The 107,530-nt window shown below is 38.9% G+C and overlaps 16 protein-coding genes and 1 long non-coding RNA gene across 26 annotated transcripts; 7 read left to right on the top strand and 10 right to left on the bottom strand.

Moving 5' to 3' along the window:
- The first annotated feature begins 3,022 nt into the window (after window positions 1–3,022).
- On the top strand, window positions 3,023–6,615 carry LOC103994291 (receptor protein kinase TMK1-like). The gene is made up of 3 exons (XM_065081267.1): window positions 3,023–4,437; window positions 4,627–5,502; window positions 6,104–6,615. The coding sequence occupies exons 1-3, from the start codon at window positions 3,030–3,032 to the stop codon at window positions 6,613–6,615; spliced, it is 2,796 nt and encodes a 931-aa protein (XP_064937339.1). The 5' UTR covers window positions 3,023–3,029.
- Window positions 6,616–7,039: 424 nt separating this feature from the next.
- LOC103994292 (uncharacterized) lies at window positions 7,040–8,817 on the bottom strand. Its single transcript, XM_009414620.3, has 4 exons — window positions 8,447–8,817; window positions 8,107–8,363; window positions 7,559–8,013; window positions 7,040–7,456 (listed from the first exon to the last, which is right to left on the bottom strand). Exons 1-4 carry the CDS (start codon window positions 8,668–8,670, stop codon window positions 7,181–7,183), a joined length of 1,212 nt encoding a protein of 403 aa, XP_009412895.2. The 5' UTR covers window positions 8,671–8,817; the 3' UTR covers window positions 7,040–7,180.
- A 5,482-nt stretch (window positions 8,818–14,299) lies between these two features.
- Window positions 14,300–15,942, bottom strand: LOC135588932 (transcription repressor OFP15-like). The gene has a single exon (XM_065081266.1). The coding sequence runs from the start codon at window positions 15,214–15,216 to the stop codon at window positions 14,590–14,592; it is 627 nt and encodes a 208-aa protein (XP_064937338.1). The 5' UTR covers window positions 15,217–15,942; the 3' UTR covers window positions 14,300–14,589.
- Window positions 15,943–22,906: 6,964 nt separating this feature from the next.
- On the bottom strand, window positions 22,907–24,292 carry LOC135587223 (momilactone A synthase-like). Its single transcript, XM_065078366.1, has 3 exons — window positions 24,082–24,292; window positions 23,721–23,977; window positions 22,907–23,646 (listed from the first exon to the last, which is right to left on the bottom strand). The coding sequence occupies exons 1-3, from the start codon at window positions 24,117–24,119 to the stop codon at window positions 23,114–23,116; spliced, it is 828 nt and encodes a 275-aa protein (XP_064934438.1). The 5' UTR covers window positions 24,120–24,292; the 3' UTR covers window positions 22,907–23,113.
- Window positions 24,293–28,271: 3,979 nt separating this feature from the next.
- LOC103993565 (casparian strip membrane protein 2) lies at window positions 28,272–29,376 on the bottom strand. The gene is made up of 3 exons (XM_009413671.3): window positions 28,938–29,376; window positions 28,733–28,856; window positions 28,272–28,649 (listed from the first exon to the last, which is right to left on the bottom strand). Exons 1-3 carry the CDS (start codon window positions 29,216–29,218, stop codon window positions 28,434–28,436), a joined length of 621 nt encoding a protein of 206 aa, XP_009411946.2. The 5' UTR covers window positions 29,219–29,376; the 3' UTR covers window positions 28,272–28,433.
- A 360-nt stretch (window positions 29,377–29,736) lies between these two features.
- On the top strand, window positions 29,737–32,097 carry LOC135587222 (ubiquitin-ribosomal protein eL40 fusion protein). The gene is made up of 5 exons (XM_065078365.1): window positions 29,737–29,894; window positions 29,988–30,074; window positions 30,155–30,257; window positions 31,453–31,519; window positions 31,918–32,097. The coding sequence occupies exons 1-5, from the start codon at window positions 29,792–29,794 to the stop codon at window positions 31,942–31,944; spliced, it is 387 nt and encodes a 128-aa protein (XP_064934437.1). The 5' UTR covers window positions 29,737–29,791; the 3' UTR covers window positions 31,945–32,097.
- A 1,662-nt stretch (window positions 32,098–33,759) lies between these two features.
- Window positions 33,760–43,277, bottom strand: LOC135587221 (protein transport protein SEC23 D-like). Its single transcript, XM_065078364.1, has 14 exons — window positions 42,807–43,277; window positions 42,660–42,725; window positions 41,126–41,179; window positions 40,852–41,024; window positions 40,521–40,707; window positions 40,223–40,368; window positions 39,994–40,148; window positions 39,738–39,819; window positions 39,530–39,645; window positions 37,046–37,141; window positions 35,390–35,513; window positions 34,763–35,037; window positions 34,218–34,432; window positions 33,760–34,090 (listed from the first exon to the last, which is right to left on the bottom strand). Exons 1-14 carry the CDS (start codon window positions 43,132–43,134, stop codon window positions 33,879–33,881), a joined length of 2,229 nt encoding a protein of 742 aa, XP_064934436.1. The 5' UTR covers window positions 43,135–43,277; the 3' UTR covers window positions 33,760–33,878.
- An 863-nt stretch (window positions 43,278–44,140) lies between these two features.
- Window positions 44,141–47,493, bottom strand: LOC103993568 (DNA polymerase II subunit B4). 3 transcript variants are annotated; one of them, XM_065078362.1, is made up of 4 exons: window positions 47,179–47,493; window positions 46,696–46,814; window positions 44,617–44,761; window positions 44,141–44,232 (listed from the first exon to the last, which is right to left on the bottom strand). In XM_065078362.1, exons 1-3 carry the CDS (start codon window positions 47,421–47,423, stop codon window positions 44,640–44,642), a joined length of 486 nt encoding a protein of 161 aa, XP_064934434.1. In that variant the 5' UTR covers window positions 47,424–47,493; the 3' UTR covers window positions 44,141–44,232; window positions 44,617–44,639. The 3 variants fall into 3 exon arrangements, with proteins under 3 accessions (XP_064934434.1, XP_064934435.1, XP_009411949.2); XM_065078363.1 differs by having other exon boundaries at window positions 44,141–44,227; window positions 47,179–47,477; XM_009413674.3 differs by lacking the exon at window positions 44,141–44,232 and having other exon boundaries at window positions 44,432–44,761; window positions 47,179–47,477.
- A 7,783-nt stretch (window positions 47,494–55,276) lies between these two features.
- LOC135587219 (protein ABSCISIC ACID-INSENSITIVE 5-like) lies at window positions 55,277–58,706 on the bottom strand. 7 transcript variants are annotated; one of them, XM_065078355.1, is made up of 6 exons: window positions 58,550–58,706; window positions 58,311–58,443; window positions 55,879–56,981; window positions 55,723–55,794; window positions 55,613–55,642; window positions 55,277–55,541 (listed from the first exon to the last, which is right to left on the bottom strand). In XM_065078355.1, the coding sequence occupies exons 3-6, from the start codon at window positions 56,914–56,916 to the stop codon at window positions 55,455–55,457; spliced, it is 1,227 nt and encodes a 408-aa protein (XP_064934427.1). In that variant the 5' UTR covers window positions 56,917–56,981; window positions 58,311–58,443; window positions 58,550–58,706; the 3' UTR covers window positions 55,277–55,454. The 7 variants fall into 7 exon arrangements, with proteins under 7 accessions (XP_064934427.1, XP_064934430.1, XP_064934431.1 ...); XM_065078358.1 differs by having other exon boundaries at window positions 55,879–56,963; XM_065078359.1 differs by having other exon boundaries at window positions 55,879–56,948.
- A 909-nt stretch (window positions 58,707–59,615) lies between these two features.
- LOC108953539 (uncharacterized) lies at window positions 59,616–60,923 on the bottom strand. The gene is made up of 3 exons (XR_010476535.1): window positions 60,801–60,923; window positions 60,406–60,638; window positions 59,616–59,908 (listed from the first exon to the last, which is right to left on the bottom strand). It is a non-coding gene; the product is annotated as an uncharacterized LOC108953539 (long non-coding RNA).
- A 107-nt stretch (window positions 60,924–61,030) lies between these two features.
- On the top strand, window positions 61,031–62,629 carry LOC103993571 (CEN-like protein 2). The gene is made up of 4 exons (XM_009413682.3): window positions 61,031–61,234; window positions 61,312–61,373; window positions 61,626–61,666; window positions 61,744–62,629. The coding sequence occupies exons 1-4, from the start codon at window positions 61,031–61,033 to the stop codon at window positions 61,962–61,964; spliced, it is 528 nt and encodes a 175-aa protein (XP_009411957.2). The 3' UTR covers window positions 61,965–62,629.
- Window positions 62,630–76,744: 14,115 nt separating this feature from the next.
- On the bottom strand, window positions 76,745–78,392 carry LOC135587218 (sialyltransferase-like protein 1). Its single transcript, XM_065078353.1, has one exon. It carries the CDS (start codon window positions 78,000–78,002, stop codon window positions 76,821–76,823), a length of 1,182 nt encoding a protein of 393 aa, XP_064934425.1. The 5' UTR covers window positions 78,003–78,392; the 3' UTR covers window positions 76,745–76,820.
- A 3,256-nt stretch (window positions 78,393–81,648) lies between these two features.
- On the bottom strand, window positions 81,649–82,701 carry LOC103993573 (zinc finger A20 and AN1 domain-containing stress-associated protein 5-like). 2 transcript variants are annotated; one of them, XM_009413686.3, is made up of 2 exons: window positions 82,595–82,701; window positions 81,649–82,367 (listed from the first exon to the last, which is right to left on the bottom strand). In XM_009413686.3, the coding sequence occupies exon 2, from the start codon at window positions 82,307–82,309 to the stop codon at window positions 81,854–81,856; it is 456 nt and encodes a 151-aa protein (XP_009411961.2). In that variant the 5' UTR covers window positions 82,310–82,367; window positions 82,595–82,701; the 3' UTR covers window positions 81,649–81,853. The 2 variants fall into 2 exon arrangements, with proteins under 2 accessions (XP_009411961.2, XP_009411960.2); XM_009413685.3 differs by having other exon boundaries at window positions 82,542–82,684.
- A 2,690-nt stretch (window positions 82,702–85,391) lies between these two features.
- On the top strand, window positions 85,392–90,778 carry LOC135587217 (probable uridine nucleosidase 1). The gene is made up of 9 exons (XM_065078352.1): window positions 85,392–85,688; window positions 87,094–87,209; window positions 87,354–87,413; window positions 88,060–88,242; window positions 88,389–88,493; window positions 89,876–89,972; window positions 90,051–90,158; window positions 90,250–90,385; window positions 90,465–90,778. Exons 1-9 carry the CDS (start codon window positions 85,589–85,591, stop codon window positions 90,571–90,573), a joined length of 1,014 nt encoding a protein of 337 aa, XP_064934424.1. The 5' UTR covers window positions 85,392–85,588; the 3' UTR covers window positions 90,574–90,778.
- A 2,606-nt stretch (window positions 90,779–93,384) lies between these two features.
- On the top strand, window positions 93,385–95,578 carry LOC103993575 (cytochrome P450 94C1-like). Its single transcript, XM_009413688.3, has one exon. It carries the CDS (start codon window positions 93,612–93,614, stop codon window positions 95,136–95,138), a length of 1,527 nt encoding a protein of 508 aa, XP_009411963.3. The 5' UTR covers window positions 93,385–93,611; the 3' UTR covers window positions 95,139–95,578.
- Window positions 95,579–97,995: 2,417 nt separating this feature from the next.
- LOC135587214 (histidine-containing phosphotransfer protein 2-like) lies at window positions 97,996–102,096 on the top strand. The gene is made up of 6 exons (XM_065078350.1): window positions 97,996–98,318; window positions 98,646–98,776; window positions 98,858–98,926; window positions 100,089–100,160; window positions 100,423–100,495; window positions 101,788–102,096. Exons 1-6 carry the CDS (start codon window positions 98,259–98,261, stop codon window positions 101,830–101,832), a joined length of 450 nt encoding a protein of 149 aa, XP_064934422.1. The 5' UTR covers window positions 97,996–98,258; the 3' UTR covers window positions 101,833–102,096.
- A 678-nt stretch (window positions 102,097–102,774) lies between these two features.
- LOC135587215 (protein BUD31 homolog 2) lies at window positions 102,775–107,021 on the top strand. The gene is made up of 4 exons (XM_065078351.1): window positions 102,775–102,927; window positions 105,035–105,181; window positions 105,286–105,473; window positions 106,657–107,021. Exons 2-4 carry the CDS (start codon window positions 105,088–105,090, stop codon window positions 106,810–106,812), a joined length of 438 nt encoding a protein of 145 aa, XP_064934423.1. The 5' UTR covers window positions 102,775–102,927; window positions 105,035–105,087; the 3' UTR covers window positions 106,813–107,021.
- The last annotated feature ends 509 nt before the right edge of the window (window positions 107,022–107,530 follow it).

Raw genomic sequence — 107,530 nt, 5'->3', positions numbered from 1 at the left:
AATAAAAAAAATTTAAATATGAGATTCCTAAAATAATCCCATATAAATTTATAAACTATGGGGCATAAATGAGGGGAGAATGGTTTAAAATGTTGTAGAGATATTATTGGTAAGATGGGAGATCACTGAAATATCTAAAAAGTATAAATAAAAAAATTAAATACTCCTAATTTAACTAAGAATATAATTTTATATATAACATAAAATTATGGAGATAATATGACTTGTTGTTGCTATTTATATGGTTTAAATAGACAATTCTTAATAGTAGCCAACGGTTAAAAGTAGACGTATAACCTAAGAGAGAGTTGGTAATGTTGTAAGGAAGTTTTAAAAATATTTTTTACTAAAAAATATATTTTAAAATTAATAAAATTATAAAAGTAGAAGAATTAAAAGATATAAAGAATCTAAAAAAGTCTAAAAAAATTATTAGTAGGGTAAGATATAAAACTTTGAAAGATTTTTATAATAAATTAGGTACTAAACATGATGAAAATGTTATATATCAAATTGCTAAAACTAGTAAAAGAAAGTGAAAGGATTTAGGTAAAATTAGATATATTAAAGATGAAAACTAAATAATACTTGTTAATAATAATAATAAGATTAAGGAAATATTAAAAAAATTATTTTTATAATTTATTTAATAAATATTTAACTCGAGAATTATATTTAACAATAAATAATAGTGATAGATTTAATAATCATAGATTTATTTATAAAATTAGAGCTAATAAAATAATATATATATATATCTTTATTTAAAAAATAGCTAAGAATGTAGGGCCTAATAGGTACTCTATTAAGGTTTGGAAAAATATACCGGACAAAAGAGTAACTTGATTAGCTAGTTTATTTAATAAAATTATGAGATTAAAAAAATACTTAATTAAGGGAGAAGGGTTTTTTAGCATCAATTTATAAAAGTATGAGTGATATACAAAATTATTTAAATTATAAAAAAAAATTAAAATCATAAGCTATACTATGAAATTATAGGAAAGATTCATCGAAAGTAGGATAAGACTTGAAACAAATATCTCTGAAAATTAATTTAATTTTATATCAAAAAGATTATAGAAGTTATTTATTTATTAAGAGGACTAATGAAAAGTACAGGAAAAAAATGATTAGTATATGGTTTTAGTGACTTAAAAAAAGTCTATCATAGAATTCCTAGAAATTTATTATGGTGGATTTTAAGAAGAAAAAAAAAGGTATATCCACTAATTATATTTGATATTATTAGAAACATATATGATATTGTAGTTATTAGTATTAAAACTATAAAGAGTACATATAGTGAGTTTTCTATTAGCTAGAATGATCTACATTAAGTTTTTATTTTTTTCTCACTGATAATGAATAAACTTACTAGACACATTATAGACCTCCTAATGTATATTATTTGCTAATGATATTATCTTAGTTGATGAGAGCCTAAATGAAATTAATTATAAACTTAAGGTACGAAGGCAAGCATTAGAAACTAAAAGTTTTAGATTAAATAGAATTAAGACTGAATATATAAAATATAATTTTAATAATTATAAAAATAGACAAGAGAATATAATTAAATTAGATGAACAAGAAATCCATTTAAATAAAAGCTTTAGATACTTGGATCAATTATTCAATAAGATAAAAAGATCGATAAAAAAATTATTCATAAAATAAAAACATAATGACTTAAATGATGAGGAATGTCAAGGGTCTTATGTGATCATTGGATATCTTTGAGATTGAAAAAAAAAAATTATAACACGGTTATAAATCTGATTATTTGATAGTTAAAAAATAACATATACGAAATATTCGTATTGTCAAGATAAGAATATCAAGATAGATGTACGAAGTTACTAAGAAAAATAGAAAAAAAAATTCATAAACAACTATGTATCGCTTTAATAGAGTATAAGATGAGAAAAAATTGTTTAAGATAATATAAGTACTTGCTTACGATAGTCAAAAGTTAACCAAATGTTTATATCTTTAATTAAATTTAAATGATAATAAAAACAATTCATATATTCAATTCAAAATTTAAAATAATTGAACTTGTGACGGTAACAAACAAAATTACCAAAGATTAAAAAAATAAAATTATTATAGCAGCTAATGAACAACATGTAAAACAAATAATTCTAAATCATGAGTACTCTGTCCCACAACTTTGTGACAGTGACAAACAAAATTACTGAAGATTAAAAAAAATTATTATAGCAACTAATGACCAACATGTAAAACAAATAATTCTGAAATAGATAAAAAATAATTATAAATCATGAGTACTCTGTCCCACAACTTTGTGACGAGGAACAGACGTCTCATCCAATCATCAGCTCTCTTGTGTTGTCATTGTATTCCTGAAGTTGTGTCTCCCCCTGTTTGATTGCAGCATTGATACCTATTTGGAAATGCTTATTTGCTGCCAAATTTCACATGGGAATCACTTATCTCCAAGCATTAGCAAGAAGAAAATGGAAGACCAACCGCGCTAATACACCGTTGGGAATAGGAGAAATGAAGGCTCGTAGGATGAAAATGGCAGCTTTTGTTTCTCTGCCAGCGCTACTGTTTCCTGTTTGGACGAAATCTAGAAATGGTATGCACCATGAATACCTTCTTGCATTCTCCAATCTTGCGGGGCATAAGTTTCGGCCCTCTGAGGAGGGATTTGGTGAATGTATCACCAGGAAAAATCAGATTTTTCTGTGGTTTTAATCGTAAGAACCGAGTAAAAACCTCTCCTTTTACGGCCAAGATCGAGTGTTCCTTTGGCTTTGGAGACCGAGGTGGTACCTTCCGTTCCTCTTTTTGGTGCTTCCGTAGCTATAGATATTGGGGAACGCCAGATTGGCCTTCGTCAGTTTGGTGGAGAGCACCCGCATGTGAGTTTTCTTTCGCTTTGAGAGTGCGGATTATACTATGTGAGTTACCTTTCCTCATTGTTTTTTATGCTTTCTGTCTTCTCCTATCAGCTGAGATTGAGGTTTTTGCTTCGGTGTTGGCTCAGAACGCAAAGAATGGCGTGGAAAAATTGGATAAAGATGGGATTTTTATGGTTTATCTGCCTCGAATCGGTGGTCTTGAGCGCCACGGACCCGGGCGATTACGCCGTTCTTGATGAATTCCGGAGAGGGTTGTCCAACTCGGAGCTGCTCGAGTGGCCTACGGACAACAACGATCCCTGCGGCAATCCGAGATGGCCTCACGTCGGCTGCTCCGGTTCTCGGGTGACACAGATTCAGTTGCAGAGCATGGGATTGAGCGGGCCTCTGCCTCAGAACTTCAACAAGCTCTCCATGCTGACCAACATTGGTTTTCAGAGGAACAAGTTCACCGGAAAGTTGCCATCGTTCAATGGTTTGTCTAGTCTGCAGCGTGCCTATCTCGATCTCAATCAGTTCGACACCATTCCCTCGGATTTCTTCGTCGGCCTCGATAATCTGCAGGTTCTAACTTTGGATCATAACCCTCTGAATCAGAGTACCGGGTGGACCTTGCCGTCGGACTTGGCCAATTCGGCGCAGCTGATGAATCTGTCCCTGGTCGAGTGTAATCTTGTCGGTCCGCTGCCGGAATTCCTGGGAAGCATGAAGTCTTTGACGGCTCTGAGGATAGCTCAGAACAAATTCACTGGTGGGATTCCGACAAGCTACTCAGGTATGCCATTGCAGGTCCTATGGCTGAACGATCAGGAAGGTGCAGGATTAACCGGCTCGATCGACATCATTGCTAGCATGACAATGCTGAGTGACGCTGTGGTTTATGGAAATCAGTTCTCAGGGCCTATTCCCAGTTCGATCGGCTCATTAACTTCACTGAAACGGCTGCTCCTCAACAGCAACCAGTTTGTCGGCCTTGTTCCTGAGACTTTGATGAGTTTGCCGATGCTTCAGTCACTGCGTTTGGACAAGAACATGCTCATGGGGCCAATTCCAAAGGCGAGCTTCAGTGACTTCAATTATGCTCATAATTCGTTTTGCCAATCAACACCAGGAGTGCCTTGCTCACCACAAGTCGATGCACTTTTGGAATTCCTTGAAGAAGTGAATTATCCATCAAAGCTCACTCGTTCTTGGTCTGGCAATGATCCTTGCGCCGGGCCATGGTTCGGTATTTCCTGCTCCGATGGCAAGGTTTCCATTATAAATCTTCAGAACTCTCAATTAAGTGGCACGATTAGTGAATCTTTGGGTAAGCTGGATTCTCTCATGAATTTGATTCTGAAGGGTAACAATCTTACTGGCCCAATTCCTCCTAGCATGACAAGCTTGAAATCGTTGAAGACACTGGACCTTTCTTACAACAATCTCTCACCTCCTGTTCCTCAATTCCCTAGTACTGTGACAGTCCTCCTTGAGGGAAACAAGTTGTTGAAGAATTCTCCTCCTCCACCAAAATCTCCTCCTCCAGCATCTCCTCCTCCTCCAGCAACTCCTCCTCCTCCTCCAGCAACTCCTCCTCCTCCTCCAGCATCTCCTCCTCCTCCAGCAACTCCTCCTCCTCCAGCATCTCCTCCTCCTCCAGCATCTCCTCCTCCTCCAGCAACTCCTCCTCCTCCAGCATCTCCTCCTCCTTCAGCATCTCCTCCTCCAGCAACTCCTCCTCCTCCTCCAGCATCTCCTCCCAGTTCCGGCAGCAATAACCCACCTGCCTCGCCTAGCCACACATCTTCATCTTCTACTTCTAGCGCGAAGATCATCATTGCAACTGTAGTTGGAGCCTCAGTTATACTGTTTGCCATTCTATTTTGGTACTGCCGTCGGAAGGGTAAAACCAATGTGACTGCAGTGCCAAATTCCTCCATCTTGCGTCTTACGAATCCTGATGATCCAGAAAGCTCAGCTGATTTGACACCTAAAATTACTATCAGTATCGGTGATCATAGTGGCACACCCGCCATCAACTCAGGCAACCTGACGATAACAATCCAAGTGCTTCGAGTTGCTACGAAAAACTTTGCTCCCGAGAATGTTCTTGGTCGGGGTGGATTCGGTGTGGTCTACAAGGGGGAGTTGCATGATGGAACATTGATAGCAGTGAAGAGGATGGAGTCTGGTGTTCCAAATAACAAAGCTTTCGATGAATTCCATTCTGAGATTGCTGTTCTTTCAAAGGTCCGACACCGTAATTTGGTCTCTATTCTTGGTTACTCTGCAGAGGACAATGAGAGACTTCTAGTATACGAGTACATGCATCACGGAGCTTTGAGCAAGCATCTCTTCCAATGGAAGGAGCAGGGGTTGGAACCTTTGTGTTGGAAGAAGAGACTAACCATCGCATTGGATGTTGCCCGAGGGATGGAGTACCTTCATTGTTTGGCTAACCAGTCCTTCATTCACCGGGATCTCAAGTCTTCCAACATACTACTAAGAGATGATTACAGAGCAAAAATTTCAGATTTTGGACTGGTCAAATTTGCCACAAACAATAAAGCATCTATTGCAACTAGACTTGCTGGGACATTCGGATACTTGGCTCCAGAGTATGCTGGTAAATCCCTGAGCATTTGAATGCTTTTCCTGTATGCATGCGAATTCGGATGAACAGAAATCTAGTTTCCTATAAATCATGTCATCATTCTTTAGTAAAATGTTTTCGGCTTTTCGTTACTAAATTTCTGGTTGTCGCAATCGACACTCGATAGAACTGACTTAGCAGAGCCAAACATTGTCTACTGCAGATCACTTAGCATAACATTCTTCTGACAGTTTCTTTGATGTTTGTTTGCTTTAATGTTGTTTCCTGTGTTCTTTTCGAGTTGATTCTTCATTAGATCTTTTATTCTATCCAATTTCAGTATTTTCATTCTATGTATCTGTCTGTCATAAGAGTGAGAGAAAATTCAGAATCTTCTCAAAGTTTCAATGGTTGTCATATTTTGATTTGCCAGTCTTTTTCTGCTCATTCTTACAAATACCCGTTCCATATTTTAATTGCTATGATTGCAACAAATTATTTCTCAGAAAGTTTTGCCGAATGCAATACTACAGTTAAACATCATACGTTTAATCCTTTGTTCAAGTAATTTTCTTCATACTTTTGTGCAACCGAGACATGGATTAATCCAAATCTTCTACTGTGGCTTGACCAGTGACCGGCAAAGTTACGACCAAAGTTGATGTCTTCAGTTTTGGTATTGTGCTCATGGAGCTACTGACTGGTATGATGGCACTGGATGAGAAACGACCCGATGAAAGCTGCTACCTGGCCTCCTGGTTCTGCAGGATGAAGGCCAGATCGGAGGATCTAAGGAGCATCATTGACCCGTCTATAGACATCACCGATGAGACGTTCGAAGGTGTTTCCATCATTGCTGAACTAGCAGGCCATTGTGCCGCACGCGAGCCTCACCAGCGGCCTGATATGGGGCATGCAGTCGGTGTACTTGCTCCGCTTGTCGAGAAATGGATACCAACAACAACCGGTGATCAGGAACAGGATTACTACGCTTTAGATTTTCATCAACCCCTTCTTCAGATGGTGGAGAGATGGCAGCATGCTGGTGATACTACTAGTTCGATCAACCTTCAAGACAGTAAAGGAAGCATCCCAGCCAGGCCTGCTGGATTCGCGGAGTCCTTCAATTCTGCGGATGGCCGGTGAATGAACTCAGCATGTTGTTTCTTCTTGTTTCCAAGTTCTTGTTGATGAAACCCTTTTGAGGGTTCTTAAAGAAAAGTCATGATAGAAAGAGTTGTGACATTAATTGCTCTGTTTGATTTGGTGGTAAATTGGGTTTTGTTCTACCAGTTTAATGGACTCGAATGCAGATGTTTTGTCATCTTGATGAACACTAAGTTCATTCTCTTTAAGTGAATATAAGGATCTTTTACATGATAGTTCATAGATATCATTCTATCTAGCGCTCAATCCAGATTTCTGTCTTCTCAAATTCCTTCAAAGTAGCTGCTGTATCAAATCACAGAGACATCACAGTATCCTCTTTAGCAAACAGGAGCGAGCTGCGCATGAAGCTACTATTACATACAGTGTTTAACAGTAATCAGATACATGTTAAAGATGGGAAGAGTATTGAGATCAGTGTACAACAACAACAACAACAACAAATCAGGAATAAGAAGGAATTGGAGATGACTACACCAAGAACATGTTGAGCTACAGCTACAGTTTGATGAGCATAAAAGAGAACTATGTACCAGAGAATGCTTTACAAGAATCCAGAGTGATGATCCACACCCAGAAGTTTCCTTGTCCTGCGAAGGAACAGCTCTCTCGTCTTGATCAGCCCCGGCAGGAACCCCGACATGGTCGTGAATGGCAGCTCCGCCACCGCGTCCTTCTTCCCCAGCGAGACCATCGTTATCGAGATCGACGGCCTGTACTTGCTTAGCTTGGTTTCCTTGTTACTCACTTTCATCAGCTGCTTCAGGTTCTTGGCCGCCACCATGGCGTGCTTCTGCGCAAGCATCCCTTGTTTCCTTTCCTGCCCGTCAACAAACACCAACATTATACATCTATGAGATCAGGATTCCGGTAGAATGAATGACCCAAAGCTGCAAGCAAGCAAGCAGAGGAGAAGGCTTACAGGAACATCAATGATATCTCCAATGGCAAAGATATTGTTTCGGCCTTTGACTCTCAGGTGCTCATCGACCTTCAGCTGACCGTATATGTCCAGGGAATCCTTCAGCACCATTGACTTCCTGAGCCACGAGGAACCCAAACGTTTGTTCACACAGACGTAGTAGCAATCGGCTGCTATGGCCTCTCCGGCGGAAGTCATGTAAATGCCATCTGCCTCGGATATGGTGTCCAGATCAATCGACTGCTCCAGAAGCACATCAACGTTCTTCGATCTTAGCCACTCCAAGGCCTTGTTGCCGGCTTTGCGACTTATGAATCCGAGCAACCTCGATCCACTATGAACCAAAGTCACCTTCTTGTCTGGATAGACTGATGCGATGTCTGAAGCAAGTTCAACCCCCGCTGGTCCGCCTCCAATGACCAGAACCGAGCTAGAAGTTCTCATCTTTACATTAGCTGAAATCGAAGCAAGTTGGTAAGAAGAACAGGGTGTTGGGTACAGAGACGCATATGTCTATGCCGAGTGCATCGGAGTTATCGGTGACATGCCTTCTTTGAACTTTTCGATCATGTCTCTCTTGCATCTGGGAGATGTAGTTGTGTGACCAGTAGCGATGACGAGGTAGTCGTATGTCACATGACGGCCATCGGCAGTTATCACATCCGTCTCTGTGACATCGACAGCGGATGACGTGATGACTGTGCCATTCACAAGGTAATCGGTGTGGGAGAATATGGCCTTCTCCGCGACTGGTTGTTCCACCGTCGATCTCAGTGTCGCCCAGGGAATCTCGAAATACTCCTTCCTGAGATGAAGCAAAGGGGGAGGAGGGAGGCTGAGGAAGGCGAAGGATGGAAGATGGAAGAGGGAGGGGGCGGGGAGTTGTACTGGTCGATGAGGACGACGTCGGCGTGGAACTGGATGGACTTGGCGAGGAGAGATCCGGCGATGCCGCCTCCCACGATGACAACCCTGTTCCAGGTGGCGTTCCCTCCACGACCGCTCCCGCTCCCGCCGCCGTGGCCCAGGTCTCGGTTGCTGACTCCGGGGTCGCTGGAGACGGAGGAGGACCTGATGGTGACGCCGCACTCCAGCGGACGGTCTCCTTCCATCTCTCCCTTCCCTCCTCAGATGCCGTCCGTGTGTTTCCGGCACCGACAGACGGAGGAGGAGGAGGAGGAGGGAGAAGGAAGGATAAGAGGGAGAAGCGCGCGACGCAGACGCCGCTTTCGCCGCGGGTATACCGCGAAGCGCGACCGTAGGACAAGACAAACAGCTAATGCTTTCTTTGCATGCCATGCCTTCTCTTTCGATTTATCCTTCTTTTGGCAACTGCCACGTGTCCAGAAGAAGGTTGACCAGACCACCAGTCAACCACATTACCTATCCATTCTACCAATCACAACCCACCACAAAATCCTATTGTTGTAGACAAATTAAAATAATATAGTATGATTTCCTTGAAAATTCTCATTTTTTTTAGATAATACCACTTATTTTGCATAATACATACATATGTCTATTACCTTTTTCAAATGATAAAAATATCATCCTCTTAAGAAAATAATTATTTTTTGATCGAAATCTAGTCGAATCGAATCAATATGGTATGAGACCGGATCGATTAAATAGAGTTATAATGTTTTATTTGATCGAATCTTAGTTGAGTAGCCAAAAATTATAATGATTGAGGTCTTTGAAATAAAGAGGTTGTTTTACTCACTCCTGGAATTGGATTAGATAAATAATATTATTCGTTTCATATAAAATCGATCCATCTTTTTTTAATCAAATTTAAACGAAATAGAAAGTCTAAAAAAATATTTAAAAAACTTTTTTTCTATCAAAATTGCTTTGTCAAATTGTCATATTTGACTCTTAACTATGCAGTTGCTCATAAATTTTATCTTGAAGTGATCATAGATGATTGAATTAAATTGAAACAGGTCTCGTATATAGATGGATACATAACACACCCATTTGTCAAGTATTTCTAGATCTATGTACTAGAATTCTTGTTTTGTTAATAACGAGATTTGGAGCTAATTATGGTCCTACTCATAATAACTAGTTGTAAGTTTTTGATGAGAAATCTTGTAAAATTATATTAAGACCTAATCAAGCTTATTATTTTCGATCGATCAAGATTTGACATATAGAATCTAGTCATGTAGTAGGTACACTAAGTCAACTATTAAAGATAATGAAACGCTTACAGAATATCCTACCTCAATAGATCATCTAAAAAGTATTTTTTCTTGTTAAATTGATGATTATAAAAATGAGGAGAATGAAAGGAAACTAAACAAACTTATAAGTACTAACTCAATCTTTATCAAATGTAGTCTTTTATAAGAACTAGAACATCATATACAAGTGGGATAAGGGATAATTCAAGCTACCATTTAATGTCATATCAATTGCTAAGGTAATTGTTCTACATGTTGTCTAGGTTTATTTAATAATCATAAGAGAAAACCTTTCTTTGTAGTGTGATTATTTTCATACATATTATTAAACCTCAAAATCTACAATAAGATTAATAATTAAGGTTGATAAGGATTTGAATTAGTAAACAAATCTACAAGAATCGGAACAGATGCCTAACCAAGCCATCTAAAATAGCGTTTATGTTTAACTTAGACGACGAAGAGAGATTTCACGTATCGAAATTAATCCTTTAATTACTTCCGAAAACTATTTGCTCATCGGGAAGGGATGAAGCAAGAGAAGTCCACACAACAATGGCTCCTCAACAAGCAGATGAAGATGATAACCTTCGTCTTCTCGACCAACAAAAATTATAACCTTTTTCGTAGGAAACCTGCATCTGCAACGCGTCCAGCCGACCATCTCATTCACATCTCTTCTTCGCTCTAATCATCCACGATCTCCAGCACTTCACGTGACGGTGACAGTGACGCTGCCGGTGTGAAGAACTGCGTTCCTTCTCCGTCACTGCTCAGCCTGCTCGTCCCTGCCCCTCCCTCCTCCTCTTCTTCTTCCTCCTCCTCCTCCTCCTCCTCCACCTCCTCGATGGTGTACAGCATTCTTGACGAATAACGACACACTGCCTGGTATTTCTCAAAGGCATCCTCATCATCTGCAGCAGTCGTCCGCTCCTCCGCGGTCGACATCTTCGACGGCGGTGTCGCCTTTTCCTCCTGGGGGTTGGGCTCGACACGAGTTTGGTTCCTGCGGAAAAGGCAGAGCAGGATGTGCTCCTTGGAGATCTGGGCATCACCGTCGTCAATGGAAGATCTCCGAGGAGACCTCGGACGACGCCATAACCAATATACAAGCTTGAGGATGAGACACAGGACAAGGAGGACGAGGCTGGAAAGGAGAACAAGAGAAAGCTTAGAGAAGCCACTCATTCTTGTAGAGAGAGAGAGAGAACAAGTCTTGGAACCCTTCAAAGTTACAAGAAACTCCAATGGTTTGAAGAGTGTGGATAATGATAGATGGTAAATTCTTATAAGAAAGATGATGATTCAAATACCTTACAGATCAAACCAGTAAACATCTTCTGATCCATAAGAAGATTTACTTGTTAACATAATCTTCTAAAGATATAGTCCAAGATTTTCTATTTCCCTTTATCAATACAATGAAATACATTCTCTCTCAGTTGACAGGGGTACAAGACCAATTAAATCTACTTGCCTGATGCATGCACATGATCACATTATCTATCAGAAAGCTGTCTACAGATTGATCTCCATGCCCCAACAGATGTTAAAGATCAACTGATAAAGGTTATAATTATGTTGATAGATACATTTGAAATAATAGAATGCTCTAATGGATTTGACATAAAACCTGTTAGAATTAGATGACAAAGATCATAATTTGATTGCTATGCACCCTCAAACTCATTCTTTACCACAATCTCAAGGTGGCCAGTGTTAAACACATTGACAGAAATGTGAATGAAATAGCACATACTCTAATTATGGACCAGTATTACTGTCTAACCACAGTTAATCAATAGACTTCAGTTCTACTTAAAAAGGAAAAACTCATTCTTCACAGATAGCAGGAGATCTCTATCTAAATATGACAGGAACAATCACATTAGAGAATTGGCAAGGTTATGTAAACTTGAAGAGAGAGAGAGATGTGTTGCTAAATTTAACAGATCAAAATTCTTTCAACTCCTCCCTGCAGAAAGAATCTTGTTAGCCATTATTTTCTATTGATCTCTAATGTTGTCAGAACAATGGATGAGACCAATATTCCCTACTCCCATCTCACTACCATTACCAGTAAAAACTCAATTAAACCACAGAGTAAATTTATTCTCCCAGCAACACACGCATAATGCATCACTTCTTGCCATTTTGGAAATCTAAATACGAGGGAATTGCTACTCTATTAGCCTTTCTATTTACCTCAATCAGACAATCCGATGTTTGACACTACACTAAAGGGAAAGCTCTGAAGCAATTTCAATTGAGTCTAAGCTTGCAAGTCTTAGCAACAGCAGAAATAAGTATTAAGACCAAAACATCTGCATCCAGGAGGAGACGTAACCCAAAGATGCAGATAGTTGTGTTAATTGCCCTGCCCTGTCATGAAGTTTTAGTGTCCATTCATGGCTAAAGATTAACATTTGGCACTCAAGGTTTATTTTTGACCAAAGCTTGTAAGCTTGGTTATCTCTAGAATTGCCTAGTTAATTCATCGAACATCTACCGTGCAACGGAGATCAGCAGGTTGTATGCAGAATCCAACGAAATAAGAAGATAAGCTATAGATCAGCATCCAAAATTGCAACAAAGAGACGATCTTGCAAATGGAGGGGAACATCTAGTACGTATCTTCGATTGCACATTGAACTGCTCGTTGCTCCGCCTCAACATAAGGATTAGGACGGACCCTTCTCTTTCCATGCCTGATGCCACGGACTTATCCTGTAGGGTAAGCTGCGCGAGAAGTGCAGCGGAGACTCCCTCAGACACAAAAAGATTCCGCCTTTGGCCTCGCCTCTATGCTGCAGCAGAAGAGACGCGGACACCGGACGGCCATGGCCCAAGCGTCCCCAGAGGAGAACTCGACCTCTTCCAAGGAGTCCGGCCTGGGAAGCAAGGGGTGCCGCGAGATGGCGGTGACCCCGAGCATCTGGAGGAGCCCAGGTGGGCGCCGGTCGCGGCAAGGAGGCCGACGCCGAGGGAGGCGACCTCAATCTGTGACAGCCCGCTCGATCCTTGACAACTTCAAATTATTCTTAATCCCTTGTAACATTTCTTCCTTTTTGACATAAATTTCTTCATAACAATTTATGAAATAGATTCAATGTATATATATAAGATAATTTCTAATATTCTTTTAATCTTCAACTTAAAAGGGAAAAAATCTGATAAATTATATTTATATATAATATTCATTATAAGATTTTATTTAGCTCAATTTTTAAACACTTACTTTATCACCATTTTTATCTTTTACAAAAAGAAATAAAAACACCTTTACTCCCATGAAAAAATGGCGTCTTTTTCACTAGCAAACGGAACCCCTTACTCCCATGAAAAAAAGAAAGGAAACGAAAACCCACTTGCCACAGCGACACTTGTCCGGCGACCATCAACGTCGGAGCCTGCAGTGACCTGCCCGACGATTCCGCCGTACCCACGGCGGGCAGGAGGGGACGACGTCGCCCTCGTGGTCCAACTCGGCCGGACGCAGCGTCAGCGCCACAGCTCCATGCCTGTTCATCCACAGTTCCCCGGTACACTTCCTGCGACGTCGTCCACCGGGGATGATTTAACCGACTGCGCGCAGTTGCATGCATGCCGCGGCCGCTGCGCCACCGTATGACAGCGGCTGCAGTCCACACAAGTCCATGCCCGCCACGGCGATCCAGGTACTGCGGTCTTTTACGCCCCACGCGAGGACAGCATCTCTGCGCCAAAGCTGCAGGGCTAGTAGCATCAAACTGCAGGCGGTCAGTGCTACTCGCTCTTGCAGAGGATACAACGCCGCTGTGGATGCTTTATACTGGAGATGGAGACGATGAGGCTGTGTTACTCCTATTAGGGAACAGCTTGAAGGTGAATTAGAGGTCTCCATCGGTGAACTTGCACTATTTAGGTGCAAGGTCAGGTTGCTTCTCAGTCAATCATGGCTACAGGAAAACATAATTATAGCTGAAACCTAACTATTTCTATTATCAAATGTTCTCGAATCAGAATCAGAATCAAAATCAAATCACCGGGAAATGTTTTCGAATTTCAAATACGACTGAACCAAAATGATCGATTCACATGATCAATGTCAGAAACTTAATTCAAGGAACTGAGATTATCCAAGAAAGAAGAAGGGGAAAGAAATTTACATTAACCTGTAAACTGAGGTAATATTTGGCTGGCTTGGAGTGTGTCGATAACATCATCCAAAAAGATAAGGACACGACCTGCTGCTGATGTTGACGAGAAGACCAATTACTTATTGATTCCGTAGCTGAAAACATACTATTCAAGTACTATGATGTCAGTCGTTCATAGTACTGTGGATGCATAGTCTCGTCTCAGCATGTGGTAGGCCACAGTCCTTTTGGCTTACTTACAACCTGTACAGTTCTGCTGATGCCTCTCCCTCTTCTCCTTCGTGCTCGCTCACTCCACATCTTCTCTCTTTATCTGGTCCATTTACGTGCATTTTTCTTCGTAACCATTTAAGTAACTACTGTTGAAGAATCAGTAGATCTATGAACAGCGAATGCATAGTAATATTGTATATTCAAGACTGTCTTATGCTTCTCAACATTCCCAGCATCGCAATATTTTGATTCCTGGAATCGTCAATCTTGTACTGGAAGCACATGAACTATAAAGTACAGGAATCACCATGAAGCAACAAAGGAATTGGTGCTTCGTGTGGTATTGGCAACAAAGGAATTCACATTTCCCTTTTGCCAAGACAAAAACGGCAGCACCCATGGCCTTGCTATTGGCAACTCGTGTTCATGCGTACCTTCGTTGGTTGGCTACGGGTACACAGTGACTGTAACACGAACAAGGTATGTCACCTTACACGCTCTCCTCCTCCTCGATCCCAAAGGTGCAGGACGAACAGGAAGAAGAGAAAGGAGATGGCGCGAGGCTTAAAAGCAAGTCCAAGAAGGCCCCTACTATGATCTCATGAGTCTTCTTTCCATTGACCCTCAGGTACCAGGTCAGCATCTCCTCGAGCCACGCCCAGTCGACCTTCACGCTGTGAGCCATCACCATCTCCTCCATCGACTGCTTGAAGTCCCGGTAGGGGTCTTCCGAGTCCACTGCCATGGCGATGCTCCCCTCGAAGGGGATGCTGTCGGCGTCGGCCGCTTCCTCTTCCGCCACTATCGATCTCGTCGCGCCTCCCGGCTCGAAGAATAGCCGGTCCGACCTCAGCCCACAAATGACCGCCTCCGCGGCGTCGCTGCTGGGGTCCTCCCACGCCGTGGAGATGCTCTCGCTGCATGACACGGTCAGGTCGAAGGAGCAAGCGTTCATGCCGTCGTGCTCTGCGTCTCCGTCCTCTTCCCTGAAGGAGCGGGTTCTTGGGTGCCGGCAAGAAGTCCATGGAAGGGGAGGATCGGAACGTACAGAAGAAGAGGCGTGCTTTGCGTCCCTCGTTCTAGAGAACAGATAGGTAAACCCTAGTTTCCTGCCCATGTCCCGATCTCCCTTCTCTGAGCAGGGGCAGCAGGAGAATGGATGACAGTCCGATGTGAGGGGTGAAAGGCTAAGGATCCACACATGTGGCTGGCTTGACAGGGAGGGAGGGTGGATTTAAGGCATGAAGGGAAGCTGGAATGGAGAGAGATCGATCTATAGGATCATCAGGCATGTGAGCAATAAATACTGGTTGGATGATTCAAGGGATTCATGGCACAGTGGCTGCTTTCGAATGGGAGCTTTCTCTGGTGCTGTGATGAGCGCTTCTTGTTTGTTTGCATCCTGAGAAGGTGCAATTTCAAGCCAGCAATCTGTCATCTTGCCATGTATTGGGTTCTTCCATCTAGTCATGCTTCGGGTGGGTGCATTGCGATTCTTTCATTGGGTGATGACTGGTAGCTCGGCTCGCTGCCTGTGTTGGGATTACAAGTTTTGACCGTGGTCGAGACGTGAGACCAGACTGGGAGTACCAGAATTGATAGTTCTGCCCAACAAAGAACAAAATGCTACAGCATATACACATCTATCAAATGGATGCATGTCATCCCATATAGACTATGAAAGTGTATGGATTATAAGAAGATTGACAATCATTATTTTCTTTCATTTTTTTTTATTTTTTTGTTTAAGATCGACAATCACTATTACAAAAAGAATGTTCTGTGTATAAAATATTGGATATTTTATCAAAACAAATTCACTAATTATTTTTAAAAAAAGATATTAATAATCTTGAAGTTATTTTTTAATTTTTTGAAAACTTTATGATAACCAATTATCAATTTTTAAGTGATCAAATTATTTTATTTAAAGACTGAAGATATTTTCGTCTAAATAGAAAAAAAAGGGATATGAGGACCTGCTTGAGCTCTCAGATATGGTGTCTTGTTCCTTCGATCCATCTTCTCTACCCCAACTTACTTCATTGTCGTACTTCCTCACAAACATACAGGCAATAAACCATCTGACTCGTCTGCAGGAGATGATCAAATCTGAAGTAGGCAATGAAGATGGGAGAATGAAGCTTTTGGCTGTGGAGAAGTACCTAATCTTAGGGTTCTAACCATCTGCAATTTGTCTTCTCATGAGCCTGTGCGATCTTTATATCAAGTGCAAATAAGTTCATGTCAATTCAGCGAAGTCAAACGTGTTCTTGTTTAGCCTATGCTCTCTCTCTCTCTCTCTCTAGGTGGGCAAAGTGAGTCACTTTAATCTATCTCAAGACCTTTGCCCAAGTCTGCTTAACATCTCAAAGGGTGAATCAAGAGTTATATCCTCGTCTCCTCCATCATCATATATCGGACAATTACAAGACAGATCTCATGTCCACAACATATCCAAGTTTAGGCCCCACTGTCTATTGTTTGGTTCACAAACATGGCAAGTAAATTGAGTGGAATATTCTTGAAAAAAAAATTATTTTGATTTTTTTTTTCGACGAATACCTTTTCATATTTTTCAAATGATATCCTCATTCTGTTACCAATATAATGTCTCAATTATTATATTTTTGAATATATTTACTAAATCTAATCAAAAATATTATAATTGACATAAAAATCATTATATTTAATTGTTCTTGTTACTAAACCAATAAAAAATCCTTAATTTTTATATGAACCAATGGGTTTTGACTCTATTTTCTTTAGCTATATTATTTTTGAATATATTTATATTGTCTTAACGAAGGTATCAAAAATATTATAACTATAGTGTAAATCTTACATATTAGAGATTAGATCGACTTATCCTATAAACTAAAATAGAGATCGTCTATTGAGAAATATGAAAAAGAAAATACCTTCTGAGAAAAACCCGAAAAAAAAAAAATTCCAACAATTGACCCAAATAAATTTGAGTTAATATTTGTCACCAATAAGTTAATTGTGAAAAGTCAATCAAAGACATCAACTCCTTCCTACGAGGATTGACTTTACCAAGCACAGAGAGCCAATAATTCAAATGCTCCCCCATCTCCTCTGAGACATACCACCTAATGATAGCTTAAAGGTCGTTGTCATGTGGACCAACTCTACACATGCTTTGTTTCAAACTTATGCTCTCTTGACTATTAGCCGGATTTCAAGGTGTATGATTGTCCTTCCACCAACACTAGGAAGGTCAATCTCTCAGCCTTTATTGTAGCATCATAGTCATCAGTAGCTCCTGCAAGAACCATACAGCCAAAGGCAATCAAGGGACCAAACATAGCTTTTTATACAGTTGTAGCTGTTTGTATTATCATGCTTTTATGATCATTGTCATGGAATGTGTCCTACTGTTTTTGGGTTAATTAGAAGTCAATCACCTTGCAACATATCCTTGTGGTCCAGCAAAGGATTAGATTGTTTACAAGTTTACTGAGATCTATGTTTCTACTTGTTGTTCACCTCATTTACCAATGGAAGTGGAATTTGATCTACTATCATATTTGGAGTAGTTCGATGTGTCGATCCGCGGAGTTTGTGTTCAACCAATGGAAGATAGAACCAGATTACTGAGAATTAGTCATATTAGTTAGTCAAGAATTGAGAAAATTGCTTTTTCTATGTTGATTTATTTTTTAAAAAAAATGTTTATGCAACTATGTATTCGATTCTTTTTCGACGAATAAAATGATATCCGAAAACAATGGGGTGTGAATCTTTTATTGTGCTTCCTTTGTCCGATTCGTATCAGGTTGAGCTGAGTTTGATCAATATGGCAGGCTGAACTTTTGATCAAAGAGATGCAAGAGAAATGGATTGCATCGAATGTTTGATCGGATTGTATGCATGAGGACTTCATGAACTCATAGTCACTCATGGCTGATGCTAATCCTGATTCCAGCAGTGTCTTTTTCTCCTGTGACTTTAGAAGGCAGCAGACAAAGACCAATTTCTATGGCATTATCAAGTTCATCAAGCAGAACCCCTTCATGAAAACCTAATTCATGGAGACCAACCATCTACTGACCTGCAAAAGCCGAGTTCATCGCTGACTATAGACTAGAGTAGCATCATACTCCATTACAAAATGGAAGTAAATTTGTTTGTGATAAACACATGCATAAGTTTAATATGCAATCAAGTCTTAGGTAGCAAGAAAAAGAAAATGATGCGAAACCGATTTAGGGTATGTTTTATTTAAATAAACTATATTAATTAGCTTAGGGATATTTTTCATATGTAATAAATTGCTACATGTCAATATCTACTCGACAAAGGAAAAAAAAAGTAAATAAAGAAAAGATAGAATAAATCATATTTTTTTATTGAAAATTATAAATCTTGATTGAATATTATCAAGAGAGGAAGATTATTTTTCAGATCAATCACTATCTCTAGAGGGAAGATATTACATATTTGATTTGATATGAATGTAATTTTTCTTTTTTATTTTTGTATCTATAGCTTTAAAATGGGTCAGAATATTATAATACATCAATAAGAAGATAATTAATGAATTAAGTTTTTTGTGAGACTATAGTTATTTTTTGATGAAATAATGGACGAGATCTTCATTATATCCATGCAATTATGCCTTTATTATTCAATTATATTATTCGTTGTCCATCTTTCTAGTCCATTATCATAAAACAAAATCTCATTGTTACTCGACCTACAAAATCATGTTTTAAGTTTGCCTAAATATTTTTCTATGGTGTGCTCTAATAGGTAGCATGTTGTAAGTTTGCTGAAATACTTATCTTTAGCGTGCAGTATGTTTAGATCTTACTTTGAGTGTGACTGTGAGATTTGTCACTCTGCTTCACCTACTTGATCTTCGGAAAACCAAGATATTTTGCATCCATCTTCATTAATGATAACCATCCTCTTGTCTATGTGTTACTCTAGCAGAAGAGGAAGGTTGAAGATCGAGAATACAAGAGAGAATAATGTTGCATCTACGAGTTTGTCTTATGCTTGGCGATCAGATGGAGAAGATGTATGCTTGGAGAAATGGTGTGACCTCTGCTGCCAACATGCATGCATGTCCCCAGTTAGGTAACAGTAGAGGAATCAAGAGAGAGAAACTACCATGCATATTAGCTTTGATCGAATAATGCGCATCGTCTTAAATAACATGCAGGAAGAGAGAACCATTAGGAATAATAAGAATATAAGCAGCGTCGTCTTTAGGCTTCAGCTCTTCTTGCTGGTCTTGCTGTTGGTGGTGGTGGGTTTGTTACCATGGTGGAAGTCGAGGAGCACGGTGCTGTTGCACTTGGGGCACTTGGGGTCCTCCTCCGAGAGCATGACGTACATGAGGCACCGGGGGCACCCGGCGAGCACCATCGGCGGCGCCTCGGGACTGTTGGACGGCTTCTGCTCGCCCTCGGACGAGACGCATGAACTCGGCGGCGACCTTGACGACGACGAAGAAGACGAGGACCTCTTGGGGGACTCCTCTTCGTCGTCGTGCGCCGCCGCCGGCCTCGTCGATGGCCCTCCTCTCAACCTCGTCGGCTTCAGGTTCTCTGGGCTCTTCCCATTGTTGCGGCTCATCTCTGGAGTTAACCGCTGCAGATGTTATAGCCTGCGTAGCCCCTGCACGATACAGAAGTATCCGAAGACAGATGAGGGAATGCATACCTCGAGTCCAGCTTACTTAAGCATCGATCGACGGATACGTCTTAGGGTAGATCAAAGTGTCTCCGATGTGTGGCTGCACTGCCAAGGATGACGATGAGTGCACCGGTGGCGGTGCACCCATGCCATTTATATAAGAAGAGATTCGAAAGGAGGCTGATGGGTTCTTAAATACAACAACCGATACTTTACTTTGGTTGCTGTTCCTCTCTCTCTCTCTCTCTAAATTGTATGCAGTAGATGTGGCCATTGCGGGGGAAGGCTGTGAGATTGTAGTACACAAGTAAAAGGTTATGCATCACTTCTTTAAGTAGAACATGTTAACAAGCTCACAGCATGCAACATGACCAGTAGATGGTGAACATGGATCGATATCATGCAATGTAAACACCTTGGGGTTGTGACTTGTAATCGGAAGAGAGATGTAAAGCGTCTGGACCCGTTCATTTCATGACACTTCTTTCCTGCTTGAAAAGATAATGTATTTTTCTCCATATCTGGATTGCCATATTAATTAATTCCCTTCAGTGGGATTTATTGTACCAATAACTCCAAGGATTCGTAGCTATCAAGTAAATAGGAGTAAATGAAACACTGGTTAGCTTAGTAAATGGGTCTTAAATGGAGGCTACTTTTCAGTAAATGGACTTTACGTCCAATTAATGGAAGATACGGGCAAGCCTGGCTCAGATCTCCAAGCATGACAAGAGCATCAAGTCTCAGTGTGGATCTCACCTGTGTCAACAGAAGGCGCCATGGACGACTCATGAGTTTTCTCTCCTGTGTGACTTCTACATTGGCATGTAGTGATTTGTATGTGCTCAGAAGTCAACGTTGACTCTTCTCTAGAACTTAATTGGCTGTTTGCTTAACTACAAGGAACATATAGGAAGTGCGTAAAGCCTTCATTTACTCTCAGGCTAAGTGGGAGAGTTTTGGCTTCCTAGTTATTGAATGCATGTCGAACGACAACCTGAGAGAAACCAAATCAGGTATTATCGATGGTCAACTTTGACGACGTATCATGGTTTCTTCGACATTTACATGGGGAGCGTGAGTGCGTCCATGTCGAAATATATGTGTATGGATTTCCTTGATTAGCTTCACCTGTTGGAGCCTCGAAAGCTTGAGAATATGTGCGGATAGTGTTTGCATGGAAAACATTTCTGATGACACAGTACTGAGGGAGAAGAGGTGAGATGACATGAGAGTGGTGTGTGACTAACCAATGGGTCCTTGGCTGCCACTTGCAGCTAGAGAAGTCATTTTCCTAAGATTTAAGTCAGCTCAGGAGGGAAGATAGAGAATCTTTGTGTGCTCTGTTGCCAATTCAACTTGTACTCCCACAACGCAGTCATTTATATTCATTGAAGGTTTGCTTGATGTGAGGGTCCGAGCTGATGTGCACATCCTTGTAATGCTCATGTCACCACATTCCAATCCCACACACACACACACTCTCTCTCTCTCTCTTACCTGCATCCACCATGTCCATTGGTTCGAGGACAAGAAGATTAAGCAGCTGGAAGTAGAAGCAGTGGATCCTCTTCCACCCTAATATATGACTCTCGATACTCAATCTACCATCACAGCATCCTCGAAGTAGAAGTAGATGGAAGACAGCAGCATCACTCACTGAGAAAACCTAAATGGCGCCAACTTCACTGCATGCTGATATCCTCGAGCCGAAGATACACTTTGGTAGCGACTCCAAGGAAGATGATGGGATCACATGAATGAGTTGAGACATTAATGGAGATGAGCAGCTCTTACTACAAGCGTCTGACGGACAAGGAAGAAGCTAACAGGACGGCATAAACAATGGGTGCTGTGTTGCTTCAGAAACATTGCTTCCTGCTGCCAACTCACTCTGACATGGTATTAAGAGTAACATTTAGCCAATCCATTCAGTGAGAATGAAAGCTCACAGCAGCTGGTTTAATTGCATTCAAGCCGGTGTCTGCCCACAAATAACACAGCAATTGATGATGGATGGAAAGCTGCTGGTGAAATCTCTGAAGAAGCTAAATACATCACCAGCAGGTGCCAGCAAGACATGAACTGTAATGCAATGACATAAACATCTTTTTCGCTCACCCAAAGCATGGATTAAGTGATGGCTAACATCCTATGATGCTGCTGCATTTCTACTTCTTAGCCCAACTTCTACAAAGGAACTCTGTTCATTTGTTATGTATTCTAATGCAATCAGAGCACTTGAAAGGCCTTTCAGTTTCATTAGAGTAATTAATTCGGCACATCCTTGTTGATCTGGAGACTAAATGTTCATAAACTCTCTCTCTCCCTCTCTCTCTCTATATATATATATATATATATATATTCTAACTTTTGAAAGGATAGATATGTATGACCCCACTAAAATTTATTTAAATGAATAAAATGGCAGCCCATGACAATTAAATGAGGAACCTATTTATTTAGAATCTAATTCTTAATATTCATAATCTCTTAAAAAGTAAATAAAATAATAATTTATTATTTATAATACTTTTAATTTTAATTTTATTATTTTATCTTCCCCATAGCCTTCGCTTGCACACCCTATTGCCATCCATTCTCTCCACTATCCATGCACTTTAGTAGACAATTTGAAAAGGTTTGGAATATGACTTTTTTTTTTGTTAATACAATAAATCTGATATCTTTCGAGGTATTACGAAATGTATATCATCTTAAAAATATTAAATTATTATAAAAAATATAAAAATTTATTTCTCACCTTCTCTTGATTTTTAGTTTATCTAATTTCATCATCTTTCTTTTTTCATTATTTTATGCCACCTTCGACAATTAAGAGGAGAAGAAGAAGAAGAAGAAGAAGAAGAAAATAAATTATAAATTAAGAACATATATATCTATTTATAAAGGGATATGTCATGAATATTTAAAGTTCTTGATATAGCTTATCAATAATAATAAAAAGTAATCTCCTAAAATTAACCATTTGCAAGTAGAGGTGTGAAGTTGACTAATTGTGCAGCCCATTTCTACCCTCTATATGGGCTTTGATGGATTGCGCCTAAGGCCCAAACTATCAACACACACAGGCTAAAAGCTAAAAGCTAAAAGCTAAAAGCTAAAGGGATAGCAACACATCGAGCAATGTTCTCATTATTGATGGGAGTCCTAAACAGCACACAATGGAAAGGATACCGACACATCGAGCAATGTTCCCATTATTGATGGAGTCCTAAACAGCACACAACGGAGCTCAAGACTCTTCAACAGCAGCACACAATGGAGCTCAAGACTCTCCAACAGCAGCACACAAGAGGAGGCCATCGTGTGAAGATTCCTCCCGTCTAAAGAGATTCCTCCCGTTTAAAGAGATTGAAGGAAGGATAGGCCACCGAGCATCCTCCATCGAGCACAAGGTTGTGCCCACTGACGTACTTGGAGTCGTCGCTCGCCAAGTAGAGCACCGCATCGGCCACGTCCTCCGTCCCCAGGCTCACCCCTTTGAGGTTGGCGACGGCGGTCATGGCCATGTCGAAGGCTTCGCCCTCGAGCCCCACGTATCTCATCGCCAGCGGCGTCGCCGCCGCCGCAGGCGACACGCAGTTCACCCGGACGCCGAACTGGCCCAGCTCCGCCGCCGCGTTCTTCGTCAGCCCCACCACCGCGTGCTTGGAGCAGGTGTACGCGTGCGAGGCAGCGGCGCCGATGACCCCCGCCAGGCTCGAGGTGGTGATGATGCTCCCCTTGCGCGCCGGGATCATGACGCGAGCCGCGTGCTTCGTCCCCAGGAACGGCCCCACCAGGTTGACGCCCACCACCCGCTCGAAGTCGGACTTCTCGCACTGGAGGATGTTATGGCAGGCGGCGCCGGTGATGCCTGCGCTCTCATCATCAGTATATATACCTGCGTGCCGAATGACTCGACGACAAGAGCAGCGGCGGGTGCATTACCGGCGTTGTTGAACATGATGTCAAGTCGGCCGAACTTTGCGACGGCGTGGTCGACCGCGGCGCTTACGTCGTCTTCGCTGGTGACGTCGCAGTGGATGAAGGAGGCGGCCGGGCCGAGACCGCTGCAGACTGCGGTGCCGAGCTCGTCCTGGACGTCGGCGACGACGACCTTGGCTCCGTGACGGCAGAAGAGCTTGGCGGTGCACTCGCCGATGCCGCTGGCTCCACCGGTGATGAGGGCAACCTTACCTTCCAATCTGCACCAGTAGCAAGCACCTTCAGATCCACCGTTCTAGTAGTAGAACCGGTTTAAACCCTCACCTCCCTCACGAATAACAAGAAAATAAACTATGAAGCTTACTTCTTTGCGTCGGCAGGCAGATCTGAGCAGGTTGCCATGGCGATCGATGCGACAAACTAGTTGTGTGGAATGGTTCGGTAGGCGTTATCTTATACTGCAAGATCTGAGACCAACCGAGCATCTGGTTTGATGAGATTCCCATACCATGCGTTCCGTCAAGCCAATTGAACGACAAACGATACTAACAATGGTGACTTCTGAGTAGATGATATAAACATTTTGTACCAACAAGAGAGATTTTTCCTCATTCTGACTCATATCCTCTAGAATATGAGTGCATCCTTATCTTTCTTTCTTTTGTCGTCTTCTCTCATCTTATCGGGGATTAATAATTGTGATGCCGTCTTCAACCTACACAAAAAGCAATAGTTTTGACCCGTCTCCACTTTATTTTATTGTGCGGAATCATGAGAATGCATGTGGTGGTATCATGTGATCACCATAGACATAGAAGTGGTATTTTTTGTATTTTTTTTTGCAAGGTAAGATGACCTTTTCTATGCACTGCATAGAACTATAATATAATGCCATTTTTTAACCTACACAACAACCAATGATTTTAGGAGTTCCCTCACCATATTTCATTTAATAATCTATGAGAGAATATATATATATTATGGATGATATATTATGGGTATGATTAAATTTTAATTATAATTATTAATTAATAAAAATAATAATTATGATCGAATTTCTTAGAAGATAATATTGATGGAAGAGATTTTTCTAATTACTTAATATAAACCCTTTAGTCTTGTATATAAATTCTCCAAAAAAAACTATATATATAATGTATAAATATACAGATCTAAGGGGATGAGAAACGTGAACCAGTTAACGAGAGATTACCGATATTCTCTCATCTCTCATTTATTCCTAATCCATTGTTGCGGTTTCATAAAAGATAAGAATAGAGGTTATTCCTAATCCATTGTTGCGGTTTCATAAAAGATAAGAATAGAGGAGAAGACAAGTCTAGTTTTCATTCTAAATCGATATCGCTCGAATCCCACAATGATGTGCCCACAGATCAAATATAAATTTTTGAATGGTATCAAAAGATACATATCAATCTATAATTTTTTTATTTTAGATTTTGACACTAAAGATTTTCGCATTATAGAACCATAAGGATGATCTTAATGCTTACAATTCGTATCGTAACTAAAATCAAATACTTTAGATCTATTTATTAGCACTTTTCACTTGCGAAAAACGTGTTATTCGATTTTTATTTACAATGCATGAATGATTCATCTGTATTATCGATTTACATTTTTATCCAATCCGTTATATCGCCTGCTTGCGGGCGATGTGAAGTCTCTCGTGCTTTGATTGATGGACCACTGTCGATAACTTGCTATTGATAACAAAACTATTAAAGGTGATGATCTTTGGTGGTTGCTAGCTCAGTCATGGGTAATGATTGTGTACCTAGTACAAACACTATGAGGTGCAAGCCCTACGACAACACCGTTGCCAACGATAATTACGAAAGCACCACTGTGGCAGCACTTGCTAGCCTTGTCCGACATCAATTGGATGTCGAAGGCCATGGTTCCTAATGATTGCATAGTAGGATGCATAGGCATAACCACATGTCGCAACGACTGTGGAGGTCACCAATCAATGGTAAGGGCATTCCACCCATGAGGCAACCGATGAGGTTGTCGATCAACCGTGTGAGGACAATCGCCCCACCATAGGTGATGGGCAATGGGCTACGAACGATCGTTGCATCATCGACCCGTGCACACGGTGGCGTGACGACCACTACGAAACAAAATTAGGGTTTTTAGAAAAATGATATTTTTACCTAAAAAATTATGAAAAATCTAATCTATATCCTTAAATTCAACTTTCATAGTTATGTCTTTAGAAATTAAATATTTTCATTATACGTCCAAAGATAAAATTATAGTTTTACCCTTTAAATTTTATTATTATTATTTATATCCTCAATTGTAGAATTAATTAATTTTATTTTAATTAAAAATATTTTGTTCAGACTTAATCATGATTATATTTTGAGTGCTTAGATTGGATTTAGATTCAATCTATTGAGTTTTGATCAAATTTGGAAAGAATTAATTTTTGATTAATTCTTATTTTGATTAACTTTAGTCTTAATGGGCTTAATTGGACGAATGGTTAGCTCAAATCTGTAAGCCTAATTTGGATAGTCCAATTCTAAGCGAACCAAATTAAATAGGGTGACTAGTATAAGAGTTTCATATATAATTTTTTTATAAAATATAAATTATGATATTCTTTGATAGTTTTCTCATATGACATATTGGTAAAATTTTACATATGATAAATAAAAATTTAGTTATTATTTTTGAATATTTGTTTAGTTATGCACATGCATATATTTGAAATTATGAAATAATATTTTTTTTATATAAAGTATAATTTATGTTTTATCATCATTAAAATTATTATATAAGTTTTTCTATATGTTAATTAATGTTTAATAATTAATATGATTAATAATAATAAATAAATAAATAAATTATTTAGATATAAATTAAATTAAAAAATTGATGAATATTATTTATAACTTATATCCCTAAGTTTTATCTGATCGGTAGCTATCAAAGTGGCTTAAGATGATTGACTTATAGGATGTGAATTATAATAAATAATTTATTATTTATAAAATATTTTAAATTATATTGTTGTATGGTATTGTAGTTATCAAAGTGGCTTAGACTAATAAACTATAAAATTATATTAAAAAATTAATCTTAAATAATTAAAAAATAATATTTATAATTACACGTATAATTAGGAGATTTAGATCATCTTAAAGGATAATCTACTTTGAATAATTATGTGATAGGATAAGATGATGCTGTTTTAGATATCTTTATAGTTTATGGTTATATACCCAAAGATAACAATACTATTTTAATATATTATTATTTAATTTTAAATTTTAATATTAAAATATTTTAGGTAACAAAAATGTAAGGATAATGTTTATGCTTACCGTCACATCACTGACATATTACTTGGTTATGTTGATAAGTTCAAGCTAACAATTCATGATAACTCTTTGACTTCTGAGTTCTTGATAGAATTATGCAAAGAAACAACCGTTCTTCGGCCTTAATATTCTTCGACATATGTTAACATCTGAATGAATAGGCACTATGTGACAAAGCGTTAGGTTGCCAGGCAACTTCACTTGCACTATGTTGGCATCTCAGTTATTAGTTTTTGTTTGATTCTTACAAAGTCTTTATGCATCTTAGCATATGTCATATAACAACAAGTATCATATTTAATTTAATTATCACACCTTTTCTCACTACAGCATTCATAAGGGCAAAATTTATTTGGAAGTTGACACCAAAAGAATAGTAAAGATAAAATGAACTAATTTTCAAATCATATATTTTCTAACTAAAATTGATCAGGAAGCATCGACTATCAATATTAGGTTTCTTTCTCTCTTTTATCTCTCTAAACTCTCATGAGACTCCGTCTTGGAGCTCTACGGACCTAAGCATTCGAGGTTTTTGACACCTCATGACCTTGTTCCTTGGGTTAGAGGTGACTTGCATCCACTTTAGGCTCAACCTATATTGGTCGTCCCGATTGAACGACAAAAATATGCAAGTCTTTGTTAACATATCATATCATCTTAAATGATTTTTTTTATTTTATCTTCTATCCAAATTACGTCTTATTATTCATGATGAAAGTCTTTATGGTACATCATTAGATTTCAATACATCATAGAACGAATGTTGGCTCTACTTTTTTTAATATTTAGGTTCAATTTGTAAAATTTTTTTGGGTCCATTAGATGTCTATCTGAGTAAAGTTCGTCCATAATTAGGCTAGATTTAACAACCTTGACTGATCCTAATTTTATTAATTAGAAAAAAAGTAAGATTATTTCACAATTTAGGTTGGGATTTCCAAATTCTCACAATAATTGCTAATTTCTTGAAGCAATACTCTTTGTTCTCTCGACGACTATGGTATATATACTACACTAAGAATTAGTTTAAATATATAAATTATATATATAATATATAATTGAAGATTTCTAAGATTATTATATAATTGGAAGTCAATTAATAATACAGAAATGTGGCAGATATATTTGTTCTCTTGTATACTTTAATCCCCTTCTTTATATTATAAAGAAAATGATCTATTTGAGTGGAAATAAGTCTTGAAGAGAATTTAATATCAGGGAATCGTCGAAGATTCCAATCGCAGAACACCACAACGTAACACGTTCGAACTTTGGCGTCACAGAACACGATGGAGGGGAGATAGCAGAGGATTTGGGACCTGCGCACACACCAGAAAGAGAGCGACGGCGTCGCCCGCTAATGCTTCCGCATGACAAGGGCGGACATGACCACCAAGACGAAGAAGAAGACGACCGCTATGAAGGACGCCACGACGGCTCCGCTGATGCGCTGGCAGAAGCCATCGAAGCGCAGGCAGATGGCGATCCAGTTGGCCTTGGCGTCGCCGTTGTGAGCCAAGTACACGATGGCCGCCGCCGCGGAGGCTGCTGCTGTCGTCAGAGCAACCATTACCTGCATTCGGAGACATGTCTGAGATGAACAGAAGCTGACACTGACTCTACGTAGCTCGAAGACGATCGGTAGTAATAGCCTACTGTGTCACAGATGAATAGCAGAAGCCGGGGACCGATTGCTCGTGGCCGGATCATGATGGCGAGGGAGAAGGGGAGGGAGAGGACGAGGTAACCTGCCGCGATCGCATTCGCCACCACGAAGAACCTGCGACAACAACGAACGAAAACATTGGTAATTGCAGTCACGATTTCTGTGCTTACTACGCATGTAGCCACCGTTACTGACGTGAGTGCGGGCAGATCGGCGAAGTTGGCGTGGAACTGAAAGAACTCAGTGAAGAAAGGGAGGGTCTCGTTGGTGGTTCCCATCGTTATGGCGGCGACGAGGGTAGCAGCGATGCCGCAAAGCCTCAGGATGAACTCGAACAGGGCGACGCCTCTCTGCCATCCCCCATCAGCACCGGTCTTCCTGAGAAAGAAAGGAAAGCGGGCAGGAGCAGCAAGAGGAGCTTTTCTGCTGGCATCGGACCCCTCGTTTGCGATCGCGGTGGCTTCGCTGGTGTTCATCTTGGATCAGGCTGGTGAGTGATGGATGAAGCTTGTAGGAGATGGATTCGGCTGTGACGAGCTTGTCTGCGACGGTGGTGGTTATATAGTCGAAGAAAAGCTGGCAGCCAGCGAGACATTGGTGGAGAGGGTGAGCTGTGTGAAGTAAGTGGGAGGTGGTGGTGCAGCTCCAAGCGGCAGGAAGGGCTTCTGGTAATCACCTAATCTGCATGATGAACTCCAAACCATAAAGCATTCACATTTACAGGTAGAATAAAGACATTGTTCGAGCACCGATACAATATCTTTAATCTGCTAATACTAACTCACATGGGCTGTTATATACGTGGCCCAAAAACGTTCTGGTCCGGCCCAACTAAGAGCTAACAAATCGCGGGGTTCGACCCAACCAACACCGGATCCGAACTCCGCATGCCGTAACCGGGTAAAAGGGAAAATAGACCCAACGTATGAGGGTATTTTAGTCACTTAGAAACTAGGGAAGAGAAACCCTAGTTGAATGGTCCTATAAGAGTTCGGCGTGGATGTGTTGCGAGGGTTTCCTTCACGGGGGAAGGAGGAGAGACGATAAAGATGCAGATCTTCGTGAAAACCCTTACGGGGAAGACCATCACCCTCGAGGTCGAGAGCAGCGACACCATCGACAATGTGAAGGCCAAGATCCAGGACAAGGAAGGTACTCTGCCCCTCGTTACTTGGTTCTCGTTCGATCAGATCTCGTGTTCTTGCTCTGCGTATGTTACCTTTACGATTTTGCTGAAAAATGTAGGGATTCCGCCGGACCAGCAGCGACTGATCTTTGCTGGGAAGCAGCTCGAGGACGGACGGACCCTCGCCGACTACAACATCCAGAAAGGTGGATATATCTCTTTCTCCTTACTTTGGATCCCTGATGAAGTTTTGACTAGGATTGTGGTGTTCTCTGCAACGGTGCAGAGTCGACGCTTCATCTGGTGCTGAGGTTGAGGGGCGGCATCATCGAGCCTTCTCTGATGGCTCTCGCCAGGAAATATAACCAGGAAAAGATGATCTGCAGGAAGTAAGTAGCCTTCCGACCTCTTTACCAACTCATATTCCTGTTTGGAATTTCTTGGTTCTGTTTTGCGTTTGGATAAATTGCTATTACTGTGATGTTTTAGAATCCTTATGAATCTTATCGTTTGCTGGTAACCATTTCTTTATGATGTAGCCATCACCACTCATTTTTCTCATCTATTGTAGCTGATAAACGAAGGCAAACTTTTCTTTCGATTGTCTACTGGTGATAACTTAAACATATGGTTTCTTATTGTTCTCTCTGTTGCTGATCATAAATTTCTTTGTGATGTTGTGGCCTATTCATCAGCTTGTTGGCTTAGGTTCTCTTGATGCACATCCTTTTTGCCAGATAAAAAACACGATTAAGCATCACATGTCAGGTGCCATGACTTGTTTAAACTTGCAAGGAAAGGTTGTGGGATAAAAGCTTTATATTCCAATTCTAGGCTTCAACCATATATGTCTTATGAACAATTGAAACTGGTAACCCATTTGAAGATAGTGCCGTTTGTATAAGTTTTTCTACATAGTATCAAGTATCGACTTTGGCGGTGTCAGGCGTGAAGTTTTTTAAGTTTTGGTAATGTGATATTAACAAAATTTTATGTGCTAAGCACTTATTTTTATTCATATAGCATGTAAGACCTTTTTTTCCCTGGATGCCATATATTAAACTGTTATGATAGGCATATTTCGTCTGCAATGATCTTTTATTTCCATGCCCGATCTTTCCTTTCATCGCTGCACAGAACCGTGATGCTATCTTCGCATTGCACATATTGATTCTTCTCATGTTACTATCAATACTGAGCTAATTTTACTGAATAACATTAATGCTTCAACATCTTATGCTTTGCACTTGAGCTGGTTTGATTTTTTTCTTTATCGATTTGCCAACATTGTGTACTTCATATTATTAAACCAAATATAAGTTGTTGCTTTTCTGTAGTATTGTTTTTGGTGTCGCACACATGGCCTTGTATTTAGACTGGTTCATTGAAAAGCTGAAGGTGCTCTAGCAAATGTTAATATAATGGTTGCATACGGAGGATCCTTGAACAACAAGAGACAGTCAGCTAAAGTCAAGATTCAATTTACTTATTTTAAGACCATCCAATGGTCGCTTTGATATTATGAGTCCATCGTCTACCTCGCTCGTTGTGCAATTTACTAACCATCCTTGTATTTCTATCTAGATGTTATGCGAGATTGCACCCAAGGGCCGTTAATTGCCGCAAAAAGAAGTGTGGTCACAGCAACCAGGTAACCAATTTGTGAACTCGGATACTTGATATCTTTGCAGTGTTTGGTTTGATTAGTTTTCATGACAACAGTTAAGACCCTCTTAACAAAGTTAAAATTTGCATGTATCTACTTTTTTAACACATCTACTGCATTTTTTGCAATTTTTTTCATTTTGTTTTTTTAGTTCATATATATAAATGCTTAGAAATTAGATAGAAGTAAATGTGTTCAGAAAAATTTCTATTTGTCATTCAAAAATGTTTCTCTTAATAGAGTCATCACAAAGAAGGTAAATCTATTTCTTCTGAAAAAAAAAACATCCGCAGAGATGACAATAACATGTTTATAAGCTTTTCTCTTTGATGGTAGTCGATTCCACGCAAGACTCACACGGATTTCTTTTCTTTTAATTACAGCTGAGGCCTAAGAAGAAGATCAAGTAGGCGTGTGTTTCTCGTACTGCAGGTGCAAAAACCAAGTATGCAACTTGACCTATTAGATATGGTCTGCTAAAATATATGTTAGTTTGATATCAGACTTAATTATGTTTGTGAACCGCAATCAAGCAGAGAACATGATCACCGGATGGTTTTACACATCTTTAGTTTCTACCGATTACTGGTATTTCTAAGTTTTGCCAAGCATCTTTAATTTCTGCTGACTTGTATTTCCAAAATTAGAAAATATAGAATAGTTAGGTCAATAAATTACTAGTCAACAGCTTTGCAGGAATTAGGTTCGCCAAAATAAGTTAAACACGGCAAATAGAACAGCATTCCATTTAAACAGCTTTGCATATATATTTATATAACCCTAAGGTGTGTATTGAAACATAAAACAGTGTATTCAGCCTAAACCCTACAAAAGCAGGAAAGAAAAACATAGCAATGCTCTTGCTGTTATTTTTTAGTTGTAACAATCTTACTGGTACAATCAGGCCCCAGAGGCCGATTTAAGTTCTTGGAGCATAGCCTATTCTTCCTCTTGACTGATTCTGTCTTCCTACTCTTTCCCTGAAGAAAAAGAATAATAATCATAAGAACATCCGAGTTTCCAACAAGCTACAGATAATAAGAGCTATATGACTGCAACTCTTTCTTGATCAGAGCGCTCGCTGCCAAGTAATATCCTTAGATCAATGAATGCTAGTGAAATGACTTTTAACTGAAACCTAAGAAGTTGATTATGTAATCACTTTAATACCACAATAGCCTTCTGCTCCGCCGCCGCTGCTGCGCTCGGTCGCCTGATACGTGTGTTCAGGGAGCAGGCCGGGCTTCCGCCCTTGCAAAATTCTGAGCCCAATTGAATCAACCTTTACCCTGGAATCAGGTTCACCCGCCGAGCTCGTGAATCATTGGTTTTCATGTAGGCCCCGTTATTCGTTTTCTTAAAAAAGTTTTGTACTTTTTACTTTTTCTCTATTAGTGTTTTTCTATTTATTTTCATCGAACACCAGTTAAAAAAGAAAAAAAAACATAATTGCTCTTATACTTGTCAATCGTTGCCCTCGCCCTATTACCTTTGCCCCCACCGTTGCTCCATTTGTGCATCCTCCCTGTCGAGCAGGTGATTGTGGACAAAGAGGGGAGGGGAGGGTGATGACCGATCGTGTCATCATTATCCTCGCCCATGTGGCCTCACTTTCGTCACGATCCTCATTATCATCACCATTAATCGAGACTATAACTTCTTCTATTCTTTTTTATGCCATCCCCTTTGACCTCTCGAGCTTCATCTCTCGTTTTGTTCATGCCCTCTCTGGCTACGTCGCACAGAGCAAGGATTGAATGTACATAAGTGCCAAGGCCATCTGTCTTATTCGCTTCTAGATGAATACAAGATCAAGAAGTCTATAGGGCAAAGAAAGAGGGAAGGAGAGGCCAGAGTGACAGGACCTCGTGGTGGTTTAAAGACGAAGGAGCATAAGAGTAATTTCATCTTTTGAAAAAAAAATTCTATTGAAAAAAATGAAGAAAAAAGAGATGCCTATAAAAAAAAAGGGTAAAAATAAAAGATTTTTTTGAGAAATTTACTCCATTATCATTTTGAGGTTTTCACTCGTTTCTTTCCTTGTTATTGTGACTCTGTTATACCAATAATTACTAATGATAATATTTGTTCGGAAAAAAAAATATTTTATTATCTAAATTCTGTCTAATAACAGTGAATACAACATTTTGCTATTTCAACGCACAAGGGTCCAAAATCATGATGATCTTTGGCATTCTGTTCTGATCTCAAAAAGAAAGAAAAGGAAAAGAAAGAAGCCGGAAGCAATGAAACATCGTAATAATAATGCTAACACTTGGGGTTATTATAATGGTCTACCTCTAAATAAGACACTATTTGACCCTTGCATTGATCTAAGAAGTTTCTACTTGAGGTACTCTAGTACACCCCGGGAGATCTCCTCAAGAAAAGAAACAAACCCCATGATGCTGGAAAGATCGCTTCCATCAATGTTTTGCTCTTCGATGAGATATTTCTCGAACGCAGTGGCATCGTCCTGCCCTCCACGGATGAACGTAAGCTTTGGTGTAATATTCCTCTCTTGCTTCAACTTGTTGATTGTTGCTCGTAGAAGGCCTGAAACATGTTATGTCATACGTTCTGGTTGCTAAATACTCAACATTATGGGCTTAGGCAAAGTAATGGCGAGCAAGCTCGCAAAAATGTGAAACTAAACAATAGAGATAGCGACTCGATAACTTACAATCATGAGGGGGAGGAAAGGGAATTGAAGAATCAGCTGTCGGAGAATAGTACACAATAATATTAGTGAAGGCATCCAAGAGGAATATGGGGCTTCCGCTCGTGACGAGAGCAGCGTGACTTAAAGAGTGGCGTGGATATGCTTGTTGGTCTGGTGTAGTGTAAGAAGAAAGTAATGGATATATTGCTCGTTGAAGGGGTGTGGGCTCCAGTGCACTGCAAAGAACAAGAAAGATTTATACACAATACTACAAGTCACATAGGAAGAAAATGCTTGAAGCACGAAATAGTTGCAGTCAAGCCATAACAAGCTAGATGATAATGTCAGATAAGCAATATACTTGTCAGATTGAAAATTGTTGCTCTGATAAGTGAAGATGAGAAAAATCTCCATGACACTAAATATTGGATCTATTCATAGTGAAAATTGTCAATATCCATTGTTTCTAAGTACTAAAGATCACACAAAGATGGATGGGCAAAATTATTTAATGTCTTTGATCAGAGTGGAGACTTTTAAATGATGGGTTTGAGAAATAAAATTACCTGAAGAGGCATTGCAAGTATATTCGATAATCTGGGTGAATGCCTTCTTCATGTAAGCGGAGAAGAGGGTTCCTCAGCAAGGCAAAAATAAGCCGAGGTATGGGCTGCAATTGTGGACATTGCAAGAAAGCAACATCAACATGCGAAGTTGCATTCCCGATGTTGTTGTACACATGTCTATAGGCATCATTGTATTGAGCAGTAAGAATGACCAGCCAATCATGGAGCAACATCCTGCCCTCTCTGACCCCTTCCTTAAAGGTAGCTAAAATTACCTGAAAGAAAAAGGAGTATGCAAGAATAAGATTATTTTAATACAGCAATGCTGGTTTTTTATTAATATGAACACTACTACAAGAAAATATCAAAGCTAAATGTCACGTCTTCTCGACTCTCGATAAACTTCAATTTCAATTTAAGTAGAAACCTGAAATAACTATTAGCAATAGGTCACACTCTTGCATGCAAATACTGAATCTGCAAATTTTGAACTTCAGGAATTATTTTTGCATGATCAGCCTCTCCCAACAATATTAAGAGCTTAAGAACTTGAAATTGACTTAAAGACCAAAAATGCTTTAAGAGGATATCAGATCACCATAAGAAAAATGATGTTACAAAGATTACCTTATGAACAAGAATGGATAACAAAGCTTCAGGATCAACACTGTCATAGAGTTCATTTATATTTGAAGCTGATCCATACTGCAGTGTCCTTATTCTTAGTCGTCTTTTGAGGCAAAACTTTGAACTATATACAAATACAGAATGTCAAATTATGTGAAAGATATTGAATAGATAAAGCAAGCAAAATCTGTGGAGACATCATACTAAGACAGATGAGGACATTGCCCAGTATGACATCAGCCGGCAGAGAAGGCATAAAATAGAGTTCAATTCCTCATAAACTAACAAGTCAATATAAGAAATTTTCATCTTTACTATTTATCATTAGAACTGTCAGACATATTTACTAAGTCTAAATCCAGAATCTCTTTTAAAGTAAATTCGGATATGCACTACATTTTACCACTGTGTTCAACAAAATGTTTTGTAGCTAAATATTTGCAACTAATAATTACAAACAAAAAGGATAGCCAATACCATTTATGAAATCTTATTTATGATTAAAAAAGCTTTCAGTATATCAAATGTTCCATGTAGATTTTGATCTTTTGATGCAGCAGCTGATCTTTGTTAACTTCGTGGATGCTACGGCATGAATGTACCTGCCTTTCTTTCCTCCAATTGTCCAGCCAATCCATTTCTCATTGAAATCTAATATATCGGTCATTAATTCTTTCTTTCCAAACAGATAATATTGATTTTCTTAACTTAAGCAGCTACAGAAGTCTGACACTTCTTTAATCAATCTCCAGTAGAATCATTGCAGAGAGAATGATTCCTGCCTCATAAATCAACTAATATGTAAATTTAGCACTCTACAACTTTAAGCATGATCAAGAGGATTCTAGATGGGTGCAAGCGGTGTTATCGCTGTAGTTCTACAAAATTATTATACCAGTGAAACATCATGAGAATCACTAGTTCACAACCAGACTAAGATTCGTAAATGTCCCATCACTTATTAATGGAAAATGTTACGTCGCATTGTACTTCAACTAATCGGTCTTTTTTTTAAAGATACTTTTGCATTTAATGCTGGAGGAAGAGGAGAAACAAACAGCAAAATAAATATGTATCATGTGTAAGAATGATGTCTGTGCACAGAATTCTACAGGACAGGAATGAAATATGCTCAAATAAATCTCCAACTAAATTAAGTTGAAAGTCATATTATGCACAAACATGCAAAAGTCAACTGACATTTCCATGGAATTTCTCCTTATTAATAATACAACTGAAACAACTAATTTCAAGCAAACACAAGTACCAAAAGAATTAATTATAACAAGCTATAACTCTTTAGTTATTCATCAATCTTCAACAAATGATATGTCCAATAGCACGCAACTCTTTTCCTCGTCCAAAAAGGTGAAAAAATAGGCCAATGGGCTACTCAAGTCTAATCTGGTTCTCCAAAATCTAGACCCTGATCAATGAAATTTTTTTTTTGAGATACAATTATACTTTAATGATTTCAAACTTTGAAACAAATATTATGATATTCATTCCAAATATCCAAAAGTTGGTGTATATGGACACTCAGTCACAATCATTTGGAAAATCACTTGACCTTACACTTTAAGTAACAGCATAGATGCAAAACACTGTACAAAGTACAAAAGGTACGTACATCAGAAGTTATTAGGATATACACACCTCGTGGAAGAATTTGATTCAGAAATGCCAGTATCCTCCCGAGGAACAATAATACTATACTGAAATGCAACCTGCAGAACTGGAGGTTCTGTATGCCTGAAAAACAAAGCAATTACAATATCACCTGCCCTGCATGATAAATAACCACTGATCTCTGCAGAGAAAAATGCCAAGAAGTTGGCAATTAACGCTAGAACAATGAACTAAAAAAACGTGCACGTTGAACAAAATAGTGACATATATGAAAATAATGACCAAATGAATGGTGATATATCTCTGAAGCTGCAGAAATTCAGAAAGAGAGAAATACATGTTAGAACAGGGAAAAAAAATTGAGCAAAGGAAATCACTATACAAATAAGATAAGAGAAAACTCATCTAGGTATAATAAGTTGGTATACTATGTTTTTGGTAGATTAGCAAGCTTCCTTTTGAGCATTACCATGTTATTAAGGTCCTACTACCTATTGTCAATTGCAACCTCTGATGTTAACAGGGACTCCATACCTTTCATGGTATGGTTATCACCTCAGATAGCAAAATTCTACCCAACAATCGAACATTCCAATTTTTTGAATTCCTTTTTCTCATTCCTCAACTTCAGCTCACCATATGAAAATTGTCCTCATCCAAGATGTCAAGAAATAATTTATTGCTACCTTCACTTCTCAAATTAAGTTAAGCTAAACTCTCCCAGAACAACAAGAAAATGAAGAATCTACTTTCTTAATCAACTAGACATTTCCTGATTCACTTCAAATTTGCCCCTAGCATTTCAGTTCAGTAGATATTGCATCCCCCTAAGAAATCTACACCTTAAGGTGATCAAAAGGTTGAGCAATTGCTTGCTGCAATGTAGATCTCCATGTTAGTTCTCCATAGTGCAGCTTGAGCTTTTAACTGGACACACTTTAATTAGTTCTCCTAGTGCATCAACTGCAGCTTCAAAACTCCAAAGAATTGTGAGCCTCAATCCTCAAGGTACAAGAAAAGACACTTGGTTGGATGAACTTAGCATTCAACCCAAGTTGATGACAGTTCATTGGAATTTCAACTGAGAAGAATCTGTTGAAATAATATTACATATATTAAATGACATCGAAGCAAATATCAACTTTTGAGGACTATATGTTCAAACTGTTTACAATCATGGTCTAAAATTAATACTGACTGGCGGCCCAGTCAGCATGATACTAGTACGAGTTTGCTAACACTTGGTACTGTCACGACTTGGCTCTTTTGTAACACTCCGATTGATTTCATATTGGAAGTGGACAATACTAAGATTGACTTATAAGGGTTTGATGGATGTACTACCGTAAACTTCAGCTTTAGCATTTTGGCAAACTAGAACGTGACAGATATGGATTGATACTATTTGAACCAAAGAGAAGAGAGAGAGAGAGAGAGAATGGCGGAGGAGATGCATACCAAAAGGATTAGGAGGCAATGACACAAAGGAAGAGACCTCATTGACATGGATGAGGTGGCAATAACGTGAGGCAGCAATGATCCAGATGAGGCAGTGGCAACATGGACGGTGAGGAGGCTTCGAAGGAGGAGGTGGTGGCCGAGGACAAAGAGAAGGTGGTGGCTGATGAGAAAAGGAGTAGGAGATGAAGGAAAGGAGGAAGACAAGAATAGGAAGAGTCAACGCCAGCACAGGCAATGAAAGAGGTAGAGAGAGGAAGGAAGGAAGTAAAACAGACAAATGCCAGCTTATATTATGAGCTTACCAGGCTTTAAGATTTGTTTTGGACCACCAGACCAAGTGAAATTGTCAGTCTGTACCAACTGTAAAGTCAAAATTGTAAACCTTGACTCTAATAATAATATGCTGTGGGCAAATATGCAGAAGAACCTTATTTGAATTGCACGTTTATATTGATAAATTTCCATAAACTTACATCATAGAATACTGCACTTTTTGGATATTAGCTTTTATGCTAGATATAAAACAATCTTCATTTGATTGCAAGACCATACTTTGCCACAAGATAGTGAACTATTTTCTGTATATTTTAAGTTTAACCTACAATAATGGACTAAAAGAGAAGGCTGAAACTTCATGATCTGTCACCATATCAGATCAAAGTTTGAGCATATTTGGAACGAAACCAGCCCAAATTTATTCAAGGTATGCAAAGGGAGATAAACAAATAGCTATTGACAAGTTTGCTAATCACATTAAGATGCCATTTCAGACTTTTTCTACAAGCGTCTTATACCTTCTCCGGAACTCACACAGATGGACCAGAGTAAAAATTTGAAAACCAAGGTAGTTTTTTTTCTGCCTGCTACTGATCAAGTGAAAAATCAAGAACTAATGTTGCATGTTGTTTGACAGAAATTTTCAATAAATATTTGAAGTGAGGATTAGGCATGAGTTTGTGTAAAAAGAGAAATTAGCTGGGGACTAACAAGTTACAGAAAGTACCATGCAACAGAATGCCTTTGATTTGGTATACAGAAAAAATATTATACCTGGAGAAACCGCTAGAATTGGCAAACTCAAAGTCATATGCATATGTGGCAAAAGGATCACAGCAGATGATATGTTGAACACTTTCATACTGGGGATCTGGAAAAAAATGACCATACTGCCAGAAGAAAAAAGAATAAGCAATTAACTAAACGGAATTACATAAAATGAATGATACCAATAAGTTGAAAGCTAAGTTCGTTTGCATACCGAGTAACCAATTTTGAACTCGGAAGATGTCCTCAATCTTAATATACAACCAAATGCGTACGAGCGACTCAGCATTCGGTACCTGTTTAAACATTCAAGGTAAAATCAGACCACCTTCAACTACAAAGTAATGATTATTTGTCTAATACAATAACAACAAGCTCCAATGTAATAGACTATCCCTAGTTAATTTACGAGCAACATACGTTCATAATTTGTCAACTAATTCGAATATTTTAGTCATCTCTACACTCACATGTCTTGTGGAAGAGTAGAATCATCCATGTTTGCATAAAGAAACAAAGAACCACCACTTTCGATACTAAGATATTTAAGGGAAGCCAAATCTGTGTATTCATCTGTAACAGCAAAAATGTCCACACAAACACCTGCTTGAACAGCAATAGCAGCCTGTGATATGCAGTCAGCATTTGCATTTCCAAAGGTGCAATATAAAATATGATTACTAATCTAGACAAAATTACCAGATCCTTGTAGAATGGTGTCTGTTCAGGAAGCAAAGCACGGTCTGCATCTTCCCTCTTGCTGGCATACTGTTCCCCATAGCGTCCTGTATCTAACTGTCCAGCTCCATAATCTGGAGGACCAGACAAAAACACAAATACCCTAGCTGTCCTAGTTGAAGAAAACAATTATGCATTGGTTAGATACAAACATGAACAAAATATACAAGGAAACAATTAAATCCTATTTTTCTAGAAAAAGAAATTAGTTCTAGGCAATACAGAAAATTTAGAGATAGTGGTTATGACTTTGACACACCCAATGCAAATGTACTCCCATATTCTGAACTAAGGTAATCAATGAGAGCTGTCATGGCTACTCCAAATCCCCTGCCACCTAGCAACACACCATCAAGTCCTTGCCCTGCAGCAGTTGTTCTCTCCCAGGAAGTTGTAGGCTTCAGTGTCTCAAGGGCAGCAGCAATACGATCCTTGCAAGTTTCCACCTGTTTACAAACAACCAACCCAATGAAGCAGACCATTTAAGTGCAGATGACCTATATTACAATAAGTCAAACTGACAGCCAGTCAAGTTGGAATCTGGCATTATTAACCGAGAGAGCAATAGTATGACATCGGAGTTAACTTACTGGAGCTAAAAATGAAAGCAATGGCATGACATCTTCAAGATCAACAGGTAATCTGCCTTCTGAATCAGGAGGGATGAAAACATTTTTCACAACTGCTATAGGACCTTGAACATCATATATCCCGACCTTGTGACTGAATGTAACCAGACCAAACAAAGATCCTGGCACCAAAGCTGTAAAACAGAGTGGAAGAAAATGGGAATCAAATTAAAGAATATCAGCTGCCATGAGTTGCTAAGAAGCTTCTTAAGTTCCCAGGTCATCAAACCCTCACCTTCAAGAGCTGCTAGAAGAGAACTTTTGACAAGTTCTAAGAACTCTTCAGAAGCTGCAGTAAAGTTAAACAGTACCAACTGAGATTAGTTCTTGTTGCACATTGTTAAAAGGCAAAACACAGCAAATAAGAAACTCATTGCAAGAGGCTTAGTTGAATAGACTAATGTGGTACCAGTAAGCTCTCTGTTGACACCAGTATGCCTACCATAAGATCGAAAGAAATTCATAGTAAATATTTATGTTATAGCATGATAAGAACAGTTAACAGCATAGCTCAGACTCTGCAGCATTACCAAGGCAACCGATATGAAGGATGATGTGCAGAATTTGCAACTAAGAATACGGCTGTAAAAGATGCAGGCCAGAATGTAATTAGCAAGACGTGGGCAGCTATCTTGCCATCAATTATGAAAGGCATAGGGAAACCATTCTAGCTTGTGTTCTTAATAGTTATTAGCTACGAATGTAGAGGCCACAATAGTTCACCAAGAATCAGCCAAAACAAGGACAGGTGCTATGCATGAACTCAACAAGGTCAGCGGCTCTATAAATTGCATCAGAAGATGAAGAATGTATTCTTTTGGCATGCCCAACACTTCTACCCATTAGTAGCAGCAACCTATTCCTCGGATGTAGCTTGACTAGTAATTAGAATTGGAATCACTCCATAACCCCTAGAAGAAGGATTATATATAATCTATCCATTAGGATTATATACCCATTAGGTAGTTAGTGGCATAGCTTCCACCTTGATTGCCATATAGCCACTATCTATCTTCACTCTAAGTTCTTCCGGTCCATCTTCAAATATCATCAGCCACCATTACCAACTTCTTACACAAGGAAGCAACTTCAGACATTCTGAATCTACATCAGACATCATGTCCTCCTTGCGATGTCGTCTTATATGATTTTGCTGAGACTTCTCTATGGTACCAACAATGAACCATGGAGCTGACCATTATTCCTGCAGTAGCATCAAATCAAGCCAAGAAGTATATCTTGAGTTTGTCTGTTGCAGCACACTCAAGGTTATAATTCCCTTTTTCTCCACTACCATCTATCTCTTTGTCTTACCCCTCAAGGGAAAAACGAGGTAATAATATATTCGACCACAAGCTGTACCCATAACCAAACTGAGAAAAGCCGACAGTGGAGATTCTTTGTTCTACGTCATATGGCTTAGTTAAGTATGTTGGCACAATTAAATATAACCTTCTAAAATCCATTTTTCAAGTAGCAAAAGACAATTAAAATAAAGTAGGACAGAAAATAGAATACGTTCTAACAAGATCCTATGAAGATCACTGAAATTTTCTGGAAGTAAGAGAGCATCCCACAGTAAACAAGCCTCAAATTGATCATCTCAAGAGATGATCCACCACATGAATTTCCTATTTAAGTTGCATCTAGCCATGGAACGCACAAGGAGACAACAAAACCAAGAACATACCAATTCAAACAGGACCAAGAAACCTACAGCAAAAGAATTAAATTGGGCAATGATAGAATGGGCGTTTTGCAGATCTTACAAGACAAATCCACCGCCGCTACATAGACCGGTCGAGCCTGTATCTCCGCTTCGCCAGATCCCTCCACTGCTTACGAAACCCTTTGCTCAATCAGATAGATCCGGAAGACTCCGAGAACCACATAAATTCAAGATACGGAGAGATCACCTGGGATCTCGAGGTCGATGAAGGAGGAAGACAACTCAGGGCAGTCGTGGGGGCGGGCGTATCGGTCAAGGGTGGCGGAGTCGAGGCCGTTGAAGGAGCCGCAGAGAGCGCAGGACCAGCCCCAGCGCTCCAGCTCGCAGAGGGTGCTGAGGTAGGCCCAGCAGTTGTCGCAGCGAGGGAGGAGGTGGCCGCCAGAACCGTAGATGGGAACGGCGCCGCGCTCATCGGCGGGGGCGAAGGGCGTGACGGTGGCGCCCCAGGGGAGGCCGGAGGATTCGAGGGCGTCGGCGTCCACCGCGAAGCGGGAGACCGTCGCCCGCACCGCCATGGATGATAGGCTGTTGATGTCGATCGATGGGATATCTCAGCGACGACCGGAATTGTATATAGTTGCGAAAAAGCGAATCATGAAATCTGAATGCTATACCGCCGTCACGGATTCTTGTATTCATTGGAGCCCTAATGACAGATCTTACTGTAGGTTAGGGTATGCCTTCCGTATAAAGGAATTATTCATATTATTTATATTGAACAATTTACTTAAAAAATTCACATAATAGGTATTTACGTGCTGCGTCCCACTTTTCGATATTTACTAATATTTCAAATGCTCAAAAAAACATACTCGTACACCTATTCATCTTCCATCAAATTAGATTTATAAATCTATAAAAAAATAAAATTATTTATATCATATTTTTCTTCGACCATAAAAGTTTTAGGCGAGTTAAAAATTTTTTACACTTGTAAATAAACTATGTTATATTTGATTATAAAATTAAGATAAAAATATACAAAATTGGACTATAAAAATTCATAAAATTAACATGTGGATTATAGATAACGCTAGGAAGAAGTATTCTTCCACCAAATTGGTTTTATAAATCTATAAAATAATAATAATAATAATAAAGAATAAATATTTATATCATTTTTTTTAATCGTGAAAGTTTGAGACGAGATAAGTATATAAATTGTGTTACACTCAGATTGTAAAATCAAGATGAAAATATATAAAATTAGACTTAAAAAGAACCCATAAAATCAACAAATCACGGATTATAAAAGATAGATAGGATGGCATAGGACAGTCGCATCAATACATGTTCATTTGTACTGTACATAAGAGCTGCAACCAATTGTCAATTTTAGAGTGGACTGGTTTTCCTCCTCCTAAATATGTCATAAGACGTCTCCATCTGTAGTAGAAAATTTATCTTTAGGTTTTTATCTGAACTGAGCACTCCCAAGTCTTAGATGAAAATGAGACTAAATATGGCCTTTTAGAACAAATAAACAACAACTCAGGATCTATAGTCGTTTAGTCAAACAAGTGCAAGAGTAAGACCTCGATAGCAGCTGATCATTGGATTATAACCTCTGAGCAAGTAAATAGATTGCGTTGTTTGGAAGCGGCGTGTCTAATCTGCAACAAGCATATGGAAGTAAGCTAAACATCCAGTAAATACTAGTTTGGTTAGCAGCTCATCCAATGTACTGCTCACATGCACAACATTTTATGGATTAAAAGAGGGTGACAGAGCGTTGTATAAAGATGCAGAATTAATAGTGAAGACTGCGGTCTCCATTGCCTTCGGTTCACCCCTTAGATTTATATAGTATACTAAAATCAATTCCAAATGATAAAGGCATTAAACTTCAAAGAAATTGTAATCTGGCACATCCCTGTTGAAATATCTCCTCCACCCTTTGATATTTTAGGGATAGCTAACATGATCCTTCTACATAATTCCTTAGAACATCATAGAAGAAATCACTGAAAAATTAGATAAAGACGGTCGGTCATTACCATTGGCGCTTTGTCTTCCCTGCTTACTCGTCTGAACCATCTCCTCCATCCTCCCCATTCTGGGTGGACAACTCATCTACTTTCCGCTTCTTAGTTTGTCTTCCCTTTGATCCAGACTTCTTTACTGCATTCTTTGTTCTGAAATCTGTAAGAATGAAAGGCTTGGTGATCATTATGAATCCTTGCATGATCTATTACAGTATCAACAAATAGGTAACTGCGAGGAGGCATTCAGCAAACAAGGTGAAAGTCCAGTTGCAAAAGCTATCAGATTGCTTGTAAGAGCATAATTGGTAATTGATCTTGTGAGCACAATGGATATACGGGCATGCAAACACTGCAAAGCGAGGTCTACAAAACAAAAGGTCAATGTCTTGTCTCATCTAACAAAAAGGATGGCAAATTGAAGTAGGTGCATACGTGGGGTTGTTTGAAGTTATGACATGATAGTCTTGAGAAAGGAGAAAAGTTATAGCGTATTGGAAATAAAACCACAGTGCTAACTTGCATTATTTTTGTACAAATTACATAGGCGACCACCATCCAGAAGCATCCAAGATGTATGCAGTGAGGGTTGACAGGCACACGATGATGGAAATGCACCAATAAGCTACCTTCAAGAACTTTCTGAACATAGCAGTCACAAGTGAAGGAATTGATCATGGTCACAAGGATACAAACCAGTAGACACCACTGGCTTCATGGAATGATCTAGGTCATTGATTTCTCAGAAGTGATTCCTGTTGCCTTTTCATGGTTCTCATGATCTATGTAATATAGGTTGGCAATGCAAAATGGTATCATCCCAATCAATCCTTCAATGAACCAAACAATATCCAGATAGTTTCCTTATTGCACCCCAATGTTGACTGCTCACACCAGTTTCTATGCCCAAGTATTTAGCTTGGTTTCTCCTTTCTGAAGCAATTTGTCTACTTCAGAGCTCCTTCCTTTGATGTTGCACATCATAGATAAAAATGACAAGTAGAATTTCATAGTGTGAAATTTGGAAGTCATACCTCATATTGTTTCAATTGCTAACAATTAATTTTCTAAATTCTAACTCATCAAGGCTAAAATTGCTAAAGACCTCTATAACATAGTTACAAGACTATAGTTGATATGGCCAGCAACACTTTAATCAATTACAATTTACTTAAAGTCTGAAGTATATATAAAGAACTAGGTAAAGAAGAACTAAGTTCATCAACTCCATTTCAAATCAAGGAACTCTACCACACCCATAATGTGGTTTACGCAAATGAGTCATTCACATCCAACATGTTTTTCCTCATCCTCCCTATGAACTAGTTAATTGATGAAACTATAGAAATTAAAAATTATCCCAAAATCATCAATTCTTTAGCACATACAACTCAAAAGTTCTATACCCACGAATGTACATCTGTCTTCACAAATCTAACTTAAAAGGAAACCATCCATCAAATAGGAAAGAAAGCAAACCTAGTGCATGAGGCTTCACAATTTACACTAATTCATGATCTACTCCCTAGGAATGTCCACAGGATGAAAATTCCAAAAGTTGTAAATATAACAGTAGACAATGAAACACAGAACAGCAAAGCAAATAAATAGATCGGCAACCTACAAATTTCAGTCTAATCAATAAGAGTCTAAGATATATTAGTTTTAACAAAAATGCTAAGCAAGGATTTAAAATTTGCCTGACTGACATGTTGCAGGATCTAGTTATGCATCTTGATAAATGGTGCAAATGCCAAGATGTTTTAGGGCAAAATTATATATCAGCAGTAATTTCAAAACAGAACGTCAAAGTTCCAAACTTGCAGCATAAAATCTAACATTGAAACATGAAATACTTACATGTCAACGGTCCACAATATTTGTGAACGATAGAATAACTAACAAAATAGATATTGAACTCATTAGAGCAATGATTTCTGCAAACATATTTAAAATGTCACATGTGCATGAATCTATATTTGCAAATAAGTATATGATGGCATGACTCTTATGAAAAAGAAACAAGCTTGGCGTAACAGTAAGCAAGAATGAAAGACTAGGAATAGTTTCATAGAATTGGAGCAAAATACTAACCCTCCAAAGCAACTTTTAGAGGCTCAACGAATTCAGGAAAGTCAATTTCCTCGAGTGCCTTGAGAACATCATCAGCATTAATTGTCTGTCTCTTTGATTCCTTGCAGATATCGTTTGCCCTACATGTAGTCATATCCTCAATTCCAGTCAATAAGGAGCAAAAATCATCAAATTGTCCCACAAGCAGTCACTACTTGTGACATCACTAAACAAGTAATAATCGAGTTCTATTTGTAGCACCATGAACACTTAGCACAGTACATGAGAAAACCATTAACCAAAAATACAGAACTGCAGCAACAATAAATAGTCGATCTTGCAAAATCTATTTATATACGATCGAAGCTTTTCTACGAGTAAATATCAAATACGTCGACTGCATTATCAATTCCCCCAAAGATCCCTGTCAAACTCCAGTAGCAGAAACCCTAGAAGATCCCGCAAAACGCGAAACCGAAATAGAAACCAGAGAAGGGGGCTCACGTGGCAGAGACATAGTGGATGAAGATGCGAGTGCTCTCCGAGAAGGCAAGCAGCGCATCCTTTTGTACCGACACATCCTCTTCCTCTCCTCCGGAAGCCAACTGGGAGAGTTTATCCTTCACCACGCGGCGCACAATCGCCTTCGGAAGCTCCTCCACCTCTGCCCTCGGTGCCTTCTTTATAGTCATCGTCGCCTCCACGGTCGCCGGGGCCTCCCCAATCTTCCCGGCTCCTCCTTCCGCCATCTCTCTCCTTTCGGTCTCAAAAATAACCCGGCCGGGTTTCAGGGAGACCGTCTCCGTATTGTATCATCCGTCTTCGTTTGTAAATTTACATTTTTGCTCTTATGTCTTTGTATGACGCGATTACCCGACTCTTTATTTCCCAACTATTGTCAGCCTCTTTTATTACAGATAATTTCTTTAAAATAATAATAATAATAATAATATATATATTATTATTTTACTCTTTTCAGACTGACTATATATATATATATATATATTATTTCTATTATTTCATCTACCTGTGAATCTCTTCCGTAGCTAATTACCGAGTTATATTATATATATGATTAAATTTTGATTATAATTATTGATTATTAGAAAATAATTCAGTTATGATATAATTTCTTATGAGATAATCTGGATGAAAAAGACTTTCCTAATTACTTATCCTATGGTCTCGTCTATAAAAGATAAAATCTCTCATAAATAATACAATTGTTATGAGATATTATAGATATTCTATCATCTCATGCTCCTTAATTCATCTCGCGTTTTGTGAATGATAGAAAGAGAAAAAAAATATGAGTCTAGCTTTTTTTTTTGCTTGTAACTTTCAAATTCGACGATAATGTGCCCACGGATCCCAAAATTATTTTAAGTAACATAAAAAAAGTATATATTATAAATTTAATCTATCATTATTTGATTTTAATTTCTAACATTAAAATATTTCATAAAATAATGGCATAATCATAATTTTTATACTTATAATTAGTATCACAGCTATATTTTGAAATCAAATACTTTATCATAAAAGCATTTAAGATTTATTTTATATTTATATTTATTTATTAATATCTTCGCTTACGAAAATATATTATTTAATTTTAATTTATAATGCTCAAACGATTCGCCTATTTTGTCGATCTACTTTATATCTAGTCCGTCTTATCGTCTACTTGCGGATAATGTAAGATTCTTCATGATCTATGGATCATTATCGACAGCTTGCTATCAACAATAGTATTATTGGGGGTAACAACCTCTAATGGCCGCCAACCCAATCATGAGCAATGATTGCATACAAAATGAAAAACGACATGGGGCCTATGGTGATTACAGTGTCACTATCTGTGGCGAGTGTAGTAGAGTCACTACCTATCATGACTGTGATAACTATAATAGTGTCGTGCCTACGACAACTATAGTAATGCCATTGTGGCATTTGCTAGTTGTACCTTACGTCAACTAGATATCAAAGGTCACGATTCCTAACGGTTGCGTAGCAAACACATGGGCATACATTTGTGCTATGATAGCCATGGGGGTTATTGATCAGCACAAAGGGACGATTCGTCGATGACACTCTTTTAGCAACACACCGCATAGGTGTTCCACCGGTGAGGAATGCAACGACATGGCATAATGACTGGTGAGGTCACTGGTTAACCATGCAAGAAGAGTCGCGCCACCACGAGTGGTGCGTAAGAAGACAATCGATGATTGCTGGCGAGACCCGCGAGTGTGGGCGCGCTGGAATGCGACTACAACAGTAGTGTGAGAATTAGGGTTTTTTAAAAGATATTTTTTACCCTTCAAATATAAAAAAAAATCTAACTTGTGTTGTTAAATTTTTTACTTTCCAATTATGCCATTCAAAAATTAGATATTTTTACTATATATCCCACCAAAATTATAGTTTTGCCCTTTATAAATTATTTAAATTTTTTAGCTTATATCCTTAATTATAAAATTAACTGATTTTAATTTATTTTAATCAAATATTTTAGTTATACTTGATCATGATTGTGTTTTGATTAGTTGACCGATTCAATCAATCAATTTTTGATTAAATTTGAGAAAGATTAAGTTTTGATTAATTCTTAACTTTAATTTTGACAAGTGATAGATGGTTGGCCCAAATCTATAAGTCCATTTGGAGTAGCCCAATTAATAGCTTACCTAATTAAATATGGTTGACTTATTTAATTTAGGATTCTATATATTTTTTAAAAATATAAATTATGACTTTTCTTTTATAGTTTTTTTCACATGACATATTGATAAAATTTTACATATGAGAAATAAAAATCTAATTATTATTCTTGGATATTTATTTGATTATTTACATGCATATACTTAAAATTATAAAGTAATATTTATTTTTCACACATGATTTATGGTTATAGTTATCATATGAGTTTTTCTTTATGCTAGTTAATATTAAATAATAATAATAATAATTATTTTATTATTATTCAACTATTTTGATATAAACTAGATTGAAAAAAATTAGTGAATATTATTTACAACTCATATCCCTATATTTTATCTAATTGGTAATTGTCAAAGTGGCTTAGGATACAAGGCTTAATGGATGTGAATTATAATAAATATTTTATTTATTTATATAATAATTTAAATTATATTTTAAATTATTATATTAGTCTTGTAGCTACTAAAGTGGTCTAAACTAATAACTTATAAAATTACATGAAAGACTTAGTCTTAAATTATAATAAAAAATAATATTGATAATGACACACATAATTATGAGATTTAGATAATTCCAAAAGAGAATCTAATTCAAATAATTATATGATAGGTACAATGATACTATTTTGGCTATTTTATAACTTGAGTTTGTATACTCAAAGATTACAATACTATTCTATAAAGATGGTACCAATCATCTATTAATATTTCACCAAATGTGAAATAGAGATGATCTCAATAGTTCAATAATTACCAAAAAGACTCAAAATATTAATATTATATTATTTTTATTATAATTATATTTTTATTATATTCTTATAAACATTCATATATTTTTAAATTAAATTATTATAAATAACTTGAGCATATATAATTTACTCTAGGTTTCTTAGATATTAGTTAAGAGGATTACAAACATAAATATTGAAAAGTTTTGTGGAATAATTAATTGAGATAAATAATTAAGAAAGATCTAAGAGACTCAATTTTATGATAATTACTAATAATATTTAGACTTCATGATAGCCTACAACTTAAAGATTAATTTATATGACAGTATTTGAGGAATTCAAGATTTTATCATCAATATTCCTAACAAAAATGTAACATCAAGAACTTTGGGCATAAATATAGTTGAGTTTTTTCTTATATAATTTATTATTAGTTATATTTCTTCTCTTTAAGTGAAACTTAAATAAGCTAACTAGTATATGTATATAAAAAAAATTAAGATTAAAATAGGAAAGGCTTATAATATTTTGGATACTATTTAGGGAGTAGGTAACAATAAAAAAAAGTTAAAGTTTAACTCACATGAGTTTATAAATATTATATAAACTTATGAAAGAAAAATTTTCATAATAAAATGTTATTTTTTTAAGTAAGAAAGGCTATGTAAAGAGAGACTAAGATTTTTAGCTTTAAAATGAAAGATATAAATCTAACATTTATATGTTTTGGAATCAAATATTATAGAAGTCTTTTTCTAATACTTTGTAGATTGATTATGATGTTTCAAACTTATATTATTAATAATAGAGATTCATCTAATTACAAGAACCAAGATAGTATAAAATATTTATCATTGTAGAAAATCATCTTAAGGCAAAAGCGATAGAAGTTGATACCTATCCCTTATGCCAAGAAATGATAAATTCATCATTGTAGGGAATCATCTTAATGTAAAAGTGATAGTAGTTGATACCTATCGCTTATGTTTCTATAATTCTAGAAATTTGAATTCCTTATAAAGAATTGTTATGTTATTATTTCTCTTTTGATAGTTACAAACTTAATATATTTATAATTCAATAAAAGTTAACTTTTAAATTCTATATAATAGTTTATATAGAATTAATATGAATCTTGAATTTACAATGATCTTGTAGTCAAATATTGGAGTGAAATATAGTTTTATAAATTCTTTGAGATTATATATGCTTATATCGATAAGTCACTATATGTTTTCTATTTTAGTGGAGAGAGATATTTTATTTTATTTATAGATTATCACTTGAAATATGACTAAGGTCTCAAGCTATTAATATATTTAGGTGTATATATATAAGTCAAAAGATAATTAGATAGAAAAATTAAAATTTTAACTGAGGTATTTGTGCTTAGTATGTTTTACTAGATGTGCTATAGTAAAACAAGATTATTGAAAGTCAAAATTATGCTCTTATTAATATGGCTAAAAGCATGATGAGTTATTCCTCTATATCCGAATTAATGTAAGGGGAAGCTCTAAGGATGATTATGTATATCTTGAATAGAGTTTATTGTAAGTTAATTCCATTAATTTCTTTTAAGTTATAAATTGATAGAAAATCTAACATAAAATATTTACATATTTAGGATTATATGACAAAGATAAGGGTCTTCAATTCATATGAAAAGAAATTAGATGATGATTATTTCTGGATATTTTATTATTTATTCAGAAAAATTTAAAAGGATACAAATTTTATTACCCTAGTCATAGTACAAAAATAATTAAATATAGAAATGTAGGATTCTTAGAAAATAGCTAATCAATAAGAGTAGAAATCTCAAAATTTAAACTTGATATTGAGGAGATAAATGTTGATATTCATTTATCATTTTCATTGTTGTTCCTTAAATCAACGAAAGAATTAATGAGAGTGAATAATAAAATAACATTAACAAACTCATGCATGATGTTGATGTCATCGCTAATAATCTTGTAGAACAACCATGATTGACAGCTTTATGAATATCTCAAAGGAAAAGGAGACATGCTATTTTTTATTATTATGTGGTATATCTATAAAAATAATATTATGATATAGGAATTAAAGAAATTCCTTATTATTTTTATAAGTTATGAAAGGTAATGATTCTACAAAATAGTATGACATAATAAAAGAAGAGTTAAAATTTAATGGACCATAATGGTGTCTAAACACTCGTCAAATTGCTCAATAACTATAAAAACGTCTGTTATATAAACATGACTAAAAAGTTAATATCAAACGATATAAAAGTCAAACTTGTGGTAAAAAATCTTACTCATAAAGAATGTATTGACCATAATAAAATATTTTTTAACTTTTTAAATAAACTAATTAAGAATCATAATGACGTTAGCGACTTATTATGGTTTTGAATTACCTTGTATGATTGTGAAAATAAGTTTTTTGAATGAAGATCTAGATTTACATGGATTAATCTAAACGATTCACTAAGAAAATAAAAGAAATATAAAATTATATATATATATTTAATAAATTCATTTATGTCCTTAACAAGCCTCCACACAATTGTATAAAATTTCTTGATTCTATTGTTTTCTTTAGATTGAAGAAAAATATTATTAATCAATGTTAATATCTGAAGGCGAATAAGAGCAAATTTATTATATTGGTCTATATGTGGATAATATTTTACTTACTAATAGTGATCATAGTTTATTGTACCAAATCAAAAAAAAAAAAACTAAGAATTTTAAGATAGATTGATATAAATGAGGTATCTTATATTATTGGCATTGAGATATTTAGAAATAAATTTTAATGATTATTAGGACTATCTCAAAAAAAGATGTATTGATTGAGTCTTGGAAAGATTTAGTATAAATATTTATTCAGTAAATGCTAAAAGTAAAAAATTTCAATCAAAATAAGTATTTTTTAATTAATTAAAAAATTAGATTAAAAAAATTATTTATGTACGTGTAGTGTGTAGTTGAAGTCTCTTATATGCTAAAGTTTATACCAAACTAAATATCAATTTTGTGATCGAAATACTAGGATATATTAGAGTTACCCAAGATTGAAACACTAAGATGTTATAAAGAAAATAACAAGATACATGGAAGAGACAAATGATTATATGCTCACATATATGAAAATATATCAACTTAAATTAATAATATTTTTAAAATATTGATTATGTAAATTATCTCGATAACATGAAATATATTTTATATTTTATATTTATTAGTTGAAAGGGTAATTTATAGGAAAAAAAATTAACTAATATATTATTACATTATCAATAATAAAAACTAATTTTTTGATATACTTTGAGACAATTAATCAAAATTATAATATAATAAGTACTTTAGCAATTATAGGCATTATATTATAAAATACTTGATGGCTATAGAAAAACTCTAAAAATAATTAATATTAATTATGAATTTGAGTTCCACTATATTGATTGTTTATTCGTTTGTCAATACTTTATAGTTTAGAATATTTGAAAGAACATGTTTTTTGATTGAGTTTGTGCCTAACCCATAAAAGATATTGTGATACATGTTTGAGTGATTATTATAATTGATATTCTTGTTTATGTAATTAAATTTTTTTACTATCTTATTTATATTTATGTATGTATATATTATGATTGAATGTGATAATATAATTATCTTGATAAGATAAATTAAATGGGTCATTTTGGATTACATTAGGAAGAACTAATAATGTTGTGGTATATAGAAGGAAGTATGATATTAATAACATATAATCATTATAACTCGCATTGATAAGTTAGACTTAATGTGGTATTATTATGTTTATTAGACTTATTAGCCTATTTTATAAAATTTACGTGCATATGTAAAATATTTTTTTCAAAGTTTCAGAATCCAGTTATGTAAATTATTTTTAGATAAACTTTTATTTTTATTTATTTTGATTTTAATTTTTTTATATCTTACCAATTAATTAGTCAAGTGGAAGAATATTAAATTATATGACTATATATAATTATGTAAGGGATAATATATATATATGATTAAATTCTGATTACAGTTATCAACCAACACAAACGAAGTCCAATTATAATAAAATTCAAAGAAAGTCCAATTATATTTACACACACCCCCACGACGTCATGCACAAGTGCAATCGAAGGCGATGCCTCTCCAATAACTCGATGCCTCTTTGTTCATTATCGACTCCGTCAATACTCACCCGACATCTTTCGACTCATTATCGATACCAGTAATGCCCCCCCTTTTATTGTTTGCATTCATAATTCCTTGACTTTCTCCTCTGCGAGTTTTTGTTATACTACTCATACTCTCTTCTTCTCCGTCTCCTTCACAATCTCTTTCAAATAAGTCTACAATATCATAGGGGTATTGAGGTAGTCAAGTACTGATGACCACGTAAATAGTTAAACCCATTATGCTGATAGCTCTGAAAGGAGTCGTCGCATAATGAACCATTGTTGGTTGGATCAAGGAGTCGTCGCATAATGAATCATTGTTGGTTGGATCGAGAAGCAGGAAGAAAAAAAAAAAGAACATTTACATTCATTGAGGGGTATTTTAAAAATATTTAAACAAATAAAAATAAAATTATAGATAGTAAAAAAAGTCTACGCATAAAAATATCTTCAAGTTGTAAGCTTAGTTTGCCTATAATTTTATATGATGCTATTAGAGACGCATGTGACTAACGACGAGCAAGCGGAGATGTATCGATATGTATTATCATCGTGAGATGTATCGATATGTATTATCATCGTACACCCCGGTGTACGACGAATCAACAAAAAATAATTTGGCCTGATATGTACGGCGAATCAACAAAAAAATAATTTGGCCTGATAGTTGATGAATCCTATGTATAGGTGCATTATCTACGAATTACCCTCGATAAATCCATAATCGTATCATCGGTCGGAAAATATTGTACTAAGATCTAAGTGGATGCATGCAAGACGATCTATAATTAATGGATCTGAACTGGGTAGTCGATTCGTGCGTATTCTATAGAACCGTAATTATAGATGCATTTCGTCACAAGCTTATTTATACTCGACTGTTGCATCAATATATCTTCGTCGCAGGGGCAGACGACACCGTTGACTCCCCAACAACAGACGTGCAAATTGGCCATCAGTATGACAACTATGTATATCTATATATTAGAAGTGTTCTCTCAATACATCACTAAGTTGCAGGATAATACAGTATCTCTCACTGCCTACGCTTTGCACAAGACACCAAGCCAACCAAAGCTAGGGGATTAGAACTCACAGCTTGTGCACGAGAGGAGGAAGCGGGTCTTGGCAAAGCCATCACCATGTGCTGCTGTTGCAGCGGCGCAGCTTCCTCGCGGCCTTCTGCGCGTTTATCCGCGCCTGCTCACTCATGGACTCCAGCAGCTACAGGAAAGAAAACAGATGAAGCTAATGGATTCTTTGACAATAGAGTGAATCGTGTTCCACGAAATTACCAGTTGTTTCCTCAACGCCATCACTCTTCCCTGCCAAAGGAGAAAACAGAGTCTCTTAAGAGGGGAGCTTGGGTGGCATACCAACGATGGTGAGCTAGGCTTGCACTCACCTGTTCTTCTCGCAGCCGGGCATTATCTTCTTTCAGCTGGTTCAGCTCCGCCTCCAGCTCCACCGTGTATGCCTGTGCACATTGCATTCCCTTCAAATGCCTGGCTCTCTGTATGTTATCATCGTGGTACATTGATATAACAGCCACCGTACGTACCTGCTTCCTGGCGCGAGACCGGGCAGCCGACTCCCGGTTCTTGATCATCCTCCTCTGCCGCCGTTCCACCACCTTGTCCACCGCTGCCCCGTCCGTTGGACGTTTCCTCCCTCCGCCGCCGCCAACCCTCGGCCCGTCTGCCACGTACCCTGCCACCGTGTTGTCCACCTGCCCTCCCCCGATCCCCTCCGAGGATACCGGACTCGCCGGGGACCCCACCGCCGCCGCAGCGGCGTAGCCATTCCCCACCCCTCCACCAAACCCATTACCCACCGAGTAGCCCCCGTTGCCCACGCCCACTGCTGACCCCAGCCCCTGCTCGTCGACATACCCCGCCATGCCCACGACGTGGCCGAACCCGGCCATCCCGTACTGCTGCGCCGCCGGCGCGGGAGGCGGCGCCACCGGCTGCTGGTGGGGCGACGGCGCCCCCGGCGGTCCGCCGCCGTACCCCTCCCGGACCACGCCAGCCTTTATGAGGAAGTCCTCGAGAGTCATCTCCCCGAAGGTCGGCTGGCGAGCGGCGCTCCCGGCGCCCTCCTGGCTAGCCCGCTCCACGTGTTGCGACCGAAGCGCCACGTCCCGGTGGATCTCCGCCCACACCTCATCCACCGTCTTTCTAGACAGCGGCGCCGGGAGCGTGAGCGACCCCTGCCGACGGAGTGGCGGAGCCTCCGTCGCTTGCCGTCCTGCAGTGCTCTCAGCGAGGTGGTTGATCGGCACTTCGTTGTTGTTGTTTGCAGCTGCGGCGGCCTGGATCTCCTCGACGTTCCAGATGTTGGTGAGGAACTCATCCATGTTCATGGAGCCGAACGTCTTTCCGGGCTCGCACACTGCGTTCTGGATCTCGTCGAGGGTGAGGGAGTAGATGGTGTTCTGCCTCATCAGGGGGAACCCGAGGTCCAGCTCCCTAGCCGCCACCGTGTCCCTGTCCTCCAGCGGGATGAGCTGGCGACGGCTCGGCTCCGGTCCCCGGTGCTCGGACGTCACCTCCGCATCCTCCAACGTCATGTTCCTGCTCTCCGACAGGGACGCCATGGCCGCCAGAGCGCGAGCTGTCTCCCCCACCCCTTGCAAAACAGCAGCTTTGAACTCCGGTTTCACTACCGTGTACAAAAAGAAAGAAAGAAAGTGGAAGGAAATGAGAGAATAAAGGGCGGAGAGTAAAGGAGAAAAAGACAATTGAGGATTCCGAGAGGAAAATTGAGTGCTTTGGACTCTAGCGGAAGAGATAGGGCTCGGCACCGACTAGAGACGCCGAAGACGGGACGAAAAAAGGCAGTTTGGGAGAGCATGTCCGATTCCAAAGGAGGAAAAGGCGACCGGGGGAGTTTTAACTCTCGTAAAGACCATGGGCTGTGGCGTGGCCTTCACGTGATGGTGATGTCTTGTGGTGTCCGGGTTCGAGATTTCCTCTCGATGCGATTTGGTGCCATTCGCAGCTCACGCGTAAGCAGTGGATCATAAATGCATAAATAAATATATGCATAAAAGATTTGAAGTCTTCGGTAAAGCTCAATATTTAATAAGCTTAACACTTTCCATTGCAACGCAACGAGGCGGCGAAACAACATGAAATCTGATAGAACAAAACCTGACACAGTTCAACGTGCGGATTGGATCAGAGGCGCTAAAGCAGTCCGAGCTGAGACGATGAGCCGACTTTGGATGAAGAGAAGGTGAACATTAGAATCTTAGATCCGACGAGCCGGATGACATGACTGAGCCACCAACAAGAGAGAGCGAGGCCTCCCAGCAGCGGACATCGACCCTCGTCGAGCGCCGGCAAGCGCTACCAACCATCCCTATCGGTGGCTCTGCCGCGCAAAGCCCAGAATTGGGAACAGATTGGTCTGATACATCCTGCGCTTTTACGTCTTTGACATTGACATTTCAAGACTCGAAACAAGCACAATCATGATCTTCCCTAGATTTTCCGATTTTTAAAGCAAGTTGGATGGACCAAGAATGCTCGCTTTATGATGATGGATCTGAGAACCATCAAAGGCTTCATGATGATGGATCTAAGCCGCAACCCGAGCCGACATGTAGAGACAGAGGCATGCATGATGGGGGTCCACGAGTGCATGGGGCCATGTCTCGCCCATCCATGTGGACCATACATCATTTCGATTCCTTTGGTTTGTTTTTATTTGCAGGCTTGTTTGGTAATGTAGACGGTAACCGCCCACCGCCGAACGCTTGTTTCCAAGCAGGAAAAGCGGGCAAAGCCATGGAAGCAAAAGCTGTTTAACCCTTTTAGAAAGAAGAGAAATATCCAGAAGCTGCCACTTGCTTGCCCACCCACTCCCAGTCCCCTCGCTTTTGATTCATCCAACCCCAAAACACAATGGAGACCGAAGCGTTCACGGATCACAAGCAAAGCGATTCAAGGCGAGAGAGAGAGGGAGAGAGGACGAAAAAGACTTTACCTGATTTCAGCTATCAAATTGCGTCATCACAAAGAGAGTATATTCTCTCTTGTTCAAAAGCGTTTCCGTAGGAAACGAAAAAGGATTTGTTTGGAGCAATTTTAGATCCGACCGAGAAGGAGTCCCCGAAAACCTACGGGTTCAACCATGGATCGGAACCCTAAGAACTTGAGATGGTTGGCCACAAAATCCAAACTCGATAAGCAGAAAGGAGAAAGGGAGTGAGCAGGCGAGATTACCTCGGCGATGATCAACGTCGACAGCTCCACGGAGATCGAACAGATGGGAAAGGGAAAGGGGGAGGAGAGATAACGGCGCGGACGGAGATAACGCCACCGACCCACTGTCGCCCCTGCGGCTGGTACCCGCGAGGTTTCGCAACCCGCCGCGGGCATTTATAGCCTCGGCTGCGGCCGCTCAAATAGTTCACCCGGGTGCTTCGGGTTTCGTGGGCCCCGACGAAGCACGGGTGCGGTTATCTCTCTGCTGGGTAGGAAATGCGGGCCCACTCCGGTAGCGGCCGGGTTTAAAAGCCGGTCCCCCATTAAATGAGCCAAGAATTGGAATTAGTAGCGGGGCGGGAGGCTGTCTTGACCATCGACACGTACCGGACACGTGGCGAGAGAAGAGCACCCCAGCGCAGCAGCGAGGAAAACTCCGGAGATCGTGTGCCTCGCACGTGCCGCGAGCCAACTCGGGTCGGGTCGGATCGATAAAATGGCTCGTCGAATTATAAATTGGTTGAATTTAATTAGTATATATTTTTAGATATTAATTTACTTTTTCTTTATCATATTAGATTTCAAATAATAAGCTAACTGTTGGGACATCTCACAAATACAAACTGTAGATCGAAGCAAATCACCATTCGGTAACCCTTTCTGGGCTTAATGGGCCTCCTCATGGCCCATCTCCATAAACAACTCCGTGAGAAGTATAAATGAAATCTCTACCAACCATGTAAAATTATATTTCAAAATAAAATAAAAAAGGCAATTCATATTTGAAAAATTATTTTATAGCTAAATATAGCTAAAGGTATTGTTACCAACAGTGAAAATATTTATCTACTTAAATTATCATATTTTTGGGGCAATTTGTCCTGTGTGCATCATATATTATTATTTAATCCAAGTAATTTTGCCTAATATTTACCATGAAATTTTTATATGGACATACATATCATGTACAGTGTCTAGGTGAAAGAAAAATGACATTTTGAAATTTGAATACATCATATGTATGAGAACTCAAATATCCACAATTATTATTATTTTTGTCCTGAGATGGGATTTTTCCCTGTTACATTTTTTTTTTCCCTGTTATATGAACATGTGCAATTGAATTGGGTTCATATCAGAAGAGTGGGTCAACCCTTGCCTGGCCTGAATCAGAACCAAATTTAGTGTGCAGACGGGATGCAATGAGTGGATTGGACCATTTGCTATTGACCGGTAACGCTGCTGCAGATGTGCTTATTGGGTGCTTGGGAGTTGCCATAGTGGACAATGTGTGACCTGCACATCTCAGTGTCTCCCTTCTTCCCCACCATGATCTGGTGAGCACCCAACATTTACCCACTTGAGCAATGGCACAACCTGACACCATGAACAAAGTCAATCAGATGTTGTGCTACATGAGTTTGTCTCATGAAAAGTGCCCATTGTGTACTTTGGTTTACTTCATCCACAATACTCATACTTTTATTATTATTATTTTTCTATCTATCACTCCATCAGATAAGATTATTGATTTATTAACTTGTTAACTTTGAATTATTAACTTCTAAACATCTTCTCACTATTCTCATAATATTTATTCAAACAACTAAATTATATTTTCACTATCATCAAATCTTTAAAAGTCGATCCAAATAACTTCCTCAATGCCTTTCTGCTGTTAGGGTTTTACAGGTTCTTTAAAAGTCTGTCTGATCCACTTAAATCGAAGGAAAATATGTATTTGCTTCTTCTTCTCTAACTTTGGGTTCATTATGTAGGGCATAAAAAGTGCAGCTTGGGTGGAGGAAAGTCCCCGCAAATGTGTGCATGTGCAGTGTGCTCAACCAGTAATGAGAACTTATGCCTTGTTTTACCTGATTAAGGACCACAGGATCACTTTGCATGAGATGGCACCATAGCACTACTGCCATTGCTTTGTGAAAGAGTGTGTCTATCCCTCGTCTTTATTCCTTCTACTCCTGCAGAGAATATAGCCAGTTACGGCAACTTCCTCCCATGGAAATGAAGCTTGGTGAGGTCAGAGCATCACCATCCTCACGTTCTCCCTCCCATCTCTTTGCCTTAATAGAAAAAGGTGTGCTCCCATCTGAAGAAGAAGAGGGTTCCTTAGTACACCCATTTGAAGAAAAAGAATGGAAAGAAATGACCCTTTACACTAAGCAGGTGTTCTCTATCTTTGTTGAGAACTTGAAGGCAGGTTTTGCTACAATGGTAGAGAGAGAAAGGAAGCTCTATTCTGAAGACTTACCATTCCTTTTATCCTCAGTCTGTGTTAGGGTTGCCACTTGGGTCGAGACATGCGCAGTGGCGCCATCCATGGATGGAACCCAGGAAGGGGCGTCCCCACCAGCAGAGCTGATCACAGGCAGTGACAGATGAGATACTCCCTTGAGCACTATAAATAGAGGAGCCATCTCCTTGCCAAAGCATTCCCTTCTCACCCACAACTGCTGCCTTCCACATTCTCCTCCTTCTGGCATGGCGAGGCTGTCGTCGGACCCACTGACGGTAGGGAGGGTGATCGGAGAAGTCATCGACTCGTTCAACCCCAGCGTGAAGATGATGGTGACCTACAACTCCAACAAGCTCGTCTGCAATGGCCATGAGTTATTCCCCTCCGCCGTCGTCTCCAAGCCCAGAGTGGAGGTCCAAGGCGGCGAGATGAGGTCTTTCTTCACGCTGGTACGTGCGTACGGCGCCATAGCTGCTCTTCTCCATAGTTGATGCATCATCTTCAGCAGTTGCTTCTGCTGTCGCAGGTGATGACAGACCCAGACGCGCCCGGCCCCAGCGATCCTTACCTACGGGAGCATGTTCACTGGTAAAACAATCACACGACGCACTATTCATTTAGCAGAGAAGCGATCGAACAGTGATTTGAGCAAAGTGAGATGGAACTGTTCACGTGTGCTGCATTTCCTGTGCTTATGCGTCAGCAGGCATCGAGGACAATCCAAAAATGCCTGTGCACATTAGCACATAGCAGACACACATGAACCTGAATCTAATTACTAAGACATAGATGAATCTGGTGCGTAGATATGGCTTGCTTACGTGGTGGATTTGCATGCAGGGTGGTGACTGATATCCCCGGCACGACTGATGCGTCTTTCGGTGGGTCGTCCCCTCTGCGCTCTGCTGTGTTTGACATGAGGCCTAACGCGTGTGTGTTGATGCGGTGGTGTGAGCAGGGAAGGAGGTGGTGAGCTACGAGAGCCCGCGGCCCAGCATCGGCATCCATCGTTTCGTCTTCGTCCTGTTCAAGCAGAAGCGGCGGCAGTCGGTGGCCGCGGCGCCGCCATCGAGGGACCGCTTCAGCACCCGCGGCTTCGCGCAGGAGAACGACCTCGACCTCCCCGTCGCTGCCGTCTACTTCAACGCCCAGAGGGAGACCGCCGCACGCAGGCGCTGATGTTATTCGTCCCTGCGCACTGTGTCATTGCCGCCCATCGCATGTGTTCGTTTGTCTGCCAAATAAGCCGCTGCTGCTGCTGTTGCTTGATGATGACGATGATGGTTGATTTTGTCATGGCTGTCTCCAACGGGAGTGGAGTGTGATTGAGGAGATTGTTGACGGGTGAGCAGCAGCGGATGTGCCAATTGCTGTGTTTGTTTCTCCTCCTGGTTTCCCTACGTGTCGACCATGGAGGACAGAGTGTACTTGCCCACTTGTTCTGCCGAGTGCTTGCTTCGCCATTGTTTTATCTTTCTCCTCCTCAACATCTTCGCCAGTGTCTTTTGTGCCTTGGAGGCCTGTTACAGGAGCATATCAACTCGCTGGTACTCAACTGTGCATCTGCCACCGGGCACCGTCTCTTTTACTTGCTTCTCTCCCTATGTGACAAAGTTTCCCCAGTGCCCTGGAAGAGGGAAGAGAAAATGGAGGTTTGAGATTATGTATGGTTTTACCTGCAGTAGATGGGCCGTCCAGACTGCATCGTCTCTTTACTTTCTCTCTCTCTCTCTCCTCTTCTTCTTCTTCTCCTCATTGAAAGAAAAGAGGGCTTTTGTCCTGTCAGAATACTCTTCTTCTTTGCTAATGGAGAATATTAAGTATGAATCGCAACATGTTCCTCCAAAACTATAAAATGTTCATATGTCAATAGCTTATACACGGAAGATAAAGATTGAAAGAGCAGTACATAATAATCTCACATTAATAGGAATTGAAAAAATCAGATGACATACATTAGGTCTATAAAACCTAGTAGGAAAAAAACAGTGCTTCACCTTTTCTTTCCCTCTCTGGTCCGAAGTAATTTATAAGTTGTTCTACCATAAGGAATATGACTCCATCCACAGGTTCATGTCAACATCAATTCTTTGTCATCAACAACTATTTTATTTCGGCCACCAGCTAAGGAGAACACTGTCAGCATCATCTCACTAACTTGTCTTCTTCGCCTCTAATGACTTCTGCTCTTTACACCTAAACTAGTCCAAGCCTTAAGAAATTCTGCAAATGGCAACTGTAGAATGGAAATGTAATCTCCCTTTGCACTTACGTTGCTTATTTTAACGAAAAACCATGCAAAAGTAACTAGATATCAAAACCTATATGTCTGTCCCTGATGATGACAAAATTAGCAGGAAAGAACAAGTTTAAACTTGTGCACATATTAGCAAAGTTCAATTAATCAAGTTGACTTTCTATTTAAACACGTGCACACACTACCATTCAGGAGAGAAGGCATGGATTATAAGAGTTCAATGATGAACATAGCATGCTCAGAAACAAACGACTCAGGTAAGAAGAGTGGGAAAACACCCCTGAAGCCAAGAAAAGGAAGGAAATGCTTGGGGGAACATTTCCGACCACCACCAAGCCTTGTCGGGAAGACATGGTGAGAAAGGGAAGCCATACTCAGGCCTCCCAAAGTCTTGTTCCTCTTTGTTTGTCTATACCTCTCTTAGATTTTCCTCTGGTGTTGTCGGTAGGATCGAATGGTGCAGTGAAGAGACTAAAAGAATATGAGATCCACAGAAGATTGTCTGACTAGGGCACATCCTTGAGATACAAGGATGCCGTCCTTACACAGAATCCCCACCACGCATGGTAGAGATGACCGGGAGTTGATACCAATAAATGTCACCTAAGCTAAAATTAGAATGACTGAGGTATCTACTTAAACTCGATTTAAGTGGATCAGACACCGAACCCTACTTCTACAATTGTGATCAACAATCGGTACTCGAATTCGAACATGAGTTTGACTGGCAATTTAGATATTTGACCCAGATCTGAACCTGACTCAAATCCCTATTCTTTTATCTAACTCAGATGACATCCCTAAGATGGAGGGAGTGTTCACATAAAAGCTTCACCATTTCTCCCCCTTTAAATCCTACCATTTAGTTAGAAAAAGAAGTGAAGCATAAACCAAAAGAATCAAATCCTAGAAAAAAACATGAAAACCAAATTATGAAATTATTCAAAAAATTACATAAAATAGAAACCCGGAATGTCACAAGCTGCATGATGACATGATGTGACCAGAAGTAGACATAGTCATTTGTGATTGACTAGAACTTATAAGGTTTGTATAATTCAAAGACTTGCGAGAATAGCCAAACAAAAAGGAAGAATACTACTGGACAAAGAGAAAAAGGAAATATAATACAACAGCAGCAACATCTTGATAGTTAAATCATAGTGTATCTAGTGACAGAAAATTTTATATCCAAAAGATCTACACCTAATGATCTAATCTAGGTGACAAAAAAAATATATATATCCATAAATATGACCATACATAATCATATATTTCAAATTAGGATCTTGTGAAGCTGAATATAATAAAACCAGCTAATGTTCGAGTTTGACGTATTAATGAAATGAACATTAAAATCTGGTTTATCTCGAATAAGCCAGACCAAGTCAGATACGAGCATAAGTTTGAACTCTTCATGAACAGCAAATTATGTTTACAGCCCTAACCATGACAAGGCACGCGTGTTCCTCATATTCTGATTGAACCACTAAAAAAATTCGGTAAAAAATCTAATCAAAGGATTGAATCACATGACTTTTGAAAATTCCAAGCAAAAAATATTAAGAGTTCCAAGAGATAATTTTGAAAGGTCGAACACTGAACTCACAGGTGCACTTGCAAGGTGGGGCAGCAAATCTGGTATAGATCGGAAAAGGTACTACAGGGAACACGGAATTTGGTAAAGTGACCAGTGGGAATGGCGACAAGATTTGTTTTGGGTTTCTTTGGACTTGTTCCCCATGATTGACCCTTTGAGAACGTTCGTTCATTATTTTGTTTCAGGAGTTTTCAATCTATTGTGGAACATTGAGATCAGCTTTGTAGTTTATTCAGAGGACCCACTAGCAACTCACGTTGTAAAAAGTAATTGCGTTTCAAGGTAGAATGCACAATAATGAGCATGACAACATGAAGAATAAAGCCGGCACCAAAAAAAGAAATGTAAACCCAACAAATGACAAGAAAAGCGACCTAATTATTTGCCCAGAAAACCGGTTATAGTGTTAACAAGACATCATATGGAACATCACAGGACAATAAAATCTAACCATGAAAGAATAATAGTTTGATGAGAAAAATCACCTAAATTCTCGTTTTGTGGATTCGAAGGAGACGTCCCTCGGAGATCGGGAGATTGCTGTCATGGTAATACTTTTTGGAAAAGCCCACCGCTTGAGGTACTACTGCTGCATCAAAAAATATGCAAAACCATATTATTAGAGATGCCACATTCAACTTATGAAGGAACCCATAAGAAAGAACAATTGTGTTCCTTATTTAATCTTAAGCCTAACCAAGTAATCACATGTTAGTTTTAATATGCTTTCCCGTCTGCACCAGCAATACAAGGTATCTGGAGGCCGTAGAAGGGTTCAGAACTCATGGAACGAGATGCTGCTCTTGGATCTGTGGTGCAAGAAGCATCATTAATTCTGCAAAATCACCAGGAGCCGGCTAAAAAGGAATATTTTCTGATACATGCCAGATATACTCGTTTCCAATGCCTGCAGCTCTCCTTCCAGCAAACGATTAATGTCGCACCTGCAGCATCCACATTTCAGATCTCAGAATTCCCAGTGGCAGCTGCAGGCATGCCCAGGGCCCTTAGTGGGTGCTACTGATGATTCTGCCAAAAAGCCCGCGTTGGAATAAGTAATACCAAACAGAAGCAGAAAGATCATTAAAAGAACACTTGACTATATAACATCAAAGTTTTGCCAGACATCCAAACACAGATGACAAACAACAATGAGGACGAAGAAGTTTTTAGACAGCACAAAGGGTGGAAAGCTTTATCCACACCGAATCACTTGTATTTCTCGAATAATCAGCAACTTGAGAGATCGATAATTATATCGGCACATCCTTAGTACAAGGGAACAACAAAATTGAAAGCTCGAGTTGCTTATAAGGATACCAGTTCTTCATTCTTGTATATCAAAGTTGAAGGGCTAAAGGTGTTCTTGAATTGCACACAAGTGTAGATTATATTTGGTCCAATAAAAGTACCGAATATAAGTTTCATGAGCACCCCATGGTATTCCTTTTTTTATGTCAGTAACAAATGACATCAGTTCATTCTCATGAATCTTTTAGATTTTATTTCAAAATGCAGGACTGAATTACCAAAGGTATTAGCTACAGTACAAACATTAATAGGATGCTCCTGATATGTAAAACAAGAGTATATCTATATTTGATCAGTTAAAAGAAATACATATAAGTTGATTGGCTATAAAATGAACAGAATCTTTGACATCATAGTCCAAGTATCAAGAATGATAATGGAAGTGAAATAAATAACTGTGCAAAAGATTAAATGTGCTCATGGGGTTGAACGAATGACATTGCAGGATGTGGAAGTACAGAAAACTGAGAAGAATGCATATAGACTGATGAAGTAGATTGAGAACCAACATTACTAGGACATGGTGCCGGCATGCCTTCTGGAGGAGCATAGTTTAATACAGCAGGTGCTCAAGTTTCTGATCAAGGTCCTTTCAAGTGCTGAGAAATAAGCTTAGGAAGGTATTGGATAGAGACTTGAACCCTCTGGCCTGATCCAAGCTGAGAGAATTCCAGATTACAATTGACAGCAGGAGAATACAATGGCTGCATGGTGCAGGAATCCAAAACCAGGTCAAATACTTGCATGTATCTAAATTTCGGTTGACATAACATTATAGCTTCATACAAGATACTGGAACACATTGCATTTATCAGGCCCGTAACCATAAGTAGAAAGCACACTAGAATACTTATCAAGTTATGTTTATACATCGTCCTATTGGAAAAGATTACAAGTAGAAGACCCAAATTCTGCAGATGCTATAGAATTGACAATCGAAACAATTTGAAGCTTGTTTGTCACCAGATCTAAAATGGTTCTCACAACAACCAGGAATTATGATGAAAAAACAATAAAGCATGTTAAATATTTTAATCTCATTCTAAATTATAAATATCTGGGTTTAAAATATATGTATACAGATGCATACCAATACATGATTTGACAAAATATTGATATCACGGGGGTGGTGAACAACAAAAGCTCTATAATTACACAAAACATAATGCTATTGACGTTTAAAATAGAACAAAACATTCCAACTTCTTGCTAGATGAAACTTTGCGGTCTCAACAATACATGATTCTAAAATATTTTCTCAAACAAATTAACTTCTATCAAAGGCCAAATCTTTATAATCAACCTCACTGTCACGGATTTAGCTGATTTTGCCTAGTCGTGCAGCACCCTTGCGTGTCCGTTCGTAAAGGTAGCCTCCCCAAAACCTCTCATGATCCCTTAAGACCTACAAAAGAGAAAACGGGTTAGAGAAAGCACCTTACTCGGGATCCACAAGCAGACATTTTAGAAAACACTACATAAACAATACAAATTATAAAGAGACTTTATAAGCTCTGAACGGTTGCACAAAAAAGGGTCAAAATAGTCCACTAAAGACCGAATATCTCTTACAAGTGTCCACATGACACAACCTTTATTTACAAGCCTAAAACGACCACCAAACCTAACTAAAATGGGGCTGTTAAGCCTTCGACCGTCCCTCTACATGTTGTGCAAAGTATGAACAAACCAAAAGACACGGACATACATAAGCATTACATCAAACATCCTGTTTAGAATTTCGTTCGTGACATTCTCCCCCACTTATTCCTTCGACGTCCTCGTCGAAGCCTTTGTCGACACTGCAACTCCTCGCCTTTGCTGAGTCTTTAATCTTCTGCTCTAGCTGCAATGCGTCTCTTGGCTCCCAACTGCTCTCCGCTGCTGTTGTTGAGTAGTCGAACTTTTGATCTACTATGCTGCTTCAACTTGCCAATGACTCTGACTCTAGTGTGAGGTTGGCTGAGTTGTGTTGATCCCTGTTGGTTCCTGCGGATCCTTCAAATGAAGGAAAAGACCATCCTTACTATGCGCTAGTCTCTCAAATACTTTATGCTGCTTGAACTAGGTGGATGCTTGTTGGAGCTTTAACGAGCCTCGCCTCGCAAACTTTTGAAGTTTTGGGTCCTTCCTCCACAAAATTTGTCCATCGACTCTTCCTTGACTTAGCTGTCACTTTCAAGTAGATTTGCATCACTTCTGCTTTCGATTGACATTCTGTTGGAAAATGAAGCTGATAATCTACTCTCAGTAGCACTGATCACCATTGGTGAGGATTTGACAATCATTGTCTTCTATTATCTTCGAAGGGTCTTTGAACCTGTGTAGAGCTCCTCTACTAGATAGATAAGAGAGTTAGGGTACTCGGTTTCGCCCATTCTCTTAAGAGTTGAGAAGGCGATAGTTACTTGACTTCGCCCGCCTCCTCGAGAGTTATATTCAATGCATCGAGCTGGTTACTGACCTTCGCCTGCTCTTTGCTCACACTTCTGAAGCACTCAAAGTATTTGCACTTCTTGCGTTGAGTTAGCTACTGTGATTCACCTTCTCAATGCCATCGAACTTCTGGACTGCAGGAAGTTTTTACCCCAACGGAGTAAGTCTCTAATAGTTTTGGCCGCCTCTTGGATTGTACTGTCTTCTCCATCAACCCTGTCGCCTACTCCACTGAGTAGCAAAGGTACAGCACCACGTACTGCCTGCTTCGTTCCTCGGTTGTATACTCTTGCATGACCCGAAGTCCTTTACCATTGGTTAACTTGATGAGAAGCTCGTTGACACTGTTCTTACGAAGTTCCTTGGCCTCTGCCCTTCAACCTTGTCTCGGTACTTGGAGTTTGCCTCTGCATGCTCCACCTCCTCGACCCCTTTCACAACCAAACGCTCTCCCTCCATGAGAGCAAGGGATCAATTACTTCATGGAAGTCCCGCCTCTGCTGTACCATGGCCCTACTATCCTTCGCCTCGCATCTGCATCCATTTTCTTCACGATCAATAGATATGTCTCTGTGGCACTCCTCCGAGTCCACCTCCATTCTAACTGATGCTTGGTTTTGCATAGCTAAGTCCCTCTGGACTTATTGTCGCTTCCTCGCCCCTTTCAACCCCCAACTTCAACACCTCTGTGTTCTCCAAGCAGTTCTCGTTGGTCGATAGAAAGACAGACTGCAACTCTCATGCATGGTCTCTGCCATCATGTTGTAGGGTTTACATCAATTTTGTTCTCCTTAGCTTCCTTGGTAGCAACGTTCGCTTACTCGGCCTTGTTCTCTGACTTGCCGGGCTCCCTTAAGTAAATATGGGCTCTGGAGCAATCCAACTCTCCAGTTGCTTCGATCATACCTCTGCATGATCAAGTCCCTCCCATGAGACTCACTTGGTACTTGCATTCGAACTTTTCCCTCGGTGGTACATAGCCCCCATATGTTGATGACCAATGCTTTCATCCAATGCAAAATTCGATGCATGCACGGAAGACTCGCCTCTACGGTACCATGGCTTTCACTCTTTGAATTCATAGTCCTTCTTGTCATCATGTTGTTTACCGAAGTGGAGCTCCCAGTAGCTCCCGATCATATCTCCATATGATATAATTCCTCACGGGACTAGATTCGTGTGTATCGCATTGCCACGAACTGTTCCACCACGATCCGCTGCACCATGTCGCCTCCTGATGACATCTCTATTGCATTCTGATCCTTGTGGGATGAACTTGGATTGTGATCCCTTCATGTGTGGCCTCTGCCAACATATCGCGCCGAAGAGAAAGTTCCAATGCTCCATAGCGTCGAGTTTCGATCGCCTTGGAATGGCCATGTATCAAATTCTTCGAGTCAGCAATTCCCCTCACCTCTGTGAGCTTTGCACAACTTGCTGAGCAACCTATTCCACCTTATATGGTCTCATCCTTTACTAAATGTCTCGCTTGCCTTGAGTACCATCAAGTATTGTTGTCAACGTCGAGCCGTAGCTCGAACTCAGCCATTCCAACCTTTGTGCGCTATGTATTCTTTCAAGCTTGCTTGTTCTCATGGTGTCTTTTGCGCAAAAGGTTGGTCATTCCTCTGAATGCCAATCTTATATGTCCGCTCCTCCGAGCGACTCATTTTCCCTACATCTTCATATCTGTTTTCCCCCAAACGATTACACATGTTGGCTGCCCTCAACGTAGCCCCGCTAGGTCCCCGCACGTTTGCACGCCAAGTGTTTCTATAAGTACTTGTCCCGCTCTGATACTATCTATCACGGACTTAGCTAGTTTTGCCTTGTCGTACGGCACCCTTGCGTGTCCGTCCGCAAATGTCAACCTCTCTGAAACCTCCCATGGTCTCTTAGGACCTACAAAAAAGAAAACGGGTTAAAGAAAGCGCCTTACTCGGGATTCACAAGCAAACATTTCAGAAAACACTACATAGACAATGCAAATTACAAAGAGACTTTGCAAGCTCTGAACGGTTACACAACAAAGGGTCAAAATTATCCACTACAGACCGAATATCTCTCATAAGTGTCCACAAGCAAATATTTCAGAAAACATTATATAGACAAGTGTCCACAAGCAACAAAGGGTCACAAGCAAACATTTCATAAAGCACTATATAGACAATGCAAATTACAAAAAGACTTTACAAGCTCTGAACGGTTGCACAACAAAGGGTCAAAATTATCCACAACAGACCGAATATCTCTCACAAGTGTCTACATAACACAATATTTATTTACAAGCCTAAAACAACCACCAAGCCTAACTAAAATGGGATTGTTAAGCCTTCGACCGTCCCTCTACATGTTGTGCAAAGTATGAAAAACCAAAAAACACGGACATACATAAGCATTACATCAAACATCATGTTTAGAATTTTGTCTGTGACATCACGGTCCCAAAATATTGGCTACTCTATCACTTAAACACCATCAAAATGAATCCCAAGCCCGGATGAAAAAGGTGGAGGATTGCCATATTCTTCTTTTCTTTCTTGGACGCTTCTATGATAACTGATCTTAGAAGAGAGGGTATTTGTATTGCTGATGCTTTCTTTTATAGACAATAATGCTATGTGATAGGCTGTGCTGCTAATTTTAGATAACTAATTGGCAACCCCTGAATTTTTTCTGCTTAGTAGGAATGTATATAAACCAAGGTTCACCTTACCGTACCGTACCGATGTTTCGACCCGGGCTCGGTACGGTACGACATCGGTGTACCGAGTACTTTTATATTTTTTTTTTTCATACTGTAGCAGTGCTACGGTATATCACCGCAGCACTGTAGCACTATAGCGGTACCGGACGATCCACGTACCGATAATCTGTCGGACCGGTACGTACCGCCCGTACCGGGCGGTACGCTTCGATATGGCAGACCTTGATATAAACTTCTCAACCACTTGTTCTATCCTAAAAAATGAACAAGAATTGACTTTCTTAGTTAAATTCTTGGCAGATAGACTTGAGAAAAATTATTGAAAGTAACTTTAAAAGAAATAATCTGCAAAAAAATCATATATATATATTTTTATACTACATAAATCATGAGACGTTAACAATGAGACCTAAAAAAATTATTTTTAAAAAATTGATTGTTAAATTCAAGTGATATTATGGTAAAAAATATATCTTAAAAATTCCTGTGATTTAGCATAAGCAGTAACTCCAGAAGTTCTGAGTTGTGTATATAAAGTGAATAAGTGAAAAAAATAAGTTCAATCTATAATATTAAAGAGTTAGAGCATTGAACATGCCTTCGTGGGGCAAGCCCACTGATTATGGAAACTTGGGAATGCTGGAGGCTGATACAACAAACTTCATGTAGCCGCCACTTAAAGTGACTCAGAACTTGCTGGCATCCCCATCTGTTACTTAACCATATACTTCATGTGTATCATTTATCATGTCAGTAGTAGTCAAAAATATCTTACCTAAAAACCTCACATCTCTTTTATTATTGGTTTACATACTTCATGCAAGAAGTACATCTAAGTTTGTCCAACAAGAATGTATCTTGTTACAAGCATGGTCAAATAAATGTGAAATATGATTTAGAAAAGAAAGCATCAAAACAACAATGCTTATCTCAGGTACTACATAAGGTAACTAATATTCAAATGTGTGTGCATATATGTAGCAATACACAACATTCTGTCATCATGCCTAAAGTGATCTATGCTTGCTACGCTAAATTGTAAACAAATATATTTCTGTCACATTAGTTTATCTTGTTTCATATTCAGCTTTATACCCAAGAAATCCTAACAATGAGAAGGATCTTAAATTCATTTTAAATTACACATGAAAAATTGACCATCACCCAATTCCTCATTGTAGAGGAGAGATGTCAAAAAACACACTCCGCTTAGTTAACTAAGTTAATCCAATAATCACCTTTTGTATACAGGAGTGCTATATGTATTTAATGAAATCCAGTGACCAACTCGGAATTCTATACTCTCAAGAAGCCTCTAGAATTTCCATCCTGATTTCAACTATATAATGAAACATATAAAATCTCACCCTTAGTTCATCCATAAAAGCTACATCATTGTGGCAACACTGACTTGCTATATGGCCATATCTTACCGCATCACACAAAACATATATTAACTATATGTAGAATCTCCAATAGAATTATGGATGTAATGATGGTGTGCTTATAATTTGAGACTTCATTGAAGCTTTATATTTTCAGAACTCTAGAAATGGTGCAAGAATCATCTTCTGTTTATGTATCCTTTTCTAATAGAAAGTTCTCTTTTAGTTGTCAAATTTTGAGGAATGTTTTGAGTAACAGAAACATCAGAAACAGCTTTAGCTCATCCAGTGATCGCTTCCACATCCGTGACGTCGATTGCTCTCTTACCATCAAAACATACGAAGATTCAGATGCCTGATGTTTCTCTCGTTTCTTTTCCTCATAGATTTACTCAATATATTAGAGCACCATATTCGTTCATGCTAGGACATGATATCAAACATTGGAGATCGAGAAAAGATACAATCCACCGTCATTAAAAGCATGCATAAGCTGTAAGTAATTTGAACTTTGAAGGGTAATGTTATCCAAAGAGGAATGGTGAGTCTGCTCACATCAACCACAATAAAACAAGAAGGAAATAGAACTGCAGTAATATGACCTAGCAATCAAGAAGACTCACTCGCCAACCGCTCCCGGGGCATCTACAGCGTCTCCCTGAGGAAGTGACCCACCAGACTCACATCGTCATCCGATATCCCTCCGTCGACTCATGCTGGCTCCGAGATCAGCCACCTTCGAAGAGTCCGAGACTCCATCGATGCCGTCCGCGGGGCAGCCCTCTATGGGGTCGAGGATCCCCTCTCCTTCGCCTTCCCTAGGGTTTAGGGACGGCAAAGAGAGGGAAGGGGCACACAGGAGTCGCGTTCAAATTTTGAATGGCTAAGATGTGATGGGAGAAACATTGAATGGACGAGATCCGATATTTGAAACCCGACCTGACTGGACTACATATTAAATAATTTTAATTTATCTTTCTTAATTATGTATTATCCCTATATTTGGACTATCACGAATTTTGTACTTAAAAAATTTATATTAGGATCACTATAATTTTAAAAATAAAATAAATAATATATTTGTCTCGATTTCATTGATTAAAAACTTAACACTTGATACCGAATCCATACAAAAATAATGAACAAAAAAATAATTTTAATATCATATCCGTTTCTAACATGTGAAATATTAAAATTATTTTTTTACCAATAAAATTAAAATTATCTTTTTACCACTAAAATTACTAGAAATAAAAAAATTAAAATTATGTTTTTACATGTGTCACGTGTTGTGTTTTTCATCAAAAGAATTGACGACATTAAATAAATAAAATTATTTATTTTATTTTCAGAACTATATGTGCAAAATAATTATACAATAATACACTACTAGAATATGTCGAGATGAAAACTTCTCATTCAATGGGTCAATTTATTGCTAAATTTTAAGCTTTTAGATGCAATAATAATTATTATTATTAAGATGATAATAGAGTACAAGTTTCTACCTATAAATTATATTCAATTAATTCAAGTTTCATGTAAACAGTAATGGAGAAGGTTAACAACTTGGTTGTCTAATTTGTCTGGCTCAGGCGAGACTGATGTCTGATTTCTACTGAGAGGGGGATACCATTATAAGATATAACAGTGTTGTATGAGAAAAAGCATACTGATACAGGATAAAGTCAACGGTGAATAATGCAGCCATTTACTTCACAAACTAATCAGGATATATATATATATATATATAAAACAAGATAATACCAGTGCCAAAATGCCACAAAAAAGATGTACCACTTGGTATAGAGATTTCTAGATTAGAACAGAATCCTGTGTCTGTACCAAGAGAACAATATAGGAATGGAACATGCTCATGATGAGTTCATGCACTAGATGAAGCAAAATGTATCACCAGAGCAATAGAAGTACCTTTGCTTGTGAGAAATATCAAGTCATCCTTCTAAATGCATTACCTATTCATAGACCTAGAGCCAACCAATCCAACTAACCACACTTGGACAAGAAATATCAGTTGCTGCATACATTGCATGTACCTATAGTTCCATTTACCACAGAGAGATATTGGAGCTGCAGAATTCTTGTCTGACTTGGAAAGAAAGATACTAGAAATTAACCTGCAAATGATTCTTGAGGGAACTTTTCACAAAAAAGATGTACCACTTGGTATAGAGATTTCTAGATTAGAACAGAGTCCTGTGTCTGTACCAAGAGAACAATATAGGAATGGAACATGTTCATGATGAGTTCATGCACTAGATGAAGCAAAATGTATCACCAGAGCAATAGAAGTACCTTTGCTTGTGAGAAATATCAAGTCATCCTTCTAAATGCATTACCTATTCATAGACCTAGAGCCAACCAATCCAACTAACCACACTTGGACAAGAAATATCAGTTGCTGCATACATTGCATGTACCTATAGTTCCATTTACCACAGAGAGATATTGGAGCTGCAGAATTCTTGTCTGACTTGGAAAGAAAGATACTAGAAATTAACCTGCAAATGATTCTTGAGGGAACTTTTCACAAAAAAGATGTACCACTTGGTATAGAGATTTCTAGATTAGAACAGAGTCCTGTGTCTGTACCAAGAGAACAATATAGGAATGGAACATGTTCATGATGAGTTCATGCACTAGATAAAGCAAAATGTATCACCAGAGCAATAGAAGTACCTTTGCTTGTGAGAAATATCAAGTCATCCTTCTAAATGCATTACCTATTCATAGACCTAGAGCCAACCAATCCAACTAACCACACTTGGACAAGAAATATCAGTTGCTGCATACATTGCATGTACCTATAGTTCCATTTACCACAGAGAGATATTGGAGCTGCAGAATTCTTGTCTGACTTGGAAAGACAGATACTAGAAATTAACCTGCAAATGATTCTTGAGGGAACTTTTCACATTATCATTTCTTACCAACTACTGATGCCAAAAGTGGTTTCTCTGAACATCTTCCTCTGTGACTTCAATAAAACATTATCGCAATCACAGAGAATAAGCATTTCACCTGTGATGATAGGTTTTTATCAAGGATAGGCAATGCATTTAGGAAGAGTATGAGACAGAAAGTGAATCTGATGCTTCAGGTGTTATATCCTTATGACATCGTCTCATAAACCACGTTGAAATGCACCTTTGTAATGTCTTGAGCAATCATATTTGTTTTTCTTCCAAACAATCTCAGCAAGTGACTGGAGCACAACAAGTTAGAATATCAGCAGAAGTTCCTCTTTCTATGATCAAAACTGGACAAGCCTTTGTGGCTTACATGTTTGTCGTTTACTAATAAATTAGTAATGATGGGCAATATATGGATGTAAAACTGTTTACTATATTCACCCACAAAATAGCACTGATAAATGGAGGAGTTTTTGATAAAAATACAGAATGTAACTAATTTTCTATCAGAAATTTGGTGCCTTGAAGTTGTATAAAGAGAAGAAAATTCAGTACCACTGATTCTGATTAGTAAAACATTAATTACCAATATACATATTTCCTAAAGAAAAGGATTTTGGAAGGCAATTATGACAGAGAAAATGACAAAACATGTCCCATTTGTAAATCATAACTGCTGCATGCATTGCAGGAAGCAAGAGATGTCATCAGCATCCACCTTCTGTAGTTGAACCAGTCTTTGATGCATCTGTGTATATTGAACTAGCACAGGATAACTGTTACTGCAGATGATGCATAGAGAGCCAGATCGACAAGAAGATATGCTTCTAGATGTCGGATCTGATGAATTTGTCAATGAACATATGCATATAGCAAGACCAAATCACTAAGATATGTCCAAGAAAATCAAAGCATGCATGCATAACTAACGAGTAACATAAGATACAAAAACCTGCAGCTGGCCACAGGATGTTTGTTGTCGAGAACATGACCTGAATTTGTGGAGCATAAATTAGTCATTATATAGGTAGTCTAACTAGAAAACCTTTTAAGCATATGTAACTTCCAACGATGAGTTCGATAAAATGCAAGCAGCATAACTGCTCAAAGAACACATGTTAAACACATACTGGATCATTTGGATAGAATGACCATATTGAGAACTAAAAGATAGAATCATATTCATCCTTGTGAGCAAACAGCAATTTTCAGCTTGTAGCTGAATAATGCAAACTGCAAACTGCAAAACGGTGTACGATGATCTCTAACCTCATATAACAATCTCCTTTTACTTTTTCTTTTATATTGCCACTACCACTGCAACTTTGCCTCAAGAAACATATCATCCAGATTTCTTCTACCGGTTGGGACAACTTCAAGAGTCCAACCATATCAAGACAAACACCTTAATGATAAAACACTACTGGAGGAACTTCAAAGCCGGAGTCCTTGAGGAAAGGTATTACCTGTGGCCACTCAACCAGGTCATGATACAAGGCATATTCTGCCTCATAGTCATGCAAATCCAGCTCCTTCTTCTGGTTGGTATGGTAATGGTGTTTTGCCTCCGACGACTTCCCGAACCCAAAGATGCTAAGTTTGTCACAGATTCCCACTGCAAGCATCACGGCCTGCATCCCAGACGAGTAGTGGAACAACTTCTCATCATGGACATTCTTCCACTCGTCCGGGGGCTTCCCTGTCTCCTCGGTGAACCGCTTCAGCGAATAGTACTTGACAATCCTGGCACAGAGCATGTCAAACCGGACGTCGGTGATGAGGATCGGCGCCTTGTGCGAGGAATTGCAGACGGCGTAGTCTAGAAAATGAAGAGCTTGGCAAATGTACATGACCATGGGGATGCTTTCGCCATAGGGGTGGCAGAAGCAGCTCTCTCTTCGAGCGCAGGCATGAAGTATATTGCTGTTGATGAAGGAAAGGCCGGTCTTTGAGCCGACATTGCGGTGGTATCCCTGGATGCGGGCATTGTTGAGCCGGATAACGAGGTCATGACCGTCGATCAGCTCGCCATGCTCGTTGTTCATTAGGATGCCGCTATTGCCGACCACGGCGCAGGAGCCAAACAGCTGCTGGGAGCCGGGACGGCCATAGTGGTGATCGATGGGAATCTTGACGAGCCGAGCGAGCTCTAACATGACCTCCGGCTGGAAGCGGCGGCTCCGGAACCAGTCACGCAGCGAGCGGCGGAACTCGGGGAAGAAATGATAGTACTTGGGGGCGTGGAACTGGGCCGGGAGCCTCATGCGCGTCCGACCCTCGAGGTGGTTGTCCTGCCGCCAGGATGAGTAGGACCGGAACCTCCTCCCACCGCCACCGTCAGAAACCGAAACAAAGCTCCCATGGAGGAGGTTCTCGACGTCCTTCCTCAGCTCCGCCTCCCCGACCTCCTCCGCCGCCAAACTAAGCAGCGTCACATTGGGGAAGGGAGGTGGCGCCACCGAGGGGGCGTCCCCCGGCAGCGGCCCGGCGCTGGGATAACCGAGAAACGCCGCCCGGAATCTGAAGAAGGAGAACACAGCGATGGGAAGAAATAAGATGAAGGGCAATGGGAGAGAGCGCTTCGTCATCTCAGCCACCACCTAGTCCTTCCCCATTTCCTCGAACTCCAAGACGAAAGGAACCATTCTGAAGGAAGAACTGCAAAGCCTTCGCCCACGGAGTTACAACGGATCGGTACCGATCGCCCACTAGGGACGCAGTCCGGAGCTCGAAAAGGGATCGATGGCGAGGAGGAGCATCAGCGAAAGGAACGCGCAAGAGGCGAATGATCTCATCCAGCGCCTAGTCCCTCCCCCTTTCTACGAACCAGAGCAAGAAAGGAGTCGCTTTGACAGAAGAACTCCAAAGCATTCGCCCGGAGCTCCAAATAGGATCGTGAGCGAGGAGGAGCGGTGGTAAAGGCAACGCTGAAGAGGTTAATGGACGGCGTCTCTCGCTGAGGCCGGGAATGAAAATGATCGCCGTGTTAGTTTTGAAGGATTTAGGGATTATATATATATATATATATATATATATATATATATTGAAATCATACTTGTAACGAAGAAAAAAAATAAATCCATAAATTATATGAAATTTGAGAGATATATGTGGCTTCTTAATATTGATTTGTTAGATCAAAATCTAATTTAAGTATCTCTATAGTTCGTCAATTTTTGGGTGTCATTTCAAATTGATTCTTTTTGTAATCAAATTGGTGTTCCATCAATAAACATTTACGATCAATATTAAGAATATAAAGTAAAATCATGTCTCATTGACTTCTTTTAGATGATAATGATATTGATATTGAAGGGAAAGAAAAAAAAGATAATCGATAAACATTAGGAATTATTGTATACAAATTTTTTTTTTTATTGGACGATGGAAGATTAGATGATGGATAGTAATAGTAGCTAATTATGTTACATGCGATGTTGAGCAAAATGGATGGGCCATCTATCAATTATGGAGAAGATTAAAGATAGATGCACTTGAAGAAAGTAGCTTGCTTTTAGGTCAGCATTTAATGGCCATCTCAGGAAGTGCAATTGAGTTGGAATCAAACTTTTCATGGGAGCAAGATAGACCGCATAAGTGGTGGTCGAGAAAGTACAAGTAGCTAAAAGTGAAGCCAATGACCCGACTAAACTGAGTTGGGTTAACTTTTATATATTTTAGGTACTATAATCTCTCTCTTTTTTTAGGTAAATTTTTAAAAAATAAAACCGGTAATTTTTTTTTCGAGAATTCTAACTTCTAGAAGTTCTCGATGTATAAAAAGAGCATTTTATCCTTACCTCCACTGGCCTTGTATTATCCTTTCATGTCATATCTTTTTCTATTTATCTTATCAAATTTATCTATCATCTAGAGTCATTGCACATGAAAGGAGAGAGCGCGAGGGCTGTCATTGCCTTCATATCCGTTGAATCAATTGGCCTTGTCATTGAACACCTCACCCATAACTCTTGCGCGTGGAAAGCAACGATGATAATAGCCCTTGCTACCCCTCCTTTCTTGTGTAAGGGTTGTGAGCAACAAGTGCAACTATTAGGATCCAATAAGGGCAAGACTTCCATCGTTGGTTACCAACGCAAACAACTGTAAGATAATTTTAAAAGGTGACTGACCAAGGGTTGGACAGAGGGCATGGCCGATGAGGGTTGAATGATCGTTTTGAAAAAAAAAAAGAGAAAAAAAAGAGATGTACTAGGATAATTTTTCAAAATCGGATCACTATTTGGGAAGTTCTTCAAGTTTGAGATTTTTTTCGAGAATTCATCTTTTTATTAATCTGTAGAGAAATATTTCATGTATAATTATGAAAAGATAATTTTTAGAAACAATCTCTTATTTTGAGAAAATTTTTAATTAGCAACATATTTTTCAAAAAAAAATCATGAAATGTTTAATTTTTTCACCATAAAAGATGATTTTGTCTCGACGATCGCTTTCATCGTTAGTCGTTTGTACCTCCGATTATCTATGCCTTCACCTTTGCCCACCACTACCATGAGTAGAGACGACCACAAATTATCTTTTAAGAAATAGATACTGAGAATTTTAAAAAAAATACTAATTGAGAATTTTTTAAAATAATTAAAAAAACTTGTTCAGGAAATCAAATATTCGACCAATGTGATTGTCTAGTTAACTTTTTTTTTCCATAGGTGATGAAGATAAGATTTAATTTGAAGATATTTCTAACAACAGTTAAGTCCATATGAGATAAACTAAATTAGTTGATATCTTTCAAAAAAATAATTATCTATTATAGCTTCAAACACTCTTATCATTGATATGTCTTGAACACCATCATACTAATATTAAAAATATATATATTACTGTTACTAGGTTTTTGTGCTCACATCGATGTCATTATGACCCTCTTCTCTCGGTCACCATTCAACCTCTCTCGCAATCCTCTAAATTTCTCTTTTATTAATATTTTTAAAATATATTTTCTCTTTAATTATCCTTTATTGAATTGTTTTACTACCCTGTGTGTTCATTTTTCACCATCATTTTTATTTGGTAGTTAAACTGTTTTCACCATCATATCATGCTGTTGTTGTCGGCTAATGTTTTTATCTTTAAACTCATTGGATTATGATTTTTATTTTATTTGGTAGTTTCTCTTTTTCATTTTGCAATGGGAATATTTCACATATATATATATATATATATATATATATATATATATATATTAAATGGGATAAATTCTCTTTAAAAATCTCTTACTTCTATTTTTATTAGCATTTTTTCTATTTATTCTCGTAAAAAAAATTTCTTATAAGATAAAATTACCCTTGTACCTACCAACCGTTTATTAACATCTCTTTTCTATTTATTCTCACAAATCGTTTTTTTTTCTATAAGAAAAAAATTCTCTTATACCTACCAATCACCTTCATCCTCTATCTTACTCGTCTCGCTCTATCTCACCCTACTTTCCATAGCCATTGTCATCTCAACCACCAATCTACCTCTACTATCGTCGAGCTCATCTAGCTCATCGACCTCTCATCGCCTTCGTCATCTCTAAAGCCTCTTAGGCTTAGTCTTTTGCTATACTCATCTTGTTCTCACCCTTTTCGACTACATCGTGCAAGGCAAGGATACAAGCGAGAACGACAACAAAGGCAAAGAGGGGAGGAGAGGCGAAGGTGACAGGGTGAAGGCGATAGAATGGTGGTGATGGGCAATGGTGATCGCGACGACGGGAGGAGAAAAAGTTCTGAGAAAGAAAGACATGGATGTGCAAAGATAATTTTATATTTAAAAATATAACACTTCACGAGAATAATTGAAAAAAAGGAGGTGCTAATAAAAAAACAAAAATAAGGAGTTTGTTTTTGAATTTGGCTATTAAATGTTAGGATTATTATTTTACATACAAATTAGTAAATCTCTCACTATTAAAATGTCGTCTTTGGCATAGGACGCATCAATTGTGGGGCAAAATAATAAGTTGAGTTTATTAATATATAACTACAAATTCTAATAATTTTGTAATTATTTTCCTATTTTCATCTACTTCACTATCTACTTTACTGTGCAAGCATTGTATTGAATTAATCCAATTACTCCTATTCTCTGAATGCGTATATATATATATATATATATATATATATATATATATATATATATATATATATATATATATATATATATATATATATATATATATATATATATATCGCCATGTCATTCAATACGGTAGTGACTGAGTGAAATAAAACGCCATGTCATAAATCAATGCACCTGATGAGAAGACATTTATTTTTGATACAAAAGCGATATCATTTCATCAGAGAGACGCAGAGTTGCGAGATGGACCTGATTCCAATTCATCTATCATCAATACAGTTGATCGCCATCTCCATTATTAACACGAGGAAGCCAAGGAGATCCCATCGGACGGCTCCCCTTTGCACTAGATCCTGCGGAGCTTGTCGGCCTTGACGACGGGGTTGGCGAGCGCGATGGCCTCCCGGCCCGCCGCCTTGTAGTCGAAGGCGCACGCGTGCCGCTCCGGGTACCGGTGCTGTCCGCAGTAGGTCGACCCGCACCGGCACCGGAACCCCGTCAGGCCCACCCGCTTCCGGCACGACTTGCACCGCGTCGGACGCGGCGCCGGCTCCGCAGCGGCCTCGGAGGGTTTTTCCGAGGGCGAAGATGGTGCTGTGGAGGAGGAGACAGTGGCGGCGGAGGACGGCGGTGGGGAGAGGGAAATCTCGACGGCAAGCTTGGCGGAGCCGGCTTGCTCCTCCTTGAGGCGGAAGTCGCGGTAGCACTTGGAGCAGAGGTTGAGGGTGGCGGGGCTCCCGAAGAAGCTGCAGTTGTTGGCGCACGGCCGGTGGCCCTCTTGGCATCGCTGCTTCTCCGCCATCGTTCCGCTCGTTTCTTGCCTCCCTCCTTACCGATCGACCCGATCAACAAGACGAAATCTGCACCAAATCAACCCAAAAGTTCAGCAAAGAAGAACAACCACCAAGATCTCCCTCCACCAATCCAATAAATCACAGAAGACACGAATCGAAACGTCGAGGCAAAGAAAGAATCGGGCGGAAGAAATCGATCATGCTTCAAGATCAGGTGAGGAATAGCGTGCAGAAGCAAACCTAACCGACGGATTTCCCCGAAGGAGGAGAAAGGGGAAGGCAAAGGAACCGACCTTTACGGATCCGATCGCCTCCCTCTTCTCTTGGTCGTAAAAAATAAGAAAATAAGACGGTAATGAAAAGCGTTATAAACGCGCGCAACGATATGGAAATAATATAACGCTTCGATAGCGTTATAAAACGTCCCCTGAAAGCTAAATTATTACGATGCTGCCACCGATCATTGCCAGCATGTCATCATCATGGCGGCATATGTTGTCTTCATCACGTCATTACACTTAATATTATGTAATGCAGTGTGTTAGTACGCCAATAATCCCATGTTTACGTTGATGTTCAAATTATATATATATATATATATATATATATATATAAGAAGAAGAAGAAGAAGAAGAAGAGGTAGCTTAATTCAAATTGTGTAGTTGCCATCCAAATTGTTGTTTGTTCGAGTTGAGAGGAAGGTCTCTCTCTTCCCTTCTTCAGTTAAGCTGCTTCCTTACTCAACAGAGTTCTCGTTGGCTTATTGAGGAAGACTTGTTGTTTGTAGTTCTCTTACCTACTGAGTAAGTTTTAATTATCTGGTGGTTGCCAGATCTTGAATAAACAAGAAGGTTGGTGCAATGATTTAGACCTTGAGATATGTTGTCATCTTCTTGTTGTGAGGTTTCTTCATACAACCAATCTTCTCTGGGAAGATGCGTTCAAGAACTGCATTTGTCTAGAAGGCAGTCAAACAGGGTGTGCCCTCTCACTTTCTGTGTGCCTGTTGATCTTTAAGTGAAGGGAATAGGAGATGGGAAAGAGAGGAGAGAAGAAAGATTCCATTTCTCTTTGTTTGAATCAACAAAACTAACGAAAAGGATCATTATTTTTATTTATATTCTAATTTTTTTTATGAGGACAAGAAAAATGAATATTTGTGAGAAGTAATTCATTTTTATTTTTCTCATCCTTCTTCTAAAACTTATTGTAAGTATAAAATCTATAATATGTTATTTGTAAAGCGAAAAAACTTTAATGTTATGATTGAAATCAAATAACATTAGATTAGTTTTTACGATATGTATCTTTTTTATGTTATTTAAAAAGAATCTCTATATAATATGTAAAGAAATCATCTTTAGATCAAAAATCATTATCAATGTGTAATGATCATTTAGATTGATGGTTCAGGAAGGTTCAGAGAAAAACTATAATCTCTCAATTGTGTTAACTCTTAGATATCTCTATTTATAAGTGAGAGTAAAGGGTATATGATAAATTATTATGAGAGTTCCTCCCACGATATCCTCTAAGGAATCATACTTTAATATGAACTTTTATTTTTTAAAAATATAATTAATTTTATTATATATCTTATGAAAGGATCTCTTGTAATCAGAGAAATTTATTTTATCAATATTTTTATTATAATATTTTTTAATACCTAAAATATAATACGATGATGATGCACTTAACTCACTTTCTTTGTATCGAAAGTTCAAAGTCTCACTTTACAATTTTAAAAGGTATTGACTAGCCGAGTTTGTTAGGCTTTTGTCCTATCATATCAAATTCTATGCTCATCACTTATTATTTAGAAAAATATATATTTCATCACTTGTTTCGATTAGTGTTTATCATCTCTTATACTTTTCATTTTCTCGCTATCTCTCTCAATCTAAAAAGGTTAAATGAAATGGTACACATAGCTTGCAGCTTGAGATTATTATTAGTACATGTTTCGATTAGCAATGACAAAGAGTAGAATTTTAACAAAATTTTAATTAAATCTAAATATATTCAAAATTAAACGACACATTGCTATAAAAAAATAAATCCAATAAAGTGGGATTTTTTTATTAAAGAAAAGAAGCCATTCAAACGCCGAGTCCAAATCGGCGGCGGCAAAAGAAAGGTCGGTGGGCGTACTTCACACGCTTGCATCAAACATGAGGATTCTTCTGGCTGCTAGGGAGGACTTCGTACTTCCACGACTGCATCAAATCAAAGATGAGGTTTTTAGTAGCTGCAAAGGTGGACAAAGTCCAACCTTGTACTCCATAGCAAATGAGCAATCTGCGTTTGGTCTGTGAGGTCATGTTCTCCGAAGGAATGTATCTGACGTGGATCCAATCTGTACACAGGATAAAGACCGCGTCATAATCTCTTCTCTTGTCTTGCGGTGTCTCAATCTTGAACTCCGGAGTTGCGTGGGTGGTGCTGACTCAGCAATAATCGAACTATTTACGTGGATTATTCTCAACATTTTTATTTGCAATAAAAAGCTTTACTTCGATGTGAAGTTCTATGAGACGGCGGCGGACGGGAAGAGTCAAGTGGGACCCAAAGCAGGTTGGACGTTTGATTGGAAAATCGCAGTGCGGGACCCGTAGCCATCGTCCATCCGTAAGCTGACACGTTGACAGCGACGTGCATCATTTGCATCGAAGGATTCCCTGCATGCACTGAAGTATCTTACCCGTCTCACAATTCTGAATGTTGATTTGACAACTGGAGAGAGACCTTCCAGTGACCAGACAGGTAGCTTTTGCGGTACATCTATTGGGGATCCGAAACGTGGCCACGTGCTCCATCCTAATTTCCAGGAGCGCCACGAATACATGTATCCGGAGAAAGAGACATCCCGCGAATCGACAATCGGCCCCTATTTCTTCTACCCACCCGTGGCACCTCTCCTGCAAAAAGTACATGGAAGCGGGGCCCTCCAGTTGGGTCGGAATCTTATCCAACCACGACGCTGGTTCAGTCGTATCGGACGGATATCCGCTGGACAGATATATTTTATTTTATTCTCCGTATATGCAAAATTGGCATTCGTGACGTAAGTCTTAGTGACAAACCCAACGCGTCGCGTTCTTTTTCTCTCGCTCTCTCCTCGCTCAATCTTCCACCAGATCTTAAACGGCCGGCCTCCGAGACCGAAACAAGAACGATCTGAAGAGGGGGGCGTGACACCATTCCCTCGCCTCGTCTCCTCGATTTCTCCGGTGACCAACCCTAGCCCTAATCTCTAGCCGAGAGAGAGAGAGAGGAGGGACGAGCTGATGGATTCCGATTCGATTGATGGATCTTTGATGAACAACGGGAACCACGCGCCTTCTGATAGACCCATGAAGGTCATCATCGACACGGATCCCGGGATAGGTGCCCCCCTCTTCCCTTTTTCTGCTTGCATCGACGTTGATTGACCGGAATTCTCTGTCGTTGCTTCCATTCCTTTGCATTGTTTCTTCCAATCTGATTTCCGAGGAAGTTCTTTCTTTTGTGTATTGACGGAAACAGTTGAGGGTATAAACGAGTGGAAAGGCAATAATGCTGTTGCTGTTGAATTAGGATGTTGATTTGGACAACCTCCCTTTTGCTTTTGTAGAAAGAAAAAGGAAGACCACGACCATTTCCTTGATAGTTCTTGATTGCTTGAGTAAACCTAATTTCATGTTTAATTATCTTAAGGTTATGTTTGAAGCATACGATTACTCGGTTCCCCGTGTTCAAGTCCTTATGTCTCTTTTGCTTGATGCTTGCCTGATCTGTGTCACCGAGCCATAAGCTTAGATTTTCTGATTTGGAGAAAAGACTTCAGAGATCTGTGTAGATCTACAAGGTTGACATTGAGAAGACAGCCGCATCTGTGATGATGAAATTTTCCCTTTGTAGAGGCTTGGTGTCCTCTAATGCAATAGCTTCTTTCATAGTCAGTGTAGTCAAAATTGCATTTCATCATCATGTCCTGAACTCTTGACTGATCCTTTTATAAATTTGGCAGTCGTCTGTAGTTAAGAATCCTTGAACGAATAATAATAATGATGACATTGTTAACATCATGCATTTGGGTATAGTGTTATTCTTAAAAACCAATGTATTTTCTTCTTATTTTATTCGTTTTCTAATGAAGAAAAGTTGATATCCATGAGATTATTAAGTTTTTCATAATATACTGAATAAAGCTGGCAGTTTTAGCCCATCCCCATTTGGTCTTTTAACAGCATACTTCAGGTGGCAAGAGACCAACTATTCGATTCAGAAGTATTGAGTACGATATATACTGAAGCTATTTTTTATGAAGTGAATGTTCGAATAAAATAATATTATGCTCATTCTCCAGAAGTTTCAACTTCAATGTTTAAGAAGAATTATTTTGTCATCTACTCTTCAGTGCTCATGAGAAAAATCCCAATGGGATGTTGCTTATGAGCTCATGTAGTAGCTACTTTTGACGTTTACATGTGGCAGATGTCCAACATACTCTGTCATTTTTAGTCTGTTGATACGTGTAGTGTCCTGAATTTATGTTTGATCCGTGAGCTAATTATTTGGTCTAAATTATTTACTTTCAATCTTTATGGGACTTTCATTGATTTTTTTGAAATTATTTAATGAGCTCAAAGTATCTGGTTCATCTACCTGATTTTATGCATTCCCTATGATTTTCTCTTTTGCACATAACTTTTGCTATGTTGCAATAGTTTTTTTCCTTATAATATTTTTACTATGTCATGATGACAAACCTTTGTTTTATGTTTGTCTTGTGCGTTTACTCTGATTGCAGATGATAGCATGGCCATATTAATGGCATTTCAAAAACCAGAGATTGAAGTTTTAGGTTTGACGACAATATTTGGTAACGTGTTTACTGAAGATGCTACTAGCAATGCCTTGCTTTTGGTACATATCTTTACTTTATAAATAAAATATGATATTCAGCAGTGCAGTTTAGTGGCAGGTGTTCTTAGTTTGCTTGTTTGAAAATGTTGATTCTGATGTCCCAGAAATAAGTTATCTTATAATCTATATTGTTGAAAAGGATAGTGTGAGATAGCTGGACATCCTGAGGTTCCGGTGGCAGAAGGAAGCCATGAGCCTTTAAAGGTAGGGGTTCATTCCCATCTACTATGCTTCTATAACAATTGTGCCTTTTCTATTTTCTGACAACATTCAGTTGCTTATTATATTTTTTGGGCGACTTTAGTTTAATTGTTAAGAATGGTCATCTATTCATAATCTCTAACTACATCATGTCATATGTTCTGTTCTTAATTTTCACAATGCACATCCCTGCCCTGAGTCAGTGGCTTTAGTCATATGAGCACACTTCTGTACAATCTATATCAACTTATGGATCATATTTCACATCCCATTTATATCATTACAAGCTTCTCGGTTTTCTTCCCATTTCCAAGGTGTTAATGCATAATTAAAGATGTTGCAATCAGTCACTAGAGCCTTTTTATCTGGTTTCTAGATGAATTAGAGCCTTCTTGAAAGCATGTTCCATGGTTAGCTGCTTTCATGTATCTTTTTCCAGTCAGCAAACTATCTTGATTTCCACTATAATGATGACAACATATTTTCTCTCTAATGCTTTTTTTTTTTTTAATTCATTGACCGCTTTGTTTAATTTGACAAATGCATTCATCATTGGTGTCATTTGGTTCCACTAGAATTGCACGATTGATCTCTATTGAGCTGTGGGTAGCCAGCTGATAACTCTTTCTTTTAAAATTTGCTTCTTTAGGGTGGAAAGCCACGTGTTGCTGATTTTGCTCATGGATCTGATGGATTTGGCAATATATTTCTTCCTCCACCTGTGGGAAAAAAGATAGAGAAAAGTGCATCAGAGTTTTTAGTTGATAAGGTTTCTCAGTACCCTGGTGATGTATCCATTCTTGCATTGGGACCTTTAACAAATTTAGCATTGGTGAGCTTATTTAAATGTTCAAAAGATATACTTTGCCTTTATATCAGAGGAATACTTGAAACCTGATGATGAACCATGTCTGCTTTTCTGAATAAGTTTTACTGCCAATCTTATATGCTACAATGGTTTGCTATTTACTTGCCTAGGCCATCAAAAGAGACTCTTCTTTTGCGAAGAAGGTGAAGAAGGTGGTTATTCTTGGTGGATCTTTCTTTGCTGCCGGAAATGTCAGTCCTGCTGCTGAAGCAAATGTAAAGTATCTTAAACATGACTTCTGTTCTGATATATGCTCCTTTTCTTATCTTTCCATTAATAAAGCATGTAGGATTGAGAAATTAGCCGCCATGTTACTGAAACAATTCAAACAAATTTGTTAAAAAAATAAAACAAACTAAAATTATATAAAAAATTTACATGTCTCTTTAAATTTTCTATTGAATCAGTTTGATGCGCAATTATATATGGTTTTGTCTTCAGTTTGTCTCTAGCACTAGTCTTACGATAAATGTATATGTTAGCCTGCAAATTTTGTTATGCCTTGCTATGTGAGTACGCTTTTCCTTGGTACTTATAGATTGTCACCATACTCTATCAGCTGATATCAAATATCCATTGTAGTTTTTGCAGGATAGTACTCGAGTCATAACCTTTTTTTTCTCAAATTCATTTAATCCAATAGTTCTTTCCACCAAGAATTGCCTTTTTGGGTCTTGGACTCCTTTCGACAATTTGTCAGACCCGTATGTACTGGTGTTTCGATGAGGAAGAAAAAGAGTGTGAAGAGGAAAGGGTGGTGGAGGAACAGAGGAGGAAGGAGGAAGGAAGACGGAAGAATTAGAAGCAGCAGCACCACCATACCTGGGAAGCTTCGATAGCGGCGAAGCAGAAGCGACAACAGCAACGACGAGGGCAACAACATCGTACGCTAGAAAGGGGCTCGCGTTCATGAGCCCTAATTTGTTTTTTTTTTTTCTCTTTTAACGCTGAGTTGGACAGATGCCCATCACTTTTTTTTTAATAATATTTTAACCAGACCACCCGAAATGAGGGTAGTCCGTGTATCGGTCCATGCCCAAATTAGTACATACCGCCTGTACTGTACCATTTCAAGTGGTACAACAGTACATTCTTTACATGATGATAAGTAAACACCTCTAAAATTTTCCTAAATGACACTTACGATGAGAGATTTTTATAGCTTAAAAGAACCTAACATGGTTTGGTTAAGAAGAACCAAAATAGGGTTAATTTCTTCAGCTCAGCTCATAGCACCATTTATATTCAACTGAGTCCAATTTTTGGTTAGTTCCTTCCTAACACTTGGGTGTCTGGTTCACACAGTGTTTCATCTAAGTTAGATCAGTCTCTTTCATATGTCTGGATGCACTATCCTTTAGTATGATTTCTTTGTCTGATCTAAAATTTCCACGTGTTGAAAAATTGTTGCCAATCTACTACCTAATGCTATCATCTACCAGTAGTTGTTTTCAGTCGTGCTGCAAGATATGAGAACTATATCTGCAGCACGTTATATGAAAACTCTATGTATCTGTTGACATCTAATCAATGATTAAGTTTGTCTATGAAGACTCTGGTCCAGTTGAGTGTGAAAATTTTTCAACCCGTGTTGCAGATTTATGGAGACCCCGAAGCAGCTGACATTGTCTTTACATCTGGAGCAGATATAGTAGTCGTAGGAATAAACATCACCACTCAGGTCAAATTCACAGGTAACAAGGCTTCATGTTCATCTACGGTTATCATTGTTTTGCAACTCAGCTCTTAGAAACTACAGTCTGTGTTTTCAGATGCTGACCTCTGCGACCTAAGAAACTCTCAGGGAAGGCACTCACAAATTTTATCTGACATGTGCAAGTTCTACAGAGACTGGCATGTTAAGTCTGATGGTGTTTATGGTAGATCTACAGTCTCCCCACGTCTCTCTCTTTTTCTCGAAATATTTGTTTTTGGATGGATAAGCATTGACATAGCTATCGAATGCTACAGGTATTTTCCTACATGATCCTGTCAGCTTTGTCGCACTAGTTCGGCCAGATCTTTTTACATTCAAAAAGGGGGTTGTGAGGGTTGAGACACAGGGAATCTGTGTGGGGCATACATTAATGGACCAAGGATTAAAAAGGTAGGCCACACCAGCCTTCTTCTTCAGTCAACTTTCTTGTAGTCGAATGCTTTTCTCTCTGAAGCAACATTTCTTGCAGGTGGAACACAAGCAATCCGTGGACAGGTTATTCACCTGTATCAGTTGCATGGACAGTTGATGTTCCTGGAGTTCTTTCATTCGTCAAACAGCTGCTTGCAAAACCATGAACCAGGAGAAGGGTGGTTAACCACTTCTCTTTGGAAGCCAGTTGCCTTTGTCAGATTTAGATAACCAAACACTGTAATCTGTAACTCCAAAGAAGAAAGGTGGTGTTGATCGATAAAATTTCATTCTGTAAACAATTTCGTCAAGTCATTTCTCCCCGCCGAACAGTAAAAGGATTGATGATTTAATAATGACGAGGTCTGATCCTGCTCGGTGTTGTTTGTATTGCTAAATTTGTTGTGTTCTCTTGTTTCTTGATTATACTCGCAAGCTCGATGGAATCCAAAATCAAAGAGATGCATGCAGCACAGCCTTCCATGCTGACATTGATGAACTCCTGACCTCTGTAACTTTATTCAGGTTATATCTATCCCTTGTTGTGCAATTATTGGGTAATTTAATGAGCATGATCTAACAAATGGGATTGCCAGTGGTGCGAGGAAAAGCCATGATGCCATATGTGCCCGAAATGAAGCTACTTTTCAGGATAAGCAGAGTACCCTTCTTTGGACTGTAAGCAAGCGGTAAGAAGAGGACAAGAATAGGATGTTGGTCTGCCACACACATACACAGGCCTTAAGCAGCCTCATTACTGCTGCCATATGCTTATCTGAAATGACCGGGAAACTGATACAAGCCACTATTGTTGCTGAGTGCCAATAGTATTTCCAATAGTGCATCCTGTTCTTCCTCAGATGGAAAAATAAGCAACTCCCTCAAATAAATTAAAGCACTTACTTGTTGTTGGTTTTTGATGATGACAGATTTAGGTCGTCCGTCGCAAGTGGAAAACTGGAGTTGACTTCATTTCATCTCCTTGGACTATAAAACAACATCATCATGAGCTCTTCTAGGATGCACAGGTGAATTCTTTCTTTAGTATAAGAGATAGTAATCTCTCTCAACACCAGTCACCTTTCTTCACCATGATTTAGTTGCTTTCATGCTCATTCTTTTTATTATTCTTAGGTAAAAAAATAGAGGTCGAATTGTAGGGAATGTGTTACAAGAATTAGCATTTGTCTGCATAGGATCTTGAATTTGATTTCTAATCATAGGAGGGTTCTATGAACACTTAACTGCAAAATGAATGAGTAATGATGCAACATTATACCAAATGATCCAGTCAAACCAAAATGTATTTCTTAGAATTCCTAGTAGAAAATTTTAATGAGAACTTGTGAGATTTTTTTATTTCTTAGAATTCCTTGTAGAAAATTTTAATGAGACAACTTGTGAGATTTCTCTAGTGAGGAGGAAGATTCACCCACCAATATCTTCCCCAAAAGAAGACTCACCAGAATGTTTCCCACCTCCCCCACCACATTGGTGCAATAAGATTTATAGCTTGCTCAGATTGTATAGGAATCAAAACACATGGTTCATGAGCTTGTGGGACAACACTCTCCAAAATGGTCTGCTGCCACCATATCTTCTCAGATGCTCACATGCTTCATGATGCTTAAGATTAAAGAAGAAAAGAAGGCATTCAATTCATGCCACCTTTGAATGAGGATCTAACATTAGTTAGAAAACCACAATTACTGATCATAATAATACATCCTATCTGAGGTAAATTGTACGGTCATAATTAAGTAGGCCAAGATTGATCATAGCTCAATTCATGTAAAATCTACTTAGGACACAGTTTACATGCATTTTAACTCTTCTCATAGCTTAAACCTTTGGGGATCAACAATTAGCCAATCAAAACTTTCATCATAGTAATATATTCTTCTCCATTTGTCTTGTACCATATCGTGTATTCAATTTCAGGAGTCAGAGCCTAACCGATCGACACGTAAGAAGGGATGACACAATTTATAAATGTATCAGCAACTCCGATTGTTTAAGGTTTGGCATTATTGGTTATCCAATTAAAATCTTTACAGGCAAGAACGCCTAAACAAATTCATCATTATTAGTAGGACGTGCTTGATGCATCATGCATGGAATTGTTAATGGTACAGCAGTGGGACATGTTTGGATCCATGAGTATATAAAAGCTTCCTGGACCGGCATGCCACCAGAAGCAACAGTGACGGGCAATACTCGAGGGGGAAGTCAGTGGTCCTGCAGATGCTAAACAATGGGCTTCAGGTAGATATTGCACCGTGCCAACCGCGTCACCAGTACACACAACACTGACATGCATCTCGGTAGTGCTGCCGTGTGTTAATCGTGACGGGAATCAATCATCCCTGTTCGTGACACACATGCGCATGCTTTCACGCACACACACATACAAGCACTTGGATCCAACAATTATTTGGATTTTGAGATTGCTTATTTTGAATTGAATTTGCAGATCTATAAGAAGAGTTAGATAAACATAGGAAATTTTGGTTTATTTTTTTTCCTTTTATCTGTAATTTAAGAGTCCATTTAACCCTATGAATAAAGAATAACAATATAATGCATAGAAATATCTAAAATATAAAACAATAAATTTATATTTTAGTTTCTTCTATTTTTTTGTTTATTTTATGAGTACTTGTGACTGTCTTTTCTCTCTCTCTCTCTCTCTCTCTCTCTCTCTCTCTATATATATATATATATATATATATATATATATATATATATATATATATATATAAACACAGGCAGACAACAACAAAACGTGGATGGAAGGCAAGTCGACAAAAATAATAACCGCGTCAAGCCAAGAAACACGTGTTGGCACCGTCGTCCCCAAGAAAAATACAAACACGTCTCCTATGTATACCAATATATATGTATATATATTATATTATAATTGAATTTGTATTATCCAAATTTTCTCTGTGCATGTCTAAAGTATTTTTTCCACGTACAAAACCTTTGGCTCCTCTGCGCTGTACGTTCCTAAAGTTGTGGTCTTTGATTACCCTCTACCCATCTTTGACACTACTTTTACAGTGCACCAAACACATGAAATCTGTGCGAGTATTGTGTGACCATTGGAAGTGGAATCTCACGCCACCGTCAACTGTCTCCTCCTCCTCACCATATAAGTCACACTGGGCTACCTTCCCCAACCCTCAAGAGGAAGGAGGTCGACATGGAGGAAGTGGTCCTCGAAGCGTTTCGGTCTCGCTTCTCGATATTCTTCTTCTCCTTCGCAGCCGGCTTCGTGCTCCTGGCCGTGGTGCTCGAGTTGCTGCGGTGCATGCCGTGGTGGTGCAGCTGCCCGGTGTGCGAGGCGTACGTGACCAAGTCCTGGGCCGCCCGCTTCGACAACCTATGCGACTGGTACGCCCACCTCCTCCGGGAGTCGCCCACCCGCACCATCCACATCCACGTGCTCCGCAACACCGTCACCGCCAACCCCGACAACGTCGAGCACATGCTCCGGGCCCGCTTCGACAACTACCCCAAGGGCAAGCCCTTCTCCGCCATCCTCGGCGACCTGCTCGGCCGCGGCATCTTCAACGTCGACGGCGACCCCTGGCGCTTCCAGCGCAAGATGGCCAGGGCCGAGCTCGGTAGCACCGCCGTACGCTTCTTTGCCTGCTGCATCGTCACCGCCGAGGTCCGCGAACGCCTCCTCCCCCTCTTCGACGCCGCGTGCGCCGGCTACGCGGTTCTCGACCTGCAGGACGTGTTCCGGCGGTTCGCCTTCGATAACATGTGCAAGATCTCGTTCGGGCTCGACCCCGGATGCCTCGAGCTGTCGCTGCCGGCGTCGGAGTTCGCGGCGGCCTTCGACAAGGCCTCCATGCTGTCGGCCCGGCGGGCGACCTCCACGATGCCCATAGTGTGGCGAGCCAAGCGGCTGCTGAACAGGGGATCCGAAAGAGAGCTCCGCGACGCGATCCGCCTCGTGAACCTCCTCGCCAAGGAGCTCATTCGCCAGCGAAGGAAGCTGGGGTTCTCCTCCAACCACGACCTCCTCTCCCGATTCATGGCCTGCGTCGACGACGACAAGTACCTTCGCGACATCACCATCAGCTTCCTGTTGGCCGGCCGCGACACCGTCGCCTCCGCCCTCACCAGCTTCTTCCTCCTCCTATCCCGCCACCCGGACGTCCGCTCTGCCATGCGCGACGAGATCGACCGCGTGGTGGGACGCGGCGCCGCGACCGCCAGCTACGACCATCTGGGGGACCTGCACTACGTGCACGCAGCCATCCACGAGAGCATGCGCCTGTACCCCCCGGTGCAGTTCGACTCCAAGTTCTGCCTCGACGACGACGTGCTACCCGACGGCACCTTCGTGGGGAGGGGCACCCGGGTAACGTACCACGCCTACGCCATGGGGAGAATGGAGGAGCTATGGGGGAGCGACTGCCACGAGTTCCGGCCGCAGCGGTGGCTCAGGAACGGCACATTCGCACCCGAAAGCCCCTACAAGTACCCCGTCTTCCAAGGCGGCCTCCGGGTGTGCCTGGGCAAGGAGATGGCGCTCATGGAGATGAAGACCGTGATCGTGGCTGTGGTCCGGCAATTCGACATCGACATCGACGTCCAAGCGGCATGGCCTCCCAAGTTCGCGCCCGGCCTCACCGCCTCCCTGAAGGGTGGCCTTCCCGTCCGAATCCGCCGCAATGCATGTACAGAAGTCGACATGTCTCCAACAAGAATATGATTATAACATGACGAAGCTATGCATGTCATATATAAATATATATATATATATATATATAATATGACGTCAATTGGTGGCTGCAATGACTACCTATTCCAATTCCAATTCCAATTGGTAGGTGCCACTGTCGTATGAAATTGTATTGGCACATCAACAGCAGAGATTGAATAAGCTGGAATCCATATCCATACTGTTGATTTGGATGTGACGCAGTGAGCGTCGGCTTGGTGTATAGTCGTCGTCTCGATTTCTTGAAATGGGTGTTTCGAGGCACGTGTCGGAATGGATGTAATGTATTGTAAGAGCGTGCGGAGCCGAGTCACCAACCATTGTCGAGGGCGAAGGATAAGCGGTCACCAACCATTGGAGGCCTCGCGATCCGACACTACACCGATCTATGCGATGGTTCCGCTGCATGCTGTGTGTGTTGAAGCTTATGATCGGAAGAAATGTAATCTAAGATAAAATTTAAATTCTACTGATACGAAAGAACCTAATTATTTGTGAATTCCAACATCTCCTTTTTAAATGCTAAAATTATGATGCCATGTAATTTGGATCCAATTACCTTTTTTTAATTTTTTTTTGAATTCAATATCATTCACTTACCATCCTGAAAAACCTTTAGATTTCTGGCTTATTAAGTACATAATAATACGTGAGATAAATATGATACTTATTAAGTGTATAATAATATTTTTATAAGTCATTGATTTTTTACTATTCATATTCAATCAATGTTGGAGTAAATATCCTTATCAGTGCTCTCTCCTATAGAGGAGTTAAGGGCACAAGACCCTCTATTCTTCATAGAAGTAAATATTTTTATCAGTGCTCCCTCCTAGGAGTTAAGGGTACACGACCATCTACTCTTCAATCAATGTAGGAGTAAATATCCTTATTAGTGCTCCCTCCTGTAAGGGAGTTAAAGGCACGAGACCCTTCTTCTAGTGCCGGATTTGTGCTGGATTTTTTTTTTTTTTTCAAGTCCGTGCTAATAAATCAACATTTGATCGGTTCACTATTGGTGTGGTCTTTCGGCTCATGACTTGATGGACTTATGAGTCATTGATGTTTCTTGTAGACTCGTGAGAAGTTGGCCATAAGGGTAAGGGTAAGGGTGCTTCTAAGAGTAGTGATGACCCGCTAGAGTTATGGGTTATTAGTTCCCTACTCTTCAACCAATGTGAGAGTAAATATTCTTATCAGTGCTCCCTCCTATAGAAAAATTAAGGGCACAAGACCCTCCTTCTAGTACTAGAGTTTGTGAGCCTCGAAAGATATATGATCCGACAAACGTATAAGTTTTTAATTTTTCTATTCCTTAATCCTAATTATCCTTATTACACGATCTTTTTCACGTACACTAAAAAAATCTCGATTATATTAGTTTACGACTACGATGAATATGACATTTAATAATTAAGGTTTATCCTTGTAAGAAAAAAAATTATAGCATCTCAGACAAGATCAAAATTCTCGTTGGTTTCATATCGAATAACTATTGGTTTGGTCAATAAAACATTTATAAAACAAAATTATATTTTATTTGGGCTGCTACTTGCATTGGGAATCGACTTCAAGAACACTTCATGTTGGGTTGGGCTCATCATGCCCGTATCAATGATCCGATGCTTCGGATGCACCAAACATACGTATTTGTTTGGGGTCTATAGAATTCCCAAAAGAAGAACGAGTGCAATTAATACTTTATTCGGCTACAGATAATTCCGAATTTTTGTGTGGATACGTCAATGGTCCATTAAAATCGGATTCTCTAACTTCTAATTGAGTTTGGGATAAGAGTATACTTCAAATATAGATACTTAAGTATAATTAAAATAACCATCTAATTAGTTAATTATGACCAGCATTTTCCATCAATCAAAACTCGACATTTGTAATTTATGATATATATGGATAATTATCGTGTCTATATTTTTTTTACCGTTTCGACTTTCAAAAGTTTTATCAGGCTTTTCGCTTAATTTTTTGTTTGATCTCTCATCGATTTAATACCGTAAATTTTTTATTCGTCGAAGCGTTGACCAAAGTGATAGACTAAAAAGATGTGCCCAATATATTTTTCTTAGGTTAAACATCATAAATATTATAATATATTTTTGTCTGACTAATTATAAAAAAGAACTTCGATACATCATTCTTAAACCAAGTATAAAAAATATGCCTAATATATCTTTCTCATATTAAAAATAAAAAAAATATTAGAGGTATCTTTCTCGAACTAAACATCTCAAGACACCCGGATTAGGACAGGTCAAGATGCTGCTCAACACATGATAGTATATATTTGAGGGAATAAATAACAGAAAATAATTCATCCAATCATGACTCGACACATGTTAGTCTGATCAATAAGTAAAAATGATCATCGATCAATCATTCAACCATATAAATATTAACTCAGTATAAAATCTTAAAAGGATATTTTATTCATTCTATAAAATATTTTTTTAATTAAATTCATCATAAAATAATTTATAATCAAAGAGAAATTACAGGATACTCTCTCTCTCTCTCTCTCTTCTCGAACTAACTAAAGAGTTAGAAAATATATCGACAAAAACCGCAGTCGATCTCTATCTTCAGACATATCGGCGGCCAAGTGAAATGCTCGTTCAATCACATCAAATTTCGTGTGCACGCAGATCAAAATGGAATCAGACGTGATCGACATCCGCCACCTACGTCCTTTTGGGTCTCTGGGGATCACGGACGACATGATCTTGGCGCGATCGCTATCCGAATCGCGGACAGCAACTGGCGAGGTGCGCGCCGCAAGCTTGGACTTCCAAAGTTGCACACAACTCGATGCCAACACGCTTCCTCCCCCGACAACTCTTGGGATGCGTCCAGGGGCAGCAGATGCGCGCGCACATATCATCACCAAAAGTGGCCGGCTTTTGGTGTCGCCGAATCGGAACCTCTGCTTTCGTCTCGCGCCCCCCCCCCAGCACATAATCTTTGCACGCACCCTCCCGCAGGTGCCTGCCGGTGTCGCGCCGCCTATTTCAATCGCCTTCTCTCTCTCTGCGACGCCCAGCTGTGAATGCCTCCCCCCTTTGTTCTAGGGTTTTGTTAAGTCACCCCTTTTCTCCGATGTCTCTAATGGCGCTGAGGGAGCAGCTCAACATGTTGGTGAATTCCATGTACATCGAGGTACTTTTAGTCACCCCTATACCTTTCCGTTCTTTTTCTCTTCGCAAGTCGGAAAAAAAAAATCATTTTTTTGGTTGTTTCTTGTTGTTATAATCGCTGTTTTCTTCTAAAAATGTATCCTTTACTTGTTGGATCTCATGTAAGGGTTCAGTTTCGTTGAATAATCTGCTATCTGGATCTTGGTTGGTGTTCTTCTCCATCGATTTCATTGTCGCCGTCGTTTTTGATCTCCGAACTGTCTCGAAGTTGGCTTGCGTATTTCTTGATCTTTTTGGGTTCACTGATGTTTCTTGTTATAGCTTATGGCTGTATCTCTACTGCTTGCAGGGCTTGTTGGATCAACAGTTCCAACAGCTTCAGATGCTGCAAGATGCGAGTAGTCCTGGTTTCGTTGCTGAGGTGATCACCTTGTTCTGTGAAGATGCGGAGAGGATACTGACCGAGCTGACTAAATTAGTGTATGTGACGGCTCCTGTGATGTTTCTTCAGGATTTTATACATTCAATCGCCTATATTTAGAGACATACCCCATTCTGCAGGGATCAAGCTGTTGTTGAGTTTCAAAAGGTGGATGCTTATGTTCACCAACTTAAAGGAAGCAGCTCAAGGTTTTTTTCTTCTCTCTTTTTTTCTTACAGCATTTAGCTGTCAGATCGATTTAACTTGCACCGTAGGGTGTTGTTTTCTTCTTTAGCCACGGCTACCATCTGATGCTCAGATTTGCTGTTAGTTTCACTGATTTGTGCAACTCATCCAGACTTGTGACTAAGAGCACTTGTGATAGATAGCCCATACTGGCTGGAGACTTCTGCATTGGGCCTGCATTTAGATTATGAATTTATAAGCTGAGTTGTCTTCCCAACTATAAGATGTAGCGTATAAAATGATACTGAACCGAGAATGGATTCCAGGCATGACCACTTCAGCTCCAGGAGGTTTTATCCACCTCCACAGAGAAGGAAGCAATGGTTTTATTCCATCCAAAAAATGCTGATTTATTCCAAGAATGCATGGAATAAGTGAGAAGAACAAGTATTTCACTCTTTTTCTTGTGACTGTCATGTGCATGTTTGGAAATTAATATTTGATGGATCTCAAGATGTGCCAAACGTTTCAAAATAAATCAGAATGAATGTACTCCATGCTTATCATATTTTATGGTTAAAGAGTGAATTAGTCCATGAGACTCCCACAAATGCAGGGTATTCAGTGTATATATAACATGTTCTTTTCAAGCAGAGAGGTTTGTTTCCATGGTATGAATCTTGGTCACCTTGTTTCCAAGGAGCAAACCTTACCATGGTCTCAAGACTCCTCACCCTCTAATTATAATGTGATAATTATGCTACTCATAATTTAGATGTATAATTATTATGAATTGTGTAAATTGCACAAGATATATCTTCATATTATAAGGTAGTCTCAGTGTACATACATGCACACAATTATTATGACCATATCATATTCTGTCTAAGGTTTGCTCTGTAGTGTAATGTATAATATACATTGCCATGCTTCTTTGCTGGAACAGTGTATTATGACTAGATTCCTTTTCATTAGTGTTGACCTGCATATCTGATTTCTAATGTTTACCTTGTTAGGAAGTACTGAACTTATTGCACTTTGATAAATCCCAGGAGCTCATGCCTCATTGTATCTATAATTGTATTTGTAAAACATTACCGCATGGAAAACCACTGATGACATCTTATTTCCTATACCATGAACCTCATCCTTTTCTCTTTCTTAGTTGGGCCCTCTGTTTTGCAGTGTGGGTGCTCAAAATGTGAAATTGGCTTGTATTCAGTTCCGACAGTTCTGTGAGGAGAATAATAAAGATGGGTAAGTATTGTTGCTCAAGTTATGGAATCACATAAATGTATAAATCATACATGAAAACAGTACTTACAAACGTCCAAAATACTTCTCCAAAGAAGAATGATGCAATAACAAATGACTTAAAGTTAAAGAAAATTATGGTAAGCACTATTTTGAGTTCAATTACCGTCTTCTTTTTCTCACTCTATTTTAATGACATTAATATCTATTTCTGGGCCCTTGTTTGACTTGCACTTATACAATGAGAAAGTTGCTTCTTTATCAGGTGTCTCAATGCCTTGAATGTGGTCAAGCATCATTATTATCTTCTACGGAACAAATTTGACACCATGTTGCAGGTAATTCTTAATCTGTTTGAGAAAAATGTTATAGAAATAAATCTCTGAAACTTCCAGAACATAACATCTTGGACAATTGTTTATTGCAACATCTAGTCCTATTAGTTTATTGCATGGTGAACCACCTTTAGGAGTTTGATGTATAAATTTTTTCAATATAATTGTTAAATTGATTCTATATGCTAGCCATATGGTTGTCCAAAGCAACTATTGTCTTACGGGCACATTGCTCGGTACATAACATGCTGATCGGATTTACAAGCGTGAATCACAATGAAATGTTAACATAGATCTGTTGTCTTTATGGAGAATAACCTATATTTTGATCCTGAAATGTTTGATAATATTGGTAATGGAACCAAATTCAAGCATATTATGCTGCTAAAATCAAACAGTGATTTGTTCTATTATTGAAGTATTATTAAATTAAAAAAAATCTGATGAAACTGGAAAACCTGTCTCCGTCATATAATAACGTATGATATTCTATTTGCATTTATGACATCCTCCATCACTTTCCTTCACCTTGTTCTTAAAGCAGTCTGACAAGAAAATACTGTATGCAACAGAGTTACTTGCTTTTTAGGAATTAAGGCATGCAAAATGCACGGTGATGTCCTTGAAACATTTTTCTGACAGAACCTTTGAATTTTGTGTTTGGCATTTTCGCTGGGAGATTATCCTGTCAAAAGGCTGAATAAATGGAGATGTCTTCTTAGCAACTTTGTATATTACCTTTGCTGCATACACATCGAATTAAGTTTCATATACCTACAAAATGCTGCTTAAACTACGGGTGCTAATTTCTCATTGAATATACCAGCTTATGCATTATGCTCTGTTTCTTTATTCTCTCCTATTGTGGGTTTCAGTCTTGGTTTTCCATGGATACTTTTTGTCATCTTGTAAGATATGGTGCCATGTGAAAACTTAGATGGGCAGTTGGCTTGCTAATTATTTTCCAGCTAGGATTAAAGCTTTAATGAAACATAACATATGCATCCTTTTGCCCCCCATTTGGTTCTCATGGCTTTATAGAAACTTGGATAGACCTTTTTGGAATCAATTTATTAGGGATCGTTTACATAGTCATGCCTCATTTATATCGTTAGCTGAATAAACAACATGAACAAATTATCGAGTGAACTGCATACAGGGTTATCACAATTTGAAATGATGGCCATAATTTATTATGGTTATAGTCGTATTCAGAAGTTGTCACAATTAGAAACAAAATGATGTCAATGCGTGCCATTAGCGAAAATGGCAAACTAACACATTTTCATACACAGCTTGAGCAGAGAATCCAAGCCTACGACAGCAAACAGCAAAATTAGAGGAAAAAGAGAAGAAGGGGCTCGCGGACTATGCTGAACCATCTCGCCTCTTTCACGGTCAAGTTATCGGTTGTTTATAGACTACTACCTGACTTCAGACATTGTGTTTGAACATATATTTCCATCAAGTTGAATCAAATGTCCTGTATGTCACTTGGAAACCATTGGTTTGAACTTATATTTCGGAAACAGCTGATGCTATGGACAGAGTGCTGTTCTCAGCAGATGTATATTATAAATGGTGGATCTGTTGTTTTAGCTTCACATTGCATTTCTTGTATCTCTGGTTGAGGTTTTAGATTTGCCTCTTGAGAAATTTCTTGGTAACTTCGATGTTAATTATGGTAGGATTTTGTGGTCACACAATTTCAAATTCTCTATGACAATCGAAGTATATGATATGAAATCTCCATCGTTTGGTATCGAATCTACCTATGTTGAACTATACATTTCAAATATCGATTTTTGATGGCCTCTTATCATCTGATTCACATTCTTTAATGCATGTGGTAATTCAAAATTGCATGGCATTTTCTTTCCCTATATGTTTATATGTCAATTTTGTGGGTGGATTTGACTGATTTGATGCACAAATTGGGTCGAATCAAATGGAGGATGACATGATTCAAGCATCATTAACATGATTTCACATACCAATGTTATCATTAATTTTACCTATTTTCCTGATTTATAATTTCTTTGTGCCTAACCCGTCATTCTCGAAAGAGAGAGACGTTCTAGACTCGCTCCCTGAGTCGTGGGTTAATTCGGGAATGTCGTCGAGATAGCCAACCGAACAGAGTCGAGAAGTCGACCGGCGGTAGGGAAACGAACTAGGTCGGGTCGGGTCGGGTCGACAGAATCGAATGTGATGTCCGGTTCGGCAATACGCGTCGATTCGAACCGGATGCGGGTCGCACCGCGGCGTTAAGACTCCGACACGAACTCGGGAACATTCTAGGTTTTCTTTTATAGAGGCCGTTCTGCTCCCTTCTCTTCCTCTCGTCTTCTTCTGCGTCGCGGCCGCCGATCGCATCGTCCACTGCCTGGCCGCCACTACGCCTCCGGCGGAGGAGGTGACATCGACACCCGAAGGTGCGCGTCCTATACTACTCCTTTCCATTGTTGTCGACCTTTGTTCGCATCGATGGCAGCGCTGCCCTTGCCCTAACCCTAGTCTTACACCGTTCTTTCTTCAAGTAAATGGCTTCTCTGATAGTTGTATGCCCTCAATTCCTTTCTCATACTGTCTGCTCCCTTAGGCTTTGCCTTATATGTGATGGTTGCTTTACCCTAGTCTTTCCTGCTAAGAATGGAATTATGTGATCAATATACTTATACCAGTTGGAGAGAGAGAGAGAGAGAGAGAGAGAGAGAGACCCAGAATTTCGGCGGAACAAGTTAGGGATAATGTTCTTCTTCGAAATTACCGTAGTTAATGGCACGAGTTGCGTGTAACGACGTAGTAGAATCTGGCTGAATCAAGGTAATATGGAAAGTTTAGAAATATGAAGTTACATGGTGTTTTGTTGCAGAATGAAAACTAGGAGTTAATCTTGTCTAATGTGGCTCAGGATGTCGTCCATCTCAGTTACTATGACAATTTTTTTTTTTGTGTAGTTATCTCATCAATGTTTCTTTGATGTTGAAACAATTTATTGATTCCAGCAACAGAGTTCAATTTTCTTCTTCCTTTTACCACTTATAGGTTCTTATTATTGGCATATCTTTAATTTTTTTAAGTTCCTGTTATTGTTCTCGTTTCTGAGAAAACAGGTAGTGGAAGACCAAAGAAAAGAAAAGGCAAAATTAAAAATAGATTGTTGTTTTATGTTGATAATGTTTGAAGGAGAACCTTGTAGCTTTCAAATGTCAATCTATGTTTAAATTTATGTAATGCATGCTGGTTTAAAGCTTACAATTAGTTTGGTTAATCTAGGAAAAACTTGCTGATATGCAATGTGGTGGATCTTAATTCAACATGAACCAAATTGCTGATATGCAATTTGGTTAATCTATGAGGGCAAATGTTTTAGCCTTTTTTAGGTATAATAGAGATAGTTAAAAAGGACATAATTAGGAAGAGTGGTGTCATAAGATGCTTTTTGGTTAAGGTCGTTGATTGAATTTGATTATCGACTAACTCTTTAGTAAGCTAATGAGATATTCTTTTAATTTGTTTTATTCAACATAACTAATTAAATGCTTTATTTGGTGACTGATGATTCATGTAATTATCTAATATGTCATTGTAGAAATTAAGGTTCATTTTGGGCTGACATATGGAGAGATATTAGGTGGCTTATGGTACTTGAGCACACACAAAAATACTACTGCAAATATTTGCATCTCATTGTTGTTTTTATGATATCTTACCAGGTCATTCTCCAAGTTGTGAAGTGGTTTAGGATACTAGGGTCTGGTCGGAAGTAAAAAATTTGTGACATAATTGATAAATTTCATAATTAAAAGTCAGAATTTTGAGCAGACTTCTTTGAACTAAACAATTCAAAGTTGGCCAGTGTTAGAAAGTTTACTTCATGTTGCCTATATCTAGCAATCTAAACCTGCCTTAAATTGAAGAAATGCTTATTATGTGTTGTTTACATTATAAAGCACTTTTAAACTGAAAAGGAACTTCTCATTGGCCGATGTTAACACCTGCCTGCTTCCTTCTTTAAATGGTTTGGAAACAGTGCATTGTAAAGATAAGGATGTTGAGATGGATATGTGGTCTCACAAGGGAAACAAGAAATTATAACAACTAGTTTTTGTTTTAAGTTCAAGGAAGTATTGGAAACCTTTTTTATGCAGCATTAATTCTTTTATTGTATTTTCTTTGTCTTTCCTTGTTGATGTGTGCATATGCAGGATATCATGCTTCAATAGTTAGTTTTTTTGTGTTCAGTAAAGCCAAAATGAATGACTTATCCATTTAATACTTGTATGTGTTTTAGCAAAGTTGAGTTCATACATGCGTATTTTGTTTTTGTTATTTGTAAGTGTTGTTTTTGAAATGCTCTGTGGTTGTCTGATGTGAAAAACATATCATACTGAAGTTGTTTGTTGGAAAGAGTAGAATCTTATGGTAGTGATCTGTTTTTGGATACTTTGTATGCAGGGAAGGATTTTCTTTTTTTGAAAGTTGGGACGTGTTTTTATTTGCTAATGCCTTGCTTATTTTTTGTTTCTTTCATTTCAGCTTACTGATTGATAATTGGTTATTGAAGAGATCAGAGTTTAGTTCAGAAAAAAATGCCAAAAATAAAGACTAGCCGTGTTAAATATCCGGAAGGGTGGGAGCTTATTGAGCCCACTCTTCGAGAGCTCGAGGCAAAGATGAGGGAAGGTTAGTTGAACACTTTGTTTCATATACTCTGTTTACATCTACATATTCTGTTATACCATGAAAGCTTCAGTTTTATCTTCAGAAGAAATTTGCATTGGTTTCAGCTGAAAATGATCCCCATGATGGGAAGAGAAAGTGTGAAGCACTTTGGCCTATTTTTCGAATTGCTCATCAAAAGAGCCGTTATATATATGATCTTTATCATCGGAGGAAGGAAATTTCGAAGGAACTATATGAATTCTGCCTGGATCAGGGCTATGCAGACCGTAATTTAATTGCAAAGTGGAAAAAGGTTGGTGATGCTTTCATTATTCAAAATGCTTCCTATATGTTTAAGTTTTCTTTTTTTCAAGTGACAATACCCATGCTGTTCTCTTGTAATTAACTCAACCCGTCATCTGGGGTTGTTTCCTTCTATATCTCACAATTGTAAGAAATTTCAATGATTCATGAAAGTTTGGTCAATAATTTCCTGTCCTTGTTTTTTGTTCCCTTGTATTAATTTTCCATTTAGCTTTTTAGGAAGAGGGGGACTTATGAATTGGTCCTAGATCACTACATGAATATATGATGGTAGCTATAAGTCCTGTTTATCTGGATTCTGGATGTTGTTATTTTATGAAAAACCACAACAAATTTATTGGTGAATACCTTGGTGGTGATCGAAAACCTGAGTATATGCTAATAACTAATTATAGGCATGAATATGCTCTGGCATACTTAATATTATAGCATGAACACACTAAGCAATAGGTGTGAACACTCTAGGAAACACTAAATACTATTTTTAATTTACTGTTAAGAGAAGGTGTAATGCTTGTTGATGGGCTTTGTGGTTGCATTTGTGGCAATCCATTATATGCTAGAAACATGAGGAGGTGGTCAGTATCGTGTATTAACAGAGACATCGCCAACATTTTTTACATCTTTATTTGTTTGGCTTGTATCATGGATACATGATGTTTGTAGTTGGACAGGATAGAAAATTATGAACGTGACACACGGAAGAGGTGGTCAATATGATTGACTGATAGAGGTACCTGAAGGGGTTGATCCTATCTCCATCTCAAGTTTGACATGCATGGCCATCGATATCACCTGCTTGTTGCACTGGTTACTGCAAGTTAAATTTGCATACCATCACCTACTTCACTTCCATGTTTAGAACTCTTTCTACATGGGGGAAATTTTGGATGTTGTCCAATAATAATAGAGCCACTGTTAGGGTTCTTGGAGGACTAATAGTATCTTGGAAGATGAAACTCCATAAGGGAACCTTTTTAATGCTGATATATGGTGCATTTGTAGAATGGGATTAGTTTCAACGTTTTCCTATTTGCCTTTGACCATATTCTTTTTCTTTTTTTCTTTCTTGTGAGGTTCCTTTTGGTTGATAGTGCCCTCCTTCCTTGTACATTTGATTATTATATGCTTCGGTCACTCTTTGACATATGCCTTGTCTTGAGTTTGTGCAGCCAGGTTACGAGCGCCTCTGCTGCCTGAGGTGCATGCAGACACGAGATCACAATTTCGCAACCACCTGTGTCTGCAGGGTCCCTAAGCACCTGAGGGAAGAAAAAGTGATAGAATGCGTCCACTGTGGCTGCAGGGGCTGCGCAAGCGGAGATTAAGTCCTATTCACATCTTAAGGTGATAAATAATGTGTGGTATGTGCTGACAGACTTAATGGAGATTTCATGTAAGCTTTATCTTGTCATCTATCGTGTAACATTGCCTTTGTGTGGCTAATATGTGGTCAAATCCAACTTGATGTCCTATAATTTGGCTTATGACTATCCAATTTATTTCGACTATATTACAAAATCGTATTTGACTTTTATTTCGGGTGTCGGCTATCACGGTGTGAGACTCAGGGTGCGGCGTTGGGCCCCTTCGACCGCGTAGCGAAACGGACAGTGGCACGTGAACGTGTCCCTCAAACTAATGATGGCTGCAACGCCGCCGCTCGATCTATCTACTCTTCTGCTCCCAATAAATACCTTGGCAACAGCCGACGTGTCTATGCAAACGTCACTGCTCGCTGCTCCTCCGTGCTCTCCTAATCCTTATGGTCTCGACGTATTCCAAGGGGCATGTGGATTTGTTTGCGGTGGATGTCCATCTCACTCACATCACATTCCTAACAACGTACCAATTAATACAGTGGCTGAGAAAGAACCACGTTCTCATGCAGCTTCCTACAAACTCAAGGGTACGTGCCCATCAGTCTTTACTCTGTGAGTCCCACCATCGATCGATTCAAGCAACGCTACATCTATTAGCATCGTTAAATCATATGTCATACATTTAAAGGAGAATGAAACTGGAAACTGCTAAGGAGATCCCTTA

Source organism: Musa acuminata, chromosome BXJ1-8 (assembly GCF_036884655.1).
Source record: "Musa acuminata AAA Group cultivar baxijiao chromosome BXJ1-8, Cavendish_Baxijiao_AAA, whole genome shotgun sequence".
In the NCBI taxonomy this organism is placed as follows: Eukaryota; Viridiplantae; Streptophyta; class Magnoliopsida; order Zingiberales; family Musaceae; genus Musa; species Musa acuminata.
This window is presented reverse-complemented; position numbering and strand designations above follow the sequence as displayed.

Coding starts and splice junctions, on each gene's coding strand:
- LOC135587214 (XM_065078350.1), top strand. CDS start 98,259: ATGTCTCTAATGGCGCTGAGGGAGCAGCTCAACATGTTGGTGAATTCC. Junction 98,777..98,857: donor ACCGAGCTGACTAAATTAGT/GTATGTGACGGC, acceptor CCCATTCTGCAG/GGATCAAGCTGTTGTTGAGT. Junction 100,496..101,787: donor AATTTGACACCATGTTGCAG/GTAATTCTTAAT, acceptor TTTCATACACAG/CTTGAGCAGAGAATCCAAGC.
- LOC135587222 (XM_065078365.1), top strand. CDS start 29,792: ATGCAGATCTTCGTGAAAACCCTTACGGGGAAGACCATCACCCTCGAG. Junction 29,895..29,987: donor CAAGATCCAGGACAAGGAAG/GTACTCTGCCCC, acceptor TGAAAAATGTAG/GGATTCCGCCGGACCAGCAG. Junction 30,258..31,452: donor GAAAAGATGATCTGCAGGAA/GTAAGTAGCCTT, acceptor ATTTCTATCTAG/ATGTTATGCGAGATTGCACC.
- LOC103993565 (XM_009413671.3), bottom strand. CDS start 29,218: ATGAACACCAGCGAAGCCACCGCGATCGCAAACGAGGGGTCCGATGCC. Junction 28,857..28,937: donor GCCGATCTGCCCGCACTCAC/GTCAGTAACGGT, acceptor TTGTTGTCGCAG/GTTCTTCGTGGTGGCGAATG. Junction 28,650..28,732: donor TGCTATTCATCTGTGACACA/GTAGGCTATTAC, acceptor CTCCGAATGCAG/GTAATGGTTGCTCTGACGAC.
- LOC103993575 (XM_009413688.3), top strand. CDS start 93,612: ATGGAGGAAGTGGTCCTCGAAGCGTTTCGGTCTCGCTTCTCGATATTC.
- LOC103993571 (XM_009413682.3), top strand. CDS start 61,031: ATGGCGAGGCTGTCGTCGGACCCACTGACGGTAGGGAGGGTGATCGGA. Junction 61,235..61,311: donor TGAGGTCTTTCTTCACGCTG/GTACGTGCGTAC, acceptor CTGCTGTCGCAG/GTGATGACAGACCCAGACGC. Junction 61,667..61,743: donor CACGACTGATGCGTCTTTCG/GTGGGTCGTCCC, acceptor TGGTGTGAGCAG/GGAAGGAGGTGGTGAGCTAC.
- LOC103994291 (XM_065081267.1), top strand. CDS start 3,030: ATGGCGTGGAAAAATTGGATAAAGATGGGATTTTTATGGTTTATCTGC. Junction 4,438..4,626: donor TCCAGCATCTCCTCCTCCTC/CAGCAACTCCTC, acceptor CTCCTCCTCCAG/CATCTCCTCCCAGTTCCGGC. Junction 5,503..6,103: donor CTTGGCTCCAGAGTATGCTG/GTAAATCCCTGA, acceptor TGGCTTGACCAG/TGACCGGCAAAGTTACGACC.
- LOC103993573 (XM_009413686.3), bottom strand. CDS start 82,309: ATGGCGGAGAAGCAGCGATGCCAAGAGGGCCACCGGCCGTGCGCCAAC.
- LOC135587223 (XM_065078366.1), bottom strand. CDS start 24,119: ATGGCAACCTGCTCAGATCTGCCTGCCGACGCAAAGAA. Junction 23,978..24,081: donor CTGCCTGCCGACGCAAAGAA/GTAAGCTTCATA, acceptor CTACTGGTGCAG/ATTGGAAGGTAAGGTTGCCC. Junction 23,647..23,720: donor CATCATGTTCAACAACGCCG/GTAATGCACCCG, acceptor ATGAGAGCGCAG/GCATCACCGGCGCCGCCTGC.
- LOC135588932 (XM_065081266.1), bottom strand. CDS start 15,216: ATGGGCAGGAAACTAGGGTTTACCTATCTGTTCTCTAGAACGAGGGAC.
- LOC103994292 (XM_009414620.3), bottom strand. CDS start 8,670: ATGGAAGGAGACCGTCCGCTGGAGTGCGGCGTCACCATCAGGTCCTCC. Junction 8,364..8,446: donor GACGTCGTCCTCATCGACCA/GTACAACTCCCC, acceptor GCTTCATCTCAG/GAAGGAGTATTTCGAGATTC. Junction 7,457..7,558: donor GAGATATCATTGATGTTCCT/GTAAGCCTTCTC, acceptor GTTGACGGGCAG/GAAAGGAAACAAGGGATGCT.
- LOC135587218 (XM_065078353.1), bottom strand. CDS start 78,002: ATGACGAAGCGCTCTCTCCCATTGCCCTTCATCTTATTTCTTCCCATC.
- LOC135587219 (XM_065078355.1), bottom strand. CDS start 56,916: ATGGCGTCCCTGTCGGAGAGCAGGAACATGACGTTGGAGGATGCGGAG. Junction 55,643..55,722: donor CCCGGCTGCGAGAAGAACAG/GTGAGTGCAAGC, acceptor CTCCTTTGGCAG/GGAAGAGTGATGGCGTTGAG. Junction 55,542..55,612: donor TGGCGTTGAGGAAACAACTG/GTAATTTCGTGG, acceptor TCTTTCCTGTAG/CTGCTGGAGTCCATGAGTGA.
- LOC135587221 (XM_065078364.1), bottom strand. CDS start 43,134: ATGGCGGTGCGGGCGACGGTCTCCCGCTTCGCGGTGGACGCCGACGCC. Junction 41,180..42,659: donor AGCGGCGGTGGATTTGTCTT/GTAAGATCTGCA, acceptor ACTTTACTGCAG/CTTCTGAAGAGTTCTTAGAA. Junction 40,149..40,222: donor CACCATTCTACAAGGATCTG/GTAATTTTGTCT, acceptor TGCATATCACAG/GCTGCTATTGCTGTTCAAGC.
- LOC135587215 (XM_065078351.1), top strand. CDS start 105,088: ATGCCAAAAATAAAGACTAGCCGTGTTAAATATCCGGAAGGGTGGGAG. Junction 105,182..105,285: donor CGAGGCAAAGATGAGGGAAG/GTTAGTTGAACA, acceptor CATTGGTTTCAG/CTGAAAATGATCCCCATGAT. Junction 105,474..106,656: donor TAATTGCAAAGTGGAAAAAG/GTTGGTGATGCT, acceptor GAGTTTGTGCAG/CCAGGTTACGAGCGCCTCTG.
- LOC135587217 (XM_065078352.1), top strand. CDS start 85,589: ATGGATTCCGATTCGATTGATGGATCTTTGATGAACAACGGGAACCAC. Junction 87,210..87,353: donor CTAGCAATGCCTTGCTTTTG/GTACATATCTTT, acceptor TGAAAAGGATAG/TGTGAGATAGCTGGACATCC. Junction 90,386..90,464: donor ATGGACCAAGGATTAAAAAG/GTAGGCCACACC, acceptor CATTTCTTGCAG/GTGGAACACAAGCAATCCGT.
- LOC103993568 (XM_065078362.1), bottom strand. CDS start 47,423: ATGGCGGAAGGAGGAGCCGGGAAGATTGGGGAGGCCCCGGCGACCGTG. Junction 46,815..47,178: donor ATCCACTATGTCTCTGCCAC/GTGAGCCCCCTT, acceptor GACTACATGTAG/GGCAAACGATATCTGCAAGG. Junction 44,762..46,695: donor TCTAAAAGTTGCTTTGGAGG/GTTAGTATTTTG, acceptor TCATTCTTACAG/ATTTCAGAACAAAGAATGCA.